Source organism: Haematobia irritans, chromosome 1, assembly GCF_050003625.1.
Source record: "Haematobia irritans isolate KBUSLIRL chromosome 1, ASM5000362v1, whole genome shotgun sequence".
In the NCBI taxonomy this organism is placed as follows: Eukaryota; Metazoa; Arthropoda; class Insecta; order Diptera; family Muscidae; genus Haematobia; species Haematobia irritans.
The window spans coordinates 71,834,832-71,979,010 of record NC_134397.1 but is presented as its reverse complement, the minus strand read 5'-3'; the positions used below and the strand labels follow the sequence as shown (position 1 = coordinate 71,979,010).

Sequence of the window (144,179 nt, the reverse complement as noted above, 5' to 3'; positions counted from 1 at the left end):
ACGAATTTCGGAAAAACACGCTCACGAAAATAAACCCGCTTACGAACATAAAATGCTTACGAGTTGAATTCATTTATAATTTTAGTGACATCCTACGTGGTAAGAGTTTTATAACGCACTCGATTTTAACCATACTCATGTTTTCAGTCAGGTTCTATAGGTAAATCACTCATAAAATTTTTCGTGAGTCACATTTTCCGTGAGTCATGACATTTAAAAGATTTTCGTACGTGAGTGTGCGTGAGTATAAATTTTCTTTTCGTGCGTGAATAAGATTTCTCCGTCGTGAGTGTGCGTGAGCACAATATTACTCACGTGCACACCTCTAAGGGAGGCCTTACCAAATGGACCGATAAAACTAAATCATATACACTTTGTTATGGGTATATTTTGTGGCAAATCGGATAAGAACTAAAATTTCTAGAAATCCTAGAAGTTAAATCGAGAGTTCGGTGTAATGGGGACTATATCAAAACATGGAAAGATACACACAGTATTCAGCACATTTAATTGTAGTTCTATAATCTAGATCCCAAATCGGAGGGCCGGTTTTTAAGGGGGCTATAATAAACTGTACCGATATTCAATATATTCGGCACACCTCTTTATGGTCCTAGAATACCTCTAGATTTCCAATTTCAGGCAAATTGAATAAAAACTACGGATTCTAGAAGCCCAAGAAGTAGCCCAAGTCTATATGGGGGCTATATCAAAACATGGTCCGATAATCATCATTTTCGGCACATCTCTTTATTTTCCTAGAATACCACAAGATTTCCAATTTCAGGCAAATTGGGTAAAAACTACGGATTCCAGAAGCCCAAGAAGTAAAATCGGGAGATTGGTCTGTATGGGGGCTATATCAAAACATGGACCGATACTCACCATTTTCGGCACACGCCTTTGGGGTCCTAGAGTACCTCTAGATTTTCGATTTGAGGCAAATTGGGTAAAAATTACGGATTCTAGAAGCCCAAGAAATAAAATCGGGAGATCGGTCTGTATGGGGGCTATATCAAAACATGGTCCGATAATCGCCATTTTCGGCACATCTTTTTATTTTCCTAGAATACCTCTTGATTTCCAATTTCAGGCAAATTGGGTAAAAACTACAGATTCTAGAAGCCCAAGAAGTAAAATCGGGAGATCGGTCTATAAGGGGGCTATTTCAAAACATGGACCGGTACTCACCATTTTCGGTACACGTCTTTAGGGTCCTACAGCATCTCTAGCTTTCAAATTTCTGGTAAATTGGATTAAAACTACAGATTCTAGAAGCCCAAGAAATAAAATCGGGAGATCGGTCTATATGGGGGCTATATCAAAACATGGACCGATACACCCCATTTTCGGCACACCTAGAATACCTCTAGATTTCCAATTTCAGGCAAATTGGGTAAAAATTACGGATTCTAGAAGCCCAAGAAGTAAAATCGGGAGATCGGTCTATAAGGGGGCTATTTCAAAACATGGACCGGTACTCACCATTTTCGGTACACGTCTTTAGGGTCCTACAGCATCTCTAGCTTTCAAATTTCTGGTAAATTGGATTAAAACTACAGATTCTAGAAGCCCAAGAAATAAAATCGGGAGATCGGTCTATATGGGGGCTATATCAAAACATGGACCGATACACCCCATTTTCGGCACACCTAGAATACCTCTAGATTTTCAATTTCAGGCAAATTGGGTAAAAATTACGGATTCTAGAAGCCCAAGAAGTAAAATCGGGAGATCGGTCTATATGGGGGCTATATCAAAACATGGTCCGATAATCACCATTTTCGGCACATCTTTTTATTTTCCTAGAATACCTTTTGATTTCCAATTTCAGGCAAATTGGGTAAAAACTACGAATTCTAGAAGCCCAAGAAGTAAAATCGGGAGATCGGTCTATATGGGAGCTATTTCAAAACATGGACCGGTACTCACCATTTTCGGCACACGTCTTTAGGGTCCTACAGCATCTCTAGCTTTCAAATTTCTGGTAAATTGGATTAAAACTACAGATTCTAGAAGCCCAAGAAATAAAATCGGGAGATCGGTCTATATGGGGGCTATATCAAAACATGGACCGATACACCCCATTTTCGGCACACCTCTTTATGGTCCTGGAATACATCTAGATTTCCAATTTCAGGCAAATCGGATAGAAAATACACGTTCACCATTTTCGGCACACGTCTTTAGGGTCCTACAGTACCTCTAGCTTTCAAATGTCAGGTAAATTGGATTAAAACTACAGATTCTAGAAGCCCAAGAAACAAAATCGGGAAATCGGTCTATATGGGGGCTATACCAAAACATGGACCGATACCCACCATTATTGGCAAATCCAAAATCCCAAATCGGGAGGTCGGTTTATATGGGAACTATATCAAAACCTGGAACGATATAACCGATCTTCGAACTTCACCTGCCTGCAGACAAAAGACGAGTTGGTGCAAAATTTCAGCACGATTGCATCATTATTGAAGACTTTTGCGTGATTACAACAGACAGGCAGACGGACATGGTTATATCGTTTTAGAATTTCTCCCTGATCAAGAATATATATAATTTATATAGTAGGAAATTGATATTTCGATGTGTTACAAACGGAATGACAAAATTATTATACCCCCCGTCACCATTTTATGGAGGTGGGTATAAAAATTGGCAAAAATTATTGTGATACTTTTTTGCTAACTTACTTCAATAGTAGTTTTAACATTTTTGTGCCACTTTGTTCTCATAAGTTTTACACTGTAAAACGTTTTATACCCTTCGCCATAGGATGGAGGGTATACTATATTTGCCTATCGGCATGTAATACATCGAAATATTGATCTCAGGCCGATTAAAGTCGAACCAGCGATGTCCGTCCGTCTGTTGAAATCACGCTAACTTCCGAAAGCTATCAACTTGAAACTTAATACAGGTAGTTGTTGTTGATGTAGATCGGTTAGTAATACAAACAGGCTATATCGGACCACTTTTTGGTATAGACCCCATATAAACCGACCCTAAGATTTATCTTGCGGAGCCTATTGGTAGAGCAAATGTCATCCCATCCAGTTGAAATTTGGTTCGTTATGTCTAAAAATCATGCAAAAAGTTGTCCATACCAACCATAATAACATATAGTACCCGTAAAATTACACTACTTCCGCGCTACCTGTCCTCCTGCCCAAATTATAGTATCATCCTAAAGAAACGCCTATTACAATCGAAATCGCCATTAAATTTGAGTGTAAAATTCCCAAGGCTGGGCTAACACAAGGCCATACAGCAAATTTTTGAGACGAGCTATTCGACACGGTTATATTGCGACTAAAATAAGTGGAATCTGAACGGTTCTGATGGGCATCACCGTGGTGCAATGGTTAGCACTTTCGAGTGTTTCAAAGCTTCTCGAAGTGGTTTCACTGCAATTTGGAACACTGTTCGGACTTCGACTATAAAAAGGAGGTCCCTTGTCATTGAGCTTAACATAGAATCGGGCAGCACTCAGTGATAAGAGAGAAGTTCACCCACCATTGTGATAGACTGAATAGTCTAAGTGAGCTTGAAATATCGGACTGCCGCTCTGAACTATCACAAATATATGTGTGGTAATCCCGGTACACAAATTTAACGAAATCTGCTAAAAACGAAGTCACTGGGGTAGATTTTTTATGAACCCTACATGGATGAAAAAAGACTATTTTTCATATGTTTCGGTGTAAAAATTCTATATTTGGAACTAAAATTTTTAGCACATTATTTTTAAGTGCAAGCATATAATCCCAACAAAAATAGCGTCGCCAAAAAAGTTGTGAAAATGTTCTTCTTGGATCCATTAGCGTAGCTAGACAATTTTCCAAGGGGGGGCCTACAACCGCCTAGCTAAACTTTTCATAGACTAAACGTATAGGTTCAATTAATGTTTGATTTTATAAAAATGAATAACACCATGTTCCAAATTACAACCGGATTGGATGAAAATTGCTTCTCTTGGAGACTTCGCAAGCCAAATCTGGGGATCGGTTTATATGGGGGCTATATATAATTATGAACCGATGTGGACCAATTTTTGCATGGTTGTTAGAGACCATATACCAATATCATGTACCAAATTTCAGGCGGATCGGATGAAATTTGCTTCTCTTTGAGGCTCCGCAACCCAAATCTGGGGGTTGTTTTATATGGGCGCCATATATAATTATGGACCGATGTGGACCAATTTTTGCATGGTTGTTAGAGACCATATACCAATACCTTGTACCAAATTTCAGCCGGATCGGATGCAATTTGCTCCTCTTTGAGGCTTCGCAAACCAAATCTGGAGATCGGTTTATATGGGGTCTATATATAATTATGGACCGATGTGGACCAATTTTTGTATGGTTGTTAGAGACCATATACCAACACCATATACCAAATTTCAGCCGGATCGGATGAAATATGCTTCTGTTAGAGGCTCCACAAGCCAAATCTGAGGGTCCCTTTATATGGGGGCTATACGTAAAAGTGGACCGATATGGCCCATTTTCAATACCATCCGACCTACATCGATAACAACTACTTGTGCCAAGTTTCAAGTCGATAGCTTGTTTCGTTCGGAAGTTAGCGTGATTTCAACAGACGGACGGACGGACGGACGGACATGCTTAGATCGACTCAGAATTTCACCACGACCCAGAATATATATACTTATGGGGTCTTATAGCAATATTTCGATGTGTTACAAACGGAATGACAAAGTTAATATACCCCCATCCTACACTGAAAAAACAGTGAACCCACCAGGAAGTAAACTTTTGATTAATTTTAGAAAATTTTGAATATTTTTAGAAATTTTTTTTATCGGCATCGCGCCGATATCACAAAAATAAGTAAATATTTTTCGACAAATTCAAGAAAATTTATTAGACACATATAATTTTTTTCACTTTTTAAAGAAAATTTTGTAGTTTGAAGGAAAAAATTGGAGTTCAAAATTGCAAGAATGTCCTTAGTGACATACGAAGTTCATCATGGACGCTTTTGTAGTAAAATTTACAAATTCGAAGAAATATTGAACTATTTTATGGCAAATACGAATTTAGTAAATCTCTATCCTTAACTTGTGTATAATTTTTTCCTGTATTTTAGTTCATTTAACTAACGTACGCAAAAAATTATTAGAGTAAATGAAACTTTCACCAAATATAATATGTTCATGAACTAAAATATAGTTAAATTGGCTTTAGTGAAATAGTGAGTTCACTTTTTTTTGAGTGTATGATGGAGGGTATAAAAAGAGGAAATCGGTCAATTAGTTGTGGGTAATAAATCCAAATTTGTAAAAATAGGGCAATATTATTATGTAAGAGCCACATGTAAGTCTAAATACGATCACCTAGTACATAAAAATTTGAAATATGAATAACATAGGTTAATAAATAAGAGTATTATGGCCAAATATGACAAAATCGAGCGATGCATATATATGGGACCTATATCTAAATCTGAACCAATTTGTATAATATTTTGCAGGTATGATTGATACCACAGAAGGTTACCTTGTGTAAAATTTGAGTACGATCAGTTAATAAATGAGGCCCCTATGGTCAAAAATAAGGTTATTAGGGGCAAATTTTTCAAAATCGGGCGATACATATATATGGGAGCTATATCTAAATCTGAACCGATTTCGATGAAATTTCGCATATACAGTTAGAGCTATAGAAGATTACATTTAGCCAACTTTGAGTACGATCGGTTGTTAAATAAGGGTTTTACGGCCAAATTTGACAAAATCGGGCGATACATAAACATGGGAGCTATATCTAGATCTGAACCGATTTCGATGATTTTTTGCACATATAGTTAGTGCTATAGAAGATTATATTTAGCCAACTTTGAGTAAGATCGGTTGATAAATAAGGGTTTTGTGGCCAAATTTGGGAAAATCGGGCGTTACATATATATGAGAGCTATATCTAAATTTGATCCGATTTGGATGAAATTTTGCAGACTTGAAGGGCGATGAAAAAGATAATTTTTTGCCAAAATTTGGCGACGATCCGTTTGTAAAAAAGCGCAACGTAACCACATTTGTCAAAATCGGGCGATACATATATATGGGAGCTATATCTAAATTTGATCCGATTTCTGCCAAATTCAATAGCTTTCGTCCTTGTGCCCTAAAAACTCCCTGTACCAAATTTCATCAAAATCGGTTAATAATTGCGACCGGAATCCTGTGAACAAGAAATACATGGACAGGACGGACAGACACCAAGCGCCAGATCGGGAGGTGATTCTGAGCCGATCGGTATATATTTTATGGGGTCTAAAATCAATGTTTCTGGTAGGCACATTTTTTGGCCGATCAAACTTATTATACCCTGACCACTATGCGGTTTAGGGTATAATTAGACTAAACAAAATAATAAAGAAGCTTTAGTTATTAAACTAAACATAAATTTAGGAACTTAAATCATAAGTTCAACCATAACATTTCATAAATATCAGACTTCAAACATTCACTTATAATAAAGAAACTAACTAACAATTTAGAAGACAATGTTAAGAAATAAAACTACCTAGCAATAAAAAATTGGAAGTTGTTCCACAAATATTTTAAAGCCCATCCCAAAATCCCCCATCGAGTTTTTTCAACTTCCGATGCAGCCCTTTTGGACAAGTCCACAAACATTTCTTCAAAAGCGCATCTTGGGATCCCCTAATGATTTTTTTCTACTTCCGATGCAGTCCTTGTGGACAAGTATTAGAAAGAAAGCAATCAGGCTATTTTAAGTGCAAATTTTGTACAACTAAATTTTACAAAAAATAGAAAACTAATAAAAAACTAAAAAAAAAGAAATTAATAAAAAAAGTAAAAAAATAATAAAAAAAATAAATTTCATCCCCGCTAGGATTTGAACCTGTGCCGTTTGACTTTTTCGCTTCCATGGAAGTTCTTTTGAGAAGGTTTTGCAAATTACGAGAATTTTTAATTTTTGTTTTGTTGATTTTTAATGGAAAAAATATATTTATACGAAAATATATGCCGAAAATAAGAAATAAAAACGATGCATGACTTAAAAAAATAATTTTTTAGAAAAATATTTGATAAAAAAAATTTTCACTGGTGAGATTTGAACCTGCGTTTCTTATTTTTTCGTTCATACTAATAAAGAACATCTCGAGAATCAATTAGAATGTTATTCCTTGGTGTCGTATTACGATCATATAACAAACATTTGAATTGACCTTTCGATGCTTTATGTTCAATGGCGTTTGTGGCTGAGTGTGCTAAGGCGTTCTGTTATGGTGCCAGCAAACCAAGGTTCAACCCCTGGTCGGAGCGAACAAGTTTTTCGAATTGTAAAAATTAGATAATAGGAAAATAATTGTGTAATAAAACAACATATGGATGAAAAAAAAAAAAGTGAAATTGGTTGAAAAAAATATTGTTTTTTGTTTTTCGCTATTTAAATTTCTTCATTCAAATTAACTTCCAGGGCACAACTTCTAAAGCAATGCAAAGGATCCAAAAAGGGAGTACTTCCGTCCTATGACAAGCCCATGTAAAATTCATTGGAGATGATCCAAGTTTGCACTACTTCCGGATCACAGATTGGGGATCCAAACTACTTTTTTGGAAGCTCTTTTTTTGCTGGGTATATAAAAACAATGGAAAAACGTAAATAGGTTTTCAAATCCTAAACTTTTTCTGGCGGGGGTCTAAGCCCCCTCCCCAGAGTCCTTCCTACGCTTATGCTTGGATCCGCAAGTAGTCCAATCTTGGCGCATAAGTGATGAATTTAACGTGGGCTTGTTATTGGACGGATGTCCCCCATTTCAAAAAGCTGTTGCACTAAATTTGGATCACTTCTTAAGGTGTGCTCCGAATTCAGTGTTTTGGATGTGAATTAGTCATATTTTGGGAAATAAATCATTTTTATATTTTTTTATTATTTTTAATGCATTTCAATTCTTTCTAAAACCTTTGACCCCAAATATTTTCAAAAATTCGAAGCTTTTCTAGAATGGATTTAGCATTTTTTTCGAAGAAAATAATTCCAATTTTATTAATTCTTACGCTGCTTTTAACCTATTTAAACCAAGAAAAGTTAAAATATCCAATAAAAAATTTGAAACACGCGTGTTATAAAAATTTAATGTGAAATTTCACTAAGGTCCACGCAAATTCACGAAATGAAAAGTCATACTCGCGCACGCTCACGCACGAACAACGTTTATGTCTCACGCTCCCGCACGATTCACAACTATTCCGGGTACGTATAACCTCGAAAATCCAGTCCAGCTTTGCGATAGAACTGTCAACTTAGCTTTATTAATTCTGCAAAATTATTCAAAATTAATGAAATCATCCTTAAATTTGTTGGTTTTTTGTATCTTGACTTGATAAAAATAGCTAATAAATTTATATTTGTGCACTAGGGCACGTAGAACTCAAATTAGAAGAGAATTGTGCCTCAAAACAAAATTGTCATATTATAACGAGTCAACTGCTCTTACATATTGTTAATTTAATTTAATTACCCCCAATACTAAGGTAAAGTACTAGTGATACAGAATGGAAGTTACTTCCACCACTCAACGTTAATAACTTATATGTTGAGAATTCCCATTTGGTTTCGGTCACTACCGTCTTAAGAACACGGGTTTGTCGGGACGATGGCATTATTCAACCGAAGCTTGACGAGTAGTAAAGCGAGTGGCACCGACACAGCCGAACTTCCCCTCTTACTCCCCAAGGCTATACTAGCACCCTCCTAACGCGGTTCGTCCGTCTACCCGATTCGTTCACTTAAGCAGTTCGACACGTTATTGTTTTTGAATTCACGTACAGTTTTTAAGACATATTTAGAATAAAGAAAACTATTTCATTGGACTAGGGAATTTTTTCAAATATCAAAAAAAAAAAGAAATTATACAAAATAAAATTTAATTTATTTGATTACAAAAATTAATTGTATAATCACTTTATCGATGGGCTTTTATTTTCTGTGTACAATCTCTCATAATTCAGAAATTGAGCTCTGTTAACACTAATAAATAATTTTCGGTCCTGTTTTACCTCAGTTCGATTCTGTATTTTAAAATGCAATCAATTCTCATTTATGAATTTTCTTTTATTTTCCATATGTCAACTAAAACATAGCTCTTGGAAAGCAAGAAGAAGAGAAAAGCCCAAGCAACAGCGAACGGATGGCACAACCAACTCAGTGGCTGAAGTGAACTTCTTGGCTGGCAAAAGAAAGTTGCAGGCACGCTGTGTTAGTACGGCATAGAAGATAGGCAATCAAACTGAATACTCGTAAATAAATGTAGTGAACATAAAACCCATGGTTCACTATATCGAATGAAAGAGCTCAGAGCTTATAGCTCTGTTTTATGGATAGGAAAGATAAGACAGAAAATAAATAAAAGAGGCCCAGTAATAGACGCAATCGTTACTACGGCAGGTAAACTCAGCTGCGTTGTAATTATTTCTAAGTTTATTTTTGAGTTTTTTCTCACTGGAGGCCTATTTTTATCCATGCCATGGAATATAAACTCATACATACACTTATACAAACACGGATACTTGCAAATATATTTGAGTTTGGGTTTCATAAGTTTGAAACCCTTCTAGCTTAAGATATGCTGATACTTGAAAATCTGTCATACAGAGCCATAAGCAAGTTAGAGAGATTTTGGAGATTACCCGTTCTATTTTATTTTAAAAAAATGTATTCATACATTGAGAAAAAAAAAAACAAATATATACAAGATTAACAATATTAAGGATTTTTTTTGTTGTTTTTTTTTTAATAAAAAAATACCAAACAAGTATCAAACGGCCGTAAGTTCAGCCAGGTCGAATCTTATGTACCATCTACCATGGAGGATACCTTGCCGATGGGGTTCGGTTTATATGGGGGCTAATATAATTATAAACCAAGCCGGTAGCCTACGTTGCTAGTTGCTTTTTCTTGTTATATATTTATTACAATTTGTAATTATAATAAAGATTTTAATAAATAAATAAATAAATAATTATAAACCGATATAGACCAATTCTAGCAGAATCAAATGAAATTTTCTTATCCAGAAAGCTCAAGAAGTCAAATCTGAGGATCAGTTTATATGAGTGCTATACATAATTATAGACCAAGAGGCCCCGGAGGTCAAATCTGGAGATCTGTTTATATGGGGGCTATATATAATTGTGGACCGATATAAACCAATTTTGCATGGTTGTTAGAGGCTACATGCTAACGCTACGTATCAAATTAAAACCGAATCGGATGAAATTTGCTCCTGCCAGAGGCTCCGAAACACGGTTGTCACAGTTGGTAGAATTCTACCAAAAATTATAGATTTTTACTGGTTGGTAGATTGGCAGAATTCTTGATTTTTTGGTAAATTTTGACAAAATTTTCTTTAGAAAAAAAAATTTTTTGACAAAATTTTCTATAAAAATTTAATTTTGACAAAATTTTCTATAGAAATAGAATTTTGACAAATTTTCTGTAGATATAAAATTTAACAATATTTTCTATAGAAATTAAATTTTGACAAAATTTTCTGTAGAAATATAATTTTGACAAAATTTTCTTTAGAAATAAAATTTTGACAAAATTTTCTATAAAAATAAAATTTTGACAAAATTTTCTATAAAAATAAAATTTTAACAAAATTTTCTACAGAAATAAAATGTTGACAAAAATTTCTATAGAAATAATATTTTGACAAAATTTTCTATAGAAATTAAATTTTGACAAAATTTTCTATAAAAATAAAATTTTGACAAAATTTTCTAAAAAAATAAAATTTTGACAAAATTTTCTATAGAAATAAAATTTTGACAAAATTTTCTATAGAAATAAAATTGTGACAAAATTTTCTAAAAAAAATAAAATTTTGACAAAATTTTCTGTAGAAATATAATTTTGACAAAATTTTCTATAGAAATAAAATTGTGACAAAAATTTTCTAAAAAAATAAAATTTTGACAATGTTGACAAATTTTTCTATAGAAATAAAATTTTGACAAAATTTTCTGTAGAAATAACATTTTGACAAAATTTTCGTTAGAAATAAAATTTTGACAAAATTTTCTACAGAAATAAATTTTTGACAAGCATTTTCTATAGAAAAAAAAATTTGACAAAAATTTCTAGAGAAATAATATTTTGAAAAAATGTTCTATAGAAATAAAATGTTTGCAAAATTTTGTATAGAAATAAAATTTTGACAAAATTTTCTGTAGAAATAAAATTTGGAAAAAATTTTCTATAGAAATAAAATTTTAACAAAATGTTCTTTAGAAATTAAATTTTGACAAAATTTTCTATAGAAATAAAATGTTCACAATATTTTCTATAGAAATAAAATTTTGACAAACTTTTCTATAAACAAAATTTTCTATAGAAATAAAATATTGGAAGTTTCTTGGTAAAATTTTCTATAAATATATTATTTATGGCTCTAGCGGCAATCGTGAATGCAGCACTGCCAGTATCACGGTAGCAATCAATAGTACCAGCAAAAAAATATTTATTTACATTTAAATGCTAAAAAGCTCTAACGTAGCCACATTCCAGTCAAATATGAAGTCTTCACACTAACCCTGCATTAATTCTATTAGGACTGACTTTGTATGTGGTCTTATTGATGCCTTTTTTTAAAGTATGGTAGAATTCTACCAAAAATGATAGATTTTTTTACTGTCTGGTAGATTGGTCGAATTCTTGATGTTTTGGTAAATTTTGCAAAATATCCCTATCGAACTAGGAAGTACTTCACAAATGTTTAACAAAAATAAAATGTTGACAAATTTTTCTATAGAAATAAAATGTTGACAAAATTTTCTAAAGTAATAAAATTTTGACAAAATTTGCTATAAAAATAAAATTTTGACAAATTTTCTATAGAAATAAAATAATAATAATAAAACTTTGACAAAATTTTCTATAAAAATAAAATTTTGACAAAATTTTCTATAGAAATAAATTTTTGACAACATATTCTATAGAAATAAAATGTTGACAAAATTTTCTACAGAAATAAAATTTTGACAACATTTTCTATTGAAATAAAATTTTGACAAAATTTTCGTTAGAAATAAAATTTTGACAAAATTTTCGTTAGAAATAAAATATTGACAAAATTTTCGTTAGAAATAAAATTTTGACAAAATTTTCGTTATAAATAAAATATTGACAAGATTTTCTATAGAAATAAACTGCTTTCAAATCGATGATTTGACAGTGGCATAGGAAAAGAGATATGTTTGTTACGAAATCATTTCGGCATAAGCCGGCTATCATGCAAAACCATTTTTCGGAAGGTTCAAGTGTGGTTCATTGTTGGGTTTAATGAACTGCCTGAATTTATTCTGATATTTGGTTGATAGTTTTGCTGCAAGTAGAGGATGCTGATGAGGAATGTGGTAATTCCGAAACGTGCGTCCATCCAACCATCTTGCAGTCTATAGGGCTTTGCCCAAATAAATTTGACAAACATTATTTTCCTCTGTTGGTTAAGCTACACTTGTAGTTTAGCCAATGCAGGGTTTTAAGCTGAAATCAAAAAAACCACAACAATAAAATGTTGAAAAAAATTTCTATAGAAATAAAATTTGACAAAAATCTCTAGAGAAATAATGTTTTGACAAAATTTTCTATAAAAATAAAATTTTTGACAAATTTTTCTATGGAAATAAACTTTTGACAAAATTTTCTATAGAAATACACTTTTGACAAAATTTTCTATAGAAATAAAATTTTGACAAAATTTTCTTTAGAAATAAAATTTTGACAAAATTTTCTATATAAATAAAATTTTAAAAAAATTTTCCATAGAAATAAAATTTGGACAAAATTTTCTATAGAAATAAAATGTTGACAATATTTTCTATAGAAATAAAAATTTGATAAAATATTCTATAGAAATAAAATGTTGACAAAATTTTCTATAGAAATAAAAATTTGACAATATATTCTATAGAAATAAAATGTTGACAAAATATTCCATAGAAATAAAATGTTGGTAGTTTCTTGATAAAATTTTCTATAAATGTTGGTAGATTATTTTTGGCTCGAGTGGCAACCGTGAATGCAGCACTGCCAGTATCACGGTAACAAGCAATAGTACCAGCAAAGAAATATTTATTCACATTCAAATGCTAGAAATCTCTAACGGTACCGACATTCCAGCCAAATATGAGGTAATCACTCTAACCCTGCATTAATTCCATTATGAATGGCTTTATTTCTGACTGCAATGAATCAAAATGATTGGTTTTTAGAAATGACAGCATCACCGTAATTTTTTAAATGATAACAAAACTTCCACTTTTTTATACTTAATTTCAATGTGGTCTTATCGATGCCTTTTTTTAAAGAATGGTCTAATGGCTGAACTATTGAAACCGTGCATCCGTCTATAGATGAAACAAATTGAAAGAGCCGTACGAATAATTTCAAATGAGAGCAAATTTTTTCTTAATTAAAAAAAGGTTTGCATATTGAACCTTTTAAGTAATTCTGGAAAAGATTACAAAATAAGCTGAATTTTTACGAGGATTTCACATATTTTGTTAAAGATTTTTCTTCGAAATAAAGAGTAACTTCGTCACTTTGAAGTATCAGTTCTAATACGAGTATATCACAAACAGAGAATTAAAATTATATAAATGAAATCTGTATCCTAATTTTATTTTATAGAGCCTAGATTTAAAGATAAAAAGCTAACTAAAAAATGTTTTTATTTTAACCCCTTTTAAGATACAATCAGAAAAAAAAATCATACGTCTTTAAGTATTGACCGAATTCTATGAAATCAAGTTTGTTGTATTTAAAATATCATTTCGCTATTTCTAAAAGTATGTTTTTCCGGAAAATTTGTTGTACTTCTGAGTAATCTGCAGTCAAAATTAGAAATCAAATTTTGACCAAAAATTCAAAAAACTAAAAAATTTACCACATCTCATGGCTCAGAGTCAATACATTCAAAAACAAGTAAGTAAAGTTTAAAGTCGGGCGGGGCCGACTATATTATAGCCTTCACCACTATGTAGACCAACATTTGTGTTACCATCTCAACTACTTTGCTGGGAGCTAAATAAAGGTTTGCATTTCCAGATACAAATACTTATAATGGAGAAAATTTTTTGTACTTCTACAAAATCTCTAGAATTAAAATTGAAATCGGCTAACGCACTGGAATGAAATGCAATGTTAGTAAACAAATATAGGAAATATGAAGCGAGAGAAATTTTAATGCAATTATACAAAAGAGCATTTATGATTTATCAGGCGATACTTATGTATTCGAGATATAGGACAATTTGAGTAAAATTTACATTTTTTGCTATACAGCAGTGACACTTTTACATGGATATTGGTTAGATCTTGCCAATATTGGTTAGATCAAGTGTGGGTCTAACCAATATTGGTCGGGCGACTTGGAGCCTTATTTAAAACTCAACCGTTCTGTGGAAAGTCTGGCATTAGTACAGTGTGTAGGATATGACTAAGATATGGGGAAATCATCACAGAATTTCGTGTAAAGTGTGGGAATTTGGCCATATTTGTATAAACCGGAAGAACGAATACATGGAGGTTTTATCTAAATCTGAACCAAATTAGATCAAACTTGACACACTTAAATATCATATTAAATATATTCTCTGTGGAAACTATCCAGTCAATTGGAGGAAATCCCATTGACAATGGGTCCAAAATATGAAATAGTCTACCCTATTTTCCCACCTCTGGTGTACCGATTTTAATCAGATTTGGCACACATAACGATATCATTAAACGTACCTCCCGGTCAAAATTTTAAGGAAATCACTGCAAAAATCTGGCTTTTGAGGCCATATAAGTTCAAATCGGACGAAAGATATATATGGGAGCTATATCTAAATCAGAACCGATTTCAGCCAAATTTGGTACACTTACCGATACTATTAAACGTACTCCTTGAGCAAAATTTGAAGCATGTAAGGGCAAAATTCTGGCTTTTGAGGCCATATAAATTCAAATCGGACGAAAGTTATATATGTGAGCTATATCTAAATCTGAACCGATTTAAATCAAATTTACCAAGGATTGGTATAATACCAATACTGCTCTACGCAAAATTTCACGAAACTTGGTAGTAAACTTTGGCCTCTGTGGTCATATGAGTCTAAATCGGACGAAAGATATATATGGGAGCTATATCTAAATCTGAACCGATTTGGCTGATATTTTGCAAGTTTTTAGAGACTCATAAAATATTCGGATGTACGGAATTTGAAGAAAGTCGGTTGATAAACACGCCAACTATGACCAGATCGGGGATAAATATATATAGCAGCTATATCTAAATCTGAACCGATTGTTTCCAAAATCAATAGCGGTCATCTCTGTCCCAAAAAACCACCCTATGCCAAATTTGAGGACGATCGTACTTAAACTGCGACCTGTACTTTGCACACAAAATTACATATACAGACGGACAGACAGACAGACGGACATCGCTAAATCAACTCAGAATTTAATTCTAAGACGATCGGTATACTAAACGATGGGTCTCAGACTTTTCCTTCTAGGCGTTACATACAAATGCACAAACTTATTATACCCGGTATCACAGTAGTGGTGAAGGGTATAAACAGTGAACCCTCCGGGATGGGATTTTGGTTAATTCAAAAAATTTTGGGTTAATTTTAGACAACCGTATTACAAACGCATATGTTACGCCGATTTCCCAAAAATAAGTAATTGTTTTTCCACAAATTCAACTATTAGGCATAATTATATTTTTCACTTGTTGATGAAAATTTCGTAGTTTGAAGGAAAAAATTCGTTAAAGAAATCTTCAGATAAACTTTTTTCAGTGTACGTCCCTTCAGATATTCATAGATATAAATACAAAATTTCTCTACTTTTAAACCTTGTTTCGGACTTTTATTTATTATTAAATTTCCTTTTGCCTTTGTTTTGTATTTGCAAGCCTATGTGCTTACACACACTGAGTTTTCGCTAATCACCATTGCTTCCATTCCCACCGATAGAAGTGAGACTATGTAATGGTTGAAGCATTTATGGCATTCATTAAGGTTAATTTTACAATTTCGATCGAACAACAATATGGTTAGCACACAAGTAACAGGTGTAGTGAAATACAATAATCTTAGTTACAACAAATTTGGTGTTTACAAAACAAAAGACTTAAGACACATACGTTAAAAAAATGTTCATAAAAATCCAGCTGCGATAGAGAAAGATTTTTGCAGGAGATTTCGAGTCAAACTTAGATTTGACAATAAACAGCTGTAGTATTTTTGATAAAACAAATTTCTAAATGTTGAAAGTTTCTAAATCGGGCGGGGCCGACTATATTATACCCTACACCACTTTGTAGATCTAAATTTTCGATACCATAGCACATCCGTCAAATTTGTTGGGGGCTATATATAAAGGTTTGTCCCAAATACATACATTTAAATATCACTTGATCTGGGCAGAATTTCATAGACTTCTACAAAATCTATAGACTCAAAATTTAAGTCGGCTAATGCACTAGGGTGGAACACAATGTTAGTAAAAAAAATATGGGAAACATTTAAATCTAAAGCAATTTTAAGGAAACTTCGCAAACGTTTATTTATGATTTATCGCTCGATATATATGTATTAGAAGTTTAGGGAAATTAGAGAAATTTTTACAAATTTTCGACTAAGCAGAGGCGATTTTACAAGGAAAATGTTGGTATTTTGACCATTTTTGTCGAAATCAGAAAAACATATATATGGAAGCTATATCTAAATCTGAACCGATTTCAACCAAATTTAGCACGTATAGCGACAATGCTAATTCTACTCCCTGTACAAAATTTCAACTAAATCGGTGTTAAAAATTGGCCTCTGTGGTCATATGAGTGTAAATCGGGCGAAAGATATATATGGGAGATATATCTAAATCTGAACCGATTTAAACCAAATTTGGCACGCATAGCTACCAATAGACTGAATAGTCTAAGTGAGCCTGAAACTTAATCGGGCTGTAACCTTAACCTAACCTAGGATGTGCCTTTACAATAACTTTCAATGTTTTTTACTGGGAGTATATGAAAAAGTGTGGAACTACCTTTAGTTGATTTATTATAAATTGTACTCATTTTTGTTAAAAAAAAAGTCTATTAATTTTTAGATAGGGGCTATATAGAAGGGGGTTATATAACCCCCCCCCCTTAGGAAAACTGTCTAGCTACGCTAATGGATAAATCGGGAAGTCACCTTTGCGAAATTGGATAAAAATTTCGCAAATAATATTTCCCATATTTGTTTACTAAAATTGTACTTCACCATTAGTCGACTTAAATTGGAATTCTAGAGATTTTCTAAGAGGTCTAAAAATGAGGGGGGTTATATAACATTTGTGTTTTTCTTACATTTCTGAATTAAAACCCCTACAAGCAATACCAAAACGATTAGAGAAAATTAAAATCAAACGCATGTCTATGTTAAAGCGAATATTTATTATGGTTTTATGTCAATATTGCTGTTTTAATTTATTACTGGGCAGAGCTGCCTTGGAAAAAATTGACAAATAAAACAATTTTTTTCTCATAGCCCTCTACACATTTGTTTTCTCTTTATAAGAGCACAAGGCTTAATCTTGCTATTCTCAATTATCTTTGATATAACTCCCAACAAATTTGAAGGATTTGAGATGGTATCGAAAATGTAGGTGTACAATGTGGTGCAGGGTATAATACGATCGGCCCAGCCCGACTTTAGACTTTCCTTACTTGTTTTGTTTTTAATTTTTAACCATTTACGGTTTTTTTGTTTTTTTTTATTCCCTCCACCATAGGATATTTTAAACTTTGTTAGGATATTAATAACTTTGTCATTCCGTTTGTAACACATCGAAATATTGCTCTAAGACTCCATAAAGTAGATATATTCTGGGTCGTGGTGAAATTCTGAGTCGATCTAAGCATGTCCGTCCGTCCGTCCGTCTGTTGAAATCACGCTAACTTCCGAACGAAAGAAGCTATCGACTTGAAACTTGGCACAAGTAGTTGTTATTGATGTAGTTCGGACGGTATTGAAAATGGGCCATATCGGACCATTTTACGTATAGCCCCCATATAAACCGGTCTCCAGATTTGGCTTTCGGAGCCTCTTGGAGGAGCAAATTTCATCCGATCCGGCTGAATTTTGGTACATGGTGTTAGTATATGGTATTTAACAACCATGCAAAAAATGGTCCACATCGGTCTATAATTATATATAGCCCCCATATAAATCGATCCCCATATTTGTCCTCCGGAGCCTTTTGGAGGACCAAAATTCATACGATCCGGTTGAAATTTGGTATGTGGTGTTATTATATGGTCTCTAACAACCATGCAAAAATTGGTCCATATCGGTCCATAATTATATATAGCCCCCATATAAACCGTTCCCCAGATTTGATCTCCGGAGCCTATTGGAGGTGCCAAATTCATCCGATCCGGTTGAAATTTGGTACGTGGTGTTATTATATGGACTCTAACAACCATGCAGAAATTGGTCCAAAATCACACAAAAATTGGTCCATATCGGTTCATAATCATGTTTGCTACTCGAGCCAAAAATAATCTACCAAAATTTTATTTCCATAGAAAATTTTGTCAAAATGTTTGTTCTATAGAAAATTTTGTCAAAATTTTATTTCTATAGAAAATTTTGTAAAAATTTTATTTCTATAGAAAATTTTGTCAAAATTTTATTTCTATACAAAATTTTGTCAAAATTTTACTTCTATAGAAAATGTTGTCAACATTTTATTTGGTCAAAATTTAATTTCTATAGAAACTTTTATCAAAATTTTATTTCTATAAAAAATATTGTCAAACTTAATTATATACGTATTTAGTCGGCCTTTTTTAGTTTAATATATACCACGTATGGACTACCTACTACAATTTAGAAGACGGTTTTAGGAAGTTTAAGGTACCTTGCCATCGGCAAGTGTTACCGCAACCCAAATAATTCGATTGTGGATGCATGTCTTCAGTAGAAGTTTCTACGCAATCCATGGTGGAGGGTACATAAGCTTCGGCCTGACCAAACGTACGGCCGTATATTCTTGTTTTGTTTTTAATTTTTAACCTTTTACGGTTTTTTATTTTTTCTATAAAAACTTGTCAAAAAATTATTGAAGATTTTGCTAGGAAAATACTAGCAACACTAGTCTGGTCTGACCCCCATAACGTATTCTTTCCCATGATGAAATTCTAAGACGATCTCTTTTATGGTGGAGGCTATAGTAAGTAATCTATGATTCAACCAAATTTCAAAATGTTCTTTTCTCTTGAGAATAGGAGAAAAAAATATTTGTGTTTTAATAAAATAAAAATAAATATAAGAAAATTTTGTCATATCTATAAGAACTTTCATCGTTGACAATGTCAAGAAATATGAATCACAAATTCATAATTTTGTTAAAATTTGTCCCTGTAAATAAAAAAAAAAATTTGTTGTCTTTCACTATGGTGTCAGCATTTGTCAAAGTTTGCCCTCATAACTTCTAACATGGGAACATCTCGTTTTTGTTTTTTTTGGGAAGCAACTTTCAAAAAATAATCATAAAAGATATATACGGAATTATAATAGCAGATATGAGCCACATATGAATCTCCAATTTTTTATGTAAATTAAACAGAGCACAACAGAACATGAGAGATAAGATCTTAGCGCAGTGTTAAAAGTACAACACCAAGGGAAGATGAAATTCAATTTCACCCCCATAAAATAAGCTCGAATGAAAGCAAAATTGTCTCTGATTCTTTTGGCATTAATTTTTAGTTTTTTGTTGTTGTCTTATTTTAATCATCGAAAGCAACAACTTTGGCCCAGTAACGAAGCATCCCCATGAAAAGTAAAACCATTCTGGGGCCAGAAAATTAACTTCCCCACACCGCCCCCTTACAGAAACAGAAACTGAAGAAGCTGAAGAAGGCAAAGATTCAATCTAACATACAGGCGCAGAGGCTAAATACAGGCACACTATTATGGCTACGCAATAAATTTTGAAATGCGGACATGGTCTATGCTCTACCCCGCCAGCTCCAAGTTTGTTAGCGGCTATACGTTCATAGTGTTTTTTTTTTTTTTGTTGCTTTAAATTATATAATTATAAACATTTCTGTAAGAAGGTATGAGCAAAAAATAAAAACTAAAAAATAAATTATTTAAAAAGTCATTAAGTCGTTTTTTTCATTGTTGTTGATTTTTTTTTGTTGTTGCTTCTTGTGTTGGGCTCTTTATTAAATTCAACACAAATTTTTGTTGGGAGGGGGGCGGGGGGAATCAAAACTTCCAAAGAAAGTGATTGAAGGGAACAATATGGCATGACATGGAACTTTGGTTAGTCAACCTTTCTCTCTCACTCATACACACACACACACATGCATACACTTTCTCTCTTAAGCTTAAGAAATTTCAGCTGTTGTTAGTATTCATCAGTGCGGTTAGAAATTATAGTTGGCCATTGGAGAAAAGCAGGAAAGAAGAAAGATGGACCAATACCAACAATCGGCAGCACACATACCATTGCATATAAAACGAATGAAGAATTATAGAGTCTGCGCGTCGACTCAGTGAAAGCTTCAAGCATGGAACAAAATGGCAAGATAAGAAACACTAATGGACAGTGGTTAAAATTGGCCATTTTTGTACGATCATGGAAAAAAAACAAGTATATACGGCCATAAGTTCGGACACGCCGAAGCTTATGTACTCTCCACCATGGATTGCCGATGGCAAGGTATCTTAAAACTTCCTAACAACGTAATATATACCACATAGTCCATACGTGGTATATATTAAACTACAAAAGGGCCGATAAAATACGTATATAATTAAGTTTAAAGTTTCTATAGAAATAAAATTTTGACAAAATAAAATTTTGACAAAATTTTCTATAGAATTAAAATTTGGAAAAAAATTTCTATAAAAATAAAATTTCGACAAAATTTTCTATAGAAATAATATTTTGACAATGTTTTCTATAAAAATAAAATTTTGATAGATTATTTTTGGCTCGAGTGGCAACCATGATTATGAACCGATATGGACCAATTTTTGTGTGATTGGGGATCGACTATATATAACTATAGACCGATATGGACCAATTTTAGTATGGTTATTAGCGGACTTATACTAACACCACTTTGCAAATTTCAACCGGATCGGACGAATTTTGCTCTTCCAAGAGGCTCCGGAGATCAAATCTGGGGAACGGTTTATATGGGGGCTATATATAATTATGGACCGATATGCACAAATTCTTGCGCGTTTGTTAGAGAACACATTCTAACACCATGTTACAAATTTCAACCGGATTGGATGAATTTTGCTCCTCCAAGAGGCTCCGGAGGACAAATCTGGGGATCAATTTATATGGGGGCTATATATAATTATGGACCGATATGGACCAATTCTTGCATGGTTGTTAGAGACCATATACTAACTCCACGTACCAAATTTCAACCGGATCGGGTGAATTTTGCTCCTCTAAGAGGCTCCGGCTATACGTAAAAGTGGACCGATATGGCCCATTTGCAATACCATCCGACCTACATCAATAACAACTACTTGTGCCAAGTTTCAAGTCGATAGCTTGTTTCGTTCGGAAGTTAGCGTGATTTCAACAGACGGACGGACGGACGGACATGCTCAGATCGCCTCACAATTTCACCACGACCCAGAATATATATATACTTTATGGGGTCTTAGAGCAATATTTTGATGTGTATATATACCCCCATCCTATGGTGGAGGGTATAAAAACACAAGAAAGTAAGGAGGGGCCGACTATGTCATACCATTAATCAAGTTTTATTTATTCATTTATTTTTCAGCATTTTCTTCGTGTGCTAACAGAGCCCTTTAAAACATGTTAACGACAACTTAAATTTCCAAATGCGGGCTCAACTACAAGTAGAACATATGATATGTTTCAAGTAAAAAGTCTTTAAAATAAAGTGTTGAAATAAATCTCCTATTTTTAAACGCTTTTTTGCTTTATAGTCAAGATGCAAAAAGTCAACAAATTTAAAGACGATTTCATTAATTTTGAAGAATTTTTCAGAATTATTAAAGCCAAGTTGACCTTAGCCAAAGAAAAATTTTCTTTCATTTTAGCATACACAATTTTAGGTCGAATCACTTAACTATAAGGACACAACGACTTCATTGAAAAGTTTATCGACTTTTGGACAAAGAAAAAAAAAATTATATCAAAAAAATTCGTCTTTTACGCTAAGCAAAATTCGCATTCGTTTTTTAAAGGACATGAAATCTTTGGCCTCACCACAATATTATTTTCAGTGGATAAGCATTTGTGGGATATCATTGGTATAGGTTTGGGAGATAAACCGCATTTGCACATTTAACAACATTAAGGAGTACATGTTTATGGGATTTTTCAAAATCTGAACAGAAATGTGTGATATTAGGAGCTATAGTAGATTTTGCCGCCACAGAGTTAGTATACCACTAATAATAATTCCAAACAAGTAAGGAAAGTCTAAAGTCGGGCGGGGCCGACTATATTATACCTTGTATCACTTTGTAAATCCACATTTTCGATACTATATCAAATCCGTCAAATGTGTTAGGTGCTATATATAAAAGTTTTTGTCCCAAATACATACATTTAAATCTGATTCCATCTGAACAAAATTTAAAATCTATAGACTTACAATTTAAGTCGGCTAATGCCCTGGGACTGGGACCATTATGTTAGTAAAAAACAAGTAAGGAAATTCTAAAGTCGGGCGGGGCCGACTATATTATACCCTGCACCACTTTGTAGATCTAAATTTTCGATACCATATCACATCCGTCAAATGTATTGGGGGCTATATATAAAGGTTTGTTCCAAATACAAAAATTTAAATATCACTCGATTTGGACAGAATTTGATAGACTTCTACAAAATCTATAGACTCAAAATTTAAGTCGGCTAATGCACTAGAGTGGAACACAATTTTAGTAAAAAAAATATGGGAAACATTTAAATCTGAAGCAATTTTAAGAAAACTTCGCGAAAGTTTATTTATGATTTATCGCTCGATATATATGTATTAGAAGTTTAGGAAAATTAGAGTCATTTTTACAACTTTTCGACTAAGCAGTGGCGATTTAACAAAGAAAATGTTGGTATTTTGACCATTTTTGTCGAAATCAGAAAAACATATATATGGGAGCTATATCTAAATCTAAACCGATTTCAACCAAATTTGGCACGCATAGCTACAATGCTAATTCTACTCCCAGTGGAAAATTTCAACTAAATCGGAGTTAAAAATTGGCCTCTGTGGTCATATGAGTGTAAGTCGGGCGAAAGCTCTATATGGGAGCTATATCTAAATTTGAACCGATTTCAACCAAATTTGGCACACATAGCTATAATGCTAATTCTACTCCCTGTGCAAAATTTCAACTAAATCGGAGCAAAAAATTGGCCTCTGTGATCATTTGAGTGTAAATCGGGCGAAAGCTATATATGGGAGCTATATCTAAATCTGAACCGATTTGGCTGATATTTTGCAAGTTTTTCGAGACTTATAAAATATTCGGATGTACGGAATTTGAGGAAGATCGGTTGATATACACGCCAATTATGACCAGATCGGTAAAAAATATATATGGCAGCTATATCTAAATCTGAACCGATTTTTTCCAAAATCAATAGGGATCGTCTTTGAGCCGAAACAGGACCCTATACCAAATTTTAGGACAATCGGACTAAAATTGCGAGCTGTACTTTGCACACAAAAATACATCAAGAGACAGACAGACGGACAGACAGACAGACGGACATCGCTAAATCGACTCAGAATTTAATTCTAAGACGATCGGTATACTAATCGATGGGTCTCAGACTTTTCCTTCTTGGCGTTACATACAAATGCACAAACTTATTATACCCTGTACCACAGTAGTGGTGAAGGGTATAAATACCAAATTTTATTCGGTTGTGAATACCATGTGAAAATGTGGCACGACAGAATATCTGTTAAAAATCTCATCTAATGGTTATAGGTATGAACAAATGCATGTCAGTACAGAAAATTGGTATAATCAACTTTTATTTATTTCTAAACGTAGAATGTTCATAAATACAACCGAATTCTATTCTGTTCTCTGTGTGTATACTTTTAGATGCAAAATTGGTCTTAAGTAACCTACTTTGATAATAAAAAAGTTTGCAGTGTTTTCGGATTTGAGAATACCGGCCATAAGTTCGGCCAGGCCGCGTAGAAAGTTCTACTAAAGACTGTCATCCGCAATCGAATTTCTTGGGTTGTGCTAAAGCCAAAGTATTTTAAACCATATTAATGCCATTATCTTCCAAATTGTGATTTTAATTTTAAAAGAAATAAAATTTGTCAATTGTTGCTTTGGATTATACCTTACCAACATTAGCGTAGCTAGACAATTTTCCTAGGGGGGGGCTATAGCCCCCCTAGCTGAAAATTTATAGACTGAACTTATAGGTTCAATTAATGTTTTATTTCATAAAAATGAATAACAATATAGGCATCAAAATAACTCGACAATTAATTTATAATAAAGCAACTAAAAGTAGTTCCACACTTTTCCCAGCAAAAAAAATGGGAGTTGTTCTAATGTCACAACTTTAAAAGCACTTCCAAAACTGTCCTCACAAAGAAGTTAATTATTTTAATTACACAGGAAGTTTTTTTACTTCATTTTTTCATATTTTAATGCGTAATTTTTTGTTTTCTTTTAAAAAAATGTAAGAATAAATAAAATGGTACAAATTATTCAAATTTTTCCACAAAAATGCTAAATTAATTATAGAAATTTTTATAGAATTTTTGAAAATATTCGAGGGAAAACGTTTCAAACAAGCGTTAGAATGCATTAAAAATCATAAAAAATATAAAAATTAATTATTTGGGAAAATATAACAAAATTTTTTAATTCACATTCAAAACACTGAATTTGGATCACAACTTAAGAAGTGATGCAAATTCATTGCAACGGCTGTTGAAACGGTGGACATTCGTTCTATGACAATTTCATATTACATTCATCGCTTCTCCGCCAATTTTGCTCCACTTCCGGACCCAAAAAGAAGATTTTCACTTCTTTTTGGCTATGCTTTTTTGCAGCATTATTAAGATATTAATTTATGAAAGAATAGTATCAATTACTATTTTTTTAATTAAATTGACTAAACCAGACTAAACAAAATAATAAAGGAGCTTTAGTTATTCAACTAAATCAAAAGTTCAACCACAGATTTATTTTATAAATATCAGATTTGAAACATTGCCATCGGTAACTGCTACCACAACTAAATTAATTCGATTGTGCATGAAAGTCTTTAGCGGAACTTTGTGCGGTTGTATATACTTGTTTAATTTTTAGAAAAATGTAAAATCGTAAATAGGTTTTCAAATTCTGGGGGGGGCTAAAATTTTTCTGGGGGGGTCTAAGCCCCCCTCCCCAGAGGCCTTCCTACGCTTATGCTTACCAAGTTATAAAAAAAAAATACAAACAAGTTATGATGTTATTCTGCTTATTCAGATTTGTTTTAGATTTTAGCTGCTAAACTTGAAGTTATTTATTTATTACTTAATTTTTTATAATTACAAATTATAATAAACTAATTTATACGGACTTTAACAACTAGTAAAAAAAACTCGATGTTAATACCCACCTTATCAGAGAAATGTGTCATCTATATTAAGCAAAATTCGCATCTTTGACCTTAGGACAATGTTTTTTTCAGTGTATGGTGGAAAGTATAAGATTGGTGAACTAAATGTTGAATATATTTTATATTTATATGATTTTAAAGATTACACAACCTTAATTTTAGGATGTGCAATTTACAAATTATTAAGGATATAATGAAATTTTAATTAAAATAATCTATATATATATAAAATTCAAATTATGTTTGTTTATTTGTTTGTTTGTTTATTTGTATGTTCCGGGTTGGCGCGAAAACGGCTGAACCGATTTACTTGGAACTTTCAGAGATCGTGGGGGGCACTCATGTGAAAATTAGACCAAAGTTGACCGATTTGCACGAAGTTTTCAGGGATGGTAGGGGGTGATCCCTAGACAAAGATTCGCAATTTTTTTTTCGAAATTTGATCGGGAGGGGGTACCTCCCCCTTAAGCGACTTTTTGAAAATAGAGCTTGCTTGAAATCGGAAACGGCTGAACCGACTTATTTGAAATTTTAAGAGAGGGTAAAGGATGATCATGTGGTAGAAATAGGGTAAATCATTTTTATATTTCTGGCCCGGGGAGGTGGGGGGGTACCACCGCCTTGCTCGATTTTTTTAGAATTGGACTTACGTTTTCAGATTTGCTTGAACTCGAAAACGGTTGAACCGAAGGTAAAATATGATCATTTGGTAGAAAAAGGTACTCCCTTTTGTTATATCCGGTCGTGGAGAGGTACCTCCCCCTTGCCCGACTTTTTGTTAATTTGACTTACGTTCTTCGATTTGCTTAAAATTTTCAGTGAAAGTTGGGGGTGACTATGGAAAAAAGATCCGCAACTTCATTTTCTGAAATTGGATCAGGGAAGGGACCCTTTGCCGGAGGGGTACCTCCCCCTTGCCAATCCTTTTTCAAGTTTCGGATTTGCTTGAAGTCGGAAACGGTCAAACAGATTTACTTGAACTTTTCAAGAATGTAAAGGGTGACCATGTGGTGAAAATAGGGTACCTCATTTGTTGGTATCTGGTCGGGGAGGGGTACCTCCCCCTTGCCCGATTTTTTTGAAAATCTATATATATATAAAATTCAATCTATGTTTGTTTATTTGTTTGTTTATATGTTCCGAGTTGGCTCCGAAACGGCTGAACCGATTTATTTGAAACTTTCAGAGATCGTAGGGGGCGTTCATGTGGTGAAAATAGGGTACCTCATTTTTTGACACCTGGTCGCGGAGGGGGACCTCGCCTTTGTCGGACTTTTTGAAAATTGGACCAAAGTTGACCGATTTGCTAGAAATTTTCATTGAAGATTGGGGTTGGCATCTAGACAAAGATCCGCTACTTTTTATTTCGATATTTGGCGGCGGAGGGGGGCCTCCCCTTTGTTCGACTTTTTTTTTTTAAGTACAGTGAAAAAAACTAAAATTCTCTAAATTATCTGAAATGTACAGAGAATATGTGGCGAGGTTATGGAGTTAATATGGGGTACCTGATGATTTCATATGTGGATGGGGGGGGGGCCTCCCCCTTGCCCTACTTTTTGAAACTTGGAACAAAATTATGCGATTTGCTTGAAATTTTCATTGAATGTTGGGGTTGGCATCTAGACAAAAATCCGATACATTATTTATTTTTCGATATTTGGTCGGGGAGGGGGACCACCCCTTTGCCCGATTTTCTTTTTGAAAGTACAAACAAAACTAAACTCCCCCGACTGAAATTTTACGGAAAAAATGGGTTATGAAATTTATATCAGGTTCCTGATTTTTTAATAAAAATAAAAGGGCATAGGGAGACATCCGCTTCTCTTAAGTACATACAGAGAAACAATTAAACTTTACCGAGTTACTTGAAATTTACAGAGGACTGGGGAGAGGTTACGATATTAATAGTTGATACCTGATTTTGTGATATTTGGACGGAAGAGAGGCCGCCCCTTTAGGCTTATAATTTGCTTGACATTTTCTGGGACGTTTACAAAAGATACGCTACATCACTTTTCGATATTTAGTCGGGGAGGAGGTCCTCCTCTAAAACTGCAAAAAACAACAATTCTTAAGTTTTCTTGAAATTTACATAGGCAGTGGGGGAAGGTTATGAACGAAGAGGCAACCTTCCTTGCCCCACACTTGAAGGAAAGTTTCAAGAATTTTCAGGGAAGGTTAGGGGTGCTATTCACTACGGTGTTTGTTGATATTGTATCGGGGAAAGTGACGTCCCTTTAAAACAATAGAGCAAAATTTAAACATCGCCGATCTACTTGAAATTTACAGGGACGTGGGAGGAGGTGATTAAATTTATACATGATTTTTAAATTAGTATATGATTTTTTCGATATCTGGTAGGGGAAGGGGAAAATTGAAATAAACTTTGTCGATTTACTTCGATAGAATTTATAGGGACCATTTAGTAGTTGCGAAATTAATATAAGGTACGTGATAGTCCGATATCAGGTCGGAGTGGAGCGAAGGTGGGGAGATGGTTCCCTTTTGTTCGTTTTTTTTTTGTCTTAAATTGAAAGTAGAGGGTTGTCCGTAAATGGGAACTCGGTACATAATTTTATGATTTTTGTACAGGTTGAAATTTACATGAAATTGGCAGCCAACGTAGAGGTTGCATCATTTTCCAACATGTTAGCAAATGTTAATGTGGTAAAATTTTTTACTACTTTTGTTTTTTTTTTCCGATTTATTGGATGGGAAACAGTAATTCTTTGTGTGTTTAATGTATAATATAGTGATAAATTTTCAGATATGTTGAGGAGAAGGATACCTTTCCTTGACAAACCACACTTAAAATTCACAAGAAATATAGAAGATGGTATAACTACTTGAATACAGAACATTATTTAAAAAATTTGGAGGAAAGGTACACCCTCTCCCCGACATTTTTTAAGACAAACCGTTTTACATATGCATTCCCGCCGTATTTGTACCTATAAACGAAAAATCAAGTAGTCCCGATTTGTTTAAAAGAATTCAAATCTTTTCGAATTTGTTTTCAGCACGAAGGATATAGATGACTAAGTTAACGCAAAATGCTTCTCCAAATATGCTTCGGAAGGCGCAGCGAAGCGGGCCGGGTTACGCTAGTATTATATAATATTTGCATCAAAATTTTTTTATTAAATTTAAGACACACATTTTGGAAATTTGCGTCCCTCCGTTGAAGTCGTATATATTTTAACTAAGGCAAATTTTCCTTAAAGTAAAGAAGAACATTTATGATTTAAAGAAATCGTCCTTAAATTCACTGACATATTGAATCCTTAGATTTAAGATAAAAATGCTTCAAAAATAGGCTAAGCCTTATTTTGAGGATTTAGCATCTTTGCCCAGCAAAAAAACGCCGCCAAAAAAGTAGTGAAAATTTTCTTTTTGGATAAGTAGTGCAAAATAGGCGCAGAAGTGATGAATTTAACATGGGCTTGTCATAGGACGGATGTCCTTCATTTCAAAAGCCGTTGCACTGAATTTGAATTTGAATTTTAGGGTGCGATCTGAGTGTTTTGGATGTGACTTGGAAAATTTTGTAATATTTTGCGAAATAAATATTTTTTATAATTTTTTACGATTTTTAATGCATTATTAAAATTAAAATAAAAAATATTAAAATTTAAAATTCCATTAACAACCACAACTGCTGGAATTTCACTTTCATTTTTCCCAATCTTTTAACCTTTAACTGGGTACGTGGTGGTAAAATTTACCACCTCGAACACTCGTTTACATATATTTTAAAAAAGACGTGTGAAATATAGTATATGTTAATCATTGAAAGAACATATAATATTTCGAAATATTGTTTTATTTTCGTTAAATACAATGTTTACTATAGTGTTGGGAAAGTAACGAGTATTTGATTACAAGTACTCGTTACTGACTAATTTTTTGAGTACTCGTTACTAGTAAAAGAGTACTCAATATCTTCAATGCCAGTTTTTTTCTTCTGACGGTAAGTAAGTTGGCGGTTTGGAAGTAAAATTCTTGACTTCTTGGAAAATATTAATTGAAGTTTTCGAAAATCGTTTTATCAGTTAAAATAACACGAAAAGGATATATGGCTTCACCTTTGAACAAAGTGAAAAATTTATCTGATTTCTTAAAAACGTTTGCATTTGAAAAAATTTGCATTGGGTGTAGGTGGGAGCTCTATAATTTAAAGCATCACATGGATCACGTCTCATGCGAATAGTATGAATAATAATGTCGTTGATTTCAGCTGGTTCAATCCAATTGTTTTCAGAGAAGAACCCTTGGAAAATTTCAACATTGGGTCTCACGATAAAAATGATCGCTAAATATTTTCATCCACTGTCAATGGTGGATTTAAAAAGTTTGCAAATTGCAAGCATCAGTAATACACAATGCCATTTAGATATACCCTGACGAAAAAATACCAAATAGTGAATACGAAATTGGCTCTAAAAATTTGAATGATTGGTGAAAATCTTTTTCTAACGAGACCCATATATCTACAACACCACATTTTATAACACTAGAATAAAACTGGATAATGTAATTTGCTTTTCTATACTGTTTTTAAATTTAAAAAATAGGAAGATATTATTAAAAAGTGCCCACAATGTTTTTTTTAATTTTTTTACAAAAGTAACGAGTAGTAACGAGTACTCAATTGAAAAGTAACGAGTAGTAACGAGTAGTCAAAAGTAATCAAAATTTACAACACTAGTTTACTAATCAACAAATATAATAATGATACAAAAAAACATTTTTTTACAGAAAAAATATTAATGTAAAAGAGGGGGTAAAATTTACCACACGTCGCAAATTACGCAAAAAAATTTCACCTCACCGGTTAAAGGTTAAATATATGTAGATATAACCTTTCCATATATCAATGAAATTACAAAGTCTCTGACTCAGGCCTAGGCCTGACCCATATTTCCTATGATTAGCAAATATTTTTATTTGTTTTTTTATTTTTTTTATTTTATTTTATTTATTTCCTTAAATTTTAAACTCATTCATAGTAAACCACTGTTTCATACAATGTCATTGGGAATTATAGCGGCAAAGAAGTAAAAGAATTCCAACATAATGAGAGTTTACCATTGTGTGTGTGTGTGTGTGTGTGTGTGTAAAGCAATGATGTGTGTTGACAATGAGAAAGAAAGCATTTCTCTCTCAATGTACTAAAGCTTTAACGGAAGAAGTTTTGAGCGTGAGCCATAAACAACAAACACACATCTGCACACAAACACTCACACTCCCATTCAAAATAAACTTCTTTTGAGCTAGGCTCTGTGGGAACAATACTAGTGCTCTTTAAGCCAAGATAGTTTTGTGTGTTGGCTTCTTGCTTGTGTGCTTAAACTGAAATGGAAGGTTGTCTTATTGCTTGCAGACTTTTTTGTGGGTTTTTCTCCTGCTTGTTTACTCTTTTGCGCCAGCTGGATCAGTGTGTTTGTAAAGCGAAAGCCTTCACTTTGCTCTAATGTGATATTGAAAGAAAGAAACATTATGAAATTGAAATGTAATGTTGTGAATGGGCAATGGATGTTTGGAGAATGCTGATGACGAGTGAGCGTGTGTGTGTGTTTGTTTGTCTTCAAGCTTGTGGTAACTGAAAGTGTTCATCCAAGTTTAAACGTTGTCTTTCTTGTTGAGGATAAGCATGGTTTTGATTGCGGCACGCAGAACAGACGTATCACGAGTGTCGAACTAAACGTTACGTTGTTAGTTAGCATTCTGCTGTTCTCCTTCGCTCAAGAAATTTTAACGCTGGCACAACTAAGAAAATTACAGAACAAAATCAGAGCTAACCCAAAAAACACACAAAGCATTAATGCTTATGAAATCTACAAAAAGAACCAGAAATTTATGATTTTTATATGATCAAGTGAAAAATAAAAGTGAAAACTTATGAAAGAAACCTTCTAAAGGAAAAATAATTTATTCTCCACAAAAAAATGAATATTTAAAAAAATTGCAAATTTATATTTTGTGAAAATAAAACTAGAAAAATGTGGTCCACAATATCAGTGAAAACTTTATAGAAAAAAAAAACACAAAACAGAAGAAAAACAAAAGGGTTAAATTCCCCCAGAAATTTTGAAAAATATAAAAAGAAGAAAAAGAAGGAGAAGTTAACCAACAAGAAAACCATCAATATTTTCTCTATGGATACCAGTGAAAAAGTGAAAGTGAAAGTGATTTGATAAACCAGAAAATAAAAAAAAACAACAACTAAAACACCCAAGCACTATTACTACTACAACTACTGCTACTACTACTACCATTGCAACAACAACTATCAGTGTATAGAATATATACTTTCTGGAATTTCGAAAAAAAGAAAATAAAAACTCAAAAAGATTTTTTTTTTTGGATTACCCCACCACCAACAAAGGATTACCAGATCATCAATCATCATTATCTTCCACTGTGGATTACTTCTATACTATACAACTTTCATTTATTGTTTTGGTTTCAACTTTTCTCCTAATTGCTGCTTAAAAAAACTTCTGCCACGAAGTTTTTTTAAAATCTACAAAAATTATCAACATTTTGCCGTTACACTTGGATAACAAATTCTCACCATCACCGATGGATATGGCCGTAAATGATATAATGGCACCTAGCAGTGTCAATGCGGCAAATTGCCAATATTCGACACGTTATTGCTGTAAGTTGATTTTGATAAAACAAAAAAATAAATAAATATACATATATGAACTAATTTACAAATTTTCGAAAAAAAAAACAATAAAAGTGGAATAATAAAAAAAAATTTATATTTGTGAAGAGAAAAAAAATTCAAAGAACAATTTCAAAGAGACAGTGATAATAAAGTTTTAATAAAAAAAATAAATTTTTGGAAGCAATGCAATATTAAATTCAAATCTCACAAGACGAAATGGAAAATTTGGAGGAAAAAATACTTTCAAAGTATGGTGTATTGAAGCAAACACCATTTCCTATACAAATTATTTTATGTCTTGTCATTTATGGCCGCTACAGAGAACTTATGATTTTTTTTAACGCATTATTCCTTAATGGATAACACACAAATATTTAATATTATGTAATTTTTAAAATATTAAGAATTTTATTATTATTTTACGAATTGGAGAAAATGTTAACGTTTTTAAATGAACACCATTTCCTACAAACAAAAAATACTTTATTTCATTTATAAGAGATTCAAAGGCATAAAACCAATATAGCAATTCTCTCAATGGATGAAATTGAACATTTCAAAGAAATATATTTTAAATTTAATTTTCAAAAATAAAATAAAAAAATTATATCCTATCATTTATGACTGCTTCAAATATATAAAACAAAACAAATGCAATTCGTCCAATAGAAAACATTAAATTTTTCGAAGAAAAATATTTAAAATGTAATTTTAAAAATTAAAAAAAAAAAAAAAAAAAAAAATAAATTTAATATATAAAATATATAAACCAAAACAATGCAATTGGTCCAATGGAAAACATTAAAATTTTCGAAGAAAAATATTTAAAATTTAATTTTAAAAATTAAAAAAACAAAATTAAATTTAATATATAAAATATATAAACCAAAACAATGCAATTCGTCCAATAGAAAACATTAAAATTTTCGAAGAAAAATATTTAAAATTTAATTTTAAAAATTAAAAAAAAAAATTAAATATAAATATAAAAATTTTGGCAAAATGAAATTTTTTAAAAACATAGTGAGTAGGCCATTAATTTAATAAAGTGGAGAATTTTTCGACTGTGTGATAGGATTAAAAATAAATAAGACAAAAACAATTTGATCATACACCTGAGTGGAATACTTAATAAAGTGAAAATGTGGGGTTTATACATTTTTGACTAAACTTAAAAAAATAACAATTTTGTTATCCTTCTTAAAAATGGTATTTTTAATAAAAAAAAATTTGGAATTACAAATTGTAAAAAGTCATTAGCGTCACTTGAAGTTCATTGGTGTTCCCACTTTTCTCTGTATTAGTTTTGCGGTGGGTTACTTGTCACACAAGGCTACATAGCTTGCTATAATGGACTCATATAACGATTTGTGGAAATTTCCAGGAAATGGTGTTCAACAGCTTTTGTCTATGCTTATGTTGAGAGCATAGACGAAAAGTTTAAGAAGTTTGTGGAAACTACTAACGAATCAAAGCGAAATGAAGCAAAGGCCTTTGACAACGTCGTTTAAAAGAAAAGACAAATGAATTGAATTGAATTGAAATAAATTTAAAATGCACAATTCCCATTAAAAACCTAAAGAAAAAATATATATCCTAAGAATATATCAATAAAAACACTTTTCTCTTATAACTAAAAAAAAATCTCTTTCTTCCAAAATTAACGAAATAAATTCTAAAGTCATTCAAGTAAGCAAAAACTATGTAACCTTTTTAGGGTAGACTTGGATAATATTCGCTTTATTTTTTGTTTTTTTTTTTTTTGTATTTTTTATTCACACCAAAAAAATATTTTTTTCTAATTCAATCACAAAATTAGTTCCCTTCAATTTTTTGATTGAAATTGTTTCACTCACGAAGGAATCACAGAATTATTTAGAAATAAAAGATATACTTGATTATAAAATTTAACTGATTTCTTCCGGCACTATCAATTAATTTTGGTTAATTGGTTCAATTAAAAAATTTAATTGATTTTTTTTGTTTATTATTATTAACAAAAATTCATATAGTTTACAATATAAAATATGTCTCAGCGCCGAAAGGCATTGGAGAGGCTAGTTGGCAATGTTACACTTAGTATTATTTTATTTCAATTTCTATAAGAAGTAATAGTATATATATTTAATCAACAATAATTTTTAAGAGCAGTTATAGCTACAAGAAAATATTAGTTAATACTACTATATCAGAAACAATATTATGACAAGATATCTAAGATATTCGAAAAACTCAATTATTTTTTAATTGAGGCAATAAAGTATTTATTTTATTGTTGTTTATTTTTTTTATAAATATTTTTCCTTTAGATGAAATAATTTTCTAATAATTTTACAAGAGTTTATAGATAAGGTTGGGTATGGTAGCAACCCGTTATTTCAAGGTATGGTGGCAACCCGTTATTTCAGGGTATGATGGCAACCCGTTATTTCGGTGATACCACAGTGGTGATACTTTCTTATTAGTTTTCCAGTTATAACTATATTTGGAATTTTCTTTAGATTTGAGAAAAAATTATTTCCGAATAACATTTTCAATTATTTTTTTATTTGCAAATATTTTTGTTTAATTAAAAATCTTAAATTTTAAAATTTAAATTTTTTTCTTAATTTTGTTCATATTTTACAGAAAAAAAATTCACCAAAAAATTTTTCCAATTAAATCTTAATTAAGATATGAAAATTTTTCAATTAAAAATTTAATTGATTCAACAAATTTTTTAATGAAAACAAAAATCAATCACAATAATTAATAGTATCAATTATTTTTTGTTAATTGGATCAATTAATTTTTTTATTGGATTTTCAATAAATTTTTTAATTGATACTATCATTTCTGCGATTGAAGACATTTCAATTAATTTCGTGATTGAAGACAAAAAAAATATTTTTTTGTGTGTGGTTAAAAAATTAATTGTATCAGTTATTGTATAAGTTAATGTTTTAGTTTTTTTCTGATTCAATCACGAAATTAATTGATCCAATTAATTTTTTAATTGAAATGTCTTCAATCACAGAAATCATAGTATCAATTAACCCTCGAACAGACACATTAGTCTGACCAGACCTTTTTCGATTCTAATTGTAATTAAAATATATTTATAATATAGCTAGAGACTTGAAACTGCAGGTACCCTCCTAAAATTGTATTACCTATCGATGTGTGAAAAAATCAGGACGGGAAATACGACAGTAATAATGTTATAGTATCAACAAAATAGCATATTTTCCATATATATGCATTAAAATACATAGTGGGTCTGGCCAGGCCTCATGTGTTACGAATGTGACTATCGAAACATGTGTATGACGGAGGGTTAGGTTAAAGTGGCAGCGCGATTAAATTTCAGGCTCACTTAGACTATTCAGTCCATACCACATTTAACTAAAAGTACCTATTACATATGGGTTAAAAAATGAATTGAAAGTCAATTAAAAAATTAATTGATCCAATTAAAAAATTAATTGATACTATTAATTTGTGTGATTGATTTGATATCAATTAAAAAATTTGCTGAACCAATTAAACTTTTAATTGAATATTTTTAAAACTAAATTAAAATTGTAACTGGAAAAATTTTCATAAAATTTTTTTCTGTGTAGGTTTTCAACTTCAATCAACTTCTTAATTGGAAATATTTGGGTGATATTTTTTTCTGTGTATATGATGTAAGTCTTCAAACGATAAACGTCATTGTTTTCATCAGACACTTGTAAATATTATACAATAATGGACAAAGCTCATTAAAAAATTACACAGAAAAAAATTTCACGAATTTTTTCCCAATTAAAATTTTAATTGAATTTTAAAAAATATTCAATTAAAAATTTAATTGATTCAAAAAGTTTTTTAATTGAAACAAAAATTAATAGTATCAATTATTTTTTAATTGGATCAATTATTTTTTTAATTGGCCTTCAATTATTTGTTTAATTGATCTTCAATTAAGTTTTTAATTGATCCTATCATTTCTGTGGTTGAAGCCATTTCAATTAAAAAATTTTAGTGGATCAATTAATTTCGTGATTGAATCAGAAACAAATTTTTTGGTGTGTAGGTAATCATCTAGACAGTGGAACCTCTTTAGTCGATTAATTTTACATTTCCATTACACTAAGAAAAAGCTTTCCAGAAAATTGCTTCCTTTTGAGTAATTTCGGTTTTGTTAGAAAATAAAGACGATAGAAATTGAGCGAACCATACTATGGCTATTAAATATAAAAGGATATTCAATTTTATTTATTTTTTTTTTAATTTTTCGTGTTTATTTTTGAATTAAGGTCTAAAAATATTGTCACAGTTAATAAAATGCTTTGTGAAACATATTTAAATACATATTTTAAATTTGTGTTCAATATTGAAAATATTCCAAACCAAAATTAAAAAATGTAACAAAATAATAATAAAAATTATATGTATGAGTTTAATTCTCTTAAGCATATCGAGACTAAGATATTTCAATTCTCCAAAAGAAATGCCCCCAATACAATGTAGGGTTTACTAGAAATTCTACAGCAGCCCATGGAAATCGTGGCCGAACTTAAATCTCATTTTTGGTTTTGCTATACATAGAAATTCTAATTCACCAATTTAATTTAAAATTTAATTTCAATGTAATGAGATTTTTTTTTATCCAAACACTACAATGGCAAGGAGATGTAAGGCTAAAGATAGAAATTCAAAATTTAGACAAAATAAATTAACTTAGAAAAACCAAGGAACTTTTTACTAATAAAAATCTATAACAAAAGCGAAAATATCACGAGGGTAATTTGGTCAGATAAAGAAAATATCTACAAAGAATAGGGCAAACATAAGGGTACACTTTAAACAATATGAACTTAATATCAGAGATGAGAAATTTTCCCTTTATAATTTACCCATATAGCGCCTGGAAGTATGCAAAGAAAATTTAAAAGGATTACAATAAAATAAAAATATATATTAAAGCTTATATAAGTACACACAAATTTGTTTTTTCTGATTCAATCACGAAATTAATTGATCCAATTAATTTTTAATTGAAATGTCTTCAATCACAGAAATGATAGTATCAATTAAAAAATTAATTGAAGGTCAATTAAAAAGTTAATTGATCCAATTAAAAAATTAATTGATACTATTATTTTTGTGATTGATTTTTGTTTCAATTAAAAAATTTGTTGGATCAATTAAATTTTTAATTGAATATTTTTTAAAACTCAACTACAATTTTAATTGGAAAAGTTTTCGTGAAATTTTTTTGTGTGTATATATAATACGTATTTTTTATTTATGTTAAATTATCCCATTTTTGATGCAATGTTTTTTTTTTTTAAATTATTGTGCCACCTTTTATGGTGAGTGATATTTATTGTGTCACTTGTTAAATAATATTTAATTCGTACACAGAAAAAAATATAACCAAATTATTTCCAATTAAAAAGTTGATTGAAGTTGAATTTTTTTTTTTCAATTAATAATTTACTTGATACAACTAACTTTTTAATCAAGATAGAAACCTTAAGTTAATTAAATCAATGGTTGAAAATTTTTTTAATTTTTAATTAAAAAATTAATTGATTCAATTAACATTTTAATCAAACTCGGAAGACTACACAGAAAAAAAATTTCAGTCAAAGTTTTCCAGTTAAAATTTTAATTGACTTTTAAAAAATATTCAATTAAAAATTTAATTGAATCAACAATTTTTTTAATTAAAACAAAAATCAATCACAAAAATTAATAGTATCAATTAATTTTTTAATTGGCCTTCAATTAAGTTTTTAATTGATACTACCATTTCTGTGATTGAAGACATTTCAATTAAAAAAATTTTTAAATAGAAAATTATTTCAAAATGTATTTATCCAGCTAAGTAAATATTTTTTTAATCAAACTAAAAACACAAAGTCAGATTAGAAAGTAATTGTTACCATTTTAATTCAAATAGTTCATTGAGTTTTGCAATCAACATCAATTAAATTTTTAATTGAATCCATCAAAAAAATTAACTGAACTGTTTCAAATTAAATCAATTAATTTTTTAATCAAATATTTTTTAATTTTCAATTAAAACTCTGATTGATATTATCATTTTCGCTATTGAAGACATTTCAATTAAAAAATTAATTGGATCAATTAATTTCGTGATTGAATCAGAAAAAAATGTTTTTGTGTGTAGAAATTATTAAAACTAAATTAAGGAAACAATCAGTATAACGGTATATACAAATTATGTAAGACTGAAAAACAAAGTTAAATTAAATAATTTTATCTGATATGCAATTAAAAAAAAAAATAATAATAATATTAACCCTTAAATGCGTTCTGTATCTTTTGAGATACAACCAGAAACAAAATCTAAAATTTTTATCGATTTCATACAAATCAAGTTTGTTGTATTTAAACCATCACAACGCTAGGTTTAAAATTATAGTTTTGTTTTTGGCAATTTGTAGTAAACTACTTCTGAGTAATCTCCAGTCAAAAATATCAAATTTTAACCAAAAATTCAAAAAACTATAAATAATAGTTTTTAATAAATTCAAATTTAAAAATAAATAATATTTACCAGATTTGAAAGTAATGTTGGTAAAAAATATGTGTAGTGTAAAACTATCTCTGGTCTCTACTTAAATCAAATTGTTTATTTGTAAATAAACACATAGTTTAATGGGCACTGTATTTTTTTAAGATACAACCACTATTTAGAAGAAAAACACATAATTTCTTTTTTTTTTTTGTAAAAAAATTAATAAATTAAAATTAATTCCAGGAATTCCTAAATCTTCTCGATTGATTTGTGTTTTGATGCTGTTTAAAACATGTATTCCTTTGCTACATTAAGCCTAAAAATATGCTTATACATTTGTTTAATATTTAGAAGAAGAAACTCCTTTTCCATTTTGAAATTTTAAAGAAAAATGTTAAAAATGGTAATAATGAAATAATAAAATTAATAATAATAAAATAAAATTAAATAAAATTAAATTAAATACAATAAAACCTCTCAAAACCGGAACCTTCCAAAAGTGGACAGTTGTCTTTAGACGTTTGCTTGCACTAGCACATAAAAATTCACCTCTCATAACTGCACGCAGAGAAGGAATATGATAACCTCAAACATGTTTCAAGAGCAAAATGTTATTTTTGTAGATGACCATATAACATGTTTGTCACTAAAATGTTATTTTCTCATCAAATATAACCTGCTTGCCGAAATCAGATACATGATTCCCGAGGAAATAACATGGTTGCGAAAACCATGTTACATGGTCACCACCCAAAAATAACATTTAGCTCTTAAAACATGCAACATTTTGCTAAACCTAAATATCTTTATGCCATGATATAAAAAATAAATCTTTTTTAATTACAAATAGTAACCCTCGTACAACATTGCTACGCATGCGTTGCGGCAGTGAGGCATGTAAGTCAGGGATTGTGTTAGAGTCATATTTGGTAGGACTGCTCGAAATCAACAAACAAAAAAAATCGAAAAAAGCTATGGTTGTAGCTAATGCTGGTAGTGGCAAGCAACACATGTTGTTTGTGTCGAACAAGTGTTTGTGTCGACTGGATTGTCTGTAAGTAAGTTGGAGAAAAGAAATTTCGTTAATTTTCGTTGACAAGGGGCATGGCTGCTGGATGTTATTGTCGTTGAGCAACAAAAAAGTAATTTTTTTTGGTTTCTTTTGCCAACTTGCAACACCAGGGCAAGTTGTAGCTTTGAGTTCCACCAGTACAAGTACAAGTTGGTTGGCAACGATTATTTTCTTTCTCGTTTATCTTGATCAAATATTCAAGTACAACTTGAGTGGGACAACATCGGTAGCATCGGTAGTGTTGCAGCAAAAAAAGAAGGAAAGTTTCTTTCTTAAGCTTCTTTTGGTTTGCACTTCTGTTTGTCAAGCCATGGAAAGGTTGTATATTTCTTTCGGTTGCAGATCTGTGGGCTGTTTTTTTTTTTTTTTTGGTTTATATTAATGACAGAAGCACTGCTGATGATGGTTCAAAAGACAAATGCAACAGCTTCTTTGATGGCTGGAAGTCAACTCGAACCAAGCTATGTAGCATGAGGTTAACTGCATTTGAAACTTGGTAGCCATGAGACCGAAATAGTGAAAATTGTTTATCTTTTTCCAGTTTTTTTTTTATTAAATTTTTCCTCACAAAAATAAACAACCAATGAAAGAAAGGTTGTTATTGCTTCTTCTTCTTCTTCTTTTACAAAAGACAGTGGCTCAAAGTGAAATTCGTAAATTTATAAAAAAACTCACCAAATGAGTTTTAAGGATCATTGTAAATATCTGTGGGTTATTATTACACAGGCGTTCTGTCTTTGATAATAAGGAATTGAGGATATGGAATTTGGAACCAAATAATTCTTTAAAATTAAATTTTAATTAAAAAAAATTAAGGTACAAAAATATATGCTAATTTATATTAACTTTTATTAAAATGCTTATTTTTTCATTTAAAAATTGGATATTATTTTATTTAATTAAATCAAATCAAAAAATATATCCAATAAAAACTTCAATTAAATTTTCAGTAAAATGTAAACAATTTAATTATGTTTTTTTTTTTATTGTATACTTTTTGAATGGAAAATATTAATAAAATTCAAAATTTAATTACTTTTTGCAAGTCAATTCAGTTAAATTAAAATAGGTTTGCATGTAGTGTAAAGCTAAATAAAATTAGTATATTAACTTTTATTTAATATAAGCTCAATTTAGTATACAATTTTTCTCAATTTGTCTTAATTTAGTATAAAGAATTTAATGTAATTTTCTTTAACTAATTTGATTTATTAAATTAAATTAAAATTTATTTTCCTGTAATTAAATAGAGTTATTTTCATTATTTAAGTAATTATTTTTTATTTATTTTTTTAATTTAATTATACACACAAAAAATTTTTTTCTGATTCAATCACGAAATTAATTGATCCAATTAATTTTTAATTGAAATGTCTTCAATCACAGAAATGATAGTATCAATTAAAAAATTAAAAATAAAAATTAAATAATAAAAGTTTTGCTAATTGTTTTTAATTAAAAGACCAATTTTTGCAATATTATTTTAAAATGTATGTATTTATTTTTTTTTTTGTTAAATAAAAATGTTGACTGATACAATTTTTTTGATGTTTTAATATGAAGGCAAAATTTTCTATCAATGTCAAAACAAAAGGGTCGACAAGTTGGCGAAAAAGCAGTATTTCCTAGATGAAAATGTCTTCATGAAAATTCTTGTTCATAAAAAGGACTTCATGTAAATTCTCACTCTTCTTCATGTTTTAGTTGATTTTCATAGTCATATTTAAAGCAATTCAATCATATAATTAAATGTATCGGAAAATTCACTTAACCATTGAAATAGTAAAGCTTCCAGTTTAATCAAAATTTAATTTGGATATCTAATTTTCAAATTAAAAAATAAACATAAAAAAATATTATAATGAATTCCAACTTAATTTAAAGTATAATTTGGATACTTTGGATTTTTAAACTAAAAAATAAATATTTTTAAGAAAGCTTAACTGTCTAAATAAATTAAATTAAATTAAATTTTTATTTGAAAAAGTTTTCATTTACATATTTTATATAAAAAAATTATCATATTAAAATGGTGATTGATACAATTATTTGTTATAATGTGAAAACGTAAAAATTTTAATCAAATTCGTAAGTTTTTTTTATTTGGTTACAAAAAGAATCTTTATTATATCAATTAATTTTTTAATTGATTACCACTTAATTAAAAATTTTATTGGTATATTTAATTTATAAACTAAAAAAATAAGTACATATTAAAATCAACGTTTACTTTATTTTTCTAATCTAATTCAACCAATTAAAATTTTGTTTGATTAATTTTTTAATAATTTTTTAATTAAATTAAAATATTATTCAATTATTTATTTTAGTTTGGTATCGAAAAAGATTAAAATTTTGATAATTAAATATATTGGAGAATTCACTTAACCATTGAAATAATAAAGCTTCCAGCTTAATTAAAAGTTTAATTTGGATATCTAATTTTTGAATTAAATTAAAAAAAATTATAATAATGAATTCCAACTTAATTTAAAGTATAATTTGGATACTTTGGATTTTTAAACTAAAAAATAAATATTTTTAAGAAAGCTTAACTGTCTAATTTAATTAAATTAAATCAAATTTTTATTTAAAAAAACCGTCATTTACAATTATATTTTTAATTCGATAATGTGTTTTATTAAATTAAAATTTCGATTGATACAATTATTTGTTATAAATTGAAAACGTAAAAATTTTAAACAAATTCCTAACAGTTTTTTTTTATTCGGTTACAAAAAGAAACTTTATTATATCAATTAATTTTTTAATTGATTACAACTTAATTAAAAGTTTAATTGGGATATTTAATTTATAAACTAAAAAATAAGTACATATTAAAAACAACGTCTACTTTATTTTTCTAATCTAAATCAAGCAATTAAACGTTTGCTGAAATAGTCGACATTTGTAATAATTTTTTTAAATTTAATATTTTTTTTGTAAATTCAAATATAATACAATTATTTATTTTAGTTTGGTATTAAAAAAGATGAAAATTTTAATCAATTTCTTAACTGATTTTTTTTTAATTTTCATATTGGTTAAAAAACAAAAAACTGTATTATTTCAATTAATTTTTTTACCTTATCATGTTTTCTGCTTCAATAAACTTTTTAATTGAAAATTGTATAGTTTTTTTTTTTTTTTGTATAAATACATATAAACTTCAAGTATATACCTAGATGACTTTCCTCTTATTAATTAGAGCTGCCAGATTCTACGCCCTAAAATTTTTCCATTTTAAATTTTAATTAAGTTTTAAAAATATGTAAATAAAAATTTAATTGATTCAACAAAATTTTTAATTGAAACGAAATTCACTAAAACATTTTCACAAAAACATTTTTTTTTTTTTTTGGTTGAATCAATTAATTTTTTAATTGAAATGTCTTCAATCACAGAAATAATAGTATCAATTAAAAAATTAATTGAAAGTCAATTAAAAAATTAATTTATACTATTATTTTTTGTGATCGATTTTTGTTTCAATTAAAAAATTTTTTGAATCAATTAAACTTTTAATTGAATTTTTTTTTAACTTAATTTACATTTTAATGGGAAAAATTTTCCTGATTTTTTTTCTGTGCAAAACAATTAGTTGTATCAATTGTTTTATTGGATCAATTAATTTTTTAATTGATTTTGGTGATTGATACCATCATTTCTGTGATTGAAGACATTTCAATTAAAAATTAATTGGATTAACTAATTACGTGATTGAATACAAAAAATATATTTTTTGTGTGCAAGCTCATTGATGCTTCTTAGGGTATTTATTGTATATAATTTAATTTGGAGAAGTTGAATCCAAAATACATTTATTTATTTATAAAGGGTGATTCTTTTGAGGTTAGGATTTTCATGCATTAGTATTTGACAGATCACGTGGGATTTCAGACATGGTGTCAAAGAGAAAGATGCTCAGTATGCTTTGACATTTCATCATGAATAGACTTACTAACGAGCAACGCTTGCAAATCATTGAATTTTATTACCAAAATCAGTGGCAGAAAATCCGCTTTTTTATCGACAAATTTTGTTCAGCGATGAGGCTCATTTCTGGTTGAATGGCTACGTAAATAAGCAAAATTGCCGCATTTGGAGTGAAGAGCAACCAGAAGCCGTTCAAGAACTGCCCATGCATCCCGAAAAATGCACTGTTTGGTGTGGTTTGTACGCTGGTGGAATCATTGGACCGTATTTTTTCAAAGATGCTGTTGGACGCAACGTTACGGTGAATGGCGATCGCTATCGTTCGATGCTAACAAACTTTTTGTTGCCAAAAATGGAAGAACTGAACTTGGTTGACATGTGGTTTCAACAAGATGGCGCTACATGCCACACAGCTCGCGATTCTATGGCCATTTTGAGGGAAAACTTCGGAGAACAATTCATCTCAAGAAATGGACCGGTAAGTTGGCCACCAAGATCATGCGATTTGACGCCTTTAGACCATTTTTTGTGGGGCTACGTCAAGTCTAAAGTCTACAGAAATAAGCCAGCAACTATTCCAGCTTTGGAAGACAACATTTCCGAAGAAATTCGGGCTATTCCGGCCGAAATGCTCGAAAAAGTTGCCCAAAATTGGACTTTCCGAATGGACCACCTAAGACGCAGCCGCGGTCAACATTTAAATGAAATTATCTTCAAAAAGTAAATGTCATGGACCAATCTAACGTTTCAAATAAAGAACCGATGAGATTTTGCAAATTTTATGCGTTTTTTTTTTAAAAAGTTATCAAGCTCTTAACAAATCACCCTTTATATCCAATTATATCGAATTTCTTAATTTCATCTATGAGTTAAATTCAATTTAGTTTTATTTAATTTAGCTTATAAGATATAAATAAAATGATTATAGGTTTACTTAACTTAATTAACTTTAATTTATTTCTTTTATTTTAGTTTTATATAAAAACAAAATATTTTTTTATTATTAAATTTATTTTCCAACAATAGAATTAAATATTATTTATTTATTTATATATTTACAATCATAATGAATTATGAAAATAAACAGGTAATATAGGTGCTAACAACATAGGTTTTCGACCTCAAATATTATTAAAACGAAATTAATTTTATTAATATAAATTAAATTAAATTTATAACATCAAATTTCCTATAAATCGTATATTTCTTTTCGGGATCACAAAAAAAAATTACAAATTCCACATACAACCAACTTACACCCATATTTCAAATCTTTTACACTTTGTACTACTGTCCAATGCCATCATCTATGTATCTTCGAACATCTCCAAGAAGACGATACTTTTCATCTTGTACCATTGATGGTTACTGTGAGATGGTACATCTATTCCCTGTAGTTTTATTGCCATTCGCATGCGTGAGTGTTAGCTGGTACTATGCTGATGTTTCACATACTTTATGAGACTGTGATTTTTTTGTTGTTAAAATTAATTTTAGTTACAAAAAAAAAAAAAACACACCGACTATGTTTGTATTTATTATTGTATTTGTGTATGTCCGCTTGTATTTCTTTCCGTAGTCATTGTTGTTGTTTTCTTCCATTTTTTTTTTGTTATTTTCTTCTTGGTCTCTTCTGGTTTATGTTGCCGATGTTGAGCTTTCTGTGCCCGTGCACAAATGTACAACACGAAGAATATTAATGGGTGAAAGTTGTTGTGATCCATTCAGTACCATCCATTCAGCCTGTACTCTGTTGTAGTTGCCTCGTCGTCTCTCATCGCATTTTCTGTCTAGAAATACCACTATGAATTTTAACTTAACAATAGTTGAAATGCACTATTCTACACCCAAAGAAATTTGTTGGTAGGAAGGACAAAGTTAAAATAAAACAAAAAAATATTTTTTTTAACAATTTTGCTAATGGTATATATTTTTAAGAGATTTAGATCTTCCCCTAAAAGTTGAGTGTTGGACAAAAAAAAAACAATTTACTTTTCCCTAAATAAAGTAAGAAAAAAGCATGAAAATCATAATAAGATTGAACCAAATATATAAAAAAAATTGATACGAGAAACGTATTTTTTTAAGAACATATGTTTCCGATTTCCATAATATAATGGCGGTGATAATCGATTCACCAGAGCTTTTTAGGGCCATACATCACAATGGACTGAAAAGTCTAAGTGAGCCTGAATCTTAATCGGGCTGCCACTTTAACCTAACCTAGGGCCTTAAACGGCCTCTTTTAAATATTTTTTTTTATTTCGATCCCTTGACGCAAAATTTTTCACATTTTTATGCCACCTTTTTTATAGCAAATTCCATTACGATTGATATGGTTACGTTACGTGAGCCGGAATCTTAATCGGGCTGCCACTTTAACCTAACCTAGGGCCATACATTCATTGGCCATTAGCCTCCTCTTTTAAATGTTTTTTATTTCGATCCCTTGACGCAAAAATTTTCACATTTTTATGCCACCTTTTTTATAGCAAATTCCTTTACGATTGATATGGTTACGTGTCGAGCATTTTTTCCTTCCAATACAATAGCAGTTTTGAGCGGGCCCCGGTAACGCCTGAAAGTATGCTATGAAATATGTTTATATTCGATAAATCTATTATTGTTAATGACACTTATTTAAGCACTTTTTCGAAATTGTCAACTGATGTTGCCTGAATATTTCAAGAAAATCGCTTGAATTATTTTTATAAACAAAATAATGGACATAGATAATTGTTCCTTCATTATGACAAATGGGGGTCTTATGTTAAGCTCAGAAATCTATTTCCTACAAATATCAAATAAATTTCCTTCGTCATTAATCTCTTAGAATCACTGAAATAATTTTCAAGGGATTCTAATTTAGTGTCACCATATGCTAAAGTTTTTTTACAATTTTATGCCACCATTTTGCAAGTTTATTGCAATTTGCTTTAAGGTATAATCATGTTTACTATAATTGCAGAAACTTTTTCCTTTGTATACAATAAAATTTCTATTTGCCGCCTAAAAGTATGCAAAGAATCTTTTCTAAAAAAGGAACGCCTGTTGTCATCCTATTTTTTTAATAATCTGCAACCTTTTATTGCTAATGACACTTTTTTTAGAACTTTTTCAGAGAAAGTTGGTTGAATTATGTTTATCAAAAAAAAAAAAAAAAAAAAAAAAATAATAATAATAATAATAATAATAATAATAATAATAATAATAATAATAATAATAATAATAATAATAATAATAATAATAATAATAATAATAATAATAATAATAATAATAATAATAATAATAATAATAATAATAATAATAATAATAATAATAATAATAATAATAATAATAATAATAATAATAATAATAATAATAATAATAATAATAATAATAATAATAATAATAATAATAATAATAATAATAATAATAATAATAATAATAATAATAATAATAATAATAATAATAATAATAATAATAATAATAATAATAATAATAATAATAATAATAATAATAATAATAATAATAATAATAATAATAATAATAATAATAATAATAATAATAATAATAATAATAATAATAATAATAATAATAATAATAATAATAATAATAATAATAATAATAATAATAATAATAATAATAATAATAATAATAATAATAATAATAATAATAATAATAATAATAATAATAATAATAATAATAATAATAATAATAATAATAATAATAATAATAATAATAATAATAATAATAATAATAATAATAATAATAATAATAATAATAATAATAATAATAATAATAATAATAATAATAATAATAATAATAATAATAATAATAATAATAATAATAATAATAATAATAATAATAATAATAATAATAATAATAATAGTAATAATAACAATAATAATAATAATAATAATAATAATAATAATAATAATAATAATAATAATAATAATAATAATAATAATAATAATAATAATAATAATAATAATAATAATAATAATAATAATAATAATAATAATAATAATAATAATAATAATAATAATAATAATAATAATAATAATAATAATAATAATAATAATAATAATAATAATAATAATAATAATAATAATAATAATAATAATAATAATAATAATAATAATAATAATAATAATAATAATAATAATAATAATAATAATAATAATAATAATAATAATAATAATAATAATAATAATAATAATAATAATAATAATAATAATAATAATAATAATAATAATAATAATAATAATATAATAAAAATTTAATTGAATCAACAAATTTTTTAATTGAAATAAAAATCAATCACACAAATTAATAGTATCAATTAATTTTTTAATTTGATCAATTAAGTTTTTAATTGACTGCCAATTAATTTTTTAATTGATACTACCAATTCTGTGATTGAAGACATTTCAATTAAAAAAATAATTGGATCAATTAATTTCGTGACTGAATCAGAAAAAATTTTTTTTGTGTGCAGAAATGATAGTATCAATTAAAAAATTAATTGAAGGTCAATTAAAAAGTTAATTTATCCAATTAAGAAATTAATTGATACTATTATTTTTTTGATTGATTTTTGTTTCAATTAAAAAATTTGTTGAATCAATTAAATTTTTAATTGAATATTTTTTAAAACTCAATTAAAATTTTAATTGGACAATTTTTCGTGAAATTTTTTTGTGTGCAAAATAAGGACCTGACCTTAATCTCACAAATTTATTTCCTGCAAATATCAAAAAACTTTTTTCAGGGGTGATAATGAAGTTTGTTTTCGATATGTGCAAAAGTTGACTTTTCGATTTTTCGACTCATTCCAATTTTAAGTAAGTTTTTCGACTTTCCACTTTTGATTTTTTATAATTTTGACTTTTAATTTTTACGATTATTGAAAAGTCGACGTTGCATTTTTGGACTTTTTGACATTTGTTTTTTAAATGATCAGTATAGAGCCCAACACATTCTCCTTTCATCTTAAATAAGAATTTTCGGTTTTTGCATTATAGCTCGATTTGACAATTGACCCGATTTTCACTTCAAATTTCAATTTCTTTTTGACAAAATGTTTTTTTTTTTTCAACTCTAGTATCCCTACGCCCCCTCTCATTCAATTTTCACCTTAGAGACTCCACGTATATTCCCTGCAAAAATATAAAGTTAATCGATTCAATTAAGGTTGAATTATACACCATGCGTCAAACCGTGCGTTGATGGATGGGTTGATTTTTTTTCTGTTTGCCGCAGACTATTCGAACTTTTGATTTCAAAGAGAAATTTCAACTCTTCAATCTTCAACCATCGGACTCATTGAACGCATGGTATGTAATTCTATATTTAAGGAATCGTGTAGCAGAGAAGACATCATGTCCAGTTAACAAAATAGGAGAGAGATAAGGGGGTCTGCCCCTTGTGATTTTCCCCCAGGTTATAGGGCCAAACCATTACTTCCGTCTAGCTTAAATAGTTAGTCCTCTTGGTCCCCATCACTCTCAAATGGTTTAATTAAATATCACCCTAGCGAAAGATTATTAGTAAAATGGGATAAATGGGGACTATTTACATTTTTTTGCCACATTTTTTTTGTGATATTGTGCTAGAGGAATTGGCCCCCATTCAAATATCAAACATGTGGTAGTTAACTCACGCATTAAAAGTTACCATCGCATTCCCAGAAAATATTAGGCAAATATTGGACTGTTTTAAAGCAGTGATGCTTTGAAGCCACTTTTTCTTGTGGCACAATATTTTATTTACATATTTGTGCCACCTTTTTGTTATAATGTGCTTTATACATAATTTTTTTTTTATATATTAAATTTTTTTAACATTGTGATCCCAAATAATGGGTGTCTAAACAAATAATCGAGTTTACGGATCGTATTTTTTATTTGTGAATAAATTTCCAGTTTTTTACATTAATAATTTCCATGGACTCGTGTACCACCAAAAAGTATGCAAAGAAAATTTTCTATATTTAAATAAACCAATCTGATCCCCTGAATATTAAATTTCAAGGAATGGTTTCCAGTGAAAATGGTGATGAAATATGAAAAATATATTTTAGAATTGTATAAACCTATAGAAAAAATTATGAACGGCGTGCTTATTTCAAAACGATCCGTTCATGAAAGTGAATCAACGCACATGTGGTGTCAAACGGAGAACAGACCGTGCGTTGTCAAAACAAACAACCAGCGTTCATGATCTGAAAATGTAATGGTTACGAATTTATAAATAAAAAAATAACAAAATCTGCTACCGTTACTCGAACCTGGATTGTCTGCACCATACGAACCAACAGTTACCTTAGCGCATTGTACCACCGACGGAGTCTCCAGGTCTAACAATTATTTTATAACTTTTCACGGCCTGAGAAAAACGGAAGCCGTTCATGAAATCGTGAACCCCTGAACCGTGGACGAAACCCAGAACATTCCGTTTTGATTTTTCGTGCAGGCGTCCGTTTCATTTTGTTACCGACCGTTCACGATTTTGCAACGTATTTTTTTCTATTAGTGTAGGAAACACTGATATAAATGCATTTAATTTAATGTTTTTCTCTATATGAAAATGTGTGCGTGTTGTTTTTTAATGAGTGTCCCTCATTTTATAACGGGTTAAATATTTTAGAAATTTTAAACTATAATGCTGATTGCACCATTCTCTGGTTGCACCATTCTCTGGTTCTAGGAATTCGGTTTCTTTAAGAAATTCCTTGACGCAGGGTCAGGTCCTGAATCATTTTTTTTTTCCAAATGGCGGGATTTATTACTCGTGAATGTCTCCCATTAACAATTTAAAAAAAAATTAATATGGCCCCTGGATTTCTCCTCTATAACAAATTTCACGAAAAATGAGATCTTATAAAGAATAAATTAGACAGGCAGACGGACAACTGGAAATTCTAAATAGATGAGCCTATTCCATCTAGATTCAATATTTTTAGTAAAAGCCTATCAGTCAATTTTGTCCGATTTTACCAACATCAAATTCTGAGTGTAAAGCTGAGCTTATTTTATGACTTTGTAATGAAGCACGATGAACGTTTTATATCTAACCACTATTCCAACATTTTTATATCTGGCATATTTATTTTCTATCTCAAATTTCCAATGCTGTAAGCATATAGAAGATGCCTATTTTGTAGTTTTTTTTTTTTTTCTTTTCCATAAGACTTAACTCCCCATATGGAGTCTGTGAATGAAATCTTTCATAGCTTAGCCAAAGACCTAGGCTTGAATTTTTCAACTATCTTCTTCTATAAGAATAATTTATTTCTGAGAATTTATTTCGATTTTTTTTTTGCGTTTAAAAAAATGTAAATACTGTCTCGCAATGTATTTAAGTGTGTGTGAATGTTTGTGTGGGTGCCCGGATGACTTGTAAGTTATTTGACATCCTGTTGTTGCAGCAGCTACCTAAACCTACACTACCTACCTAAACCTACACTTTTGGGGGCAAATGCTATAAACATTTTTTTGTTGTTGTTTGTTTCTCCATTTCTTGGTGAATGTGGCATGCTTTCATTTCTATTTTTATGTGTCACAATTTATACTCATATACATACATATATATGGAATGACCTACATATTGCAAAGGGATAAGGCATTTTATTGTTGTGCAGCAAAGCAAAGCAAAAATGTATTACCCGGAAGTTACAGAATATGCCATTGTGTAGTTGTAAAGGAAATGAGACAAATGTAAATCTATCTCAGAGATTTATCAAGAATATTTTAGGTAAATGATATTCAATGAATAAAATTCAAGATCAATTTATGTAAATGTTGATTTTTTGGCTTCAGAGGGTGAGCGAATTTAAGGAAGGGATTAGAAAAAAGAAGCTACTACTTAAAAAATAATTATTGTTTACTCCGAAATACAGTTTAAGATCAACGCATCTTGGGCTTGGAATCAGTACCAAATTCCTAACGTGAAGGCCAAAAAGCTCAAATTCCAGAAAATGAAAAAGGGGAAAAAAGAAATCATTTTCCATATAAATATTTCAAATTCCCTAAAAGGCTAAAAAATAGGCAATTAACAAGACCCCCAAAATTATGAAAAATTTTAAAATATGTTACACATAATATATATTTTTGAAATTATCAAATAATCATAAACTATTAAAGTAATTATCGTAAAGATGAAAAAAATATAAAAACAAAAACACGAAATAACTAAATATTGGACATTTTTAAAGTAAATTAAAATAATTTCAATTTACATTAAAACGAAAAAATTGCAATGAGTATATTCTTTGGCAATTTCATTGCCCAGCAAAAAAACTGGAAGTTGTTCTAAAATCACAGAGTAAGATTTAATAAAATGGTACAAATCAATTTGTCAAAAAAATTTAGAAAAACTGCTCATTTTTGAAAATATTTGAGGTCAAACGTTTCAGACGAGCGTTAGAATGCATTAAAAATCATAAGAAAGTATAAAAATTATTTATTTGTGCAAAATATCACAAACAATTTTAACTCACATCCAAAACACTGAATTCGGATCAGATATTAATAAGTGATGCACATTCAATTAAACGGCTGTTAAAATGAGGGACATCCGTCCTATGACAAGCCCATGTAAAATTCATTGCTTCTGCGCCAATTTTGCACAATTTTTTCCGTATCCAAAAAGAACATTTTCATTACTTTTTTTGGCGACGCTTTGTTTGCTGGATAGATAATAATTTCAAAGTAAAATAAAATAACTACTACTTTATCAAATACACTAAAAAAACAGTGAACCTACAAGAAAGGAACTGTAAGATAATTTTGAGAAAAGTTAAACCACAAAGTTTTACAATCGCCTATATCACAAAATTAAGTACATGTTGTTTCAACAAATTCAATAAAATTTATTATGTATTAATTAAAAAAAAAGCATTTCGTAGTATCGTAATTTCAAATTTAGTATCATGCGAAGTTCGTGATGGAAGCATTTGTGGAAAAAATTTAAGAAATTTTGGGAAATTTTAAACTTTTTTTTGAAAAAATAGAAATTTATTAAATCTTTATACTTCTTTGTGTATACTTTTCCCCCTTTTTTAGTTAAATTATCTAAGGCACAAAAAAGTTATTAAAGTCAAAAAAACTTTATCATATTGCAGAGTTAGGTTACACGCACAGAAAAACCATGTTTGGACATGGTTGCCGCATCCATTTAATGCTTATCTAGAGCATGTAATTGCCGCGAAAACCATGTATTTTGTCTTTGTAAAAATAGTTTTCGAGCGGAGAAAAATGTATGGTGGCAATAAGCATTTGAATGGCTATCAAATACCGCAAACATGTTCTATCATTTAAATGATAGAATTTGAGACCAATAAATGGTCGGGAAAATCATGTACCTGACCATTCAATTTTTTTTTACTTTTTTACAGGGAAAAAAGTATTTTTTATAGGTTAAGTATAGATATGTCTAGAACCATTACATGACCATAAAGACCATTTACATTTTTTTCGTGACCATTTAATTTTTTAACTTTTTTGTAGCGAAAAGAATTTTATAAAAACATTGAGCAGGTACACACGATTTTCATTTTGAGCGTCAGTCGTGTGTTGATTGTTTCTTGGAATGGACGGAGAATACGGATTTACTGTGTTTTGTATTAATTTATTTATTCAGAAGTGGCACGTGGTTTTATGTGAACACAAAAAAGGAAAGTGTAATTGAAAAAATGTACCTGTTTTTTGTTCTGCATTTTGCTATATGGATCATTTATTTTTATTTGCAGTTACATGATGTCTGCGTTTGTACATTTGATGGGCACGATGTAAATATGGAATAATTACTTATTGTTGAAATTGAAAAAAAAGGATGTGTAAAAATATATGATGTTTGCTTGAACGGCATTATAAATACACATAAACAATGAATTAGTTTATAAATAAATAAAAACAAACAAATAAATGTAATTTTGTGTTTTCTTTTCTCAAGTGGCGTCCTTTTTTCGACGATGAAAAAAGTTTTTTCGTAAAGATCAAAACATTTTAGGTTGTGACCATGTTCTTTTAACTAGAAGAAAAACATTTTGAATGAATACCATAACATTTTAAATCGTGACCATTTTCTTTTCATTCAAACAAAATTCTTTTTATTAATATAATAACATTTTAGATGAGGACAATTATATTTTTCTTAGAACCATGTTCACTGATCCAACATGGTTACAGGTTAAAATGTTACATGGTCGCCGCAAAAATAGCTCCTATCATATTATTTTGCTCTTCGAATATGATTGTGACAATCATGTTTCTTCTCTGCGTGTAGGTGGCAGCCCGATGTATCAGGCTCACTTAGACTATTCAGTCCATTGTGATACTACATTGGTGAACTTCTCTCTTATCACTGAGTGCTGCCCGATTCCATGTTAAGCTCAATGACAAGGGACCTCCTTTTTATAGCCGAGTCCGAACGGCGTTCCACATTCCAGTGAAACCACTTAGAGAAGCTTTGAAACCCTCAGAAATGTCACCAGCATTACTGAGGTGGGATAATCCACCGCTGAAAAACTTTTGTTCGGTCGAAGCAGGAATCGAACCCACGACCTTGTGTATGCAAGGCGGGTTGGCTTATCATAAATGTGAGAAAATGTATAAACGAAATAAACCGATAGTCTCTAGTTGCTAGTGCCCGTATAAAGAGGTGATTAATAATTTGTTTATAATAAATTTAAAATATAAAATTCGATAAAAATAAACAGAAAAAATTAAATAAATAAATTTATTAAATACAGGATACTTAGGGCCAATTTAAATAATTGCAATGTAAAAAAACACTGTACCAAATTATACTGGGCACTTTATTCAATAGTTAAAAAATCATTTTTAAATATAACAAAATTTCATAAAATTTTAATGATAAACAGGATGCATCAAAAATAAAAATAAAACAAATATTGGATACTACGGGTAATTTCAAATATAAATAATTTCAATCGAATATAAAATAAAAAAAATACAATCAATATACCTTACTAACAAGTATATACGGCCGTAAGTTCGGCCAGGCCGAATCTTATGTACCCTCCACCATGGATTGCGTAGAAACTTCTACGAAAGACTGTCATCCACAAATTTCAACTCATATGGTTGTTAAATATCATATACTACCACCACGTACCAAATTTCAACCAGATCGGATGAATTTTGCTCCTCCAAAAGGCACCGGAGGTCAAATCTGGGGATCGGTTTATATGGGAGCTATATATTATTATGGACCGATATCGACCAATTTTTGCATGGGTGTTTGAGGCCATATATTAACATCACGTACCACATTTCAACTGAATCAGATGAATTTTGGTCTTCCAAGTGGACCGATATAGCTCATTTGCAATACCATCCGACCTACATCAATAACAACTACTTGTGCCAAGTTTCAAGTCGACAGTTTGTTTCGTTTGGAAGTTAGCGTGATTTCAACAGACGGACGGACGGACATGCTCAGATCGACTCAGAATTTCACCACGACCCAGAATATATATATTTTATAGGGTCTTAGAGGAATATTTCGATGTGTTACAAACGGAATGACAATGTTAATATACCCCCCATCCTATGGTGGAGGGTATAAAAAGTAAAAAAAAATACTACAATTTCTTACTATTAAAAATATACTTTGAACTTTTTAAAGAAATTAACATAAAAGTGAGAAAATGTATAAGCAAAATGTGATGAAAATAAACAACAAAAATATAAATGTAAATAAATATTGAATACTTAACGTAAATTTAAATAATTTCAATGTAAAATAAAATGAAAACAAAAAAATGCAATATTTAGTGTGACTATTACCCCTACAGACTACATAGGAAAATATCACCAGCATATTTCCAATTAAAATTATTTATCTCATCCCGCCAGACCTATCCTTACGACTATGGAAATTTGATTTAGCCCGCATTGAAACCAATGTCTAGTTAAGCTTGTGGAGATTGGTATCTGGCATTTTATTTTCAATAACTTAATAATACCAATTCTTTAATCTTCATGTCCGATATTGTAATAATATGTAAAAAAAATATTTATTTTTTATATTTATTTATATATTTATTTATTTATTTATTTATATATATTTATTTATTTCTTTTGTTATATTTTTTGACTGATACAATTAAGTTTTTAATCAAATATAAAATATAAAGTTAGTTAAGAAAATATTTAAATTTTTTTTGCGTTTTTAATAAATATTTTAATTATTTCAATTAAAATTTTGTTTAAATTAGAAAATATTTCCATTAAAAATCATAAAAAATTATAAAAGTTATTTATTTGGCAAAATATCACAGAAATGTTTAATTCACATCCAAACCACGGAATATGGATCACACCTTAAGAAGTCAATAAAATTCAGTGCAACGGCTGTTGAAATAGTGGACATCGGTCCTATGACAAGACTCATCAATTTTGCACCACTTCTGGATTCAAAAAGAAGATTTTCATTTTTTTTGGCGTCGCTTTTTTGCTGGGTTGCTTAATCAATTTCCAGAATTTTTTATAAATTAGGATATAATCTGGAGATTAAAAAATTATTTAAAATTCTGATTAAGAAATAAATTAATTTTTTTCGATATTTGCAATTAATTGTTTAATTTGTTCAATTAAAAATGTAATTGATTTTTACCACAAAAAAATTTGAATAAAGTAATCAATTATTTATATATTAATAATTATTTTACTTTTAGATGCAGTAAATGTATCAGTTAATTTTTTAATTGATTACATTTTCAACTTCAATCAAATTTTGTAATTAAAAATATTTCGAGATATTTTTTCTGTATACTAAAGTCATTATTATTTGACTCAAATCCAAAGAATTGTAATCGGTAAATGCATAAAAAACGCTATTAATTAATTAAAGTTTTGCGGCAAAAATCTATTACATTTTTAACTTAACCAATTAAAAAATTATTAAAATTGCCAAATAAATCAATTAATTTTTTAATCAAAAATATTTTTAATTACCAATTAACTCCATGATTAATGCTATCATTTTCATGACGGAAGCATTTGCAATTAAAAAAAAAATTAATTGTATCAATTAATTTCATGATTGAATGAGAATTTTTTTTTCTGTATAGGATCTAGACAACCCCCTAAAGGAATCGCTCATATATTCGTAAATATAGTAGATAACGGTATTTGTAGTAGTAGAGGCAATGCTTGATTTATGATTGTAGTTTAGCTAGAAACGAAAGAAGAGAAGAAGACCCAACAGAGCTCTACAATAAAACTATGCACAAGAAGAAGAAAAGAAAAAAATACACACTACACAACTCGACTCAGAAACAACAACAATGACAACTTTGTGCATTTGACTTTGCCGTTATTGTTGTGTAAAGTGAAAGTTTTTTCTTTAAAGCCTGGTTAGTTGGTTATGTTGGCTTATTGTGGTTATAGCTGTTGCTTTATGTGATGTGCTTTACTTGCATACACGTTTAAACATATAGAGCTATAAATACACACACACGCATATACACACTACCCCATTAGATACACTTGCAAGTTCCCCCGACAATATTCGCTGTGAGTGAATGAGTGAGCGAGTGAGTGATGATAAGAATTTTAATTCCGTTTCGTTTCAGGTTTATTGCTTAAGTCTTTCGTTTGCCATTGTGGGTTTCCTATGGTTATGAATGCCTATGTGTGTGAGCAAAAGATAGGCGAAGAATGCTTGGCTTGTAAAATTTATTTTACTTTTTCTTAACAACAACAACAACAAACATTAATATTCGTTATTGTTTTTGTTTTTTTATTTTCTTCTTCGCCACACAACACCAACAACAGCCTTACCATTGTAATCAAAAGTTTTGTTGTTTTTTTTTTTTTTGGTTATGGTATTGGTTATATTTTTTTAAAGATCTTATTTTTAGCTGCTTTTCGGTTTGTTATGCTTTAATCAGTTTATTTTCAATGCTTTTGCTTTAATTTTCTATAGAAAATAAAAGTGAATTGTTAATTTAACTAAAAAAAGCTAAGTGTGTATGGCTTTGTGTTTCTATTCGATTTAAATTTTCTTTCTTTTTATAGCATAGAAAAGAGAAACTTTGTTTCTTTCTTAATTAGTCTTATCGCTTATGTATGTATGGTTTGCCTTTGTTTCAACCAAATATTATAACAATTTTTTTATGGATTCTTAATTTCGTTATTTTTATATCGTAGCTTTTGTTTTCCTAGGGGTTGGAGGTTTTCATAAGACCATGTTACATAAAATGCTCGATTTTAGAGTATAGCCAAAAGCAGTATTATTTGAAATTTAGATTTTTATTTTACGAAACTGAAATCGAAAGAATGTATATAATTATAGAGTTTCTATTTTTATTTTATGTTATACTTCATGGGGAGTAAATAAGAAGAAAAAGAGAGGGAAATTAGTTTGAAAATTTCATAAAATAATTATTATGAAATCAAAAGAGCAAAAAATCCATTGACACATTATAATGGGAAGGTGGATTATGAAAGCAAGATTTTTCTTTAGGGTATAATGAAAACAAAAAATTTCTACTTTTAATGATTATAAAATTAGAACTAAATAAAAAGTCAACATATATTTTATTAATGTAATAACAAATATCAGAGGAAGATAAAATCAACAACGCCTTGTTAGAATTGCTTGTTTTATTTTATTTTAGTTTATTTTGTTTTTATTTTATTTTATGTTATTTTATTTTATTTTATGTTATTTTATTTTATTTTATTTTATTTTATTTTATTTTGTTTTATTTTTTTTTTATTTTATTTTATTTTATTTTATTTTATTTTATGTTATTTTGTTTTATTTTATTTTGTTTTTATTTAATTTTGTGAATTTAATTTAAATTTATTTTTTTTTATTTTATTTTTTATCATTTTATATATTTTATATTTTATCATATACCATATATTTTATTAATATCACATATCAGAATAATATAAAATCAACAACGCCATGTTAGAATTGTATGTTTTATTTTATTTTACTTCTTATCATTTTATATATTTTATATATTATCATAAATCATATTAATGTAATAACAAATATCAGAACAAGATAAAATCAAAAACGCTATGTTAGATTGGTAAGTTTTTTTATTTCAATTTATTTTTATTTTATTGCACTTTTGTTGCATTTTATTTTATTTTACTTCTTATCATTTTATATATTTTATATTTTATCATATATCATATTAATTGGAATTTATTTTATATTTCAATTTATTTTTATTTTTTTTTTTAGTTTTATTTTATTTTTATTTCAGTTATGTTTAATTATCATTTTTATTTTAATTTTAGTTTAAATTTTTATTTAAATTTAAATTTTTATTTTACTTTAATTTTATTTTGTTTTATTTTATTTTATTTTATTTTATTTTATTTTATTTTATTTTATTTTATTTTATTTTATTTTATTTTATTTTATTTTATTTTACTTTACTTTACTTTACTTTACTTTACTTTACTTTACTTTACTTTACTTTACTTTACTTTACTTTATTTTATTTTATTTTATTTTATTTTATTTTATTTTATTTTATTTTATTTTATTTTATTTTATTTTATTTTATTTTTACTTTATTTTTATTTTATTTTATTTTATTTTATTTTTACTTTATTTTTATTTTATTTTATTTTATTTTTCATTTTATTTTTATTTTATTTTAACTTTATTTTATTTCACTTTACTTTATTTTGCTTCCCAGCAAAAAAATTTGGAAGTTCTTCCAAAGGCACAACTTTAAAAGCACTTCCAGAAGATGCACTCCCAATGATGTTCTTTATTTTAACTACCCAGGAAGTTCTTTTAATTCAATGTTTTATAACTTGGTTTGTTCATACTTTTAATGGGTAATTTAAAATTTTTTTTGTTCCAAATAGGTTAAAACCAGAGTAAGAATTCATAAAATGGTACAAATCATTTAAATTTTGTCGAAAAAAATGTTAAATTCAATCTGAAAAATTTGTGCATTTTTGAACATATTTGAGGTCAAACGATTCCGACTAGCGTTAGAATCCATTAAAACTTATAAAAAATTATAAAAATTATTTATTTGGCAAAATATCACAGATTTTTTTAATTTACATCAAAAACATTGAATTCGAATCACACCTAAAGAAGTGATGCAAAATCAGTGCAACGGTTGTTGAAATGGAGGACTTCCGTCCTATGACAAGCCCATGTTAAATTCATCGCTTCTGCGTCAATTTTGCACCGGATCCGATCCGAAAAGAACATTTTCATTACTTTTTTGGCGACGCTTTTTTGCTGGGTTATTATCATCACACACATTTTATTGATGCGCACAAAATAATTTACTTCTTATTGCAATTTATTTTTATTTTATTTTAAGTTTATTTTATTTTATTTTATTTTATTTTATTTTAGTTTTGTTTAATTATCATTTTTATTTTATATTCATTTTAGTTTCAATTTCAATTTTAATTTTTTATTTTATTTTAATTTTATTTTGTTTTATTTTATTTAATTTTATTTTATATTATTTTATGTTATTTTATTTTATTTCACTTTACTTTATTTTACTTATTATTACACATCTCACACATTTTCTTGACCTGTACAAAATAATTTACTTGGGTATATCAATTTCTTTTAGGCAAGATAATCTAGAGAACAAGAGTCAATATTATCATAGCTAAAGAGCTATTTTTTTTCTTCACCAAAATGTAACCATTTTTCTTAAATTTAGCTCCGAATGGACCATACAATGTAGCATACTTACTCCATTCCTGTAATTGTAATACTTTGTGACTCCCACACACAAAAAAAAATTCTGATTCAATCACGAAATTAATTGATACAATTAATTTTTTAATTGAAACATCTTCAATCACAGAAATGATAGTATAAATTAAAAAAGATACTATTAATTTTTGTTTAAATTGAAAAATTTGTGGAATCGATTAAATTTTTAATTGAATATTTTTTAAAACTCAATTAAAACTTTAATTGTAAAAATTTTTGTGAAAATTTTTTCTGTGCAATAAATGAAAACTCTCACCTTTCCGGCTGATTGGATAGTCTTGGCTATTTTCGAAGCACGTTCATAGGGTGAAATCCACTAATTCAACTCTGATACAAATAATCTATTACCTCAAGCAAAACAAAATAATACAGCTTTGCTACTAAAATCAATTTAAGTTTTAATTGAACCAATTTCATGTATCGTTTGTTGAAAATAATTTATACAATTAATTTTTAATTGAAACTACTTAAATTACAGAAATGACCAACGCCAATTACATTAAAAAATTAATTGATACAATTTAAAAATTATTGATACTATTATTTTTTTTTTTTAATTGATTATTGCTTTGATTAAAAATTTGTTAAACCAGTTAATTTTTTTATCAAATATGTTTTAAACTCTATTAAAATTTTAATTGAAAAAATATTGGTGATATTTTTTTACTTGTGTGATTGAAATAATAAGAATTAGAAAATTAATTTTTTATGTACGTTTGTTGTTTTTGTTTTTTTGACCTTTTTGTTTATTACCTTCTGTTATCTTTTTGTAAATTCAAGCTCGAGGTCAGAGTTTTATTTTCTGTTTTATTTTTATACTTCGATATTTCGATCTCCTTCAGAAATCATCGACGGGAATCTATATTGTATTAAAATCAATTGTGTCATTATTACATATTTGATTTTAATACAATATAGATTCCCGTCGATGATTTCCGAAGGAGATCGAAATATCGAAGTATAAAAATAAAACAGAAAATAAAACTCTGACCTCGAGCTTGAATTTACAAAAAGAAAACAGAAGGTAATTATTTTTTTTTTTTTTGTAGTAGTAATTACAAAAAAAAATTATTTCTGTTTACGCAATTACATAATTTATTGAGAATTAAAAACATAATAAAAACATGATATCTTTGGTATTTTCAATTAATATGTTGATTGGTTCAATTAAAAATTAAATTGATTTTAAATGAGGTAATCAATTATTTATTATATTATTATTTATTTATTAATAATTATTTTACCTTTATATGAAATAATTATCTTGTAATTTTCATAAGATTTACCACTTCACCACATAGCGGATTTTTTTGGATTTGAGTCAAACTTTAATTATTCTGCGATGTATACAAAAAGTAATTATTTCTGAAAACAAAATTTAATTAAAATGTTAATTGAGTTAATTAATATTTTATTTAATTTAAAATTTAAAAATGTTATATGCACCCACTCAGCAAAAAAATTTGGAAGTTCTTCTAAAGGCACAACTTTAGAAGCACTTCCAAAAATGTCCTGCCAAAGAAGTTCTTTATTTTAGCTGCCCAGGAAGTTCTTTTAATTCAATTTTTTTATAACTCCCTTTTTTCATATTTTTAATGGAAAATTCGAAATTTTTTGTTTCAAATAGGTTAAAAATAGATTAAAAATTAATAAAATGGTAAAAGTTGTTTAAATTTTTCTGAAAAAAATTTCAAATCCATTCTAGAAAAATTGTGATTTTTTGAAAATATTCGATGCCAAACACAAGCGTAAAATGCATTAAAACTCATAAAAAAAAAATTTTAAAATTAATTATTTGTCAAAATATCACAAAATTTCTTCATTCATATCCAAAACACTGAATTCGCATCACACCTAAAGAAGTGATGCAAATTCAGTGCAACGGCTGTTAAAATGGTGAACATCCGTCCTATGTTAAATTCATTGCTTCTGCGCCAATTTTGCACCACTTCCGGATCCAAAAAGAAGATTTTTACTACAACATGGGCTTGTCATAGGACGGATGTTCACCATTTCAATAGCCGTTGCACTGAATTTGCATCACTTCTTAAGGTGTTGTGAATCCAGTGATTTGGATGGGAATAAAGAAATTTTGTGATATTTTGACGTATAAATAATTTTTAAATTTTTTTATGATTTTTAATGCATTATAACGCTTGCCTGCATATTTTCAAAAATTCGCAATTTTTCTAGAAAGGATTTGGCATTTTTTTCAGAAAAATTTAAATAACTTGAACTATTTTATTAATTTTAATATGTTTTTAATCCATTTGAATTTTAAATTTCCCATTAAAAATATGAAAAAACGAGTTTTAAAAAATTAAATCAAATGAACTTCCTGTTCAGTTAAAATAAATAACATCTTTGGGAGGACATTTTTGGAAGTGCTTTTAAAGTTGTGCCTTAAGAAGAACTTCCAATTTTTTTGCTGGGCATTTCCTAACTGAGTTTTTTTTTTATTTATTAAAAATTTAATTTTTTGATTTATTAAAGTTTCATCTTTAATCAACTTTTTAATTTGCAATTTCTTGGTAATATTTTTCCTGTGTTCAGAAAATTTGTCAGGGATACATATCATCTTTTAAAAAACTCATTTTTGATACAAATACACTGTTAGAAAAATATGTTTTTCATATGTTCCTATATAAACAAAATGTGTTTCGGGCACGATTTTAAACCACAATATATTTAAGTGCGAACATGTAATTTTCCTAAACTAACACTAAATGTTTGGGACATCTATGTTAATATGTTAGAATATATTATGTTTGGGGCATGAATGTTTCATAAAAATCATATGTGTGAATACAAACATATATAAATTTACAAATTTCAACTAAACATACATATGTTGTGATATTTTATTCAAAGCGACAGAGAGAGTATAGAGAGAAATAGAGATGGAAACCGGGAGAGTTGACGAAAGATATCAATATAACACAGCAAAAGAGTCAAAAGAGAACAATTTCTGTGAAACCGCTTGTATGTTGTTTCGGAAAACTGTTTTATGATAAGGCCAAAAATTTGATATGTTTAAGTCTAAATATTATTTAATTTGAATAAAGAGAATATACATTCTTAACCAAGAGAATAGACATTTGAAAAACAAACAGCTTATGTTTTCGCCTTGAGAGCAGCATTTTATGTATGTGTGGACATGTGTTTTGTTTATCATTTTGGCATTATTTTTTTCTTGGTTCGTTAAAAGAAATCAGGGGTCTTCATAAAAATAACGAAAGGGCACTATACTCTTTTTAGAGTTGGGACGGTAAAATGAAATAAGGAGGAAATAGTGAAAAATTACACAGTAAAATGTAAAAAAACAAAGTTTAGTTTCACTTTATTAAAAAGTAGTCCACGAGGAGTTGACGGACACCATCAAATATAAAAGCGGGCATTAAGTTCGAGTTTTACAGCTAAAACAATTTAAAAAGTTTATTTTCTTTAAAATGAATTATTAAAGAAAAATAAAAGGAATTTTAGAGCGATGATGTTAAATGCTAGTAAAAAACTGTTCACTCCTAAATAAATTTATGTTTATATTATAAAATTATGTATGTATGTTTATACTCGACTCCACGTTCTTCTTTTGTTAGTTTTTGAATTCCTTCCAAATTTTAAAGTTTTGTACAAAAACAGTTTTTTATTACAAGATTGTTATTTTTGCAATAAAAAATAATATTTTATCCAAAAATCATTCAATTTCGTTTATATCAAGCACTGTTACTGACTATAAATCTTTAATAACGCACATTTCGATGTTTCATTTAAAAAATTAATATAGTATAAATATAAATGTGTAAATTAAAAAAAAAAAAAAAAAAAATCGGTCGGAGCAGGGATTGAACCCACGACCCTTTGCATGCAAGGCAGACATGCTAACCACTGCTCCACGTGGCAAACAAATGTATGTTTCTGTTAAATAATGTTATGTTTGCATGGGCTCGTGGGCGCTGCAAACTATGCTATATAAATGTAACTTAAAACGATAATTATCTACTGGTGACTATAACAGCTACGTAGTCCAGTGGATAGTGTGTTGGCTTACAAACTGTATGGTCCTCGGTTCGATTCTCCGTGCAGGCGAAAGGTAAAATTTAAAAAATTTATAAAAGTGAATAATTTCTTCAACATTATTTGTATTACAGAGAAAGGTGCCAATAACTAAAAAATTTCGTGGAAGTGAAAATTACGAGTATGTTAGGGAATGAGCACAATCGTGTTTGGGAAAAATTCTTCCAAGCATATAATATTTTTGGCTCAAAATGCTTCCAAACATATAATATGTTCACATAAAACAAACATATTAATGTTTCGGCAGTATGCAATAATATATGTGCTTCCTGCAAAATATGTTTGGAACATATGTTAAAGAAGCGATTTTTTTGAGGGTGTATAAATTATGGATTGTGGCATAAATTATGGTGTAAATTTTCTAGGCCCTAATGTATCCCCAGCAAAAAAAAATTGGAAGTTGTTCCACAAACATTTCTTTTAAAGCCCATCCCAGGATCCCCCATCGAGTTTCTTCAACTTCCGATGCAGTCTTTTTGGACAAGTCCACAAACATTTCTTCTAAAGAGCATCATGGGATCCCCCAATGATTTTTTTCCACTTCCGATGCAGTCCTTTTGGACAAGTGCACAAACATTTCTTCTAAAGCGCATCTTGGGATCCCCCAATTATTTGTTTCTACTTCCGATGCAGTTCTTTTGGACAAGTATTAGAAAGAACGCAATCAGGGAATTTTAAGTGCAAATTTTGGACAATTATATTAAAAAAAAAATAGAAAACTAATAAAAAATAAAAAAAAAATAGTAAATTATAAAAAGGTAAAAAATAATAATAATAATAAAAAATGAAGTTCATCCCCGCTGGGATTTGAACCTGTGCCGTTTGACTTTTTCGCTTCCATGGAAGTTCTTTTGAGAAGATTTTGCAAATTACGAGAATTTTTAATTTTTTTGTTGATTTGTAATGAAAAAAATATATTTATACGAAAATATATGCCGAAAATAAAAAGGATGCATAACATAAAAAAATAATTTTTTTGAAAAATATTTGATAAAAAAAATGCCGCTGGTGAGATTTGAACCTGCGTTTCTTATTTATTCGTTCATACTAATAAAGAACTTCTCGAGAAGCAATTAGAATGTTATTCCTTGGTGTCGTATTACGAACATATCGCACACATTTGAATTGACCTTTCGACGCTTTATATTCAATGGCGTTTGTGGCTGAGTGTGCTAAGGCGTTCTGTTATGGTGCCAGCAAACCCAGGTTCAACCCCTGGTCGGAGCGAAAAAGTTTTTCAAATTGTAAAAATTAGATAATAGGAAAATAATAGTGTAATAAAACATATGGATGAAAAAAAAGCGAAATTGGTTGAAAAAAAAATTTTTTTTTCGCTTTTTAAATTTCTTCATTCAAATTAACTTCCATGGCACAACTTCTAAAGCAATGCAAAGGATCCAAAAAGGGTGTACTTCCGTCCTATGACAAGCCCGTGTAAAATTCATTGGAGATGATCCAAGTTTGAACTACTTCAGGATCACGAATTGGGGATCCAAACTACTTTTTTGGAAGCTCTTTTTTTGCTGGGGATCGTTCTATACTGGTTTATATTTTTCATATTAATGGAAATCATTAATCATATCAGGGTGGATTTAGGAAAATATTGCCAATATACTATGAGTTTTAAATAACAATCCTTAAACCTACAAAACATAAGGGATTTAATTTTAGATTTCGATTTATTCCATTAGGAATTCAAACTCTTGTGCTAAAATTATTTCTAGTTCAAAATTAATTAATTGTATACCTATTATTGGTTGCCTTAGATGACCTAGCATTTCCAAGAAACCTTCCCTTTGTCAATTTAGAAACTAAAAATCTCTCAATTAAATTGAAAACATAACATAAAAAAAAATTATCACGACACTCAATATCACATAACACTTTCAACTCGATAATGATTCACAGTCAATGTGAAATGAAAAGAAGAAAAAAACTGTCAGTAATAAAAAATATTTTGGCCAAGAAATTAAAGATGAAAAAACAGTTCCAAAAAAAACTTGTGCGTGATTACATAAGTTACGAGATGTGGGGTTTCTTTCTGTCGATTACCAATTTATAAAACGTCCACTTTTTTTGTGAGTAAAATTTCAAAATAAAGATTTTTGGAATGACTTTGCACAGCCACCAAACGACACATGAACAAATGCACACACACACACACGTAACACTCTCATCTCTAAGCCCCGAGTATTCAGTTAATTCTTTTATAATACATATAGTTTTGTTGTTGCATGTGTTGTTTTTTTTATATTTCATATGTAAGAGTATTGCAGATTTTTTTGTGTTTTGTTAATTTTGTATTTTCTGTTTAATTGCTTAAGAGACGTGAGATTCCAAAAAAAAAAAAACTATAATAAATAAAATTATGGCAACATATCCAGATGACCAATTCAAGAAATCATTTCAAAGAAGAAGAAAAAGTAACAAAATTTACCATGATATAAACTTCATAGAAATTACAAAAAAATACGAAAAAAATATCAGCATTAGTCAAAAAGCAAAAAAATCCACCAACAATATTCGCACTTAATAAAGGCCAAAAATTAAGTTTTATGCAATATTTTTTTTTTGTTATTGCCAAAACAAAATCCGCTTGCTATACAACCCATATAGAAAAAGAAGAAGTAGTAGTAGCAAAAAACTACATTACATACAATTTTCAAAATTATTATAGACACCAAAAAAAAAGAAAAAACAATAATAGTCAATGAAACAAAAAACATAACGCACAAACAAAATTATAAATAATGACGAGGCGAAAAAATTCGCATCTCAACGCAATCATCCCATATCGCATCACAGCCACACTTACCACGCACACGCTTTATGGATCACTTGTATGACTTAAAAGATTTTAGATTAGATGGCTTGCAATTGCCCAAAAGGCAATCACAATATAAATTCCACATCAAATCAAATTCGAAAGGGGAGGAGTCCATTGTAAACAGACATTGAATATGACGAAAAGGAATTGAAGTAAAAATTGGGGAAATAGACATATTTGTACTTGAGTTTCGAAATTCATATTCACTATCAGAGTTTATAGGTAATATTACAAGAAATTATAAATTCGTATTAGGGCATACTGGAAAATCTTTCACTAATATTTTTTCCAATGTAAACATAATTCCATTTGAAAAAATATTTAATTAAAAAATTAATTAATTCAATTAAAAATTCACACAAATTAATTTTATTAATAATATTTTAAAATCGATCTATATATTTTTTAATTGGCGTTGCTGATTAATATTGTCACTTTCGTAATTTAATTTCAATTAAAAATAATTTCTTCCAATTAATATTGTGTTTGAAGAGAAGATAATTAATATTTAAAAAAATATATACGCGCAAAAGTTCGACTGGGCCGAATCTTAAATATCCACCTCCATGGAATACTTACAATAATTTTCTAAATTTTTTAGATTTATACGGTGGATGGTTACTGATCGAAATGGATAATTTTAGTTAGTCTGTATGGGGACTATATGGGAGCCACCGTGGTGCAATAGTTGGCATGCCCGCCTTGCATACACAAGGTCGTGGGTTCGATCTTTAAAATATTTTTCAACTAAACCTTCCAAAAAAATGACATGATATTTCTGCTTTGTAAAACTTCCACCACCCACCGTGGTGCAATGGTTAGCATGCCCTGCCTGCTTCGACCGAACACTAAAAAGTTTTTCAGCGGTGGATTATCCCACCTCAGTAATGCTAGTAACATTTCTGAGGGTTTTAAAGCTTCTCTAAGTGGTTTCAGTGCAATTTGGAACGCCGTTCGGACTCGGCTATAAACAGGAGGTCCCTTGTCAATGAGCTTAACATGGAATCGGGCAGCGCTCAGTGATAAGAGAGAAGCTCACCAATGTGGTATCACAATGGACTGAATAGTCTAAGTGAGCCTGAAACATCGGGCTGCCTTCTAACCTAACCTATACCCCCGTCATCATTCTATGGTGGTGGGTATAAAAATATATACGCGCAAAAGTTCGACTGCGCCGAATCTTAAAAATCCACCTCCATGGAACGCTTACAATAATTTCTGAATATTTTAGATTTATAAGTTGATGGTTATTGATCGATAATTTCAAAATATTAATCCATCCGTATATCAAAATATTAATCATATTTTTTGTCCCTTTCACTCAAAAAACGTGAACCCTATATTTCACTAAAGCCGATTTAATTCTATTTTATTTCATGGAATTATTGCTTTTTAAGAATATTTCCGTGACGTTATTTAATTAACGTACGTTAGTTAATTTAAGTAAAAAAAGTGGAAACATTGTTTCACAAATGAAGTATAAAGTTTAACTAAATTCCCAAAATTAGGTCAGAATTTCTTAAAATATGTAAATTTTACCAATAACGCGCCCATCTTGTACTTCCAATTTTTTCCTTCAAACTACGATTTTTTTTTTTATAGATGAAAATAATTTTGTCTTATAAAATTTCTTGAATTTGTCGAAAATTATTTACTTATTTTTGTGAAATCGGCGTTTCTAATACAGTTTAGTTAATATTTTCTAAAATTAATCTATTTTTCTAAAAATAACTGAAATTTTCTTTCCTGGTGAGTTCAATGTTTTTTTCAGTGTATTTATGCTCAATGAATTGCCCACATTTCAGGTACAAATTGCTGTTTCTATTGGTAGAAGAAATCGAATCAGGAGATTGGTATACGAAGGAGTCACATCGAAACATTAAACGATGAAAATTATAATTGATATAGCTCTAGATTTTAAATTTTAAGCAATTGGGATAAAAATGTCCGGATCCATACACTCACCACTGTGGTATCACAATGGACAATGGGAATAGTCTAAGTGAGCTTGCAACATTGGACTGCCACTATACCTAACCTACCCTAACATATACCCTCAATAAGTCAAATCGGTAGACCGATCTGTATTAATAACAACGATTCAAAGCTCTTTGCGACCTTAAAATACCACACTATATAGGGGCTATATCGAAAAATTGGACCGATCTATACCATATTTAGCATAGCATTAAATGATTTAAATTATTCTAGATTTTCAATTTCAAGCAAATCGGAAGCAAATTGCGACATTCATGCCCTCGAGGTATCATAGATCGGTAGATCGGTCTATGTGGAAGCTATATGAAAACATCAACCGATATATCTCAAATTTTGGCACAAATCGATCTATAGCAATTTACAAACCTAAAATAACTATAGATTTCAAGCAAATCGAATGAAAATTTATGCTTTTATACCCTTCAAAATTTTAAATACGCACCCATAGAAAAAATCATGAACGGCGTGGTCATTTCGAAATGATCCGTTCATGAAAGTGAATCAACATACATGTGTTGTCAAACTGAGAACAGATGGGGTCCATCTGACAACGTAAAAATTACACCACATGTTACGTTGTCAAAACAACAACCAGCGTTCATGATCTGAAAACGTAATGGTTACGAATTTATAAACAAAATTAAAAAAGATTTCCGCTACCGCGACTCGAACCTGTGTTGCCCGCACGATAGGCGTTAACAGTCGCCTTAGCACATTGCACCAACGGCGGAGTTGCCATAACAACGTCTAACGATTATTTTAAGTTTTTTCATGGCCAAAGAAAAACGAATGCCATTCATGAAATCGTGAACGCCAGTGGACGAAATCGTGAACATTCCCTTTTGATTTTTCGTGAACGTTTCCGTTTCATTTTGACAACTTCCGTTCAGGATTGTGAAACGCTATTTTTTCTATTAGTGTGGGTAAATCGATCTATATGAGGGACATATCAAAACGTAGACCGATACATACGTAATATAACAGACCTCTTCATGGACCCAAAATACCTCTAGATTTCAATGTCACAAACATCGGATAAGAGTAGCGGCGTCTATATGTTTAAAAAGTCAAATTGATGAATCGGTTTAAGGTGAGTACTATGTTCGGGGTTTTCACCAAACACTAAATTAAAAGTACAAATATATTTATGAAGACGACTATATTTTGATCAAATCTTACCAAATAATGGACGGAAAAGATCCAAGGAATTGATTGCTATTCATTTTATATTTCTAAATGAATTAATTAAAAAAAGTAATCGTGAAAACAAGCTGGTTTTCAGCTTGAAAACTGAACATAGTACTCAGCTTTATACAAAAACATTTTTTCAGTTGTTAAACTAACGATAAATTTAACATATGTTTGCAAAAAAAATATTATATATTTGTAGTTAAATGTTGTTAGTTTTTTTTTTTTTTGAAATTTTCCACATCTAATTGAAATCTTTCTTTTTTTAAGTACGTCTCAGACATTTTATGAAATAAACGTGAGTTTAAAATTCATTCGTACGATTCCCAAAATAATAGAAAGAATGAACTACTGTCAAATCATGACCATTTTACACATGGTCACGATCTGGCATCAATGCTTGTATTCTTTACTTTTAGGATGGGGGTATATTAACTTTGTCATTCCGTTTGTAACGCATCGAAATATTGCTCAAAGACCCCATAAAGTATATATATTCTGAGTCGTGGTGAAATTCTGAGTCGATCTAAACATGTCCGTCAGTCTGTCCGTCCGTCCGTCTTTTGAAATCACGCTAACTTCCCAACGAAACAAGCTATCGGCTTGAAACTTGGCACAAGTAGTTGTTATTGATGTAGGTCGGTTGGTATTGCAAATGGGCCATATCGGTCCACTTTTACGTATAGCCCCCATATAAACGGACCCCCAAATTTGGCTGGCGGACCCTATAAGAGAAGCAAATTTCATCCGATCAAGCTGAAATTTGGTACATGGTGTTAGTATGTGGTCTCTAACATCCATGCAAAAATTTGTCGAAATCGGTCAATAATTATATATAGCCCCCATATAAACTGATCCCCCGATTTGGCTTTCGGAGCCTCTAAGAGAAGCAAATTTCATCCGATCCGGCTGAAATTTGGTACATGGTGTTAGTATGTGGTCTCTAATGGCCATGCAAAAATTGGTCCACATCGATGCATAATTATATAACCCCCATATAAACCGATCACCAGATTTGACCTCCGGAGCCTCTTGGAAGACCAAAATTCCGTTGAAATTTGGTACGTGATGTTAATATATGGCCTCAAACACCCATGCAAATATTGGTCGAAATCGGTCAATAATTATATATAGTCCCCATATAAACCGATCCCCTGATTTGACCTCCGGAGCCCCTTGGAAGAGCAAAATTCATCCGATTCGGTTGAAATTTGGTACGTGATGTTAGTATATGGTATCCACCAACCATGCAAGAATTGGTTCATATCAGTCCATAATTATATATAACCCCCATATAAACCGATCCTCCGATTTGGCTTTCGGAGCCTCTAAGAGAAGCAAATTTCATCCGATCCGGCTGAAATTTGGTACATGGTGGTCCACATCGGTCAATAATTATATATAACCCCCATATAAACCGATCCCCCGATTTGGCTTGCGGAGTCTCTAGGAGAAGCAAATTTCATCCGATCCGGCTGAAATTTGGTACATGGTGTTATTATATGGTCTCTAATGACCATGCAAAAATTGGTCCACATCGGTGCATAATTATATATGATTCAGTTAAAATTTGGTACGTGGTGTTAATATGTGGCCTCAAAAACCCATGCAAAAATTGGTCGAAATCGGTCCATAATTATATATAGCCCCCATATAAACCGATCCCCAGATTTGGCCTCCGGTGCCTTTTGGAGAAGCAAAATTCATCCGATTCGGTTGAAATTTGGTACGTGATGTTAGTATATGGTATCCAACAACCATGCAGGAATTGGTTCATATCAGTCCATAAATATATATAGCTCCCATATAAACCGATCCCCAGATTTGACCTCCGGTCCCTTTTAGAGACGCAAACTGGTTGAAATTGGGTACGTGGTGGTAGTATATGATATTTAACAACCATGCCAAAAGTTGTCCATATCAGTCCATAATCATATATAGCCCCCATATAAACCTATCCCGAGATTTAGTTTTGGAGGCTCTTGGAGGAGCAAATTTCATCCGAGTCAGTTGAAATTTGGTACATTGTGCTGGTATATGGCCGTTAACAACCATGCCTAACTAGGTCCATATCGGCCTGTAGTTATATATAGCCCTCAGATAAATGGATCCCCAATCACACAAAAATTGGTCCATATCAAGTTCATAATTGTATATAGCCCCCATATAAGCGACCCCCATATTTCAATTCTGGCTCTCTATGTACCGTGCAAAATTCCATATCGATTCCTAATTATTTGTAGACTTACCTACAGATACCTTTTTGTCTAATATATACCACGTATGGACTAACTCACAATTTAGAAAACGATGTTAAGAAGTTTTAAGACACCACAACCCAAGTAATTCGATTGTGGATGACAGTCTTTCGTAGAACTTTCTACGCAATTCATGGTGGAGGGTACATAAGATTCGGCCTGGCCGAACTTATGGCCGTATATACTTGTTTATTTTAAAGATATTTACGAAAAACAAGTTATGTCAACATTTTTTTTTTTCAGTATAATATTATGGACATTTCTTCAATTAAATTTTCTTTAATTTAAAGGAATTTGTTTTTAGTCTAAGTTGAATATTCTTTTATATTAGGTTGTATTTTTTTTCAGTGTAGCCTTTACAAAAACAATATCTTCAAGTATTGTTTTCTATTCTTATATTATTACAAAAAAAAAACTTTCTACTCTAAAAACCCTATTTTTATTGTATTATATTTTTAAATTATTTAAAAATCTGAAGTCCAGGGAAAAAAATTCACTATCATTATAAACATTTTACTATACAACAAAACCAAAAATTTATATTCCAGTTCTTGTGTACTTGTCCTTGACTTAATTTAAAATGAACCCCTAACCAATTTTGTCACAAACAAATCTGCCTATCATAATTTACACAAAAAGGCATAAAAGGCTACCATTATCGTATAATGTATGTGCTGAATTTTATGATTGCTTTTTTACTCACCTATATAGTAGACCCTATTCGATGTATAAGGAATTATGTAATATTTATTAATTCTTAATATGTTGCATTCTTTGTATGTATTTCAATACGAATGTAGCTATGTTTTATATTGTTTCTTTTTATTGAACCAGACTTATCAGGTTTTGTTTTTTTTCATTTTTTTTTCATCAAGGCATTTATTGATGTTGCATGTCTGTTTGCATGCATTTTAGTGAAATGACTCATGTGACATCGAAATTCTGTGAAATGTTTCATGTGGTTATAAACTTCTGTGATACGTTTGCAGAATGAAACCACACCCAAAAAACAATGACCCCACCAGGAAGGAAAATTTTGGTTGATTTTAGAAAATTATAACACGCCGAATTTCTCAAAACTAAGTAAATATTTTTTCGACAAATTCAAGAAAATTTAATTAAATTTATTTTTCACTTAGAAAAGAAAATTTCATAGTGTGACGGAAAAAATTGTACTTCATATGCCATACGAAGTTCAACATGAACACATTTTTGGTAAATTTTAAGAAATTTTGATTTGTGTATAAATTTTTCCTCTCTTTTAGTTCATTTAACTAACGTACGTAACAAATTATTAAGGTCATCAAAACTTTCTCAAAAATGATAATTCCATGAACTAAAATAGAATTAAATTGGCTTCAGGACCATGTAGGGTTCACTTTTTTTGAGGGCACATAGAAATAATACTTAAAGATACTATGAGGTTCGAGATTCAATTTCACACTCTGGCTAAATCTTCAAAATATTTTTCAACTAAACCTTCCAAAAAAATGACATGATATTTCTGCTTTGTAAAATTTCCACCACCCACCGTGGTGCAATGGTTAGCATGCCCTGCCTGCTTTGACCGAACACCAAAAAGTTTTTCAGCGATGGATTATCCCACCTCAGTAATGCTAGTAACATTTCTGAGGGTTTCAAAGCTTCTCTAAGTGGTTTCAGTGCAATTTGGAACGCCGTTCGGACTTGGCTATAAAAAGGAGGTCCCTTGTCATTGAGCTTAACATGGAACCGGACAGCACTCAGTGATAAGAGAGAAGTTCACCAATGTGGTATCACAATGGACTGCATAGTCTAAGTGAGCCTGATACATCGGGCTGCCACCTAACCTAACCTAAGGGGAAATTAATATCATCAGATACTTCGTTCGGAATCAGCTTTAAGAGAAAATAATAAGATCGTGATACACTCAGGGTATAGAATTTCTAAAAAGTGGCACAAAAGTGTTACACCCAATAAAAAATGGCACATTCATTTTTGGAAAAGTGACATACTTTTTATACCCTCCACCATAGGATGGGGGTTATATTAACTTTGTCATTCCGTTTGTAACACATCGAAATATTGCTCTAAGACCCCATAAAGTATATATATTCTGGGTCGTGGTGAAATTCTGAGTCGATCTGAGCATGTCCGTCCGTCCGTCTGTTGAAATCACGCTAACTTCCGAACGAAACAAGCTATCGACTTGAAACTTGGCACAATTAGTTGTTATTGATGTAGGTCGGATGGTATTGCAAATGGGCCATATCGGTCCACTTTTATGTATAGCCCCCATATAAACGGACCCCCAAATTTGGCTTGCGGGCCCTCTAAGAGAAGCAAATTTCATCCGATCCGGCTGAAATTTGGTAGATGGTATAAGTATGTGGTCTCTAACAACCATGCAAAACTTGGTCCACATCGGTCCATAATTATGTATAGCCCCCATATAAACCGATCCCCCTATTTGGCTTGCGGAGCCTCTAACATAAACACATTTCATCCGATCCGGCTGAAATTTGGTACATAGTGTTAGTATATGGTCTCTAACAATCATGCAAAAATTGGTCCACATCGGTTCATAATTATATATAGCCCCCATATAAACCGATCACCAGATTTGACCTCCGGAGCCTCTTGGAAGACCATCATAACAACCATGCAAAAATTGGTCGAAATCGGTCAATAATTATATATAGCCCCCATATAAACCGATCCCCTGATTTGGCTTGCGGAGCCTCTAAGAGAAACACATTTCATCTGATTCCGTTGAAATTTGGTACGTGATGTTAATATATGGCCTCAAACACCCATGCAAAAATTGGTCGAAATCGGTCAATATAAACTGATCTCCCGATTTGGCTTGCGGAGCCACTAACAGGAGCAAATTTCATACGATCCGGCTGAAATTTGGTACATGGTGTAAGTATGTGGTCTCTAACATTCATGCAAAAATTGGTCGAAATCGGTCCATAATTATATATAGCCCCCATATAAATGGATCCCTAAATTTGGCTTGCGATTGCTCTAAGAGAAGTAATTTTCATCCGATCCGGCTGAAATTTGGTACATGGTGTTAGTATATGGTCACTAATAACCATGCAAAAATTGGTTCACATCGGTAGATATATATGTAGGCTCCACATAAACCGATCCCCTGATTTGACCACCGGATCCCCTTGGAAGAGCAAAATTCATCCGATTCAGTTGATATTTGGTACGTGATGTTAGTATCCACCAACCATGCAGGAATTGGTTCATATCAGTCCATAATTATATATAACCCCCATATAAACCGATCCCCAGATTTGACCTCCGGTGTCTTTTGGAGAATCAAAATTCATCCGATCTGGTTGAAATTTGGTACGTGGTGGTAGTATATGATATTTAACAACCATGCCAAAAATGGTGCATATCAGTCCATAATCATATATAGCCCCCTTATAAACCGATCCCGAGATTTGGTTTTGGAGGCTCTTGGAGGAGCAAATTTCATCCGAGTCAGTTGAAATTTGGTACATTGTTCTAGCATATGACCGTTAACAAACATGCCTAACTAGGTGCATATCGGTCTATAGTTATATATAGCCCTCAGATAAATCGATCCCCAATCACACAAAAATTGGTCCACATCAAGTTCATAATTGTATATGGCCCCCATATAAGCGACCCCCATATTTCAATTCTGGCTCCCTACGTACCGTGCAAAAGCCCATGTCGATTCGTAATTATTTGTAGATTTACCTATACATAAATTTTTTGTGATTTTTTTTTAAATCATTCATTTCGAATAATGTATATTAACACCGGGGCTGAATTCCCATTCCCTGGTTGACTCAAGGTCAGAATTTCTCTTGCTGGAATCCCCCAACAAAATGTGGTTGACAAAAATTGAATAAATTAATCTTTTATTCGCATTAAAATATCTGACCTTAAAATACCAAAAATAACAGAAGCTTTAAAAATAAAAATCAGAAGTTATAAAAAGCTTCTATTCAGCGGCACTGAAAATAAAAATTCTTTAAAAAATCTCATTCAACCTTACCACATATAGGGTTCTATGAGTTTTTTTTTTTTCTACAAAAACTTTTTGTTCCACCCAGCTGAATAGAATTTGCAGTTAAATTGTGTTGTTTTCGTAGAAAATCTTCTGATCAGTTGGACTAAATATGGTATTTAGCTGAATAGGGCTTTCATTAGGCACAATTTATTCATCTATGCTATATAGACACATCCCAAGAAAAAAATTTATTCGATCTAGCTGAATGGAGGTTTCAATGGAACAACTTTTATTCAGCTAAGCTTTATAGAGCGCTGACTAAAACGATTTTTGCTTTTTATCTCTTTTAGAAAAATCTATTTTCATTGCTTGAGTTGGATTTCTGAAAGGAAAACTTAAATTTCACAATTTTCTTCAGGGAAAATATTTGTTCGACCTAGCTGAATGGAACAACTTCTATTCAGATGGATTTTTAGAAGACTTGAGGAAACCTATAGTCCCTAAGGAAAATAAGTTTTCCTTCAGCATATCTCTAAAGGGGTTTCCCAGGAAATCCTCTGTTTAGCATGCATTTATATGGAAAATCTGGAAATATGAAAAACATTTATTCATCTTTGCTGAATAAAGTTTTCTTAAGAAAATTTAATTCAGTCTTACATACTATGCGGCACCTCTGAAATTATTTCTTATTTATCTTCCTAGAAAATTTTTTAGTGTCAAAAGAAAACTGTATTTGTCTAGAATTTCGTTCCTCCGAAAAGAACCCTTCGTTCAGTATAACTTTTATTTTATCTCTTAGTTGCTTTTATAGAAAATTTGTTAGTGTCAAAAAAAGTTTATTTGTCTAGAATTTCGTTCCTCAGAACAGAACCCTTCGTTCAGTGTAACTTTTATTTTCGTTCAATAAAATAAAGTTTCCCCTTAAAAATGTTGGAATTCAGCTAAATTTTATAAGGACTTCTATAGAAAATTCATTGTTACAATGTTGTAGTCTCATAGCTGTTAATGGAAATCCGACTAAGCTTCCTTCCCGAATTCAACGAAAGTATCCAAGTAACACATTTTCCTTTTTCAATCATTTTATTTTTTAAATTCTCTCACCTTGCATTCAGCCACAACAATAACATCCTTCTTTTAATAGCACTTTCTAACAAATTTTCCTGTTTCATTAAAAAACAAAAACAACAATATACTAAGAAAAATCTACTAACAATAAGCCATGATATTAGTCATAAGGTTGGAAAGCCATATATGACCTGGTCTTTGACTGCATGGATGGATCTACGCTACCTGGTTGATTGCGGTGTTAGTTACCTTGGAAAACAAAACTTCCATTCCATTAGAAAGAAAAATTCCCACTTTCAAGCATGAAAAATTCAAAGCATATAAATTGCAATGCAATTTTCTTTTGGTGATGCTTACTTACTTACTCGCCCCTACCATGCCCCCTACCACAGCAGCAAGTTCATAAACCTTTGGTACAAACAACTGCGCTGCAGCACAAAACACTCAACTCCACACAACGTCGACAATAACCAGCCATCAGCATTTGCAACAGCTAGAGCATGGAATTAGAAAAGCGGCCCATAGTTTTGCACTTCTTGAAAGTGCCAAGAAAAAAAAAAAAACAAAAAGAAAGAAAATCTCCAACAGACTGCAAGAAAATTCAACAAAGATAACAATAACATTGAATCAATGGAATATAATAATGCGGTAAAAATATAATAAAAAAATCCATTTGAAGAAAAGCCACAACAAAAAAAAAACAAACAGGCTATAAAACGCATTTTCAACAGTGGTAGGAAATTGTAAACGAGCGTGAACAAAAATGCTTATTTCAAATTAACAGAAGTGTATTAAAAACGTTCAGCGACCTTTAGTAAGGTAAGGTGGGGTGAGAAATTAGGCTTGCAGCAAAAAATCCCCACCTTCTCTATATATCAAATGTCAAATTTACCTTGACCTTTTGCTGTAAATGATCGACTTCCAGTAAAAATTTGTGATGATTTTTAAAAATTATCGGGTTCGCGAACGGAGCTATTATGATAAGTGTATTAAAAACGTACAGCGACCTTTAGTAAGGTAAGGTGGGGTGAGAAATTAGGCCTGCAGCAAAAAATCCCCAACTTCTCTATATCTCAAATGTCAAATTTAGTTTCACTCCACTCTTTTTTACTAACCTTTTGCTGTAAATGACCGACTTCCAGTAAAAATTTGTGATGATTTTTAAAAATGATCGGGTTCGCGAACGGAGCTATTATGATAACAAATCTATTGTGTGGGAGTGTTACCGTTGTGCCACTTTTTTACGCGCTGACACTTTCGTTGCACTTTTTTGTTGTGTCACTAAATTCCACATTTTTTATATTTTTGTGAGACTTTTTTTATATTTTTGTGACACATGTTGTGCCACTTTTCAATTAATTCCTTTTTCAATGCTGTAGTTTTCTTAAAATTACATATGTAATTTATGTCTTAACATACAATCGTTCTGTTTCTTTCTTTTTCAAACCAAAGAATTACCAAGCGAACAATTGTGTCGCCTAAAAATATGCAAAGAAAATTTTATGTTGTATGTACCTCGCTACGGTTGTGCCACTTTTATGGCAAATTTGCCACTTTTTTACTATTTGACAATTTTGAGCCCCATTGTCGTTCCTGTGTCACTAAAAGTGATACCTTTTTATGCCACCTTTTTTTTTGCCATGTTATGGCACTTTTCAATTACAGTGAAACCTCTCAAACTTGGACTCTCTAAAAGTGGACAGTTATCTAGGGACCTTTGCTATATTAACACATTAAAATTAACCTCTTATACCTGGACACCTCTCAAATGTGGACAAAATTCAGGCGACAGTGAGTGTCAAACCTTTCGTAGGTTTCACTGTAATTTCCTTTTTTAATGCAATGGTTTTCGTAGATATTGTTCCTGGGAACTTTTAAAATTAGAAATGTAATTGGTGCCTTATATAAAATTAAAAATTCTCCTTCTCAAACCATATGATGCCTGCAACGAAAATACTCTGCAGTATGGAAACCAAGTTCTTTCATGTTAATTATAAACTTTTTTATATTTTTGTGCCACCTTTTTATTATGTTTTTCTTTAGAGGCAAGAGGGACTACTCTTTTTTAATGAGTGTAACCTAGGTTAGGTTAAAGTGGCGGCCCGATTAAGATTCAGGCTCAGTTAGTCCATTGTGATACCACATTAACTAAAAGTACCTATTACATATGGACACTTCTAGTTTTAACCGCTGAACCTTCTCGATTATATTCTTCTGTTGAACCAGCCAGATTGTTCCAAAAACACTAGCAGACTGCTTAAGTTAACGTTTTTCGGGTCCGCCAGTAATCTAAAGTTATAAGCCCCTAAAATTTGGTTACGCCTTACACAAAATGCAGGACACTCACACAAGAGGTGTTTAATTGATTCCTTTTCCTCCGCATCATGACATCTCATACAATGGTCATTATACTTCGCACCAATAGTTTTTGCAAATTCGCCTATCAGGCAGCGACCCGTTAAAGCAGATATTAGAAGTGCTATCTGAAGCCTTGAGAACACTAGCATATCTAGTGTGCGGTTTAAGTTTAAATGGGGCCATATTTGCTTGGTGTCGTTACAACCCTTGCAATTCTCCCATCGAACATTTGCCATCATAACAGCATTTGCCATCATAACTTGCAGGTAACCAGGGGCATATCAACAGATTCTAGTTCCCCTGGAATATGTAAGGTTGTCCCTAGCCTCGCCAACTCATCCGCTTCGCAGTTCGCCGGTATGTTCCTATGGCCAGGCACCCATATTACGTGAATATTGTGCTGCTCAGCCATCTCATTGAGAGATTTGCGGCAGTCGATGGCCTATGATACCGTTGTGCCACTTTATTGACAAATTTCCCAATTTTCTACGTGCTGACACTTTTGTGCCACATTGTTGTTTTGTCACAAAATGCCTTTACATTTTTGTGCAACCTTTTTGCCATGTTGTGCCACTTTTCAATTAATTTCGTTTTTATAGCAAACCTTTTCGTAGGACCTCTTTAAAATTACGGATGTAATTTATGCCTTAACTTAAAATGAAACGTTTCCCTTCTCAAGTAATAGCGTTATCAAGCGGACAATTGTGACACCTTAAAATAGGCAAGGAAAATTTTATGTATGTTAGTATGTAACACACAAATTTTTTTTTTTTTGATTCAATAACGAAATTAATTGATCCAATTAATTTTTTAATTGAAATGTCTTCAATCACAGAAATGATAGTATAAATTAAAAAATTAATTGAAAGTCAATTAAAAAATTAATTGATCCAATTAAAAAATTAATTGATACTATTAATTTGTGTGATTGATTTTTATTTCAATTAAAAAATTTGTTGATTCAATTAAATATTTAATTGAATATTTTTTAAAACTCAATTAAGATTTTAATTGCAAAAATTCTTTGTATGTAACACACAAAAAAATTTTTTGTGATTCAATAACGAAATTAATTGATCCAATAATTTTTTTTTACTGAAATGCCTTCAATCACAGAAATGATAGTATCAATTAAAAAATTAATTGAAGGTCAATTAAAAAATTAATTGAAGGTCAATTAAAAAATTAATTGAAGGTCAATTAAAAAATTAATTGGTCCAATTAAAAAATTACTTGATACTATCAATTTTTGTGATTGATTTTTGTTTCAATTAAAAAATTTGTTGATTCAATTAAATATTTAATTGAATATTTTTTAAAACTCAATTAAGATTTTAATTGGAAAAATTTTCGTGAAAATTTTTTCTGTGTATGTAACACACAAACAATTTTTTTCTTATTCAATAACGAAATTAATTGATACAATATTTTAATTGAAATGTCTTCAATCACAGAAATGATAGTATCAATTAGAAAATTAATTGAAGGTCAATTAAAAAATTAATTGGTCCAATTAAAAAATTAATTGATACTATCAATTTTTGTGATTGATTTTTGTTTCAATTAAAAAATTTGTTGATTCAATTAAATTTTTAATTGAATAATTTTTAAAACTCAATTAAAATTTTGATTGGAAAATTTTTCGTGAAACCACGCTTTTTAAATTTTGTTTATTATGTTTTCTTTAGAGGCAAGGAGAATTACTCTCTTTTTAATGAGTGCAACCTGATACTTTTTTTGTAATGTTTTGGTTGTGTCACTAAATATTTTCTACATTTTTCAATTAATTCCGTTTTAGTGCAATGATTTTCGTATATTTTGATCCCAATTACGGATGTAATTGGTCCCTCAACATAAAATCGAACAAATGCATTCCGCATTATAATTTTGAGCACTAGTTCCTTATGAAACCATAACTTTATGAAGCGGATAATAGTGGCGCCTAAAAGTATGTAATGAAGTTTACCCATAAACAGTTAATTTTAAGGATTGATTTTCGATGAAATGGAGATAAAATTACTATTAGATTTATTTCGATCTAATTTGAAAACAAAAAACGACATCACAAGAAGCAAATCAACGGATTCTTGTTCTCTTTGGAATATGGAAAGTAATTCCTATTCTTGCAAACTCATATGATTCTCCATGATTTGATGAATATTGAACTGCTTAGTCATCTTGTTGAGAGATTTTCGACAGCTTACTCAGTTTTCCAGGTGAGGACTACAAAGTGCGAGGATTTTGCTGGATTTTCTGGCTGATTATTTGAGAAAATATTTATGCTTTATTCCTAGGAGTCTGTGTATACAAGGCTTCACTAGTGGCAATCAGTATATCAATGATAGTTTTCCCCAGAGTCCAATGAGATTTTTCCATCTGACATTATTTTGAAAACCACACGACCATAAACATGGGCTTTTCTAATGGCAGGGATAACGCAATAAAGCTAAATATGGAAGTAAAGTAAGGGAATGGCCAATGCACGATTCTAGAGTATTTTAAGTGAAAAGAAACTTTCATTTTATATCCCAATCGCTGCAGAGAATTCCAATTCCTACGGTTGATCCTGCGGTGTTTGGTAAGGCGTCTCCAAGCAAATATGAAACTTCTACCGGATGTCTAGCTCCAGATTAGCTGCACACTCTACTGGGTGCATTTATCATTGTTCAAGCACTGTCTACATAACTGAGTTCCAATTTCAGTTCATCTACGATTGCAGTAAGTGTATGTAGTGTAAGATCTTGGATTTATACAAGAAGTAAGGTAACCCTGGGTCATAGATTTGCTGGTCATATTTAGCCATTCGCTAAATTCATTTCCCTAGAAGTAACTTCTATCACTCTTGGCCCAGTATTACGGTTGTGCCATTTTTTTCAAGCGCACAGAAAAAAATTTCACGAAAAATTTTCCAATTAAAATCTTAATTGAGTTTTAAAAATTTAATTGAATCAACAAATTTTTTAATTGAAATAAAAATCAATTAATTTTTTAATTGGATCAATTAATTTTTTAATTGACTGTCAATTAATTTTTATAATTGATACTATCATTTCTGTGATTGAAGACATTTCAATTAAAAAATTAATTGGATCAATTAATTTCGTGATTGAATCTGAATTTTTTTTTTTGTGTGCGATGACACTTCTGTGCCACTAAATGTCACACTTTTTACATTATTGTGCCACTTTTTCAGTTAATTCATTTTATAGTGTAATATTTGTTTTCTTTCAAGCAAACACATGTATCGGCTGAAGGTATGCAAAGAAAAATATTTAAATTAGGCAAACCGGTTGTTGTGGCAATCTAACGGAGTGATTTGGCATCGAAAGAAAATCAAATGATTTTGAAGTCATTTTAAAACTAAACCGGTAAACCGGTTGTGGTGTCAATCTAACGGAATGATTTGGCATCGAAAGAAAATCAAATGATTTTGAAGTTATTTTAAAACTAAATAGCAATTTCACAATTTTATAAAATAAACAGATAATTGGTGCTACCTTTTGTTGCAAATGATGCTTTTTGAAGTTCTCAATGGTAACGTTGCCTTTTCTAAAGTAATATCACTTTTTGATTTAATACCACTCCTTAAAAAAAACACACATGTATCGCCTGAAAGTATGCAAAACTAATATTTAAATCACGTAAACCAGGCACCTTCTCTGAAGTTTCAATGTAATGGGGAGTGATTTGACATCAAAAGAAAATAAAATAATTTTGATGTTATTTTAAAATTAATTTGAAAACAGCGATTTCACAATTTTATAGAAAAACCTGATAATTGGTTTTAATTCATATTTATATTTTATATATTTATTTATTTATTTATTTTTTTTTTGCAAGTGACACTTTTGTTCAATTTCTCAATGATAACGCCTTCATTTTTTAGTACATAATATATTTTGAGAGTTCGATCTTCAAGCAAACACATGTATCGCCTGAAGGTACACAGAAAAAAATTCCACGAAAAATTTTCCAATTAAAATTTTAATTGAGTTTAAAAAAATATTCAATTAAAAATTTTATTGAATCAACAAATTTTTTAATTGAAACAAAAACCAACCACAAAAATTAATAGTATTAATTAATTTTTTAATTGACCTTCAATTAATTTTTAAAGTGATACTATCATTTCTGTGATTGAAGACATTTCAATTAAAAAATTAATTGGATCTATTAATTTCGTGATTGAATCAGAATTTTTTTTGTGTGTTTTTGCATACACACAAAATATTTAAAAAAATATAAACTAGAATGACTGTGAGGTTATTTTAAATCTAATTTAAAAATTGTGATTTCACAATTCTCTAATAAAACTGATAATTGGACTTAATTCATATTTTGCTTTGATATAAAACTTTTTTTGCAAATGACAATTTTTTTAAGTTCTCAATGGAAACGTTGCCTTTTTTAATGTAGTGCCACTGTTTCATTTAATTCATGTTATAGTATCAAAAGTAACTAAACTGATCGTGAGGTTATTTTGAATCTAATTTGATAACTGCGATTTCACAATTCTATAACAAAACTGATAATTGGATTTAATTCATATTTTTCTTTAATATAAATTTAATAATTTTTTGTTTGCAACCTTTTTTGCAAATGACACTTTTTTGAAGTTCTCAATACCATTGCCTGTTTTAAACGTAGTGCCACTTTTTTATTTAATTTCTCTCCATTCAAGCAAAGACATGCATCGGATGAAAATATGCAAAGGAAAATATTTAAATTAGCTTCTCTTCTCTTCATATATTTCTTTCATATAAAAACGTGGCACTTTTTTTGCAAATGACACTTTGAAGTTATCAATAGTAATGTTGGCTTTTTTAATGTAGTGCCACTTTGTTTTAATGCATTTTATAGTGTAATATAGTATGTTTTTTTAGTTCGATCGTAAATCACCTTTCAAACGCATGTATCGCCTGAAAGTATGCAAATATGTCTCTGATGGTATCTTCTACTGCTGAACCCAAAAAAACTCCTGCAAACATTTGCAGTATATTTAATTGATATTCATAAATCAATTTGTATTCATACGCAGCACTTTTGTGGCAAATTAAAAAAATCTACTACAAAATTTCCCCCACTGTTGAATAAATGAGAAAACTCTTCCAAATTGTAGAAAATATAGAGACGGACCTGATTTATTTTACTTTTTTTGTTGATATTTTTCTTCGTACTGATATTTCTTAGGGGAATTTGGCGAATGAGTGTTATTATTGTTTTTGTTTCATATGCAGTAAAAATTGTTTTATTGTGATTATTTTAGGAATTTCCAGTAAATCATCGAACATTCAACTATGCCATGCTCCACGATAAACAACATCAAAGTCTTACCCATAGCACAGTCATCATCCTCAACATCCTCTGTATGCATACATTCACACACATAGACATAATTTTTCTTTTACCTACCTCCCCCCAAAGACTTGTTGATCAGGTTGAGGGGGGAAACAACTCCTATGGTAAAGTAGTTAGTTGGCTAACTGAGATGGTTGACTAATGTTTTCCAAAGGGGCAAGTGTTTATATAGGCGTATGACATGGGGAAACCCAGTTTGGTCATTTCAAGATTTTTGAGGTATACGGGCCTTTTAAGAAGTTGACAATATTTATATTTAAATTATATCAACTAAAAAGTAATAATCTATAAAGGATTATAAAGGACATAGAATGCTGGCAAATTTGCCATTTTTCAGTCTACTAAGTTCGGTAATTTTTAAATTTTTGGCTCTCTTTTCTCAAACTGTTGCAACTTTAAATGCCTCACCCAAACACAACGGATGTGATTGGTGCCTTAATAATTTTTTTTTCGTTCATATCATCATGCTTCCAAGCGACCAAGTGTACCTCCTAAACGGATGCAAAGTAATTCTTCTAGAGGAGATAATGGATATAGTAACCACGGTTGCCACAGTTGGTAGAATTCTACCAAAAATGGTAGATTTTTTAATGTTTGATATATTGGTAGAATTCTTAATGGTTTAGTAGATTTTGCAAAATATTCCTCCCCAACTAAGAGGTAAACTTTCTATAGAAATAAAATTTTGACAAAATTTTCTATAGAAATAAAATTTAAACAAAATTTTCTATAAAAATAAAATTTTGACAAAATTTTCTACAGAAATAAAATTTTGACAACATTTTCTATAGAAATAGAATTTTGATAAAATTTCTATAGAAGTAAAATGTTGACAAAATGTTTTACAGAAATAAAAATTTGGCAAAATTTTATATAGAAATAAAATTTTGACAAAAATTTCTATAGAAGTAAAATTTTGACAAAATGTTTTACAGAAATAAAATTTTGACAAAATTTTCTATAGAAATAAAATGTTAACAAAATTTTCTATAGAAATAAAATTTTGGTAAAATTTTATATAGAAATAAAATTTTGACAAAATTTTCTATAGAAATAAAATTTTAACAAAATTTTGACAATATTTTCTATAAAAATAAAATTTGGACAAATTTTCTATAGATATAAAATTTTCTATAGAAATAATATTTTGACAAAATTTTCTACAGAAATAATATTTAGACAAAATTTTATATAGAAATAAAATTTTGACAAAAAAAATTTCTATAGAAATAAAATTTTGACAAAATTTTCTATAGAAATTAAATTTTCACAAAATTTTCTACAGAAATAAAATTTTCTATAAAATAATATTTTGACAACATTTTCTATTGAAATAAAATTTTGACAATATTTTCTATAGAAATAAAATTTTGACAAAATTTTCTATAGAAATAAATTTTTAACAAAAATTTCTATAGAAATAAAATTTTGACAAAATTTTCTATAGAAATTAAATTTTCACAAAATTTTCTATAGAAATAAAATTTTCTATAAAATAAAATTTTGACAAAATTTTCTATAGAAATAAAATTTTGACAAAATTTTCTATAGAAATAAAATTTTCACAAAATTTTCTATAGAAATAAATTTAAAATTTTGACAAAATTTTCTATAGAAATAAAATTTTGAAAAAATTTTCTATAGAAATAAAATTTTCACAAAATTTTCTATAGATATAAAATTTTGACAAAATTTTCTATTGAAATAAAATTTTGACAACATTTTTTATAGAAATAAAATTTTGACAAAATTTTCTATTGAAATAAAATTTTGACAGATTTTGCTATAAAAATAAAATTTTGAGAAAATTTTCTATAAAAATAAAATTTTGACAAAATGTTTTACAGAAATAAAATGTTGACAAAATTTTCTATAGAAGTAAAATTTTGACAAAATGTTTTACAGAAATAAAATTTTGACAAAATTTTCTATAGAAGTAAAATTTTGACAAAATGTTTTACAGAAATAAAATTTTGACAAAATTTTCGATAGAAGTAAAATTTTGAAACAATTTTCTATAGAAGTAAAATTTTGAAAAAATTTTCTATAGAAATAAAATTTTCACAAAATTTTCTATAGATATAAAATTTTGACAAAATTTTCTATTGAAATAAAATTTTGACAACATTTTTTATAGAAATAAAATTTTGACAAAATTTTCTATTGAAATAAAATGTTGACAAAATTTTCTATAGAAATAAAATTTTGACAAAATTTTCTATAGAAATAAAATTTTGAAAAAATTTTCTATAGAAATAAAATTTTGACAGAATTTTCTATAGAAATAAAATGTTGACAAAATGTTCTATAAAAATAAAATTTTGACAAAATTTTCTATTGAAATAAAACAAAGGTTTTTAAGGAAATAAAATGTTGACAAAATTTTCTATAGAAATAAAATTTAAAATTTTATTACTAGACTCTCCTCTCCGTCTATCTGTCTGTCTCGAATTTTCAAGAATCAAATACCCCAACATTTAAGGCCTGAATCCTGTATTTCACCAATGGTGAAAATTATTCAGTGACATTGTGGTTGTTTGTACTTCATACTCTTCTATGGTGTTTGTTGTTGTTTGTTTGTGTTATTTTTCTAAACTTTCCACCAGGCGACCATGAGAGCCTAGAGAGTCATCTGACTACAAATCCGAACATACGATGTTCGTACTCAACGCAAAAATATTGATGTGTTCATCATCAACGTATATGCCAACCAGCCATCCAGCCATCCACTTAGGCGAACATCTAATCACCAGTGCTGAAGGCTGTTTTTTTTTAAAGCTTTTCACACACAACCATACTCTACAACCAACTTCCCCAATGTGTTTTCATCTGTACTGGATTGTCTTAGAGTATCAGATAGAGGTTGGTTGGTATTCCCATCGAATCATCGTCAGATGGTTACTGATGCGATTTAGGAGGAAAAAATTATTTTTTTTTTTTACTTAGTAAAATGTACATGATTGTGGGGTCATAACTGTCAGAAGGATTATTTTTAAGGATTTTTTGATCAGAATTTTGTTTGAGAGTCACTGTGATTCATTATTTCTGAGTAAAACATGTCGTCTATTGATGCACACACCCTAGACTACACAATTGTTGTGTTTTGTGCGTTTTTTCTTTGTTTTAATCAATCACTAATTTAATTGCATTACAGGTTTAATTAAACATAAAATATTTTTTTATTTATCTGATAAATAAAATATATACTTGATGAAAGATTGATTTCTTGGAAAATACCAACTAAGTTTTTATTTGATTCAATTAAACATTTATTTGATTTTAATTGCAAAACTCAAATAAACAATTAAATATTTAGTTAAGCTTCAACTTCTTATTAACTAGTTCATTTCACTTCTTTATTGATTCTATTAATTTTAATAAAAAAATGAGTTTTAAATAAAATTAATTGAACCATTAAATAATTTATATTTTAAATGAAAACGTAAAAATATTCAAGAATTAATAGTAGACTTTATTTTTTAATTTAATATAAAGCAAACTGTATCCATTAACTTTTAAGTAGATATTCTTATCATTTTAATTAAAAACGTAAACGTTTTTAATAAAATCATAAAAAATATTTTTTAAGAGTATAACTTTTAAAACTTCAATTAAAATTTTATTTCAACCAATTGAGTTTTTAATAAAAGGCTTAAAAAAAAATTTAAAAATATTTATTAATTTTTCTAATTTAATTAATCGATTTATTTTATTAAACATTTTTTCATATTTCTTGTTTAAATAAAAATGTAAAAAAGAAAATTTTTTGTATTAAATTAAAATTGTGAAATAATTAATATTTCAATTGAAAACGTAAACATGTTCAATCATTAATTTAATAAACTATATTTCTTAATTATCATTTCATCAACTTTATAATTTTATTAATACAGTTAATTAGATTAGAAAAACAATTACAACTTTTTTAGATGGCGAATGCCTTTTGTTAAAAAATTCAATTGGTACTTTTTTTAATGATTCAATGAATTTTTTTTAATAAAATTAATTTTTTTATTTAGTTTTTTTTTTATAAATTTACTAATAAAATCATAAAAAATCAATAAATTTTAATATGATTTAATACATGATCATTAGAATACAAATAATTTTTTATTAAATAACAAATATTTTTAATTAAATTGCATACGCCTTCTATTAAATCGTCAATAGTTTTAATTAGTCAGTTTAATTATTTAATTTTATTTTTTATTTTATTTTATTAATTTAAACCATAAGAGACAATATCTTTTTAATATAATTTTTTTAAACCCTTAATTAATATACTAATTTAATCAATAGAATTTTTATTATTTTTATTTATATATTTTAAATGGCATACGCTTTCTATTAAAAATTCTATTGATTAAATTAGTATATTAATTAAGGGTTTAAAAAAATTATATTAAAAAGATATTGTCTCTTATGGTTTAAATTAATATTATTTTATTTTTTTTCTGGTCTAATTAAAAATTAACTACTTTAACCCCCATTTTCATAAAGCTCCGTTAGTGTTCCGTTAACTAACCAACTTTTAAACCGTATTATGGACGAAGCTGTCATCTTGCATATATATTCCATATGTCAGTTAGGAACTTAACTGACAAAAATTTTTCACTTAAATTTAACTGGACAGAAGATATTTGCAATTTACTTTCTGTTAACTGGCAGTTAAAGCCTAACGGAGCTACATGAAAATGGCCGTAAAAAGTATTTTTTTTAACAGAATTGTTTTAAAATAGAACGAAAAAATATTTTCTTTTAAAAAAATTATTTTAGATGGCGAATGTCTTCTGTTAAAAAATCCAAGTGGTGCAATTATGAAGTGTGACATAGTGGGTCAGCTTTTTATTTTCTCCTAAAACATCAAAAACAAAACAAAATATTTTGCAAATATAATGTGGAGTTGATTTAAAAAATGTTTAGTAATTTTTAAAATTTCTGAAATTTTAAATTTTAAGATTGCAATAACAACCGCCTGAAATTTTCTTTCATTTTTAACTCTAATTCATACGAGTAGATGGACATATACTCGTAGGTAGAAAAGTTAAAAATTCCTGACCCACTATACCACACTTCTCCTGGCCTGAGCCAAGACTGAGTTGTGCAAACTATAAAAAACCAGCAAAAAAATTTGGAAGTTCTTCTAAAGGCACAACTTTAAAGCACTTCCAAAAATGTCTTCCCAAAGATGTTCTTTATTTTAATATATTTATATATTTATAATTCGTTTTTTTTCATATTTTTAATGGGTGAATTTAACTTTTTTTGTTTCAAATAGCTTAAAAGCAGATTAAGAATTAATAAAATGGTCCAAATTTTTTTTTTGTGATTTTGCCGAAAAAATGCTCCAATCCAATTCTAGAAAAATTACGATTTTTTTTTTAATATTTGATATCAAACGTTGCGTACGAGAGAAGAAAATTATAAAAAAAAAAAAAATTATTTATTTGTCAAAATATCACAAAAGTTTTTAATTCACATCCAAAACACTGAATTCACAGCACACCTTAAGAAGTGATGTAAATTCAGTGCAACGGCTGTTGAAATGGTGAACATCCGTCCTATGACAAGCCCATGTTAAATTCATCGCTTCTGCGCAAATTTTGCACCATTTCCGGATCCAAAAAGAACATTTTTACTACTTTTTTGGCGACGCTTTTTTACTGGGTAAAAATACCAAAATTAGAGCGTTTATAAATGTTGGAAATCTTATATTACCGGGTTGCCAACTAACAAAAGTTTTTGAAGCACTATAGCACTATTGAATCCAATTAATTTTATTTGGAAATTGATTTTTCGACTTTCTTATAATCATTGTAGTATATTTTTTACACGATAAAGTGCGTACATAATTGGGTCAAAAAATAGGTTGGGATTTATTATCCCTTGAACTTTAAGGAAAAAACCAGCTATGCAATTTTTTTGGTAATTTTAAGCATTTTAAGTAATAATCATTTTATCTTTTATTTTACAACATTGAGGCGATTTTTTTGCTTTTCTATAACCTTTGTATTTTTTTCTGTTTTTTTTTTTAAGAGAAAGTAAAACTTGAGAATTTCGAAATGTTCGAAAAATTCACACATATATCTACACCATGCTATAAACATAAAAAACAACGGTAACCATAAAACTATACCCGTGGTACAATGAAAGACAGCACATTAATAAAAACTAAGCTCTTTTGAAGTTGGACTTTGGCGAAGTTGTTCCAAACATCACCACCATCATCATCATCATCGTCATAGAAGTATAATAAATCCATAGAAAAATCGACCTCCTCTTTAGAGATGAGTGACTATAGCTTAAGGCTTAAAGTCAAAAGCAAAGCTTTTTATACACTCATCATTATGAATCCATGGATCATCCGAGTGATTATAATAGTTATCAAAGTGTATAAATGAATCTTTGACAATTTGGGGAATTTCTTTCTTTCTGTCTTGGAGTGCAGATTGTAATTCATTTTGAAACACACAAAAATGAAATAACATTCATAACATGAAATTGTTCACATTATAATTTTGGTTTATTCCTATCAGACACACACACACACAGATCTCAGATTAGGTTAAATATTGCACAGATTTTATGGATGTGAAGGTTGCCAAAAGCTATGTTTTTTATGGTAAGGTGGTATAAAAAAATGGAGTATCGGAGTTTGTAGAAAACCTAGGGGGATATTGCATATAACTATGACAGGTTTGTCCCCTTGAGGTTAGGTTGTAGTGGCAGCATGATACGCGAGACTAATTTGGATCTATAGTCCATTATGATTGCCCAGAAAGAAAATTGTTTACTGCTCTATCAGGCAACGAACGATTATTACACGCATTAATTTTAGATATTTGAAGTCTTTGCAATCATCGCAGGAATAATTCTAGGCTCACGCAGTATGAGAAATTGAAATTGTATTAGGAACACCAACCTTCCACAAAACTTGACTACACACAAAAAATTTTTTCTCTGATTCAATCACCAAATTAATTGATCCAATTAATTTTTTAATTGAAATGTCTTCAATCACGAAAATGATAGTATCAATCACAGTTTTAATTGGGCATAGAAAAAATTCTTGATTAAAAAATTAATTGATTTTTTCAGCAAAATTCAATTAATTTTTTAATTGATTCAATTAAAAATTTAATTGATGTTGATTGCAAAACGCAATTAATTTATTAATTAAAAAAGGTAACTATTTTCAATTACTTAGTTAGATTGGCTTAGAGTTTTTATTTGGATTAACAAATGATTGTTTGAAATACATTTTTAATTAAAAAAGTAAAAAAAAATTAGCACTTTTTTAAATGAATTAGTCTTCCGAATTTGATTAAAAAGTTAATTGTATCAATTAATTTTTTAGTTAAACATTTTAAAAATTTCAATCATTGACTTAATTAACTTAATGTTTCTATCATGATTAAAAAGTTAATTGTATCAATTAATTTATTAATTGAAAAAATTTTCTACTTCAATTAACTTTTTAATTGGAAATATTTTGGTGATATTTTTTTCTGTGTATGCAAATAGGCCTTACACTAAAAAAAAAACAAGTTTACTTGGATCCAAGGATTTTGACCTTCGCTTAAGGATTTTGTTATTGATTCCGAGCCAAAGTAGCGGCTTCTTTCAAATGAAGACATTTATTAGCGAACTATCTGCACACAAAAAAACATTTTTCTGATTCAATCACGAAATTAATTGATCCAATTGATTTTTTAATTGAAATGTCTTCAATCACAGAAATGATAGTATCAATTAAAAAATTAATTGATAGTCAATTAAATACTTAATTGATACTACTAATTTGTGTGATTGATTTTTATTTCAATTAAAAAAAATTGTTGAATCAATTAAATTTTTAATTGAATATTTTTAAAACTCAATTAAGATTTTAATTGGAGAAATTTTTGATCATATTTTAGATCATAAAATTACAGAATTTTTCTATTAGCAAAACAAGGTTTCTTTTTCCCTAAATTAATTTCATTCCATCATTGTTCATAGTTTCGTTTAATTTTGTTCTTGGGAAGCTTGACAATACGAAAAAATAAAATTTCTTACAAAAAACACACACACACGTTTCCAAATTCTTAGCGTTAGAATGCTTGATAGGCTACCATTGTTAATTTACACCCAAACAAAATTGAGTATTTGGTCTTCGTTATCATTCTAATGGAACAAATGATTCTATTGTTTTTGAATGGCATTTCTAATATCCAATTAACCTCATTTTCTTAAATGTTGGAAGACTACAAACAAAAAGAAAAAGCTATAGTCATGGAGAAAAAAAATTCTCTTTAAAATTCAAAGCCAACATCTTCCAAAGAAAATCGTTTGTTTTTCCCCTTACCAGAAAAATAAGAACTCCCAAAAATTCTTATCGTTAAACATGCATCATGGGTCTCATTTTGGTTTGCTCTTGGCCCAGACCTGAAAATGATGTTGAAAAAAGGTAAACAAAACACCAATGGATCGAGAGTTAAAGAATGCATTTTGTTTTCTTTCGTGAGTTGTCGGTCTTAAATGTTTGACCCACTTTTGAAATTCTCACCAGACTAAAGAACTTCGTAGCACATACAAACAATATAAACATGGTCAATATCGGCAACAACAAACACAATATAATTTATATTGTTGTTGTTATTCTTGGTAGTGGTGTTGGCAGTAGTGGTGTTCTCACAATGTTTATTGCCAATACCCCAAGCTTGTTATGAAGAAGATGAAGAAAACTTAAAGAGAGCTGTGGTGTATCCCCTATAAGTGAATGTGCTATGCCAAACGTCAATTGTTTAGGTTTGTGTGAAAGTAAATGCGTGCCTTTTAATCAGATTCTAATAAGACGGGCTGCAAATCGAGGGTGGTTGTATAATGTTGGAGAATATAAAGCGTAGAGAAGAGACATGGGTAGGTGTGTGATGAGAATATTCTGAAAACAACAAATATTATAAAGAGAGTATTTACTAAGAGAGAGAGAGAGAGAGAGAGAGAGAGAGCGAGTTTGAATCCGAAGAGAACAGTGATAATACATTTAAATGGAAATTGCTAAATATTAAAAATATAAAAAATAAAAAAATGGCGAGGTTTTATCAAATATTAACCATAGACAGCTTAACTACATACGCTACCTCACTGAAAATTAATACCGAATAAGAGTTTATCCAAAAACGTGTTGAAATGATAAAGATTTGTCTAAAGAATCCGTGTACGTACAAAAATTTAAAGAGAAAATATCAACAAATATTGTCAACATGATGATAAACGCACAGACGCACAGATAAACCCACAGATAAAAAAACGTCCCAGACACATATGTTTATTTTATCCCTAATTTTCAGTAGATTAAGCTTTCTACACAGAAAAAAATTTCACGAACAATTTTCCAATTAAAATTTTAATTGAGTTTTAAAGAATATTCTATTAAAAATTTAATTGATTCAACAAATTTTTTAATTGATACAAAAATCAAACACAAAAATTTGGGTTGGATCAATAAATTTTTTAATTGACCTCCAATTAATTTTTTTAATTAATACTATCATTTCTGTGATTAAAGACATTTCAATTAAGAAATTAATTGGAACAATTAATTTCGTGATTGAATCAGATTTTTTTTTTGTGTAGGGTTAAATTGAATAATCAATTAGTCTAGATGGTACACAAAAGTGTGACCACATTTTTTGTCAATTTAACTTTATTTTATTTCAAAGAAATTATTGCGTTTTATTTAAAATTTCCCTTATTTCTTTCACGTTAATTATTTTTGGCTTTATAAAGTTACATGAACTAAAAAAGAGAAATAATTTATGCATAAATAAAACAAAAAAATTTACTAAATTTGAAAATTAGTGGAAATTTAACAAAAACTTGCCCATCTTGAACGTCGTATGGCGCTAAAGGCATTTTTTTGAAATTATTCTATTCTTTTAATTCTATTTTTTTTTTCACAAAACGACATTTTCTTTAACAAGAGAAAAATAGAATTATACCTCACATGTTAGGAAAACAAAAATATATTCAACGATATTTAAGATAATACAGAAGATTACAAATTACACAAAAGACAAAAGACTAAAAATATCACTCTTAAAAAAAAATTTAAAAATATTTCAACTGAAATAAATATAAATAATAATTATACAACAAATAAATATATAATTTATTGCTTCAACAAGAACTCTTATAAAAAAAATTATTTAATTTAAAAAGTTTTTGCTAGTTTTGCGATCACACTCGATTAAATTTTGAATTGAATCAATTAAATTACACAAAAAAAATATCACAAAAACATCATTGCCTTTTTCTATCAAAATCTATTACATATTGAATTCAATCAATTAAATTACACAAAAAAAAACAAAAATATCACTCTTGAATAATTAAAAATATTTCAACTGAAATAATTATAAATAACAATAACACAATAAATAATAATAATTATACAATAAATTAATAGATTATTTATTTCTTCATTAAGAACTCTTATAAAAAAATTATTTAATTTAAAAAATTTTTGCTAGTTTTGCGATCACACTCGATTAAATTTTGAATTGAATCAATTAAATTACACAAAAAAAATATCACTCTTGAATAATTAAAAAATATTTCAACTGAAATAATTATAAATAACAATAACACAATAAATAATTTATTGCTTCAATATATATATTAAATAAAAAAACAAAAATTATTTAAACTGAAATAATTGTTTAAAAAAATATTGCCTTAATTAAAAAAGTTTTTGTGAGTTTTGCGATTAAATTATAAATAATAATTATAATACAATAAATAATTTGTTGTTTCAATAATACGAACAAAGTGTCTTTTGAAAACAAAAATCGGATTAAAACCCGGACTTTGCATGGTCTAGCATGTTTTTTATTTCTAATTAATTATGTGATTGATACTACCATTGATACTAACATCTTTGATTCAGAAAAAAATCTGGGCATGATAAAAATGAAAGCATGCACGTTCAGAATTTTTAATTTTTTGGCTATAAACCCTTTTGCTTTAGTGACACTTCTAACACACCTAGGGATACTCTGGACTAGGGCCTCGATGTGTTACTATGGATTATTTCACTACTCCCATTGAGTTCGGGATCAAAGCTCTTTCAAGGAAATTGATGCTCTATCAAACTGTAGAAAGTGTCTTTTGAAAAAAATCGGATTAAGATTCGGGCTTAGCCCTGAACATTGTATGGTCAAAATTTTGTTATTGTTTGATTATAACTTCTTCACTACCTTTACTGTATGTTTTGGATTCCACTCCTGTATGCACTATGGTTTACAAAAAAACGAGTAAATTATTCTTTAGCATGTGGAGTTAATCTTCCATTTTAATGATACCATGGATTTTTACAAATGAGCCAAGATGTCACCAAGAGAAATAAGTCCAAAACAATAAGTTTCCCGTATTTTATTGGGTAAATTGTCCTCTAGAATGCAGAGGTAATTTTTCATCAGCATACCATCAATTTTTACCAATGGACCAAGGTGGCACAAAGCGAGACAGGCTTAAGACCCTAGCAGTCAAAGCTTACAATTATATTTATAATTTTATTGTAAATGTAATTAATAAATAAATAAACAAAACCATTGACCTGTGCTATCTTTAATTTTGTAAGGGCGGCGCTAATAATTATCTGAGCTATCTGCCTGAAAATGATTCATTTTGGCTTCATCTGACCATATATAGCATTTCAAGTCTTCCAGGCTTCAACATTTTTGCTCCTTGTAAAACTTTAGACAAGTATTCACAGTATTTTCCACACTGCAGTTTTTTGTTTGTTACATAGCATATACCAATACATAGACCAATATATATATGCGTCCGGTGTGCTTTATGTCTTAATTGACATAGGGACTAAATATGAGGTCCTTTTATATTAAGATTTAAGTAGAAAAATCTTAATAATATTCTATTGAGATTGATGTCCATTATCCTGTCTGTTGCCATAACCAAACACTCCATCCTCATAAAGAAAATGATATCGAACTTAACGATCGTTAATAAAATCAAAAAGAACGTGCATTGTTTTCTTAACAAACCAAATACGTCACGCATTTGGACTTTGTTATATTGAAAATGGCAGAATGATAAGCAGTTAGCAACAAACAAAAATAAATGGTATTTGCAATGTGATTGAGGAAGAACAAAGAACAATGGAACTCTCATACAATCTCAATGGACACAAAATAATGACAAGGTAAACTGGAAGCTACTAACACCTTTGCACGCAAGATCTCAACTCATTCAAAATATGAAGAAGAACACCGTGTCATTCATATGTGAAACAACAACAAACAATAACAACAATGCTTAGAATATGTCTAAGAAGAAGAACACCAAATCAACAACAACAAACAAATGGGGATCATAAACAACAACAACAACAAGAATATGTCTAAGATTGCCTTTCTTTAAAAAACCAACAGACATCCATAACAATTGCCAATGGTCATGGCGATGATGATGGTCGTCTATTACTTTGGCTGCATGTCTGTCCATATTTCTCTTAGTCCCAAGCTGAAGCCAGATACGGATAATTCTGTTATGGCTGATGATTTTAGAATTTACGTTTTCTTTTACCAAAACTGGGTCAAAAGAGAAACTAACGGTAACTGACGTATAACAACATTACTCTAGACAAACATACTCACTCAATCTCTCACTCTTTCTCTCGTTTAGATCACAAGAGGAAGAATAAGAAGTATGCGAAACATACATATGTTGTCGTATGGCGCTAAAGGCATTTTTTTGAAATTATTCTATTCTTTTAATTCTATTTTTTTTTTCACAAAACGACATTTTCTTTAACAAGAGAAAAATAGAATTATACCTCACATGTTAGGAAAACAAAAATATATTCAACGATATTTAAGATAATACAGAAGATTACAAATTACACAAAAGACAAAAGACTAAAAATATCACTCTTAAAAAAAAATTTAAAAATATTTCAACTGAAATAAATATAAATAATAATTATACAACAAATAAATATATAATTTATTGCTTCAACAAGAACTCTTATAAAAAAAATTATTTAATTTAAAAAGTTTTTGCTAGTTTTGCGATCACACTCGATTAAATTTTGAATTGAATCAATTAAATTACACAAAAAAAATATCACAAAAACATCATTGCCTTTTTCTATCAAAATCTATTACATATTGAATTCAATCAATTAAATTACACAAAAAAAAACAAAAATATCACTCTTGAATAATTAAAAATATTTCAACTGAAATAATTATAAATAACAATAACACAATAAATAATAATAATTATACAATAAATTAATAGATTATTTATTTCTTCATTAAGAACTCTTATAAAAAAATTATTTAATTTAAAAAATTTTTGCTAGTTTTGCGATCACACTCGATTAAATTTTGAATTGAATCAATTAAATTACACAAAAAAAATATCACTCTTGAATAATTAAAAAATATTTCAACTGAAATAATTATAAATAACAATAACACAATAAATAATTTATTGCTTCAATATATATATTAAATAAAAAAACAAAAATTATTTAAACTGAAATAATTGTTTAAAAAAATATTGCCTTAATTAAAAAAGTTTTTGTGAGTTTTGCGATTAAATTATAAATAATAATTATAATACAATAAATAATTTGTTGTTTCAATAATACGAACAAAGTGTCTTTTGAAAACAAAAATCGGATTAAAACCCGGACTTTGCATGGTCTAGCATGTTTTTTATTTCTAATTAATTATGTGATTGATACTACCATTGATACTAACATCTTTGATTCAGAAAAAAATCTGGGCATGATAAAAATGAAAGCATGCACGTTCAGAATTTTTAATTTTTTGGCTATAAACCCTTTTGCTTTAGTGACACTTCTAACACACCTAGGGATACTCTGGACTAGGGCCTCGATGTGTTACTATGGATTATTTCACTACTCCCATTGAGTTCGGGATCAAAGCTCTTTCAAGGAAATTGATGCTCTATCAAACTGTAGAAAGTGTCTTTTGAAAAAAATCGGATTAAGATTCGGGCTTAGCCCTGAACATTGTATGGTCAAAATTTTGTTATTGTTTGATTATAACTTCTTCACTACCTTTACTGTATGTTTTGGATTCCACTCCTGTATGCACTATGGTTTACAAAAAAACGAGTAAATTATTCTTTAGCATGTGGAGTTAATCTTCCATTTTAATGATACCATGGATTTTTACAAATGAGCCAAGATGTCACCAAGAGAAATAAGTCCAAAACAATAAGTTTCCCGTATTTTATTGGGTAAATTGTCCTCTAGAATGCAGAGGTAATTTTTCATCAGCATACCATCAATTTTTACCAATGGACCAAGGTGGCACAAAGCGAGACAGGCTTAAGACCCTAGCAGTCAAAGCTTACAATTATATTTATAATTTTATTGTAAATGTAATTAATAAATAAATAAACAAAACCATTGACCTGTGCTATCTTTAATTTTGTAAGGGCGGCGCTAATAATTATCTGAGCTATCTGCCTGAAAATGATTCATTTTGGCTTCATCTGACCATATATAGCATTTCAAGTCTTCCAGGCTTCAACATTTTTGCTCCTTGTAAAACTTTAGACAAGTATTCACAGTATTTTCCACACTGCAGTTTTTTGTTTGTTACATAGCATATACCAATACATAGACCAATATATATATGCGTCCGGTGTGCTTTATGTCTTAATTGACATAGGGACTAAATATGAGGTCCTTTTATATTAAGATTTAAGTAGAAAAATCTTAATAATATTCTATTGAGATTGATGTCCATTATCCTGTCTGTTGCCATAACCAAACACTCCATCCTCATAAAGAAAATGATATCGAACTTAACGATCGTTAATAAAATCAAAAAGAACGTGCATTGTTTTCTTAACAAACCAAATACGTCACGCATTTGGACTTTGTTATATTGAAAATGGCAGAATGATAAGCAGTTAGCAACAAACAAAAATAAATGGTATTTGCAATGTGATTGAGGAAGAACAAAGAACAATGGAACTCTCATACAATCTCAATGGACACAAAATAATGACAAGGTAAACTGGAAGCTACTAACACCTTTGCACGCAAGATCTCAACTCATTCAAAATATGAAGAAGAACACCGTGTCATTCATATGTGAAACAACAACAAACAATAACAACAATGCTTAGAATATGTCTAAGAAGAAGAACACCAAATCAACAACAACAAACAAATGGGGATCATAAACAACAACAACAACAAGAATATGTCTAAGATTGCCTTTCTTTAAAAAACCAACAGACATCCATAACAATTGCCAATGGTCATGGCGATGATGATGGTCGTCTATTACTTTGGCTGCATGTCTGTCCATATTTCTCTTAGTCCCAAGCTGAAGCCAGATACGGATAATTCTGTTATGGCTGATGATTTTAGAATTTACGTTTTCTTTTACCAAAACTGGGTCAAAAGAGAAACTAACGGTAACTGACGTATAACAACATTACTCTAGACAAACATACTCACTCAATCTCTCACTCTTTCTCTCGTTTAGATCACAAGAGGAAGAATAAGAAGTATGCGAAACATACATATGTTGTTGAGAAGGGAGGGAGAGTAGGAGAGATTGTAAAAAAGAGAAATAAATGCATGAAGCTTTGGTACAGCAATGATGCTACATTTCACAGAAAAAAAGAAAATGTTGGGAACATAAGAAAGAAGCAAAAAACCAGCAATGGTTTAAGCCCAACTTTAAAGGAGGATACAAACAGCTTTATTGGAATTGCCTACAGTGGGCTTGTAAATGGAAAGAAAGGCCTATAGAAAACAGAAGACTCAAAAAAAAGAAGTGAATGTGTTTTTTTCTTTCAATGAACAGAAGTGGCAAACCAGAAACATGACTTGAAAGAAGATATTTGGTATGCCTTTTCTCCTCTTCTTGCTGTTGTTGTTTTTTTTTCTAGTCACAAATCTTTGTTTTGTCTTGCCAGGCAAGCATCTAGCCAACAGCACCATGTTAACATCATCGTCGTCATACCAATGAAAAGACATGGAAAGAAGTTTTGTTTTTCTTTTACCATAAATTTTAATTGCTTGGGAATGTTGCAACGTAAACAACACTCAAGTAACGATGACAACGACCAAAGAAAAAGGAATGGAATAAGAAACTCGTCAGCAATAATAATAATGACAACAACAACAAAAACGATAAGACCAAATAACTACCACAACGGTCATCAAGACTTGTCGAAAAGAAAGTGAAATTTTTTCCAATGGATTTGTATATAAGACCACAATGGACTTGAAAGATAACATCGTTTATATAAATTCACTCTTATATACACACAGGCATACACAAGCGCCCATAGACACACACAGGTGACGCTTAGGTGGGTTTACACGATGATTTTGGTATGGCACATTTGTAGGTACTTTAGCATTGGGTTGATCGATATACATATGTATAGGTATTTAAGAAATCAAACATTTATGTGTCAATACTTCTATTTCTTTATTATTCCGAGTGGTTAACACATATACATGAGTCCATTACAATTTTTGGTAAAACAAAAAAAAAACAAAAATAAAAATAAAAAAAGTTACTTTTTTCCCTCCCTCTACTTTCTTGAATTATGTATTCATGTGGGCTTTTTGACGAAATACCTCTCGATAATGTTTCTTTTTGTTTAGCTTTTTGTAACATAGAGGCTATTGTTTATTACTTACTGGTCTAGTAATTTGCACATTATTCCACAATAGTTGGTCATGGTTTTCTTTCTCCTCCTCCTCCTCTTTCTCCCTCGCCGTCTTTCTTCTTCGTTCCCTGAGCTTTTTTTCGTTTTCTTTTCAAAAATAATAATCTTTAATCATTCAACTACCAAACAACCATCTACCCATCCATCATATATGGATGTTCGCATTTTCGATTTCTATGGCTTATGTAATGGTCAAGCATACTTGGCCAAAAAAACAAAAAAAAAAAACGATAATGTTGGGCTATCTCACTTGTCTCAGATTCCAAATAGTTCAACAATAATGGAAATGTGTAAAATTGCGGAGACGCATAGTTCGTACTTGGCAATAAAAAGCCAGTGGCCTTACCATTGAGCTTAGCAAAGAATGGGCCAGTACTCATTGAGAAGAGGAAAGTTTACCATTTGTGGTATAACAATGCAGTGTACATGAATCTGTAACAGCAGGCAATCACCAGACCTAACCTATTTAAAGTCTTATTTAATTTTTTGGAACACTTGCGACGACTTTTTATGTTCCAAAAATCGAAATTTCATTCGTTTTGCAAAAAGACTTTAACTATCTACTTTTAAACTAAATTGCTTTGGCAACCCTGGTGCTAATAAGAAAGGGAGGAACACTTCCCACAACTTTTCATGTTCCAATAATCGAATTTTCATTCTTTTTGCAAAACGAATCTAACTATCTACTTTCTTACTAAATTGCTTTGGCAACCCTGGGCCAAAAAGAGAGAGAGAGACTATTTAGAATGGTAGCTGTGAAGACCATAGACATTATAATACATAGATGATCCACTATTCTTTGTCAGTTGCAAACATTAATTTTCTGACATTTCGTTTTGATTTTTTCGTAAAGAGTCAGTCCCAAACATTAATTTTCGTGCATTTGCTTTTGTGTTGTTCGTAAAGAGCAATGCTGCTCAAAATTACTTTCGTATTTTCGCGGTTTTGGTCACAATTTTTTGTTCAAATATGAACTTTTAATATATTATTTTTTTATAAATCCTCTGGTGCATCATAAACGTTCTAATTTTGTGTAAAATTAGCAAACTACAAAAAGGAAAACGAAAGAGAATGTAAGCGTGCTCTTATTTTTCTCGTTTATTCTTAATCTTCGGAACTGTCAAACATAGTTTGACACCCATGGCTCATCTATATGTATTATAAGGTCTATGGTGAAGACTATCATATAAAAAATCAAAATGATAGCATAAATTATTGAGTAGATTGAGTTTTTTTGATTTTTTTGACATAGTTGGATTTGGAAAAATCTTTCTATGATATTTCTAAAAATATCTGGAAAATTTCCCCATGACCACCAGCGCATCCCAAATCATGCCGAATTCAAATCGACAATATATACTAACATCTACATGGTAAATGTGAAATCCATCCATCAGCAGAAATTCCCCCGAATGATAAGATATGCAGTACACAAACTATCAAATATTTATTGTTATCTTGTAAACCATGTAATTTGAACAAATATTTATATATTTTGAGTTTCAAGATTTCTTTGAACTGTAGCCACAACTACCACCACAATGACTTTGGGTTACAATGAACTCTAAAAATTCATAAACTATCGCGAAATCAAAATGAACACACATTACAGCAATAATCATAGCCATGATAATGGATAAAATAGTCACTGGAAAATAGACAAAGATGGGGGATAGGGGGTACTGGTTTATAGCATAATCCCAAAGACCAGCAGTGAATGTTGTTGCCATTGTTGGATGTTGGAAAATTTCTACGATGATGATGATGATGATGATAATCAGTAATACAAACTGCAATATAATAATCATTCGGAATTGCCAAAGCATATCAAGACTAAGATGAAGTACCAGCGTCATTAACTCATTCGTCAAATAGAAAAATGTCTTACAAAATTCCATGTGAATAAGAAAAATATATCTTTTATATCTTATTATATTTTTTTAAACTTTCCTAAATACATTACACATAAAAGAAACCTATCTGTTTTGAGCATGACCAGGGACTCTCTTTAGATTTCTCTAATTCTTCTAATCGACAAAAAAAATATCACAAATATCATAACATTTTAGAATTAGTTTAGACTTTTTCGAATCGGCTGCCTTTGAACGAATTATGGCCTTTAAGCGACCGAAAAAGTCATCACACGCTGTATTTTGGCCCATTCCCGGTAAGGCGCTGTCTTCAAACGTTGTCGATCGTTTGGTATTTTTCAGTGCCAACCTTACTCTACAAAAATGATCCAGGCACAAAACTCCAATGGATTGGTATCCAGATCCGAAAATAGTTCATTGGATGTATACGGCAGTGGTTAGACCTATAATGCAATATGGTGTTGTGGTTTGGTGGTCGACACTTCAGCAGCCGGCAATTGGATGTAAAAGTGGGTTTCGGAGACCTGGAACTTAAAACAACGAAAAGTATTTTTCAGGTTGAAATACTAGCATTAAAGGAGGTGGCAATGTTCCAACAAATGTTGGCATAAACCTGCAATAAAATCCTTGAACTTAGTGTTTTTTATTTCGGTCATAGATTGCCGAAATTTCTCTCAAAGAGGTGGCTAATTAGTTTAATATTCACCTAATATGGGTGCTTGGCCATAGGAACATACCAGGAAACTGCGAAGCGGATGAGTTAGCAAGGCTAGGAACTACCTTACATAATCCAGGGGAACTAGAATCTTTTGGTATGCTTGCATACTACGAGAGAGCAAGAGCAATTCAAATAGACCAAATTCTCCAGAATTCAGAATAAATATTCAAATATTCCCCCCACAACAGTTCCTAGGTTAATTTGTGGTTGTTATTGTTTTACAACTTTTTGTTGTGAAATTCATCAAACACATAAATATTCTGTATATTTTTTTCGATCCGAAAACCTAAGATACTTGAGAGCCGAAACGAACTGCAGGGCATTGTGTTTGTAGTGACATCTAGCGCAATGACAAAGCAGTGTATCAAAATGAATATTTATTGTGGCTTCTTGACTATATTGTCCGTTTTCGTTTCTCCTGGACAGTGGTGACTTGAAAATAAATATTGACAGAAAAGCAATTTTCACTCCTCTCTACAGCCTTGACCATTGCTCTCTCAATAAAAGATAGCAGGGTTAACTTTTTTTTTAGAACGACATTGTTGTCAATATTTGTGATAAAATTTCCTCTGGTTATTAGTGTTCTAAAGTTTTGTTATCTAACATAACTTTGTAGATCCTACAGCTACCAAAAGCTATTTCATTTTTTCTCTGAGTGTAATAATACATAGTACGCCTTTCTTTTTTAAGCTCATTGTATTTAAGATTATATACAAACCATTTACTCTCACACACTCACACATACACACATCTGCATTAATGACTATGTAACCTAAAGCCAGAAGCCCGTTATGTATAGACATCCCAAACAACATTCAGTCGTACTAGGTACATAATTCCTCTACTTTTGAAGAATTCATTAGCAACCCGACACGGTACACACGGTTATAAACACTAAAGAAAAAAAAATCAGCAACAACAAAAGCATGAAAACTTAAAAGATTTCACTTTCGCTCATGACGTTGCTGTTTGTGCTTTTTTTGTTGTCGTTGTTGTTGAGGATTGCTAGCACAACGCGTATAGTAATCTATGGTGACGCGCACCAATGTTGTTTACTTGAAATTGGTTTCTTTTTCTACATTTCACACCATGTCATGTCATGAGCATATAAGAAGATGGCCAGAGGATTGGCGGAGCACATGCGCGTATTTCGGAAATATTTTTCTGGTTTTCTTAAAGTCGCTGTTTTTTCTTCTTCTTCACATTTCTTTCTTTCTTTCATCGAATCGGAAAGTCTATCTTGCTAAACTAACTTTGTCTGCTGCAGCATCATCTTACAAAAGTTACAAATATTAGTTGAGATGGATGGTATATTCGTACGTTGACTGATGAAGCATAAATTAACGAAACCAAGAAGACGTTACAATCACGGTTGCCACTCGAGCTAAAAATAATCTACCAAAATTTGGAGGAAATTTAACAAAAACCTACAAAACACAAAATCTTATTAAAAAAATATTTCTATAGAAAATTTTATTTCTATGGAAAATTTTGTCAAAATTCTATTTCTATAGAAAATTTTATCAATATTTTATTTATATGGACAATTTTGTCAAAATTTTGTTTCTATAGAAAATTTTGTCAAAATTTTATTTCTATAGAAAATTTTGTCAAAATTTTATTTCTATAGAAAATTTTGTCAAAATTTTATTTCTATAGAAAATTTTGTCAAAATTTTATTTCTATAGAAAATTTTGTCAAAATTTTATTTCTATAGAAAATTTTGTCAAAATTTTATTTCTATAGAAAATTTATGTCAAAATTTTATTTCTATAGAAAATTTTGTCAAAATATTAATTTTATACAAAATTTTGTCACAATTTTATTTCTCTGGAAATTTTGTCAAAATTTTTTTTCTATAGAAAATTTTGTCAAAATTTTATTTCTATAGGATTTTTTTTTTCTAAATTTTATTTCTATAGAATATATTGTCAAAATTTTTCTTCTAAAGAAAATTTTGTCAACATTTTATCAAACTTTTATTTCTATAGAAATTTTTTTTCAAAATTTTATTTCAATAGATTTTTTTCTATAGAAAATTTTGTCAAAATTTTATTTCTATGGAAAATTTTTTAAACATTTTATTTATATAGATTTTTTTTCACAATTTTATCTCTCTGGAAATTTTTGTCAAAATTTTATTTCTATAGAAAATGTTGTCAAAATTTTATTTCTATAGAAAATTTTGTTAATATTTTATTTCTATAGAAAATTTTGTCAAAATATTATTTCTGTAGAAAATTTTGTGAAAATTTTATTTCTATAGAAAATTTTGTCAAAATATTACTTCTATAGAAAATTTTGTCAAAATTTTATTTCTATAGAAAATTTTGTCAAAATGTTAACTCTATAGAAAATTTTGTCAAAATTTTATTTCTATAGAAAATTTTGTCAAAATGTTAACTCTATAGAAAATTTTGTCAAAATGTTAATTCTATTGAAAATTTTGTCAAAATATTATTTCTATAGAAAATTTTGTCAAAATTTTATTTCTATAGAAAATTTTGTCAAAATATTATTTCTATAGAAAATTTTGTCAAAATTTTATTTCTATAGAAAATTTTATTTCTATAGAAAATTTTGTCAAAATATTACTTCTATAGAAAATTTTGTCAAAATTTTATTTCTATAGAAAATTTTGTCAAAATGTTAACTCTATAGAAAATTTTGTCAAAATATTATTTCTATAGAAAATTTTGTCAAAATTTTATTTCTATAGAAAATTTTGTCAAAATATCATTTCTATAGAAAATTTTGTCAAAATTTTATTTCTATAGAAAATTTATCAAAATTTTATTTCTATAGAAAATTTTGTAAAAATTTTATTTCTATAGAAAATTTTGCCAAAATTTCATTTCTATAGAAAATTTTGTCAAAATGTTAATTCTATAGAAAATTTCCTCAAAATTTCATTTCTATAGAAAAGTTTGTCAAAATTTTATTTCTATAGAAAATTTTGTCAAAATGTTAATTCTATAGACAATTTTCTCAAAATTTTATTTCTATAGAAAATTTTGTCAAAATGTTAATTCTATAGAAAATTTTGTCAAAATATTATTTCTATAGAAAATTTTGTCAAAATTTTATTTCTATAGAAAATTTTGTCAAAATATTATTTCTATAGAAAATTTTGTCAAAATTTTATTTCTATAGAAAATTTTGTCAAAATGTTAATTCTATAGACAATTTTCTCAAAATTTTATTTCTATAGAAAATTTTGTCAAAATTTTATTTCTATAGGAAATTTTGTCAAAATTTTATTTCTATAGAAAATTTTGTCAAAATTTTATTTCCATAGAAAATTTTGTCAACATTTTATTTCTATAGAAAATTTATCAAAATTTTATTTCTATAGAAAATTTTGTAAAAATTTTATTTCTATAGAAAATTTTGCCAAAATTTTATTTCTATAGAAAATTTTGTCAAAATGTTAATTCTATAGAAAATTTTCTCAAAATTTTATTTCTATAGAAAAGTTTGTCAAAATTTTATTTCTATAGAAAATTTTGTTAATATTTTATTTCTATAGAAAATTTTGTCAAAATATTATTTCTGTAGAAAATTTTGTGAAAATTTTATTTCTATAGAAAATTTTGTCAAAATATTACTTCTATAGAAAATTTTGTCAAAATTTTATTTCTATAGAAAATTTTGTCAAAATGTTAATACTATAGAAAATTTTGTCAAAATGTTAATTCTATAGGAAATTTTGTCAAAATATTATTTCTATAGAAAATTTTGTCAAAATTTTATTTCTATAGAAAATTTTGTCAAAATATTATTTCTATAGAAAATTTTGTCAAAATTTTATTTCTATAGAAATTTTTGTCAAAATGTTAATTCTATAGACAATTTTCTCAAAATTTTATTTCTATAGAAAATTTTGTCAAAATGTTAATTCTATAGAAAATTTTGTCAAAATGTTATTTCTATATAAAATTTTGTCAAAATTTTATTTCTATAGAAAATTTTGTCAAAATTTTATTTCTATAGAAAATTTTGTCAAAATTATATCTTTAGAAAATTTGTTAAAATTTCATTTCTATAGAAAATTTTTTCAAAATGTTATTTCTATAATTTTTTTTTTTAATTTTATTTCTATAGAAAATTTTCTTCAAAATTTTATTTCTATAGAAAATTTTGTCAAAATTTTATTTCTATAGAAATTTTTCTCAAATTTTTTTTGTATAGAAAATCTTGTCAAAATTTTATTTCTATAAAAAATTTTGTTAAAATTTTATTTCTATAGAAAATTTTGTCAACATTTTATTTCTATAGAAAATTTTCTCAATTTATTTTTCCACTGGAGAAAATTTTACCAAAATTTTATTTCTATAGAATTCTACTAATCTACTAAACAATAAAAATCTACCATTTCTAGTAGAATTCTACCAACTGTGACAAGCGTGGTTACAATCCAATTGATCATCATCATTGCCAACTTGGCGACTATCAACTTCAGCCACATCCCACAGTAGTAACACTTGAAATCGATGCCATTTTTTGTGCAATATTTCTCATCTATTTTGATGGCATAGTTCATTATGGTATATTTCTCTAGGTGTGTGTATGTGTGAATATTTTCTCACACACACTCACCACGATAAACTACAAATCTTATTATTTTATTTAAAAAAATAACTCAAAACAATACCAAATATCTATTAACAAAAATTGTATATGTATCGCAATACCGGATTTTAGAGACAGCATACACGAGAAACCTAAAAACAAATTTAATGGAAATTAAAAACAATGGTCAACCATGTTGGCAAAATATCCCATTCATTAGGGAAGGTTAGTTTAAGCTTTCAGACAACAATAATTAAAGAAACATAAAATTTGGACAATAAAGAATGCTTTCGGCACTCAAACCTTTCATAACATTTAAACGACTTCGAGTAAAAAATTAAAAAAAAAAAAACTTTGTTATTTCCGTTTCCTTTTTGTTACGAAAGCGCCATCTATTGGCGTTTTATATAAGTGTGTTTTTAGATACTCAATATGTGTGAATTCCAATTATGTTTTAATGGTAATCGAATCACAAATGGTTGGGTTTATGGAGTATTTAGATTTGATGAATATTTGTCCAATAATAGGTATGTTCGCGTAAAGCAACAGCTAGAGAAAAACAGGGTATTTTCCTTTATTCGCAGAGAAGAAATTGAATTTCAGATCAAGGAACTTGAATAATTAAGTCATTGAAAATATCAGATACAAATCTATACAGGAAAAGTTTTCTCATACATATACGCCACGATAAACTAAAAAAAAATCTTATTATTTTATTTAAAAATTGCCTCAAAACAATACCAAATATCTATTAACAAAAATTGTATATGTATCGCAATACCGGATTTTAGAGACAGCATACACGAGAAACCTAAAAACAAATTTAATGGAAATTAAAGACAATGGTCAACCATGTTGGCAAAATATCCCATTCATTAGGCAAGGTTAGTTTAAGCTTTAAAGAAATAATTAAAGAAGCTTAAAATTTGGACAATAAAGAATGCTTTCGGCACTCATACCTTTCACAACTTTTAAATGAGTTTGAAATTTCCTTTTGTTACGAAAGCGCCATCTATTGTCGCTTTATATAAGTGTGTTTTTAGATACTCAATATGTGAGAATCTACAATTATGTTTTAGTGGTAATCGAATCACAAGTGGGTAATACCCTTTTCAAGGGTGTTAGAGAGTAGGAAATAGAAGAAGAAGAAAATTTTTCTGCTGCAAAGAAAACAAATGTCAACCGTATAGATGTCGCACAATGACCGCAGCTTTTTGGTATCACCAGCATTGCGGCCGAAGCGTTGTTTTGATAAATTAGAGAGAATCGCCGACTGCATGACATTAGAGAATATTCCCTTATGACTATCACCTACTACGGATACAGTTTCGCTTCACAGTTTCGTTATCTTGTATTTCATTCTCTCTGGGGGTGTTTACCTACAACAAAGGAACAATAATTATCGTCTTCTTAGCAGAGAAAAAAATGAACTTCGATTTAGAAAAATAATATAATAATAGTCTCTAAATACGAGGGTCCCCTTTTATATGTCGGGAATAAAGAACAAAAACAAATATTAATAAAAAATGCGTTATTGCTTTTTTCAATATTTCTTCTTCTATAAACTCTTGCATTGCCGAAGCACTTTTGTCACTCTGATTGAGGTAACTCAAAACCATGCATTCTGAACTAATCAATCGCTCCTTCAGGTTTCGAACAGTCGATTGCTGTTTATTTCCGGGCTCGTACGCCTAAATCCTCGATTCATCACCTGTCATGATACCTGACCTCGTGGAAATTCTTTTATCTTCAAATTACTCAAAATATACCAAGATCAACTTGATGTTGAACACTCGGAAGCCCCAGAATCTATAAATTAACTTTTGAGATATTGGTATATAAAGAATAATGTTAAAAAAATACATAAAATTCACAAAAAATGCATGAAATCTTTATTTGATTCGATAGAACAGTCCAAATAATTTAATTCAAATATTGACTGCGACTGTGCCTTAAATGGTCTATCCGCTGAGTCCAATGATATTTCGGTATATTAGTGTGTAAATATATCGATAGGCGAATCATATCCGATTCGAATGCCTTCGTTTGGCTAAAACATCCAACACAGCTGAATTTATAAAAAAAAATCAGCTGTTTTATCCCAGACGAAAGCTTTTGAAATTGGCTGTAATTTAAACAGGAACGAATTTAAATCTTGGAAATTTGTTATCGGTTACAAAAACACAGAATATTGAATTTCTTTCTAATGTCTCCAAATCCCATATATTTTATTTACATTCCTTTTATTTTTCCTACAATGATTAATTATATATTCTATACTTTCTTTCTTTCTTTATAGGGGAGGCTGAAAAAGTGAAATCCTTAATAAGATTAAGAGCCGAACTCTCACCACTCTTCACAGGCAAACGTAATGCCTCTAAATATGCATGGGCGTAAGTATAGTAGCCATCAAACATTTCTTCAATACGAGTAGTCCAAAAAAAAAACTTGATACAAATAACAACAATCATCACATTAAGTCCCCTAGAAGTTTCCATGAAAATTTCCCAGGCAATCTCTTCTTTGAAAACGATTATCGGTTATTTTTATAAAGACTTTATGGGGTATTTAGACGATGTGAACTAACTATTGCCAAAATTGTTTCACTCATCCATATATAACTCACCCATTTCACATACCCACACTTCTTCCCATTTCATATCTATTTCATGTTTGTCGCTGTAATCTGTGCAACCAGTGTCGTGGAACGTGAATTAAATGTTCCCTTGCCTTTGTCAAAGATAATCAAAAAATGGAACAATCTTTTACAGGAATACAAGGTCAGTTGGCTGTTATTGCCGAGTACATCATTGAAATTAACATTGCAATTAATTCCATTTGGTATTTTCCATTTTTTTTTCTCTTGTTTTTTATGTTTTCGTTTCTGCAAAGGCTATCAAAATGTCCGAAGAACCCAAACGTCGTGAATGGCCTTTTTTCACTCTTATGGATGTGTATTTCAGCGATCAGGTCAATGATCCCTCTTTGAGACTTTTCTCATCCACCAAAACCCTTAAGGAGACCATTGATGACAGTGTCTTTGAAGATGATCCCATTATAGCTTCGGCCATTGCAGCGGCCACCTCGGGTGCTTACATGAACATCGATGAGCTTATACGTCGTCAAAAGGAGAGAGCTGCCAATGAGAAGAAATTCTCAGCTATGAGCGATTACAAGTATGACATTAAGCCTATGCTGTCCAATAATAAATTCAATAATAGCGAGGCTATAAAGCTTTCCAAGAGCGTCGATGACTTGAGCATGCAACAATACAAAATTAAAGATGAGCTCTTGCGTCAACGCGAACAAGAGGCCCAGGAGAATTTGGCCAAATTGAAGCAGCAGGCCCGTCAACATCATCAGCAACAGCAACAACAGGCGGCTGCCCAGCAACAAGCTGTCCAACAGCAGCGTTTCATACAACAACATCAGCAAGCTGCCGCAGCAGCTGCAGCTCAACATCAAGCTGCTCAGCAACACCATGGCCATTTGATGCCACAGACGGCACCGACTCCACCGCCGCCACCGACACCTTCGAGCTTGCATGCAGCTTTGCAACAACAACAACAAAACATATTGCATCATCATCAGCAACAACAGCAGCAGCAACATCAGCAGCAGCAGCAGCAACAACACCAACAGCAGCAACAACAGTTGCAACAGGAACAACAACGTCGTCGCGAGCAACAAATGCATCATGCATCACCACATTCATCCACACCCCAAACATCGCCGACACAGCATCATCACAATGCCCATTCGCGTCAGGCCTCGCCACCAACTCCAAGTCCTTCGACTCCAACCACAGCTCAACAGATTCACTTGCAAACAGCTCAACATCAGGCCGCTCAACAACATTTGCAAAGTCAACAGCAGAAACAACCCTTCACCGATCCCAATACCATCGATCAGTACCTGCTTTCATGGAACAATTTCCATGGGAATATGTGTCGCGGTTTCCACTCCTTACAGAAGGATGAGAAAATGGTCGACGTTACCATTGCTGCTGGAGGGAAAATTTTCAAGGCTCACAAATTGGTATTGTCCGTTTGTAGTCCTTACTTTCAACAGATATTTCTGGAGAATCCATCAAGTCATCCGATATTGTTGATGGCTGATGTAGAAGCCAGTCATATGGCTGGCCTATTGGATTTCATGTACAGTGGACAGGTAAGAAGAGAAATGAGGTAGAGGAAGATATGCTTGGAAGACTAAAGTCTGATTGCTCTTCCCAATTACAGGTGAATGTTAAGTACGAAGATTTACCGGTATTTCTGAAGGTGGCAGAAGCTATGAAAATCAAAGGTTTACACACAGAGGTAAGTAGTGCACGAAGGAAGCCTACCTCGAGGAGCTCAACAGTCTGTGTAACTCTATTTTCCTATTTTCATTCCAGAAAAACATGGATGATGATAACAAGGACAGCTGCTCGACCAATGACAACGATTCTACTGCCGAATGCCACTTTGAACGCGGTACCCATAGTGTCAACATCACTGGACAAGGCTTTGAACCACGCAAATCTCTACTTGACTCACACACCTTGAATGGCATTGCAAGTCTCAACAATGGACGCGATTCACCCCAACAATTCTCCAGTTTCCGTGATCATATCAAATCCAAGGCTTCCTTGGCCGAAACCTTCATGAAGAACATCAGTCGCAATAACAATAACTCCATTACCACTAACTACAATCATGTCCCGGCCAGTATCAATAGCATTGGCGAGCCTCTAAACAAAGACAATTTCAGTCTTCTACAGGCCAGCAGTAAGAAACTCATGGACTCGGCCAGGAAACATCACAAATATTTGGCTAAACGCAAGATTCTTATGCACTACAACGATGAATTGAATGAGAAACGTCTTAAGGAATACGAACGCTATGGCATGGAACAACAGGATACCAACAACAATAACAATTCGGAACTATCCATTTCGGAATCTACGCCCATACCAGTGACACAGACCCATAATAATTTCAAAATACGGCTAATGGAGAATCACTTGAAAGCCAATCAGGAACAACTACAGAAGCAACAGGAAATGGAAATGGAAACCAATAGTAATCACCATCCCCAGACTAATGCCAACGTCGCCGCCGCCGCCGCCGCCACCGCTAACGATGATGAGGAAGAAGCTTTGAACCTAGTTCAAAATAATACCCATGAACAGTACCACAAGGGCCACAGTACCAGCACCAATAGAACAAGCGAATCAAGTGACAGTGTTATGGAAACGGAACATTTGGATGTGGATCAAACTTCGGAATCGGATGTGGCCAGTACCACCAATGTTGAGGTAGGCTCCCAAATACGCGATGAGGATGACATCAACAACAATAATACGGTCAAACAGGAATTCATGGAATTGGATGATAACAATAACAGCAATCTAAAGAATATAGCTTTGATCAACGCCATCAATCGTAATGTGGAGCACAGTAAAGTCCATGAGTATCCCAGGCATAATAACTTGGCGGCAAACGATGATACAGGACGAAGAACCCCTCAGACGGAATCGCACACGGAGACATCACAGCAGGCCAAACAGCATCATCATCATCACCATCATCATGAGAGCGAAGAGGATAACAACAACAATCATCTGCAATTGGACTTGAGTGCGGTAAAGAGTATAGCAACGGCAGAAATTCTATGCGGTCTCAAGAGTAAAGTTTTCAAAATGGAAGCCCTCGAAGCAAGTGAAAATTCACCAGCAACAGCAATTGAACGACAGCAAACCAATCGCACTCTAAGTGAGATTAAAAATGCCGATTGAGCAATATAGGGAGGGAGAGAGAGAGGGAGAACTCACTCAATTGCTCCATCGAGATGACGATCATTGCAGAGATGGAAAAAGAGAACATATGTTCTGCTGGCGAATGTAGTAGGCGCTCTCGCCACCACTCACCAAGCTTCCAATGTGGCTTTGTTTATTTTGTGCATTTGTTTTTTATGATTATTGATTTTTAATGAAAATATTTATCTATTATTATTATTTAAATAATCGTAGTTATTTATTTTTGTGTGTTTTTTTACATATAAATATCCTAACTATAGAACCTGACCTAGTTTTAGAGCAAAAGCGAAAAAGCAAAAAAGAAAAAAAAAAACACCACGATATTTACCAACATTTGAACAAAACTTAGGAATTTTGAACAAATACGAAAATTATGATCTTTATTTTTTTGTTAAGTTAAACAAGAAGAATTCCTACAAATCCGGGATCTTCGGCAAATACATTTGGTAACATCCAGAATTATTAGCATATACATATTTACATTTAATAATATTTATTCAACATGTTTCATAACTATATATAATTTTAATTTCACTTGAACCACTTGTGCTGCATCATCAACTTGCCAGCTCTCATAGATATTTCGAATCAAGGCATCCTCATATGTATATCCATAATACATATCCCCTTTCCATCATAGGATTAGGGTATATATTCTTCTTATTCATGGCAAATCCCTGGTTTCCAGCAATCATTCACAATAGCTATAAAAATATACAACATTCATTGGAAAATTATCCATTTTGGACCCAAACAGTGTGTAAGATATCGTGTATTAAAAAGCCAGCAATGTTAAAAAGAAGGAGAAAGCAAATGCAATACCAATTAAATCTTTACTGTTTGGCAACTCTAAAATGTGCGAACGGTTTTCAATTTTGTTGGAAGCCGACGAATTTTACAAATGGTCATTCAATCATTATCCATTTCTTATACAAACAATAATTGTTGTTTTCCACTGTTTTTTCATATGTCTGTCCGTTTCCTCCAAAAGAAAAAATATTTATTATTATTTTAGTTTTATAGGTCCTTTAATGTTAATATTATATAAAAATTATATACATATATATTTAGCAATAATGTTTATTTTTTGAATGAAATCCGTCAAAATTGTCCACGTGATTTTGTTGTGTTTTTTTTTTTTTTTCTTAGATTTATTCCTTTACATCTCTGTTTTTGGTAGTGCAACAAAAAAAGTAATTAATTAAGTACCCATACAACTATTTGGATTTTGTAAAAATCTTTGTAGTTTTTTTTTTTAATGACAAATATTATTTCATGTTATTTTATATTATTTTTGGATTTACTTTATACATACTACATACTTTTCTTTTTTTGCATAAAAATAAAGAAAATTTTACTTTAATTTTGATAAAAATTTGTGAAAATTTTGTAATTTATTGGGTCTGTTCGCTAAGTTTTTCATACAAAACAAGTAAGTAACGTCTAAAGTCGTGCGGGATCGACTATATTATACCCTTCACCACTATGTAGACCAACATTACCATCTCAACTACGTCAAATTTGCTGGGAGCTATATAAAAGTTTGCATATGGGAAATATGAAGCGAAGAAATTTTAATGCATTGTACAAAAGAGCTTTTATGATTTATCAGGTAATACATATGTATTCGAGATATAGGACAATTTAAGTAATATTTTGAATTTTTGTTACTCAGCAGTGGCGACTTTACAAGGATAATGGTTAGATATCGCCAAGATATGTGGTCAAGTGTGGATTGTGATATATTATTTGGTCAAGTCGGGCGACTGGGAGCCTTATTTAAAACTCAACCGTTCTGTGGAAATTCATGACAGAATTTTCTGTAAAATGTGGGAATTTTAGCCATATTTGTATAAACCGGAAGAATGAATATATGGAGGCTTTATCTAAATCAGAACCACATTAGAATTAAATTGACACACTTAAATATCATATTAAATATATCCTCTGTGAACTATATATAATCTGAACCGATAAAATTTGACATGCATAGTTAGAATAATAATTCTGCTATCTCTGGCAAATTTCACCTAAATAGCAGTATAACTTTGGCCCCCGTGGTCATATGAATGTAAATCGGACGAAAGATATACATACGGGAGCTATATCTATTCTAGCTATTTCTAAATCTGAACCGATTTCAATCAAATTTGCCAAACATTGTTACAATGTCAATTCTACTCTCTGTGTTACACTTACCGATACTATTCTACCAAATTTGGTACACTTATCGATACTAACGTACTCCTTGTGCAAAGTTTTAAACAAGTCAGGGCAAAACTCTGGCTTTGGAAGCCATATAAGACCTCTGGCTTTTTAAGCCATATAAGTGCAAATCGGACGAAATATCTATATATCGGAGCTATATCTAAATCTGAACCGAATTCAACCAAATTTGGTACACTTACCGATACTATTAAACGTACTCCTTGTGCAAGTCAGAGCAAAACTCAGGCTTTGGAAGCCATATAAGTCCAAATCGGACGATAGATATATATGGGAGCTATATCTAACTCTGAACCGATTTTAACTAAATTTGAGGTACATAACGACAACATTAAACGTACCCCTTGTGGAAAATTTTAAGCAAATCACGGCAAACCTCTGGCTTTTGAGGCCATATAAGTGCAAATCGGATGAAAGATATATATGGTAGCTATTTCTAAATCTTAACCGATTTCAATCAAATTTGGCAAGCATTTGTAGAATGTCAATTCTACTCTCTGTGCAAAATTTCATGAAAATCGGTAGTAAACTTTGGGCTCTGTGGTCATAATAGGTTGGCTGGACACATTCTTTTTGTCAAAATTCGTTTTTATTATTCAACATAGTTCCCTTCAAGAGCGATACAACGATTACAACGACCTTCCAATTTTTTGATAACATTTTGATAGTACTCCTTCGGTTTTGACTGAAAATAGGTCTCAGTTTCGGCGATCACCTCTTCATTGCAGCCAAATTTTTTCCCTGCGAGCATCCTTTTGAGGTCTGAGAACAAGAAAAGTCGCTGGGGGCCAGATCTGGAGAATACGGTGGGTGGGGAAGCAATTCGAAGCCCAATTCATGAATTTTTGCAATCGTTCTCAATGACTTGTGGCACGATGCGTTGTCTTGGCGGAACAACACTTTTTTCTTCTTCATATTGGGCCGTTTTGCCGCGATTTCGACCTTCAAACGCTCCAATAACGCCATATAATAGTCACTGTTGTTTCCCTTCTCAAGATAGTCGATAAAAATTATTCCATGTGCATCCCAAAAAACAGAGGCCATTACTTTGCCAGCGGACTTTTGAGTCTTTCCACGCTTCGGAGACGGTTCACCGGTCGCTGTCCACTCAGCCGACTGTCGATTGGACTCAGGAGTGTAGTGATGGAGCCATGTTTCATCCATTGTCACATATCGACGGAAAAACTCGGGTGTATTACGAGTTAACAGCTGCAAACACCGCTCAGAGTCATCAACACGTTGTTGTTTTTGGTCAAATGTGAGCTCGCGCGGCACCCATTTTGCACAGAGCTTCCGCATATCCAAATAATGATCAATGATATGACCAACACGTTCCTTTGATATCTTTAAGGCCTCTGCTATCTCGATCAACTTCATTTTACGGTCATTCAAAATCATTTTGTGGATTTTTTTGATGTTTTCGTCGGTAACCACCTCTTTCGGGCGTCCACTGCGTTCACCGTCCTACGTGCTCATTTCACCACGCTTGAATTTTGAATACCAATCAATTATTGTTGATTTCCTTGGGGCAGAGTCCGGAAACTCAATATCAAGCCAAGTTTTTGCTTCCACCGTATTTTTCCCCTTCAGAAAATAGTATTTTATCAAAACACGAAATTCCTTTTTTTCCATTTTTTCACAATAACACAAAAAATTTAGAAATCAAAAAGCACTAAATTTGGTGCTAAAAGCACAAAATTAGCATCACTGCACATAGATGTCGCACAATGCCTACAGCTTTGGTATTACCGACGTTGCGGTCGAAGCGCTGTTTTGATAAATTCTTTATAAAGGCATCGGCAGTTATAATTTCAAATTGTCTGGCAAAAAATTTAATGGAATGAAAACATTTATAAAAAAGAACATTTATTACTACAAAGTAGGTTTTAAATCCTATTTTCTTTACGTTTCGTAAAGTCGGTAGAGAACTGAACTGGGTGACGCCGACGCATACTGTATGATATTTGAGAAAAGTGCCGACAAAAACTGGATGATATTAGAGAAATTTTCCTCGTGGCTGCCACCTACTTACGCAGTTTCGCTTCACAGTTTCGTCCTCTAGTCTTTTTATTCTCTCTGCCCACGTTAATAAAACACTATTGTACATGGCAGGTTTAAGGCGTTGCTAAATTTCCTTTAGGTAAAAACGTCTTCTGTTCTAACATTTAGCCTATTTCGAAACCTCCATGAAAATGTTGCAATGCACAGTACAATCTGTTATATGGGACTTTGGTAATTTGAAAAGAAGTTGATTGCAAATATTTTTCACATGTTTGTTTCCAAGTCAGGACATCTTAAAAGCCCCTGATTTCTATTCTTTTTTCAGTGCCATCTATTGTTTCGTTATGACTGCCACCAAAAGCATTTCGTTTATTTTTGAATTCATTTTTACTTTTTTAGGCGATTGTCAAAGAGTTGCCATATGTAAAGTTAAATTTGTTTCACAATGCCACGAATTTATCTGCAAATTGACAATTTTGCTTATCCCAACAATTATTGAATATTTCATATGATAGTGTAAAATAGTAAAGTTTGTGCTAAAACTGATTTCAAAAAGTGTTTCCCCGTATCCCAAAAAGACATTTTATCATAAATCAAGGCGTCAATGTCACAAAAGCACTAACTAATACCAACCCCAAAGTCTCAACCCCCCACCACCCTCTCCAATTACAACCAAAATAAAATGTCATTCAACCCCCTTTTCTACAACTACCATTCAGAAATATGTACTACGGCTAATGTGAGTATTTAATGTCACAGACAGAGACCATGCGCTCTCCCAACAAGCAAAGAGACACTCTCGTTGTTCACACGAGTTAAAGAGAGAAAATTAAATCAGAGTACCAAGAAAATTTCCCAGCCCCAACAGAGAGGATTCCCAGAGCATACAAACACATGCACACTTATACGCACTATAAGCCTCAAAATGGGAAACAAAACTCCCAAAAAAAAAACAAAATACCACAAAAAAGCCCGGACAAAAAAGCCAAGTTAACACATACACATATGGGACATGAAGCTAAAGTGATGAAGTCGTCGTCGGGGAATGGCAATACGACCGCCAACAACAACAGTAGCACTTGTGAGCACAAAAAGGACAAATGAAGGAAAGACTCTAAAGAATTTTTACAAAAACCGGTTAATAAATTAAAAAAGCCCAAAGAAGAAGGCGGTGTATGTGAATAGAAAATTGTGAGAAAATTAAAAAAAGAAAATAATTTGCAAATAAAACTAAATGGTGTGAAAAAAATCTAAACAAAGAAAGTGTGATTAAAAATACTATAAAAATCAAGGAAAATTATATTTCTTAATTAAAACTAAAATAAAACAACTAAAAATCTAGTGGATTAAACATTCCTTTGGCAACCAAAAAAAAAACAAGAACCACATAAAAAAACCCCTTCCACCGCCAAGCTAATTTAAAATTTGCTATAAATTTTTTTCTTCCATAATTTTTACAATGACAATGCATACAACAACAAATATATATTTCTAAAAACCCTTCCAATAGATACAGGATTCTCTACAAGGATAATGTTACTCCTTAAAGCAAACCAACATCGTAAGCCAATATTGCCTGAAATAAAGAGGATGACTTGGAGTATTCTTTACATCGATTAGGTGTGTATGGGTTATTCTGAGTGGGTGGGTCTTTTCACTTTGATGATAAATGGTTGTTATTGCCAATGCTAACAAAGATATTTCCATTTTTTTCTTTCAATTTTTTGAATTTAAAAATAATTGTTTTTGGGCGGTTTTTGTTTCTAAGTTATTTCCTGTACATCATTTTGATGGAACAGTAAAATAAGGGACCAGCCGAATATTACATGTTCGGTCGGTATATGAAGGGACCGAATAACTTTTAAAATGTAGGACTTTGCATACCGAATACGAATATTTATATATTCATTGAGACACCGAAAAAATATATTGACCATATATTAAAGATTATGTAACCTAAATTTTGGTATACGCAAATAACACAATATTAGTATGTAAATATAACCATAGCGATAGGCCGTAGGCGAATACTTGTTTACGTGTACTTCTTTTCGGGAAATCCAAAATCCGCGACGGAATACCGTGACGGCTAGCGACGTGTTGCCAAATTAAAATCTTTTCTAATTCCTTAGCGGAAAATGTTATAGTGTTGCCACCACTCATCATTTTTTTGCTGCTTGTACTACTTTCACACTAGACAGGAAATCCTCGAAAACGAGGATTTTGGCTGTAATCCTCCTAGATATCAGTAGATTTGCAATAGGCAAATATCAGCTGGCACGTAGAGGATTTCAACAAAATCACTTTCAAAATCCCCTATACTGCCTTATGCAACTGTGATTTTAGTACTTAAAATGCTCTTTTTGCAACCCTGCCCCAATTTTCCTTGTAGAGGAATGTGTGTGTGCGCGTGCAGATACGGGTTTGTGCATGGCTGAACAAGAAGGTTAATCATAGGCCCATATGATTACAATTTTTTTATTTCGACAAAATTTTAAGATGTCAAAATCATATGTTTATGGTGATTGCAGCTCTCCAAATGAGACTGCATAACAAATGCATCTCAAACAAACTCGCGCATTCATAGCTGGAGAATTGTTCAAAGATGACTTGAGTATCTTGATAACATATTCCAGACCCAAAATACCACGCACATCCGTTTTTAAACTGCATCATAAACTGTTTTTGTTAATAGATGGCAAAGATCCATTTGACTGACTTCAATTCTTAACTTTGGTGGGTATTATAGTCTTATTTGTCTCATATCGGCGTTCCTCGGATGAATTATCCACTTCACAATCACTCATAGGTGACGCAATTAAATTTGAACCTTTATTTTTCTCTGGATTTGAATTATTTTTTCAGGACAATTGAAAGAATAAATAATTGCCACTTTTACCAATGCCATACACCGAAAGAATTTTCTTCGTAAAAGGAACGAAAAATTTCGTTAAAAGTACGAAATTTGTCTTTGTTTTACAACCAAAGAAAGTTTTCATTAAAAGTACGAAATATTTCGTACTTTTTACGAAAAAAGTTCTTCCAAAATTTTCGTAGTTTGTACGAAAAAAATTCGTACTTTTTATGAAGAATCTTCGTAATTTTTATGATAAATCTTCGTACTTTTTATGAAACAATTTCGTTTATTTTATGAAAATGTTTCGTACTTTTTATGAAAAATTTTCGTAGTTTTTATGAAAAATTTTCGTACTTTTTATGAAAAACTTTCGTACTTTTTTTTCAAAAATGTTTGAACTTTTAGAAAAAAAATTATAGTCGAAAGTGCATTTGGTTATAGTTACAAGTGTGAAAAATGACATCACTACTTTACATCTTAAGTTTTTGAATAATTTTTAGTTTTATTGCTTCACTTTTATTCATAGCGCGCTATCACCCAAATGAGAAGTAGCATAGACTTGCATAAAAAATAGAATAAAGGATTACACTCAAGCACATTATAAAAGACAATTTAATGCCGCGAACGGAAATTTTACAACTTCAATGAAACTTCTTCGTTATTTCTAAGAAAATGTTTCGTACTTTTTATGAAGACATTTCAACGCAGAATGTTTCGTAAAATATTCGTAAAAACTTCTTCACAAAATTCATGAAATTTGAAGAAAGTTTCGCTAAAAGTACGAACTTTTTACGAAGAAAAGTTAATGTAGAATATTTCGTAGAAGTTTCGTATATTCGTAAAATATTCTTCGTAAAATTTACGAAAATGAATGAAAATTGTGTTATTTTAATGAAGAATTCACGAATAATAGTTAATGAAGAATTCTTCTTAAAATTAACGAAGAGAATTCTTTCGGTGCACGATTCTTTTATCAGCTGATTTTGACTTCTTAAAATTGTAAACAACATATTGAAATTTGTTGTTTTTGTTATCGTGATTCAACCTCCTTATTCAGCCATGGGTTTGTGTTTGTATTGATATATTTACAAACAGCTGTTAAATCCTCAAATCTAAGAAATCTCGTTATTTTGCCAGTCCGAACACTTGAGATTTGTAAAGAGATTTTGCTTGTAAATAGCGAGATTTCGTGTCTAGTGCGAACGTAATATTGGCCGCGTTGAAATTATTTAGATATAGCTCCCATATATATCTTTCGCCCGATATGCACTTATACGGCCCTAGAAGCCTGAGTATTACCCCAATTTGGTTGAAATTTTGCACTAGGAGTACAATTGGTAGTATAGTCAAATGTGCAAAATTTTATTGAAATCGGTTCAGATTTAGATATAGCTCCCATATATATCTTTCGCCCGATATGGACTAATACGGTCCCAGAAGCCAGAGTTTTACTCCAATTTGGTTGAAATTTTGCACAGGGAGTAGAATTAGCATTGTAGCTATGCGCGCCAAATTTAGTTGAAATCGGTTCAGATTTAGATATAGCTCCCATATATAGCTTTCGCCCGATTTACACTCATATGACCACAGAGACCAATTTTTTCCTCCGATTTAGTTGAAATTTTGCACAGGGAGTAGAATTAGCATTGTAGCTATGCGTGCCAAATTTAGTTGAAATCGGTTCAGATTTAGATATAGCTCCCATATATAGCTTTCGCCCGATTTACACTCATATGACCACAGAGACCAATTTTTTCCTCCGATTTAGTTGAAATTTTGCACAGGGAGTACAATTAGCATTGTTGCTATGCGTGCCAAATTTGGTTGGAATCGGTTCTGATTTAGATATAGCTCCCATATATATGTTTTTCTGATTTCGACAAAAATGGTCAAAATACCAATATTTTCCTTGTAAAATCGCCACTTCTTAGTCGAAAAGTTGTAAAAATGACTCTAATTTTCCTAAACTTCTAATACATATATATTGAGTGATAAATCATAAATAAATTTTTGCGAAGTTTCCTTAAAATTGCTTCAGATTTAAATGTTTCCCATATTTTTTTACTAACATTGTGTTCCATCCTAGTGCATTAGCAGACTTAAATTTTGAGTCTATAAATTTTGTAGAAGTCTATCAAATTCTGTCCAGATCGATTGATACGTAAATGTATGTATTTGGGACAAGCCTTTATATATAGCCCCCAACACATTTGACGGATGTGATATGGTATCGAAAATTTAGATCTACAGAGTGGTGCAGGGTATAATATAGTCGGACCCGCCCGACTTTAGACTTTCCTTACTTGTTTTATTTAAAGAAATAATCTTTAAATTAAATTTGGATTAGATCTTATTTTGAAGATTTTGCATTTTTCATTTACACCCATTTTCATGAAGCTCCGTTAGTGCTCCGTTAGCTAACGAACTTTTAAACCGTACCATGGACATATATGTCATCTTGCCTATATATTCCACATGCCAGTTAGAAATTTAACTGCTGAAAATTTTTCAGTTAAAGTTAACCGGAGAGAAGATATTTGCAATTTACTTTCTGTTAACTGGCAGTTAAAGTCTAACGGAGCTACAAGAAAGTGGCCGTTAAAGTTGTTTTTAAACGTACTTGTTATAATTTGAATTTTTAAACTGACATTACACACAAATTCTTTGGAGGAAAATGTTTCGCCCATCGCAATGGTTATGTTTACACACTTTAACATCTAAGAAATTTTCGTTGTTCTAAAATTGCAGTTCCCTGAAAAGAAATTATTGTTTGCCTGCATTGGCGCGACAACTAAAAGTTGGATTTATATTTGGCAGACAGCAATTTTTAATTTTGTCAGGATTTTCATATTTTTCTTTCTATTTCAAAGTCAAGATTTCTATAGGGAATCTATGTACATACTCGTATAATAAAAGTTTTGTATAATGATTTGTGATTCTGGTGAAGGAACACATTGTCAACTTCCACTTGATCCGCTTTGGCCTGATATTTGGCCAGTGTGACCGTTAGGTTAGGTTAGGTGGCAGCCCGATGTATCAGGCTCACTTAGACTATTCAGTCCATTGTGATACCACATTGGTGAACTTCTCTCTTATCACTGAGTGCTGCCCGAACCATGTTAAGCTCAAAGACAAGGGACCACCGTTTTTATAGCCGAGTCCGAACGGCGTTCCACATTGCAGTGAAACCATTTAGAGAAGCTTTGAAACCCTTAGAAATGTTATCAGCATTACTGAGGTGGGATAATCCACCGCTGAAAAACTGTTTGATGTTCGGTCGAAGCAGGAATCGAACCCACGACCTTGTGTATGCAAGGCAGACATGCTAACCATTGCACCATTAGTTTATAATTTCTATCTGTCCGAGTTCACTATACACCTCTTACACCAAAAAATTGTATATTACGCCATTGACCTTTTTGAATTGAGCAAGGAATACGTAATCCAATGACAATCTGTCACTACTTGAAAACGCTGCAGACAACGCTTAAGCAAAGTTAAGTCTTAGGCCTCTTAAGATCCTCTACAAAATTCAGTAATCATTTCTCCCGGAAGTCTGTATACTCCAGATAAAGTTCAGCGAATGGCGTGCTTGTGTATCGCAGGTGCTTTCAGAAAGAAAAGAACAGATTCCTATAATGTCATCCTGCATATATTGCTTTTAGACATACTGGCCAAATAGTCAGCTGCAATAACGACTGTACGGTTGCGCGAGCTTCCGCTGTGTTCGAAAAAATCGCGCGATCACAGTTTGGTCCTCCAAATAATGCCAGATGTGCCAAACGTAGTGGATTACTCCCTAGCGAAACCGCTTTTCAACAAAAAGTTTGAAACTAAATTCCCAACAATGCGGCGTGGAGCACACAGACCCCTGGGAATAAACGTTATATAGTTTTCTACACTGATAGCTCCAAATTGAATGGACAAATTGGTTTCGGAGTATATTCTAAAGTCCTGGAACTTCGAATAACAATTGCTTAAGGTTGAATTACATATCATGCGTTAATCCGTGCGTTGATGGAAGGGTTGATTTTTCAGTTTGAATCACTCTAACCAATCTGTTGCTTTCGAAGAGAAAATTCAACTCTTCAATCAACGGACGCATAAACGCATGGCATGTAACTAAACCTTTAATCACTGTAGTGTTTTTCAGGCTTAAATATTAGCAATAAGAGAGGTGGCGGATTGGGTGAAAAGTAATGTTCCAACAAATGTATTAAAATCCTTGGACTTTGTGATTCTTAAATCAAAAACGGCCACCAACTGCCGTAAATCTCTAAACGAGATGGCTGAACAGTACAATATTAACCTAATATGGGTGCCTGGCCACTAGAGTGACCGCAACTTATATAGGGCAAAAAAAAATGTCGGAATCTTGTTCGCCTTAACCCCACAAAACGAATCCCCTTTCCAGATATTGGGATAACCAAAATTTGAGCCCGATTAAACGACGTTAACAAAATCTATTCCAATTCCTAGCCTGAAAATGATATAATGTTGCCATCGCTTATCAAGTTTTTGAACTCACCACTAAGCATTGTTGTTGCTTAATCACGTAGAAATCCTTTTTTCCTGAAATACCTCAACAAATAACAAAATATTGCCTGTTTTTATTGAACTCCTTTATCAAATATTGAAAATCATGCTATATTTACGATCAAAAACTTTCGAAAGAAGAAAGGAGGAAATTTTCGCCGACTAAGCAAAGTTTCGAGAAAGCACTTATTGAATTTTTTTAAATTTTCAATTAAAAAATTAATTGATACAATTAACTATTTAATCAAACTCGGAAGTGTAAGTCAGTTAAAAAAAATATGGACATTTTTTTTTAAAATTTCATTTAATTAATTGTTTTTTTGAAGCAATTAATTCTTGAATCACACTAAAAAGGATTACAAATAGTTATAGAAAGTGATTGAAATATAGTATAGTGGTTAAAAATAGTTTAATTTTCAATTAAATAATTAATTGAATTTTGCAATCAATATCAATTAAAAATTTAATTGAGTCAATCAAAAAATTAATTGAAATTTGCTAACAAAATCAATTAATTTTTTGTTAAAACTGTGGTTGACACTATCATTTTCGTGATTGAAGACATTTCAATTAAAAAATTAATTGGATCAATTATCAGGAAATTTTGTTTTGTGTGTAGGTAGAATGTCTTCATTACCGACAGCCAATTAAAAATGTAATTGATGCAATTATTTTGTGTAATAAATTTTTCGATTGATTAAAAATGAAAATGGAATCAGTGAACTCGATATATATTTTTAGTGTAATCACTGACATTGTCGACAAATTAGTCAGTAGTTTGTCGACATAGCGTTTGCCGACGCGAATTTTTAGCTTCCTATAGCAAATACACCCTTCCTCACACAAAAAAATTTTTTTCTGATTCAATCACGAAATTAATTGATCCAATTAATTTTTTAATTGAAATGTCTTCAATCACAGAAATGATAGTATCAATTAAAAAATTAATTGACAGTCAATTAAAAAATTAATTGATCCAATTAAAAAATTAATTGATACTATTAATTTGTGTGATTGATTTTTATTTCAATTAAAAAATTTGTTGATTCAATTAAATTTTTAATTGAATATTTTTTAAAACTCAATTAAGATTTTAATTGGAAAAATTTTCGTGAATTTTTTTTCTGTGCTATAGCAAATACAAGCATTCGCCAAAACGATAGCCGCTATAGTATATTTATGTCCCAGCAAAAAAAATTGAAAATTGTTCCAAAGGCACAACTTTTAAAGCACTTCCAAAAATGTCTTCCCAAAGATATTCTTTATTTTAACTACCACCAATGTGGTATCACAATGGTAAGTGAGCTTGATACATCGGGTTGCCACCTAACCTAACCTAAAATTTTAACTACACAGAAAGTTATTTTAATTAAATTTTTTATAACTTGTCATTTTATATGTTTAATGTATAATTTGAAATTTTTTTGTTTGTGTTAAAAATAGAGTTCAAATTAATAAAATGGTACAAATTATTTAAATTTTGTAGAAACAAATAAATCCAATTAATAAAAATTGCAAATATTTGTGGTCAAACGTCTTAATGCGCATCCAAACACTGAATTCGGATCATTCCTTAGGAAATGATGCAAATTCAGTGTAACGTGTGTTGAAATGGTTGACATCCGTCCTATGACAAATCCATGTTAAATTCATCGCTTCTGACCCAATTTTGCACCACTTTCCGATCCGAAAAGTAAATTTTTTCACGAAAAATGTTCCAATTAAAATTTTAATTGAGTTTTAAAAAATATTCAATTAAAATTTTAATTGAATCTACAAATTTTTTAATTGAAGCAAAAATCAATCACACAATTAATAGTATCAATTAATTTTTTAATTGGATCAATTAATTTTTTAATTGACCTTCAATTAATTTTTTAATTGATACTATAATTTCTGTGATTGAAGACATTTCAAATAAAATATTAATTGGATCAATTAATTTCGTGATTGAATCAGAAAATTTTTTGTGTGTACTTTTTTCCTGGGATTTTAAATTAAATCGACTAACGGTATTTTTCCTACATAAATAAGCAAAACAGATCTACTGAAACAAAAACAAAATTAATTTCTATTATTTCCTTAACCATTTTATAATCTAAACACACTTAAAAAAAAAGTGAACTCTATATTTCACTAAAGCCAATTTAACTTTCGTTTAGTTCATGGAATTATTATGTTTGGAGAAAGTTGCCTCTACTCTAATAGTTTTTTGTGTACGTTAGTTAAATTAACTAAAATATACACAAATGAAGGATAGAGATTGACTAAATTCGTGTCTTCCACAAAATAGTTCAATATTTCTTTAAATTTTTAAATTTTACTACAAATGCGTTCGTCATGAACTTCGTATGTCACTAAAGACATTCTTGCAATTTTGAACTCCAATTTTTTCCTTCAAACTACAAAATTTTCTTTAACAAGTGAAAAAATTTAATTATGTCTAATAAATTTTCTTGAATTTGTCGAAAAATATTTACTTATTTTTATGACATCGGCGTGATGCCAGCGTTTGTTATACTGTTTAATTAAAGTTTTCTAAAAATAATCAAAATGTTCTACAATTAACCGAAATTTTTCTTCCTGGTGGGTTCACTGTTTTTTTCAGTGCACCTGTGGCTATTTTGGGGCAAAATGTTTATCGTCTCCAATAGTCTCAAAAAATTTCCCCTTCATATCACATGGAAATCAAACTCTATTCGGTTTGCCATTGCCGCCAACAATTCAAAGAATCGGTGGTACACTTACATTTGACAAATACAGTAACAGCAGTAACAACAAAGTAATCATATCATTGCCAACAAATAAAACTCACCACCCAACATCCAAATTCCTAACGAGAAAAAGACACAAATACTCCCTCTTACAAATGTACACATACACTCGCACACACATACATACCCTAAGAAAATTCCCATTAGTGTGTTATGCCTTCGAATATATGCGAACACTCATACAAAATTCTAAGAAAAAGCGCCTGAGCATAAAATATTCGCGCCAACGAAATTAAAAAAGTACCCACCCTTAAACTTTATCCAAAAAAAAAAAGAAATTCGACTAAACGTAAAATGATTAGGGTGATGGGGAGTGGAGAAATGGGAATACACACAAAAAATGCACACACATTGTTTTGTAGATTTGAGCGCCAAAAATATGCAAGGCCTTACCAAAACAAAAGGCCTATGAGATGGATATCAAACAAAACAATGTTAACGTTACATTTTTGGTTTAAGTTGGCAACTATACCATGGATAGGAGCGATAACGGCAAATAATGAATGAGAGGCTTGATAAATGAAGAGAAATGGTGCAAGTTCTACAAGAACTAACAACGCTTTTTGTTCTGTAAATGTCAATAAATTTTACTTCCAGTTGCACCGAAATTATTCATAATTTGTTATATTCAACTTGAAGTTTATCATAAAATTTGCGGTTTATTCGACCAATACCAGTATCAAAAAATTACCATTGCGATTTGGAAAATAGAGATTGAGGAAAATTGGTCGTTTTGCGAACTCGTAACCCAGAACCGGGGCTCAAAGCCGTAGTGCATTGGTTAAGTTAGGTTAGGTGTAGTGGCAGGCCGATATTGTTAGTTTCGCTTAAACTGTTCAGTGCATTGTGATAACACATACCAATGAGTGCTGCTCGATTCAATGTTAAGCTCGTTTCAAAGGGGCATCCTCTTATAGCCGAGTCCCAACGACGTGTCAGATTACTATGAAGCTTTAATGCACTCAGAAATGTCACCAGCAATAAATAATCCGCCGCTGAAAAAAAACTTTATTATGGATTATCCCCTCTCCGTAATGATGGTGACATTTTCGATAGTCCCAAAACTTTTTTCAGTGGTTTTACCGTAATGTGAGACGGCGTTGGGACTCGACTACCTTGTCATTGAGCTAAACATAGTTTTTTTAGTTTTAAAATATTTTTATTAAAACAAAATACCATTGAAAATTTAATAACTACATTAAGTGATAGAATAAAAACAAGTATATACGGCCGCAAGTTCGGCCAGGCCGAATCTTATGTACCCACCACCATGGATTGCGTAGAAACTTCTACGAAAGACTGTCATCCACAATCGAATTACTTGGGTTGTGGTATCTTAGAACTCCTTATTCCTACATGGTTGTTGGATACCATATACTAACATCACGTACCAAATTTCAACCGAATGGGAAGAATTTTGCTCTTCCAAGGGGCTCTGGAGGTCAAATCTGGGGATCGGTTTATATGGGGCCTATATATAATTATGGACCGATATCGACCAATTTTTGCATGGGAGTTTGAGGCCATATATTAACACCACGTACCAAATTTCAACTGAATCAGATGAATTTTGGTCTTCCAAGAGGTTCCGGAGGTCAAATCTGGTGATCGGTTTATATGGGGGCTATATATAATTATGAACCGATGTGGACCAATTTTTGCATGGTTGTTATAGACCATATACTAACATCACGTACCAAATTTCAACCAAATGGCAAGAATTTTGCTTCTCTTAGCGGCCTCGCAAGCCAAATCGGGGGATCGGTTTATATGGGGGCTATATATAATTATGGACCGATGTGGACCAATTTTTGCATGGTTGTTAGAGACCATATACTAACACCATGTACCAAATTTCAGCCGGATCGGATGAAATTTGCTTCTCTTAGGGGCCTCGCAAGCCAAATCGGGGGATCGGTTTATATGGGGGCTATATATAATTATGGACCGATGTGGACCAATTTTTGCATGGTTGTTAGAGACCATATACTAACACCATGTACCAAATTTCAGGCGGATCGGATGAAATTTGCTTCCCTTAGGGGCCTCGCAAGCCAAATCGGGGGATCGGTTTATATGGGGGCTATATATAATTATGGACCGATGTGGACCAATTTTTGCATGGTTGTTAGAGACCATATACTAACACCATGTACCAAATTTCAGGCGGATCGGATGAAATTTGCTTCCCTTAGGGGCCTCGCAAGCCAAATCGGGGGATCGGTTTATATGGGGGCTATATATAATTATGTACCGATGTGGACCAATTTTTGCATGGTTGTTAGAGACCATACACTAACACCATGTACCAAATTTCAGCCGGATCGGATGAAATTTGCTTCTCTTAGAGGCCTCGCAAACCAAATTTTGGAGTCCGTTTATATGGGGGCTATACGTTAAAGTGGACCGATATGGCCCATTTGCAATACCATCCGACCTACATCGATAACAACTACTTGTGCCAAGTTTCAAGTCGATAGCTTGTTTCGTTCGGAAGTTAGCGTGATTTCAACAGACGGACGGACGGACGGACGGACATGCTCAGGTCGACTCAGAATTTCACCACGACCCAGAATATATATACTTTATGGGGTCTTAGAGCAATATTTCGATGTGTTACAAACGGAATGACAAAGTTAATATACCCCCCATCCTATGGTGGTGGGTATAACAAAGGGTATGATATAGTCGGCCCCGCCCGCTACTGAATTAGTAAACGTAAGCATTTGTTGCACCCTCAAAAAAAATCGCTTCTTTAACATATGTTCCAAACATATTTTGCAGGAAGCACATATATTATTGGATACTGCCGAAACATTAATATGTTTGTTTTATGTGAACATATTATATGTTTGGAAGCATTTTTAGCCAAAAATATTATATGCTTGGAAGAATTTTTCCCAAACACGATTGTGCTCATTTCCTAACATACTCGTAATTTTCACTTCCACGAATTTTTTTAGTTCTTGGCACCTTTTTCTGTAATACAAATAATGTTGAAGAAATTATTCACTTTTATAAATTTTTTAAATTTTACCTTTCGCCTGCACGGAGAATCGAACCGAGAACCATACAGTTTGTAAGCCAACACACTATCCACTGGGCTACGTAGCTGTTATAGTCACCATTAGATTATTATAGTTATAAGTTACATTTATATAGCATAGTTTGCAGCGCCCACGAGCCCATGCAAACATAATATTATTTAACAGAAACATACATTTGTTTGCCACGTGGAGCAGTGGTTAGCATGTCTGCCTTGCATGCAAAGGGTCGTGGGTTCAATCCCTGCTCCGACCGAAAACTTTTTTTTATTTACACATACAGTCGAAGCTCTGTTTAACGAATATCCCATTTAGCGAAAATCCAATTTAACGAACGTCCAAATTCTTAACATTGAGTATTCTAAATAACGAACGGTTGACCAAAATGTACGTTCGATTTAACGAAAATGCTTTTAATCTTAAAAAAATAAACAACAAAAAATCAGCAATATTTGACGATTATGCACTGAAAAAAAATATGCCCGGTTCCAAAGATTTTGTCTTTACTTTAAAAATTTTGGGATTGATTCCGAGCCAAAGAAGCGGAGAATATAAGTAAGGATACTTTTAAGACGCAATTCTCTTTTAAATTTGGGTTTTGTGTACTTACTTCTAGGAAGCAAATTTTAATTTTTCGCTTTTTCAGCTTTTTTTCTTCATATGCTATCAAAGTCCTTTAAAAACGAGTTAACGACAACTTTACTTTTCAAATTAAGGTCGACTTCCAGTAGAAATTATGGTATGTTTCAAGTAAAAGACGTATTTGAAATAAAGTGTTGAAAAACATGTCCTATATTTGACCGATTTTTTGCTTTGTAGTCAAGATGCAAAAAGACAACATATTTAAAGACAATTCCATTAAATTTAAAGAATTTTTCTGAATTATTAAAGTCAAGTTGACCTTAGCCCAAACATTTTTTCTTTCATGTTATGATACCAATTTTTAAGTGAAATCACTTAATTATAAGGACAATACGACATTATTGAAAAGTTTATCGGCTTTTGGCCAAGGAAAAAAACTTTATATTAGAGAAATGCGTCTTCTTTGCTAAGCAAAATTTGCATTCGTATTTTAAAGACATGAAATCTTTGACCTCACGACAATATTTTTTTCAGTGTGAGAATGGCTTAAGTCCTTCGAAAATCCACAAAGTACGGCATTCCCAAGATATTTAGATTCCATCAACTGTTTGGAAACACATATTCAATGGCCGGGTAACTACACTGAAAAAAATAGTTACGTTATATTAAAGATTACGCATGCTAAATTTTAGAATGCGAAATTTACAAAATATTAAGGACATATTTCATTAAAACAATGAAATTGTAATTTTTTTCATTAAATTTAGGACACAAATTTTGTAAATTTGCGTCCCTCCGTTAAAGTCGCATGTCCTTGAACTAAGGCTAATTTTTCTTAGAGTAAAGAAACACATTTTTTAAATTAACTGAAATATTGAAACTTTAGATTTAAGATAAAAACGCTTCAAATATAGACTAAAACTTATTTTGAGGATTTAGCGTCTTTGGTTTAAAGGTTTTTTGGAATTAAGAAAAAATTTTTTAATTTGAAGTATCCGTTATAATTTGCAGTTTTAAAGTGACATTTGTTTGTACGTGAGTGCCTTTATTAATAAACCGCGAAAAGAGAATGAATATTTGATAAATGAGATCTGTATCTTAATTTTAATTTTATTAATCCTAGATTTAAAGCCAGATATGTCGCTAAAAAATTTCTTTATTTTAAAGAAGCCGCATCTTTGGCTCGGAACCAATACCAAAATCCTTAAGGAAAGGTCAAAATCTTTGGATCGAAGTAAACTTTTTTTTTGAGTGTAGGTAAAGTTAGGCTAGATAGAGGCAGCTTCGCTACAGGAAAGCTTCTGCTCGAAAAGTATGGAAGGGACCAGTCACTTTAACACGAGTTTATCATTGAGGGGGTACATTTACACTGCAGAACACGGCTTGGACTCATTCCAAAGGACATGACCTGGGAGAACTTAGTAGGACTAGACAGGTCCTCATGAGCCAGTCTGGAACCGGTATTATTTTGATCATCCCAATTGCACCAGAAAGTAAATCTTTTGGAATATGTTGACCCATAGGTAAATGTCTAGATCCAAAAATTTTAAAAACCAAGAGAGTATAGTAATCAATAATAAATTATATGAAAAACTGCGACAAACTGGAGCAATGGTACTAGTCCTGTGATAGGTCCGTTATTGGAAATATGCACCAAATTTCCGTAGGATCGCCAGATGGACAAATGGTGAATTGTTCTCTTATTAATGAGTGCTACCCGATTCCACATTTAGCACAATGACAAGGAACCTCATTCTTATAGTTGAAGAGAGACTATGAAATACTCAGGCATGTTAACATCATTACTGAGAGGGATAAACTGCCGCCAAAAAACTTTTTTGGTGTTCGGTCGAAATGGTAACCTAGCATTGAGAGTACTTCTATGCCGACAAGAGCAGCAGAGTAATGGTACATACACTACGTTTTAGGAAGATGTTACTATCAACACTACCTATGCCTGGTCCATCTTGAAAACGGGGACTGGACTGGAAACAAATTAGGCAATTCGTCTAAGAAGTTAGAGCACACAAACATTGACATGGGACATGAGACAGCGAATCTTGAATCTTAACATTTAATATTCCCGTTCGATTTAACGAATTTTTCTAAATAACGAAAGGGCCTGACAATATATCGTTCGTTAAACAGAGCTTCGACTGTATATATTTATACTATATTAAATTTTTATAATGAAACTTCGAAATGTGGGTTATTAAAGATTTATAGTCAGTAACAGTGCTTGATATAAACGAAAGTGACTGATTTTTGGATAAAATATTATTTTTTATTGCAAAAATAACAATTTTGTAACAAAAAACAGTTTTTGGTACAAAACTTTAAAATTTGGAAATTTGGAAAAACTCTAACAAAAGAAGAACGTGGAGTCGAGTATAAACATATATAAATAATTTTATAATATAAACATAAATTTATTTAGGCGTGAACAGTTTTTTACTAGCATTTAACACCATCGCTCTAAAATGCCTGTTATTTTTCTTTAATAATTCATTTTAAAGAAAATAAACTTTTTAAATTGTTTTAGCTGTAAAACTCGAACTTAATGTCCGCTTTTATATTTGATGGTGCCCGTCAACTCCTCGTGGACTACTTATTAATAAAGAGGAACTAAACTTTGTTTTTATACATTTTACTGTGTAATTTTTCACTATTTCCCCCTTATTTCATATTACTGTCCTAACTCTAAAAAGAGTATAGGGCCCTTTCGTTAGTTTTATGAAGACCCCTGATTTCTTTTAACGAACCAAGAAAAAATTGAGCCCATAATGCCAAAATGATAAACAAAACACATGTCCACAGATACATAAAATGCTGCTCTCAAGGCGAAAACATATGCTGTTTGTTTTTCAAATGTCTATTCTCTTGGTTCCGAATGTCTATTCTCTTTATTCAAATTAAATAATATTTAGACTTAAGCATATCAAATTTTTGGCCTTATCATAAAACAGTTTTCCGAAAAACATACAAGCGGTTTCACAGAAATTGTTCTCTTTTGATTCTTTTGCTGTGTTATGTTGATATCATTCGTCAACTCTCCCGGTTTCCATCTCTATTTCTTTCTCTATAGTCTCTCTGTCGCTTTGAACATATGTATGTTTAGTCGAAATTTGTAAATTTATATATGTTTGCATTCACACATATGATTTTTATGAAACATTCATGCCCCAAACATAATATATTCTAACATATTAACATAGATGTCCCAAACATTTAGTGTTAGTTTAGGAACATTACATGTTCGCACTTAAATATATTGTGTTTTAAAATTGTGCCCGAAACACATTTTGTTTATATCGGAACATATGAAAAACATATTTTTCTAACAGTGTGGGTATGATTGCAATAGGGTTGGGAGAAAAAGCGTATTTTCATATTTACACGCAAAGAAAAAAAAAAACGTTTGGAAAACGTGTACCGAAAACGTTTTTCTTTTGTTAGAATTTTTTGAATTGCTTCGAAAATTTTAAACTTTTATCACCAAAAAAATTCGTTTGTTAGAAAATTTTTATTTTTTCAATAAAAAAAAGTTATTTTTGAAACAACAACAGAGTCCATTTCGTTTATATCAAACACAGCTCTTTTCTGACTTTTGGTCTTTAATAAAACACATTTTACAGTTCAAAATTTAATATAGTACAATGTAATGTCGAACATTTTTTCGGAATCTTCCGAACATATGTAGAATGTATGTAAAAAAAAAAACAAAAAAAAAACTTTGGTCGAAGCAGGGATCGAACCCACGACCCTTGGCGTGCAAGTCGGACGTAACAACCACTGCTCCACGGTGCCAAACTAAATATTTGTTTCTGATAAATAAACTTTGTTTATTCGGTTCGTGCACCCTCAAACAAAATCGCTTTTCTAACATATGTTCCAAACATATTTTGCAGGAAGCACATATATTATTGGATATTGCCGAAACATTATTATGTTTGTTTTATGTGAACATATTATATGTTTGGAAGCATTTTGAGCCCAAAAATATTATATGCTTGGAAGAATTTTCTCCCCAAGAAGATTGTGCTCATTCCCTCACATAATTTTCACTTCCCAAACATTTAGTGTTAGTTTAGGAACATTACATGTTTGCACTTAAATATATTGTGTTTAAAAATTGTGCCCGAAACACATTTTGTTTATATCGGAACATATGAAAAACATATTTTTCTAACAGTGCATGTTTTCCGGAAATTTTACCGGATGACAAGGTTTCTTAACCCTTAAATGCGCAATGTATCTTTTAAGATACAACTAGAAAAAAATCTTACGTCTTACATTTTCACTGAATTCTATGAAACGGTGATACGGTCAAAATTTGGTCAAGGGAAAACGCGTGTAAATCGGTGAAATCGTTTATTTAAAAAATCAAATTAAATTTCTTTTTCAAGTTCAATTAGTATAAAATTCAGGAAAAATATTCAGTTAGGCTTTCGCTTTTCCAAATCCGAATTGTAGGGCCTCACGCTTGACATCTGCCATCAGATTTTGTACAGCCACCTTGTCCACCTTGAACTGCTGCTCGTCCTCAGCAGTTTTTTGGTCTTCTTTAGGTTCCGCTTGACAATAGCCCAGTATTTCTCAATTGGGCGGAGCTCTGGCGTGTTGGGAGGGTTCTTGTCCTTGGGAACCACCTGCACGTTTTTGGCGGCGTACCACTCCATGGCCTTTTTACCGTAATGGTAAGATGCTAAATCCGGCCAAAACAGTACGGAACAACCGTGTTTCTTCTGGAAAGGCAGCAGACGTTTATTCAAACACTCTTTCACGTAAATTTCTTGGTTGACAGTCCCGGAAGCTATGATAATGCTGTTTTTCAAGCCACAGGTACAGATGGCTTGCCAAACCAGATATTTCTTTGCGAAGTTTGACAGTTTTATGTGCTTGAAAATATCTGCTACCTTTCCCCTTCCTTTTGCCGTATAAAACTCCTGTCCCGGAAGCTGCTTGTAGTCGGCTTTGACGTAGGTTTCGTCGTCCATTACCACGCAGTCAAACTTCGTCAGCATCGTCGTGTACAGCCTCCGGGATCGCGCTTTGGCCGTCGTATTTTGTTTATCATCGCGATTTGGAGTCACTACCTTCTTGTAAGTCGATAGTCCGGCTCGTTTTTTGGCTCGATGCACGGTTGTAGACGATACACCCAGCTTATTTGCGGCATCTCGGAGAGAGAGGTTAGGGTTTCGCTTGAAACTACCGGCAACTCTCTTTGTCGTCTCAGCGGCTTCCGGTTTTCGATTTCCCCCCGATCCAGACTTCCTGGCTGTCGACAAACGTTCCTCAAACAGTTTAATTACATTTGTAATGGTTGATTTGGCAACTTTTAGTGATTTTGCCAGCTTTGCGTGCGAGTAGCTCGGATTTTCGCGATGCGCGAGCAAAATTTTGATACGCTGCTCTTCTTGCTTGGACGGCATTTTGACAACTGAAGAGTGAATTCCAAAATCAAAATAGGAGCAACATTCTACACACACACACCTTCAAAATGAGGCGTGTTCAGGTTTTTTAAATGCAAAATTGAAAGAAATACGTCAAGTTTATATTGAACAAATTATGACCGTATCACCCTTTAATAAAAACATTTTTGAAATTTTGAACTTCAACTTTTTTCTTTAAACTAAAAAATTTTCTTTAACAAGTGAAACAAAATAATTGTGTCTAATAAACTTTCTTCAATTTGAATATTTACTTACTTTTGTGAAATCGGTATGACATCTGTATTTGCAATAGGTTAGGTTAGGTGGCAGCCCGATGTATCAGGCTCACTTAGACTATTCAGTCCATTGTGATAACACATTGGTGAACTTCTCTCTTATCACTGAGTGCTGCCCGATTCCATGTTAAGTTCAATGACAAGGGACATCCTTTTTATAGCCGAGTCCGAACGGCGTTACTTATAGAAGCTTTGAAACCCTCAGAAATGCATTACTGAGGTGGGACAATCCACCGCTGAAAAACTTTTTGGTGTTCGGTCGAAGCAGGAATCGAACCATTGCTCCCTCTGTATTTGCAATACAATTTAGTTAAAATTTTTTAGAATTAACCAAAATTCCCCTTCCTAACCGGTCCATTGTTTTATGAGTGTCCTAAATACTGTCATCCACAATCGAATTATTTGGGTTTAGGTAAGATTTACCGATGACAATGTTTCTTAACCCTTAAATGCGCAATGTATCTTATATATATATATATATATATATATATATATATATATATATATATATATATATATATATATATATATATATATATATATATATATATATATATATATATATATATATATATATATATATATATATATATATATATATATATATATATATATATATATATATATATATATATATATATATATATATATATATATATATATATATATATATATATATATATATATATATATATATATATATATATTCAGAGGAATCGGTGATCTTGCACATTTAAAGGTTAATCAATCCTTACAATGTCTTCTAAATTGGACGATTAAATATTTGTATAAACCACTTTAGTTCTTGATAGGTTCATATAGAGGAGGATCGGATGACATTGATGGGTATTTTATATATAATTATGGACCGATATGGACCTATGGTATTTTTTCAGGGTTCAGCCGGATCGGATGAAATTTTCTCCTCCCAGAGGCTCCGGAAGTCAAATCTGAGGTCTACACTTAAAAACAGTTTACTTGGATCCAAAGATTTTGACCTTCCTTTAAAGATTTTGGTATTGAGATTTTGGTATTGATTCCGAGCTAAAGATAATTTTTAGGGACCTACCTGGCTTTAAAAAAATTGGATACAAATCTCATTTATCGATATGTTAATAACTATTAATATTAATAACTCTATTCACGTGCAAATAAATGCTAGTTTAAAATTATGATGGATACTTCAAAGTAAAAAATGTTTTCTTAATTCCAAAAAAAAAACTTTAAACCAAAGATTCTAAATCCTCAAAATAAGTCCTATTCTATATTTGAAGCGTTCTTATCGTAAATCTAAAGGCTCAATATTTCAGTTAACGATTTCTTCATTCATTCAGGACGATCTCTTTAAATCAAAAATATGTCTTTTTTTACTATAGAGAAAATTTGCCTTAGATCAAAGATATTATTTATTAAATTTATAAACTTTATTCTAATTAAAATTTCATTATTTTAAAAGAAATTTGTCCTGCATATATTGTAAATTGCGGATTCTAAAATTTTAGATTGCGTAATCTGTAATATCACGTAAATATTTTTTCAGTGTATATGGGGTCTATATATAATTATGGACCGATATGAACCAATTTCATTAATATTCGATTTCCGTCACAATAAAAAGTCAAATAGTCGTTTTTGACCTACATAAAAAGTCGATAGGTCGATTTGATTCGATTTTCAAAAAGTTCAAAAGTCGATTACATGATTTTGAAGATTACAAAAAGTCGTCTTAGGTTAGTTAGGTTAGGTTAGGTGGCAGCGCGATGTATCAGGCTCACTTAGACTATTCAGTCCATTGTGGTACCACATTGGTGAACTTCTCTCTTATCACTGAGTGCTGCCCGATTCCATGTTAAGCTCAATGACAAGGGACCTCCTTTTTATAGCCGAGTCCGAACGGCGTTCCACATTGCAGTGAAACCACTTAGAGAAGTTTTGAAACCTTCAGCAATGTCACCAGCATTAATGAGGTGGGATAATCCACCGCTGAAAAACTTTTTGGTGTTCGGTCGAAGCAGGAATCGAACCCACGACCTTGTGTATGCAAGGCGGGCATGCTAATCATTTCACCACGGTGGCTCCCAAAAAGTCGTCTTTGACTTTTTGTTTTGTGTTTTTTTTTTTTTTTTTAGAAATGGTCGATTAGCCCAAAAGTCAATTTGCGACTTTTAAATCAATAGAGCTAGAGGAATAGCTCATTTACAGTGTCTTTCAAAGCATAAATCAACACAAGAAGAAGAAAAACAACTTGGATGTTGCCAATTTGTAATGCCATACTTTCCTTGAGGCCTTCGCTAAGGCTTTACAAACCCCTTTAAAATCAGCTGAATTTGTGTACACGTTCCATTACATACAATCATTTATATATTTCGCATCGACATCACACAATCATACAAACAGACCAACGAATTCATGAACTATGAGGATAACAGGAAGAAGTAAAGGATGCCTACTAAAATCGCTCCTTTTGGTATTCCATTGTTTCTTCCTATAATTGAATCTTAAAATCTTCTCTCTATCTCTCTGTTATGAACGAAAAAATGTACCCGGTGAGTACTCTGCTAAGATGTAAGCCTCAAATGCCGGACATAATGAGAATCTCAATGTGACTTTACTTAAAGGCAATTCTAACCAAAGAAAATGAGAGAACGGGAGAAAGCACGCGCATTATGAAGAGAGCGAAAAATTTACCTTAGTATTCTAAGTTTTTTTTGTGATACTTTTGCGTAGTATTTTATTTTCGATTTGTTTTCGGAATATTTTTGTTCTTCTTCTATTTCCCCGCTCACATTTTTTGAGAGCGGGGGTGAACCTCGGGTGGAATTTCCTTAATGTAAGTAATGTAACATGAAAAAAAACAAACAAGTGCAAAAAGGGCGTTAAGGCATTCAACTTTGAAAGGGCGTGTGTGAGCGACACTTGCTGCCTTCGTTTTACTTACACAGGCTAGGGTTGCCATCTCTTACTCTGCCCAGGAAGTAGTAAGCAATTGGCCAATATAACGGCAATTATGCATAAAATTATGTGGTTGGTATCGGTAGTGGTGAGAAAGTCCCTACCTTGTAACCACACACAGGAAATGTTTGCCTTGTTGCTTTCGTTTTTTATTTTCTGTTGTTTTGATTTTGTCATTTTATCTATTTCCACAACAGGTGTTAAAGCCACATTGGGATGAAAATATAAAATAAAAATGAATATGAATCTTTCGATGACAAAAACAAACATTGCAAATTTAGATGTACACTGAAAAAAAGCATTGCCAATTCCAAAGATTTTGTCTTTACTCCAATGATTTTGGCATTGATTCGAAGTTAAAGAAGCGGAGAATTGAAGTAAGGACTAGTAAGGAATGTGTCCTTAAGATGCAATTCTCTTTTAAATTTGATTTTTACATATATGATTATAGGAAACAAATTTTAACTTATTCGTTTTTTCTACACATTATTCAATTTACACATTAAAGTGTGTATATTGAGTTTTACAAAAAGATATGCTTAGTGTGAAACATAAAATATGTTTGCACAGTACAAACAATTTTTTGTCTGCACAAATTCTGAAAATATTTATGATTGAAGCACAATCTCTTTTGGGAGTATATGTTACAGAAACAATTTTTTTTTGAGGGTGTGCGAAGTAAAATTCGCATTCGTACTTTAAGGAAATTCAATCTTTGGCCTCTCAACAATATTTTTTTTAAAGACTAGGTACACTCAAAAAAAACTTTACTTGCATCCAAAGTTTTTTACCTTCCCTTAAGCATGCTAAAATTAGCCGTAGCCCATATTAGAAGTCGTAGCCCATATTTTTTATCTTAAATCTGAAGATTCAATATTTCAGTTAACTTAAGGACAATTTCTTTAAATCAAAAATGTGTTTTTTAACTTTTAGGAAAATTTTCCTTAGTCCGGAGACATACGACTTTAGTCGAGGGACGCAAATTTCAAAAATGTGTGTATTAATTTTAATTTTTTTTAAGGAAATATTATAATATTTACTTTAATTAATTATTACATTATTTTAAAGAAATTTGCCTCTATATCAGCACGCACAAAAATAATTCTTTCCTCCCAAACGAAACGGAGCCACGTGGTGCAATGGTTAGAATGCCCGCCTTGCATACACAAGGTCGTGGGTTCTATTCCTGCTTCGACCGAACACCAAAAAGTTTTTCAGCGGTGGATTATCCCACCTCAGTAATGCTGGTGACATTTCTGAGGGTTTCAAAGCTTCTCTAAGTGGTTTCACTGCAATGTGGAACGCCGTTCGGACTCGGCTATAAAAAGTAGGTCCCTTGTCATTGAGCTTAACATGTAATCGGGCAGCACTCAGTGATAAGAGAGAAGTTCACCAATGTGGTATCACAATGGACTGAATAGTCTAAGTGAGCCTGATACATCGGGCTGCCACCTAACCAAACCTAACCTAACCTAACCTAACCTAACCTAAGAGAGCCTAATACATCGGGCTGCCATCAAACCTAACCTAACCTAACCTCCCAAACGAATTTTTAGACAAACAAATATCGTTTCTCATATGCATTTCGTTGTAAGGAAATTTGTTTGGAAGAAAAGTGTAAACTTTTTTTTGATAAACGTTTATTCTTTTCCAGGATGTAAAAACAATCTCATAAAGATTAACTCAAAAAAAAAAAAAAAAACAACAATGTATTCTGGCTAATTGCCTTTTTCCTCACATCTTTTTCACTTCCACGAGGTTTTTTAGTTCTTAGCACCTTTTTCTGTAATACAACCAATGTACACGGATGAAAAAGACTGTTTTTCATATGTTTGGCTATAAACATTATATGTTTGGAACACAAATTTTTAAACACAATATTTTTGAGTGCAAGCATATAATGTTCATAAACTAGCATAACATGTTTGGGACATATATGTTAATATGTTAGAACATATTATGTTTGGGACATAAAATGTTTGTAAATATAATATGCTTGGATGCAAACATATATTAA

The 144,179-nt window shown here is 30.5% G+C and overlaps 1 protein-coding gene across 1 annotated transcript; it reads left to right on the top strand.

Annotated features, from left to right (window-relative positions):
* The first annotated feature begins 31,348 nt into the window (after positions 1-31,348).
* Positions 31,349-116,838, top strand: LOC142221156 (uncharacterized). The gene is made up of 6 exons (XM_075290736.1): positions 31,349-32,373; positions 111,962-112,055; positions 112,361-112,442; positions 112,555-113,832; positions 113,904-113,981; positions 114,059-116,838. The coding sequence occupies exons 1-6, from the start codon at positions 32,295-32,297 to the stop codon at positions 115,439-115,441; spliced, it is 2,994 nt and encodes a 997-aa protein (XP_075146851.1). The 5' UTR covers positions 31,349-32,294; the 3' UTR covers positions 115,442-116,838.
* Positions 116,839-144,179: the final 27,341 nt, after the last annotated feature.

Bases quoted from the DNA above. Each gene is read 5' to 3' on its own strand.
- LOC142221156 (XM_075290736.1), top strand. From the start codon at position 32,295: ATGGATATGGCCGTAAATGATATAATGGCACCTAGCAGTGTCAATGCG. The intron at 112,443-112,554 runs GTCAGTTGGCTG...GTTTCTGCAAAG, and splicing joins ATCTTTTACAGGAATACAAG to GCTATCAAAATGTCCGAAGA. The intron at 113,982-114,058 runs GTAAGTAGTGCA...TTTTCATTCCAG, and splicing joins TCAAAGGTTTACACACAGAG to AAAAACATGGATGATGATAA.